At 43.9% G+C, this 144,179-nt stretch overlaps 3 protein-coding genes across 7 annotated transcripts; 2 read left to right on the top strand and 1 right to left on the bottom strand.

Moving 5' to 3' along the window:
• Window positions 1–75,717: 75,717 nt before the first annotated feature.
• VPS72 (vacuolar protein sorting 72 homolog) lies at window positions 75,718–81,752 on the bottom strand. Its single transcript, XM_078600166.1, has 6 exons — window positions 81,532–81,752; window positions 79,864–80,019; window positions 79,533–79,668; window positions 78,376–78,558; window positions 77,534–77,678; window positions 75,718–76,511 (listed from the first exon to the last, which is right to left on the bottom strand). The coding sequence occupies exons 1-6, from the start codon at window positions 81,646–81,648 to the stop codon at window positions 76,100–76,102; spliced, it is 1,149 nt and encodes a 382-aa protein (XP_078456292.1). The 5' UTR covers window positions 81,649–81,752; the 3' UTR covers window positions 75,718–76,099.
• A 1,746-nt stretch (window positions 81,753–83,498) lies between these two features.
• On the top strand, window positions 83,499–91,383 carry CHTOP (chromatin target of PRMT1). Of its 4 annotated transcripts, none has more exons than XM_078600164.1 (6): window positions 83,524–83,616; window positions 84,679–84,757; window positions 86,769–86,919; window positions 87,183–87,561; window positions 88,409–88,522; window positions 89,866–91,383. In XM_078600164.1, the coding sequence occupies exons 2-6, from the start codon at window positions 84,693–84,695 to the stop codon at window positions 90,069–90,071; spliced, it is 915 nt and encodes a 304-aa protein (XP_078456290.1). In that variant the 5' UTR covers window positions 83,524–83,616; window positions 84,679–84,692; the 3' UTR covers window positions 90,072–91,383. The 4 variants fall into 4 exon arrangements, with proteins under 4 accessions (XP_078456288.1, XP_078456290.1, XP_078456289.1 ...); XM_078600161.1 differs by having other exon boundaries at window positions 83,527–83,616; window positions 87,186–87,561; XM_078600162.1 differs by lacking the exon at window positions 88,409–88,522 and having other exon boundaries at window positions 83,499–83,616.
• Window positions 91,384–94,573: 3,190 nt separating this feature from the next.
• On the top strand, window positions 94,574–118,592 carry LOC144722064 (mothers against decapentaplegic homolog 4-like). Of its 2 annotated transcripts, XM_078600159.1 has the most exons (13): window positions 94,574–94,753; window positions 97,358–97,833; window positions 100,370–100,544; window positions 102,718–102,747; window positions 103,042–103,302; window positions 105,676–105,792; window positions 107,644–107,763; window positions 109,662–109,715; window positions 110,140–110,178; window positions 110,526–110,709; window positions 110,860–111,028; window positions 111,399–111,537; window positions 112,205–118,592. In XM_078600159.1, the coding sequence occupies exons 2-13, from the start codon at window positions 97,597–97,599 to the stop codon at window positions 112,414–112,416; spliced, it is 1,737 nt and encodes a 578-aa protein (XP_078456285.1). In that variant the 5' UTR covers window positions 94,574–94,753; window positions 97,358–97,596; the 3' UTR covers window positions 112,417–118,592. The 2 variants fall into 2 exon arrangements, with proteins under 2 accessions (XP_078456285.1, XP_078456286.1); XM_078600160.1 differs by lacking the exon at window positions 110,140–110,178 and having other exon boundaries at window positions 94,575–94,753.
• Window positions 118,593–144,179: the final 25,587 nt, after the last annotated feature.

The following is a 144,179-nucleotide window of genomic DNA, read 5'->3' as shown; positions in this document are numbered from 1 at the left end:
GGTCCCCCCACGGGAGGTGGCGGGGAATGGCTGCAGCCACTCGGGAGTGAGGGGGCGGAGAGAGGAATTAGGAGCAACATGTCCACGTGTGCAGCTTTGTGGTTTCGCTGAGGCCTCTCCAAGAAGCAATTGGCCAATTTTTCAGCCCTGAATTACCCGCTATTAGTTTCTATTACATTAAAGTACGAGAGCGCGCCGAGCTTTGATTTAATTTGCTGCACAGTTAAATCTAATCATGCGTGCTAGCCGCACTCTTTGAAAGTAATGCACTTTATTAGCAGATGATGCCTCCTTTTTTTTCTCTCTCTCTCTCCGCGTCTCTGGTGACTCACCGTGGGCCCACTTAACAAGCGTGATGGCACGGTGCAGCAGGGATGAGTCCTGCGAGACAGAGTGCGCACGCACGCGCGCACGCGCACACGCGCGCGCATGCCCGGATTGCACGCACACACAAAACACATATTAACACAACAACAACAAATGCCATTCGCCACGGAGTGACGGTGACGTCGCCACGGCGCTTGTGCCAGGCTATGTGCACGTTAAGGCCACGTGAAGTGTCGAACGCCCGTTGGCAGGAGGTCACGGGGGAGATCCAGGTGCCACGGGTCGACTGACTGATATGACTGGCCGATGCACCACCTGTGCCCCCTACTGTGCCAACATTAACACACACACAAACACACGTGCACACTGCATGCACACACAACACACGTGTCCATGCACACACGTCCGTGTACACACACACTCTCACATGCGTGCCCACAAATGCATGCACAAGCACACACAGACAAAGCTCCCCCGTATAGCCGTAACAGACTGGTGGGGCAAGTGCGTTCGGAAATCACCTATGAATGGGGGAATGGCACGTGAGGCGGTGGGTGGCCAGCACCATGCCTGACCGCCTTTGTATCCCCAAAGCTGATGTTTTACACACCGCACCATGTACTAATTTAACGTCAAGTATACCCAAGGGATACCCATACAATTGTTACTGGTGTTGGCCGTGAGCGGGAGCCGAACTCGGGTCGCCAAGGACGTAGTGCAGTGCGCTCACCGCTGCACCACCGCTCCCCACAACCACACACCCATGCATGTACAATCACATTCGCATGCACACATGCGTACACAAGCATGCACACACACGCATGCAACCACATGAAGGCGCACACATAAGATGCATGCACACCGTACACACATACGAGGAAAGAACAAAGATGATGTTGCGACGAGTGTAGTTGGTGAGCATATATGAAGTCTGGCATGGCGGGTGGCGTACACAATTCCCGCCCATCTTTATATGACCATTGCGAATATTGACATACTGCAAGTCAGTGTTACTTTGAGTCTGAGCTGACCTAAGGGAGTTCCAAGTCTATTTCAGACACCGAATGCCACCGGTGTTGTTCACGTCTATCGATCAAACGTGGATCGCACCACTACACCACTACACACACACACGGAAATACATCGTCCCATTTTACCGTCACCCGTATAGCCCAAAGAGACAAGTGCTGTTATTAAGCACCTTCCAAGAGAAGCACACCACTGCCAGGGGTGGTTTGGCCAAGCCTGGCTTCCCTCCTGCACCATTTACTCCTTCGAGGCTGAGCCCACCTGGGTGAAAATATTATTTATCAACTACCGCAGAGATCTCCCTACAGCCGTGTCGATCGTTTAGGGGCAAGTGCTGTTAGCGAGCACCTATTAAGACCAGCAAGGCAAGCCAAGGACAACAAGAACAACAACAGCAGCAGCAGTCGCCGTTTGTCACAAAGTGATGGTGGACTAACAACAGCACACTTGTGATGTGGTATGGGAGGATAATGGAGCTGATGGAGTTGCTGATGACTGGTACCAGTGTTGCCAAGGTCGGCCTCTGTGGAGGAGGCTCCCGACGGATGTTACTGGGCATCCAAAGCTGCCATATCATCGCAAAACCGGAGAGGCATATCAACTACGGTTGGATTGAGTTACTTCTAATCCACACTGCATTTTGTCTAGATCTCACCGCAGGTTTGTTAAATTCCCTTCGCAAAAAAAAAAAACACTCGCGCAATTGGCTACGGAAGCAAAGGATAAAAAAAACTTTAGCCCATCTTATGTTTTTTTTTGTCCCAGTGGTTTATGACGCCTTTGGCAAGCAGGTCTCTCTCCACGGGGTTACACTTTGTTATTAGGAACGGCAGACAGATTTTGGCGATTGCTAAAGTTCCCATGACAATGAGAGTAATTTTCCAATTTCCATATCCTCAGGCAAGGGATCTTTTTGGAACGACACTATTGCTGCAGCCTCCGATGACACGTTGACTGTTTTGAAACGCATGCTCGGTGGTGATATTATGATTTAATGGATTTACACAATTAGAACTTGTCGCTGTTTCTCGTTCGGTCTCCTTGCTAAACTAATTCTGCAAAATGGATCACACTGACACATTTTCAGTACGTATTGTGCATTTTATTGTCTTTAAGTATTAACTTAGGGGAGTTGGGCATGCGTTACAAATTATTACGCGGTTAGCTGCTTTAAGACTTTTTAAAATGAATGTTCAGAAATATGCTCTGAAAAATGCTTTTGTCCAACATCCTTTATTCAGAATGTGCACGCTTACAATAAATGTAAGAAAGACCTGTGTTAGTACATAAGCAGAAACGTTTGATGTATTTATTAGACATTCGTTGTACACAGTTATAATATGCATAATCGTGACTGTGGATACCACCATAAGATGGCTTTATTTGTGTCAATTAAAATGCGAGAACGAGTAAAGGATGGCAATCTGTTTCTACTCAGTTTCAGTTTTCAGTTTAATTTATTTGGTATAGCCCTGTGAGCCATTCGGCTCTTGAATCGGGTGCAACCGCAACAAACAAAAACATGAACAAGAAACATCTTAAAGTGACTACGTGCAAACAGAAAAATCCAGGAAAACACAGCAAAGATTCAGTGGTGGCAACTGCACATTCCCACGACGAGGACCTGTACATACCGAGCAAGACCTCCAATGATGTACCACCATGTGGTGGTACCTGTTCTTTATCAACCATGGAAGGATTATGGGCAGAGCTGACTCCCAACGGGAACTCGAACTGAGGACCTTTTGATTTGATTGTGAGCCAATTCTCGTTTGCCACACCACCACCCAGCTGGATTACTTTGTACATCGGTCTCATTAAAAACATTCCCTTTCGGTATAGTACGTATAACATTGCACGCTGATCTGTTTACATTGTGGAGAAATATGCCTTCCAAAAATACTTGCAGGTAAAAATACATCCATGCAAGGCAGTGCAGTAAATCATGCAACTTACAAACTTTTCCTTAGGTGCAGAATTGCACGTTGTTGTGATGAATTACAGTGCATTCTTTCCGAGGAAATGATTAAGCAATGAATGTTTATGTTCGGAAATTGCTCGCAAGAAAATAAATGCTAAGAAAATAAACTTTTCTGAGCACAAAACACAACTGTTCACAGCTGAGCATTTAATTTATTATCTGCAAAACAGCACTGTTAAGAGTATTGGAGTGGGCTCGAACACACACGCTGCCGACGTTTTGCTGGCAGGAGAAGGAATATCTTTTCATTTCTCTTGGCGACACTAATCTATCTATCCGGTAGAAAATTAAACGAAATATTTCCCGAGTACACCACCGTTAGTCAACTGGCAGGTCGCCTGCGGTGGAGTGAAGACACTGCTACGTGTTCCAAGACGTCCAGCCGATGTGGGAAAGTAGCCGAATTGGAGGTCCCGTTTGTGAATAGCATCAGTGGTGTGCGAAGTTCATTGCAGCGCTGCATTTCGACTCCTAACCTTCACAAAGGCAAAGGCCCCCCGTATAGCCTCGACACACTGTTGGGGGGCAAGTGCTGTTAGCGAGCAGCACCTGTGAAGGCCGGCACGGCGCAACAAGCCGGGTGGGTGGCCAGCAACACGCCCGGCCGCCTTTGTCTCCCCATGAGTACCAGGTACTCATTCGAGGCTGAGTCGACCTAGGAGAGGCCCAAGAACCGGTTCAGATAATCGTCACTGGTGTTGGCCGTGAGCGGGAGTCGAACTCTGGACCAATGAGCACACACACAAACACACACAAACACACACACACAAACAAAAAACACACACAAACAAACACACACACACAAACACAAACAAACACACAACCAACACACACAAACACACACACAAACACATACAAACACACACAAACACACACAAACACACAAAAACACACACAAACACGCAAACAAACAAACACACACAACACACACAAACACACACACAAACACACACACACAAACACGCAAACAAACAAACACACACAAACACACATACAAACACACGAAAAACACAAAACACACACAAACACACAAATAAACACACACAAACACGCAAACACACAAAAAACACACAAACACACACACAAACACACACAAACACACACACAAACACACACACAAACACACACACAAACAAACACACACAAACAAACACGCACACACTAACAAACACACACACACAAACACACACAGACACACACACAAACAAACACACACAAACACACACACACACAAACACGCAAATCACATTCAATTTGGTTTTGCACTTAACTTGCTTAAACTCCACCTCTGAGTGTTTGACTGCCATACGAGGACCAACTTCCCTGAAACGTTGCGTGCGATTAAGTGCGCCTCGAAGCGTGTGGCGAATGAAGGCTCCATTAGAGGCGTTTCAGAAGTAGTCCTTGTGCTATAAAGTGTGGCCTTTCACTAACCCCCCACTCTTTATCTCAACCACCATCGTCGTGCGTACAATTTATACACATTCCTGCGGAGGGAGCTGGTAGGAACGTTGGGTTGCTCGGTCAATGGCCAGGGTCAACGGCGGCGTGGTGTATTCCGCAAATATGCCCGACTGTGAGGACGGGCACAAGCCGGCGTGAGTAGGTTAAACGTTGAGTTTTATAAGGGCACCACGGGGTGACCAGTCCCTCCCTACCCAGCCCCACCCCTCCCATCCCCACCCAGCCCCACCCTCCCTACCCAGCCCCTCCCCACCCTCCCCACCCAGTCCCTCCCCACCCTCCCCACCCAGCCCCTCCCTGCACGACGGACGGACACAATAATCCCTTGTGGGCTGGTGTAACCAGGAGGTTCCTACCAGTATTACTGTCAAAGGTCGTCGAATCAGGCGCTGTATACATCTGTAGACGATAAGATATTTAATGCCATGGGATGTCATGAATACGGGATATTGAACAAGTGCTGTCCGAGTTCCAAGACTTTGTGTCACAACACAAATGCCAAGGACACCGTTGGAATGGAGTTTGGAAAAACATTTAACGGGAAAAAAAACCATCAGCTGAGAATGTTATTAGCCCACTTTGCCTCATTGCTGAGTTAGGAAATGTGTCAGTTATTTTCATGCGCGTGGGAACGACTTTGATTATAAACTTAATTTTGAGCTTTCGTGACTGCAGGAATTACTCTTTGGTTATTTCGGTAAACTCACGTATAAAGATAAAATAATAAATTAAATACTAGCATACGACGTTTCGATTGCAACACAAGCAATCATCATCAGGTATGAATGAAATAGAAACACAAATCTAGTATACTTAGAAATGTAATGTAATACAACAGAGAGTCGGATAACATAACAGTCAACACCCTACCTGGTTGATTACGTTCTTCCTGAGAATGCTAAGTTTGAGAGAGAGATAAAACACAGAACCAGAGACATATAGACAGACATATAAGCAGACAGATATCACAGAGATACATAGAGAGAGAACAAACATAGGCACACAGAGAAACCACGCCTCTGTGCCGAGGCCTTAAATAGAGAGAGGGGGCCAAATGATGAGAATAATTGATTGAAGGGCACAACACGAGGCTTTTGCGTCTGCCCACAAGTTTGCGCGACAGCCATTCCCTTCCGCCTAGCTGTGTTCACATGAGCGTGATCATCACCTTCTTGGTTCTTTCGGTAAAGTCACGTAGAAATAAAAAAATAAAAAAGCAAGGAGACAGAGTCTTCTTGCCGTGACTCTGTCTCCTTGAGAGACCTGCTCTCCACCTGAAGACGGCTGCTTGCGTTGTGGCCGAAACATCGTGAGAATTATTTTATTATGTTTTATTATTTTATTATTTTATTTCTACGTGACTTTACCGAAAGAACCAAGAAGATGAATCCCTCCAGTCACGAAAGCTTTAAATCGAAACGTGATCATCACGTTCAGCAGAATTGAAAAGAGGGTTGGGCATTGGTTGTTATTCTGTTAAACACGTAGGAAGCTTTCGCGACCAATATCATCCACAATAGAGGTTTTTTTGGGGGGGTTAGACCGCGTAAATATATAAATGTGTCGTTAAAACCCGCCACCACCCGACACAGCCAACTAGCAAGGGTTGTCACGTAAGCAGAACGTGGCCAATTCGTCACTAGTACAGCACTAACCAGTGTGTTGGCGGGTTTTAACGCCACATTTATATATTTACACGATCTAACCCAAAAAACCTCTATTATGGTTGTTATTCTGTATAATATAAATTAAAAAAACACTTATTTCATTTATTTTCATTGTATCGATTAAAATCTAACTTAAGGTCAAATGTTCAAAATATACTCCCTTTCTCAATTTCAAAATAAATATATACCGTATACCGTGTTATGAGGCGTGCGTGTTTCATCTGTTAAAGCAAAAGATGGTGATGAGTCTTGTAATCCAGTACCTGGGTGTGCGTGATGTGGTGTGGGGAGCGGTGGTGTAGCGGTTAGCGCACTGCGCTACGAACCCGGTGGCCCGAGATCGATTTCCGCTCACGGCCGACACCAGCGACTATTATCTGAACCGGTCCTGGGCCTCCCCTAGGCCGACTCAGCCTCAAATGAGTACCTGGTGCGATGTGTAAATATCGCCACTAGGGAGACACAACAGTCTGTTAAGGATATACGGGGTCTCCTTGTGTGATGTGTATAGCTGTATTGACACCAGGCGCAGGTTCGGGGGACATCTTATTCCCCAAAGAGTTTTATAATCCGGACAATATGATAGTACACACGTGAAAAAAAACTAAATCCAATTCTTTCTAAAGCACAGTCATTGTTTATAATCAGTTAAAAAAAATTCAACCGTTCTCAGACAGATGCTGCATAGACTTTAATAGTGCGTCGTGCTTTAAACAACAACAACAACAACATTATATTTTTTATTGTGTCCCAATGAAAGTCTCACTGAGCCTCAAGACTCATTGTCAGAAGTGTCTTGCATTGGGATGTTTGGCCAATACCATTAATAAGCGTGGAGCCATGTTGGAGGAATTTTGGAATACTGGAGATGTGTCGAACCCCATTCGAAAGGGGATTACACTAAAAAGCTACGTTCTCTAAATACAAGCTCAAGGTATTCCTCACACAGTCAAATGCAACCCGCAGAGACTCCCACGGCAAAAGTTACAAAGGCACAGTGTGCAAAGTTATCTGCCGTGTGTCTTTCTGGGGGATTTGTGTGCTGTGTGTTTTTGATTAGATAGGAATGGAGGCCTGACAGACTGAAAGCCCTTCATAATTAAGAACGCATTGACATGCGATGTAAAACAAAAGGACACGTGAGTTAATGAATGAGTAAATAAACGAACAGATGGGCAAATAAATTAATAAACGGCGGTACAATAACACACCGGCTTAATCGAATCCAACCAGGCCTATAAAACAGGTTTCTCTGTGTTGGTGTGATGTCCTGTTCTTAACTTACAACAACAGTAAAAACAGGGCAAACCCAGCGACCAATAAAAAGAAGACATTTGCAAGAAACTGTAAATTCAAAACAGAATTCTCCCTGTCGGCATCAATGAGGCTGCATTGTTATGACAAAAGGAACACCACGTGACTCAAATAACAGCAATTATTTATTGTGTCCAGGTGAAATTAACAAATCCAAATGCGCCGAGGGCAATCTCAGTGCAGGTGTTCGTGTACACCGCTTTCATATTTTACTCTTCGGCTGTATAACCTCATTCTGTTAAGAGGTCATTACTTCAAATGAGTGTTTCTGGACAAAGTTTTTACGTTGAGCTTCCCATTTTTATGGGGCTATTTATGTATTTTTCACAAACGGTCAAACGCTTGTATTTGTTTACGCGGGCATTGTATGAAGTCTGTCTGTGACTGTGGCAGCAGAGGAAGAAGAAGCGTGTTTCAGAGGTCGCAACCGGGTACCCGATACCCGTACCCTACCCGATACCCGGCTACCCGTACCCGGCCGGGTACGGGTACGGGTAGCCGTTTGCGACCCTGGTGCGGCCGGGTACGGGTACGGGTAGGCCGTGAGTCACTGATGAGTAACCGTTTGTCACTCATTTCGGGTAGGGTACGGGTACGGGTAGGGAACGGGTACCCGTACTCGGCCGGGTACGGGTACGGGTAGCCGTTTGCGACCCTGGTGCGGCCGGGTACGGGTAGGCCGTGAGTCACTGGTGAGTAACCGTTTGTCACTCATTTCGGGTAGAGTACGGGTACGGGTAGGGTACGGGTACGGGTATGGAATCAAAACCCGTTTGCGACCTCTGGCGTGTTTACATTACGCAAAGGTGGTGGTGGGAGAACAACAGCAGCAGCAGGACTCACACAATAGCGGAAGCAAAAATAGGGAGAACAATTCACTAAACAACTCCGACATGAAATCAATCTACGGTGAAATAAACACCGTTAGTTTAACGGGCGTCATTAAACACCCCGTCTTGTTGTTGGTTTGGGATTTTCTCTCTCTCTCTCTCTAAACATTCCACGTGGAGCGGGTTTTCACGATGACAGCGGAGAAAACGTGTAACAGACATTTGTACGAATTATGAGAAAAAAATCGACCCCATTATTGAGCGATGACAGTGAGACTAACTCCAGCGTAACGGGATTACTTCTCGAGCACAAATGTGATAAAGGGAGCGTCGTATGAAGACATTTGGTAGATTATCAATAATAACAATCAAGACCGCTTGTGCGTAAAGCTAACGCCGATTAGCCTGTGGATATTGCTGCCTTCTGCCTTGGGAGTGTGGAATTGTCTCCATTGGCTCAGGACTGCCACAAGCGCGTCCCACAATGGGCCACTTGGGCAGGGTGATGCGTGGGATGTGACGGGGAAGGAGACAACCGAACTCTACCCCCCCCCCCCAGTCCTACGTGTGTGTGTGTGGCGTTTTTATTTCCGTTTCGTTACGTTCCAGCGGAGGGAGACGATTTAGTTATTTATTTAACACGAGAACCATCGAAGCCGTCACGTGGAATAATTCAACACCGTCAAAAGTAAAATCTGCGAGAATTAAACGAGACACATTCTCGAGAAGCCATTGAGGGATGAGCCCTCAGTGCGAATAATGATATTACATTTGGAGGGAAAAGTATGGGTTTTGTGCGACCATGTACCTATCATCATCATCAGCTATGGTCAATCCACAGCTGGATGAACGCCTCCCCAAGCCGCCGCCACCACCACCATCATCGAGCACAGCGGTTGGCAACCAAACCAACAAGAACAACTTCTAGATTTTAAGCTTTCGTGACTGCAAGAATTCATACTCTTAGGTTTTTTCGTTAAAGTCACGTAGGTAAAATATTATTTTTGTATTATTATTTCAATATTTTTTATTTTATTATTTTTTATTTATTTTTTACCTACGTGACATTACCGAAAAAACCTAAAAGTAACAACAACAACATTTCAAGAGCCAGTAATGCGCATGCGAATGCGAGAAGGTGGGTCCCCCTTTATAAATAACCGTCACGAAGCAGTCCTTCAAAAAGCCGCATGTTTGCCGAGCCCTGACCTAGCACGAGCCCGTGCTGCGATCATTGACCAAGGCAACCCACACGCGAGCTGATTTCCTAGATCCGTTTCCCTCGGCGGATGTCCTGAACGGACGCATTCCTTGCATTCCACGTAGCTAAATTTTAGCTAACATATTTGAAATCCCCGCACTCACGTCACTTTTGTGCTGTACCGATATTGCTCAGCGTTAGCACGCGTCACGGCGAATGCGTCTTGTCATCACGTGACGCTCTCCGCATTTCGTTGTGATGTGTCGTAATACCGACGTGCAAATACAGGCTGCTTCAAAAAAATGTTAACACTTCTGAGACATTTGCAAACAACGCCACCGCCACCGCCACCACGAGAAATGTGCCTGAGGGCTCTGGAGACGACCTGGAGAAGATTCCAGGCCGTGCGTTAACAACGACGGCGAGCAAGTGGAGACGCTTTGACTTTTTGAAGCTATTAACATACATTTGTTACCATGTTACAGTGTAATACCCGTTCTCTTGTCCCATTAAAGAACGATCGTCCCATATCAGTGTTTACATTTTTTAAAGCGCCATATATATGTTTGTTTGTTCTAAGGAAGAAGAAAAAAACCCCAGAAAGACTAATGCAAGAAGAAGAAGATGAAGAGCCGCTGCTCTTTAAAGAGGAAGCCTTGATTCTGCAGAGCCGCCAAAACAGGAAAAGGGCTTGGACCGAGACTCTGGGCCAGACAGATCACGCGGGGCTGTGGTTAGAATGGGCACAAAGGAAGAAGGGTTGGTGCTGGTGGTGGTGTTTGATGTGTGGTGATGATTGAATTGGGGGGGGGGGGGGGTGGCAGGGGGGGTAGACGATGGGAGCACGTGACGAGGCGTAAACAGTGGCCGGAGGAAAACTCCACGGAGCAACTTCGTTGAAACCTCTGGGCCGCGTGTTGCCTCCCTACCGCTTGCCCCCCTTTCAGAATGCCATGCGCGGCCAACGCACGCATGGATTGATGCCGTGGCCTGATGTTCAACTCAGCCGGGGTTGGGTTGGTAGCGCAGCGTGGCTCACCTCTGCCGTGTTTCCTGAAAGGCTTCAGGAGCAAGTGCTGTTGGTGAGCGCCGAGTGAAAGTCGACAGAGTGCGCGAGGTGGGGGGTGGGGGAGGGGTGTAAACAGCCCCACCTTTGTTTGTCTTTCCAGTTCTATTGTTTCCACACCGCGACAGGTACTCATTTTAAGGTTGAGACGACCAGTTGAGATGTCACTCGTCGCTTATTGTTAGCCGTGGCTGTGGGCGGGAATTGAACTCGGGTCACTGGATTTGTAGTATGGTGCACTGACCACTACACTACCGCTCCCCACGCTCCACCACAAAGACAAAGATCCCGCGGATAGCCTTCAACAGACTGTTGGGGCAAGTGCTGTTAGCGAGAACCTATGAAGGCCGGCACGGAACACGAGGGGGTGGGGGGGGGATCATCACCACGCCGGGCTGCCTTTGCTCTCTCTAGTACACACTGAACCAGGTACTCATTTGAGGCTGAGTCGACCTAGGGGAGGCTCAGGACCGGTTCAGAAAATCGTCACCGGGTGTCGGTCGTGGTCGGGAATCGAACTCGGGTCGCTGGGTTGATAGAGCGTGCCCGCGCCAACCACCGCACTACCGCTCCCCCATCACACATGCAGGCAAGAGTCACATAAATAATCTGCAGTGGACATCGTGGTTGTCTCCCTGCAGAGGAAAGCTAAAAACAAAAGGGGGCTCTTTGTGCGATGATTTGTGGACCGTCCGGGTAACAACAAACGGAGAGCAGAGGAAGCAGAGGTTCAATGCTGTATATTTGGGCCAAATCGCCTTGCAGCTGGTTATTGAATATCATTTGAAACCACCAAGCACCGAACCAGACATTGTGCAGTCTAAACAGAGATTAACGTCCACACATCTTTATAGTGGCTCCAAGTTGGCTTTTGTAGAGTTTTATTTTAAAAACAATTCTAATTTTGAAGAAGAACAATGCCATATATCTGCAATGAAAAATATATATGGGTGGAAGTTGTTTTAAGTTCATTCTTGGCTCTTTGGAGGGAGCAGGACAGACGTAAGTGGCAGGATATTAACTTAAATGATGATTTATTGAGTCACGGAACTCGCAGACATTGGTGGCCCACTCGCGCGGAACACACGACGGGATATTTAAGACCCCAAGGGTTAACAGGGCTGCATCATGGCTCACATCCCTCCCACTCTGGCTGGTTTAGCAAACACGTCAAACTAAAGCTGAGCCGTGCAACTATTTAAGCGATTGATCACTTTGCCAATGACCATTTGATTACTCGTCTAATCGGATAACGTCTGTTTCCACATGTGCCACTGGACGGGAGGTGATGGGCGGGGCTTGGTGACATCATCGACATCTGTGGCAGCACCACATAGGGCATGGCTTCTAGGGGGTTTTCCTGCACACGGGAGGAAGAACGTGGGGAGGTGCCATCATTTTTTACGTGGCCTAAGTAGTCCACCAACAAACAAAAAAGGTTGCTTACAACTTTCTGTTGATTTAATTCATCGACAAAGCATCCCAGCTCTACTTTAAACTGCAATAGGCTCGATGGCGGATTCTGGAGGAGAAACCCCTCACAGTTCCTGAGGGCACAACCCTTGAGTGGGCTGATTATGAAGCTCCACATGTTCACGAACGTGCACAGATGCATGCGCAAAACACCGTTTCAAATGAACGGCTCGTGCAGTGTGCTCACCAATCCTTGGAGCCGCAGGGGGAAGCAGACATTGTTTACGTCCGTCAATATGTTCGTTTCTCGTCGTTGTTATTTTCTCCAGTTCAATGCCGTCGTTTGTGCCGTTTGGCGCCGTTTGCATCTCGAACACAGCAGTGCCGCCCTCTGCCCACTGAAGCGGATATCAGAAATTGGGTGGAAGGGTTTCCCCCCCCTCCCCCCCCCCCAAAAAAATATTTTATGAACAAAACGAAATGAGGTACACAAACAAATGATATGAACGGGGGTTGACACCAGCACCAACCACATTACGGATTACAGTGGAATGAAAACCTGTCTGAACCGCACATTTCAATAAACTGTTTCAATACATCCTCCAACCCTGTGGTGTCTTCCTAATGTGGGGTGGGGGGGGTTAAACAACACCAACTTCCCCGTTGTTTATCATAGATACGGTAGGTTACAAATACGTACATTGTGAGTGTTCTAATATAAATGCACTTTGAAGTGTGATACCAGGTTTTTAATTTAAGTGGAGCCATGCATTTAGATTTGGAGGAATTCTGTGATCTAACGAAAGGGTTCTTATGCCTGTCACAGAGGTTTTACGATATTCAATGTAAAGGCAGATTTAAAACAAAAGTGGTGTAATTGCCATCAAATGCTCAATTCATTGCTCCCTCCTAGAATTACATACATACCACCTTGAACATGTGTTAACGATTCCTGAGATTTAATCCCTTGAGCCTTTTTTTAACTTTTCTTTTTTCTATATAAACTGTACTATTTCCATGCCTGCTGAAGCCAAGAGTTCACTTGAATAATTGAAAAAACCATCATGATTTATGGGCTTGCGGTTTGTTACCACAGCTCCTTTTCATGAAATGCCCGTGTGGATTCATGAGTCTCATCACAAAGTCATATCGCCTTGGAGCTTGAGTTCAATTGAATTGTTGTGAATTTGGAATTTTCACTGTCATGGTGCTGCTTCGTGCTCACTGAAACAGCTGAGATGGGCACTCGGCTGGCACATAAGACGTAGGCTGATAAACGCAAGGTGCTTGGTGGAGGAATATTTTAAACCTCTTTGACATCGACGAAATCCAAGCACTTTGTTCAACAGACAGATTAAATTACTGTTGTCCAAACAGATTACTGCAAGCATCAACTTGCATACCAACACCATCATCCACTAGTTGGGTGTATAGTAAGGTCATATTACGTGCACAAAAACACGCATTCTGACACAATGGCTTCACGTGAATAGTCCCTGTATACAATGCAAAAGAGTCGAATTGACTCTGCACATTGCGGTGTGAGTTTGTTCCCCCTGTACGTACACTTGAGAGTCAACATCTCTCCCACGTGCTCAAATCAGCAGTGGGCAGTGCGAATCTACACCGGCCGGTGGGTGGCCATGAGCCACCAGCGGAAATTCGACATTCACACGGCAGGACCAATTTCACCACAGCAATGTTGATGTTCCACCAAGTGGTGTTTATTTGATTGACTAATGGTGGGGAGCGGTGGCGCAGCAGTTACCACACTGCACGCTTGCTAGTCATGGCTGGTATCATTGGCGAGTGATGTCTGAACTGGTTCTAGCTCCCTTTACCGTATGTATGTACGTACGTTGTGTGCATATCCAACCATGCTCATCGAAGGTGCGGGGAAAGACAACAATCTAAAAGCATGAAAAGCAAGTTTAGTTGTTTTCATTTATTTTATTGTATTTTTACCTCCGTGACTTTACCGAAAAAAACAAAAAGTAGGAATCCTTGCAGTCACGAAAGCTTCAAATCTAGAAAAAGCAAGTTTACCAACCCGCACACAACCCCGATGACTGACACGGCTTTGAGGGGCTGCTATCCAACAGCAGACTGATAAAGAGCTCTAAACGCTTATTATTATTTTTACGATGATCGGCTACGTTGACCTTTGACCTGGATTATAACTTGCAACCTTCCAATTGCGCGTTGAGCACTCAGCCACGCTGCCATACACTGCGATATACTGTTACATAAGCGTTATACATATATTGAGTACAATGTTCTTGGCTTGCGAATTATTAAGCTGTTTTTTTGTCTTTCTGATAAATGGCTCCATGGCGTTTAGGACTATGTGGCCGAGGAGTCCAGATTCATATTAAATTTACAGCTTTATTATTTGCTTTCAAAAATCTGGCATGATCTTGCTCGAGCATATCTCTGTGATCTCTTGAGAAGGCACTTTGTCAGAGTGAGATATTGTGCTGGGACACAGAGGTTTTTTAAATCATTCCCCATAACAAAAAATCTGATTCTAAAAGTTGTTTCACAAAGATTTTACAGAAATATTTGCGACGTGAATAATTTTCATATCTTTAAAATCGTATAATTCAATTTTTAATTTGTAAATATAATTGAGCTAACACGTGGTCAGCACCGTCGTCATTCTTCATGGTCAATCCGCTGCTGAAAAAGACATCCAAAATCTGCTGTCACCTCTCATGATCGCGCAGTGTAACAATAATCCTAGCACCCGCACATTAACGGATTCATTGCTCCATCTCCTCGGCTGATGTGCTCCTGGATGCATTCCATTCCACGGCTGCCACTGTTATTATTGTTTGGGTTACATGTCCTGCCCAAACCAACTAACTTTTTTCAATAGTTCGGATGGATGTCACTAACCGGTGTATGTTCTCGAATCCACGTGCTCCTATTTCTGTCACTCAACTTGATTCGAAGCGTGCATCTCGCCACGATTCTTTGCGCACTTCTCAGCTTTTTTGTTCCACGTGTCTCCTTCAATGGCCATCTATGCCTTTCGTCTTTTTTGTTTTGTTTGACTTTTCACTTTCTCAATTTTCCTTTGTTGAGTCATCTTAATTCGTTGTCAAATCGGTAACCAAGCTGAACCGTTGCATTGTTCCGTGTGGAGCTTTGATCAAACGTGCATTTATAAAGGCATCATCGTTTAATCTACATATTTCACAGAATACTAATCCATCTCCAGCTCTGTTGCCAAATATGACATTCCCAAAGATAGAGCAAAGTCCTACCAGTGCATGGGCCTCCTCGTAACCTCCCATTCCTTCTCTGCAAATGCAAAAACGTGTCAATCTGTGAAACCCTCACCAAGCTCTCTGTTAAATAATCTCTAGATACTGGCACCAAATGGCCGATGGATCCACGAGTCAGAGAGCACGCAAAACCCAACAAAGGATACGTGGTGGCATTAGCAGGAGTCGGATGAGCATGGCGTGCGGGAGCACGCACGCACAATCCTATCCCGAGCCAGCGTGGCAGATTGCGTGAGTAAATGTGTGAGAATTGCAATTGTCGTTATTGTGTGTACCAATGTGTTTCCAATAACCCGAGGTTTGTGGCTTTCCGCTTTAAAACGTTACACATCTGCCGATGCTTGGGCAGCCAAATGGTTTTGTTGGCTTAAAATCTGAGCTTTTTTTAATGCGAGGTTTTTTCCCCCCCTCTCTCCCTATAGCCGCACTTTGTAATTCACAAGTATGGATATTGCCGAGACCGAGTGCAAACATCTGTAGGCAGTATAGTGTATGCAGATCACAGTTTAGTAGCCGGATATTTTAGTTTTTTTTGTCAACGCTGGCGAATGGAATAATGTGAAATTTAATATGACGGCACTTTAGTTTGTCAACGGAAGACTTGCATCGGTAACGACCATCATTTACAGACTTTGAAACCCTTTCAATGTATACCGCACTTCGTAATAACTCACAACGTGGAAAGATTACAGTTGTGCAGCTAATTCATAAATTAATTTGTTCGTTGTGCAACATTCCTTAAGGACCCTGTATTTGTTATCTGCAATCTTGATTTTGTTTATATTTGTGTTGCTGCTGTGCTCACGCAGCACCACGGATCTCCCGTGTAAAACAGCCGGGCAACTGGCTGAACGGATCCATCATCATTATCCGTGTAACAGTTTCAAATAAACTCGTAGGTCGTGAGAATGAAGAAGGGCGTTTAATGTTTGTTTTATAAATCATGCATCGCGTGCTTTCAGATGTACCTGTGTGGTCGTCTGGAATGCTCTTCCTTCCGATATTAGGAAGCTACTGGAGCTATGCAGTGTATGCACTCTTAAATCTCGATTGAAAACTAATTTCTTTAAGCACTGCTTGTTGTTTTTAGTTTGTTCTCCCTGTCCCACCTCTCATTAGTGCGATTGGCTACGTACGGTGCGAAAGAAGTCCAACATCGATACACACATGCAGTCGTTGTCGGCGTTTTGCAGCAACTCCCACGAATAGAGGAGAGGCCCTAAACATAGAGAGGATATTATTCTTTGGTTCTTTCGGTTAAGTCACGTCTAAAGATAAAATAATAAATTAAATAATAGCATATTACGACGTTTCGATTGCAACACAAGCAATCATCATCAGACATAAAAGAAATAGCAACAAAAATCTAACTAGAAAACTATAGACAGACATACAAGCAGACAGACATCACAAGGACACACAGAGAGAGAACACATCGGCACAAAGAGAGGATAGAGAGGATATTGATATTCAGTGCAGCCCAGGCTACTCAAACGCTTCACTGCAGAGGTTTGCAATCTGCATCTACTTGCACGTCGCTGCTCTTGTGTCACGAAAATAAGTAAAATATACATTTATGTGATTCATATTTACCAAAATTTCCAAATTCAAATCGTGTTTTTCTCTCTCGGTTACCCTCATGTGTCATCTAATGGTTATGCAACGTGTGTGCACACAGCCTGCATTGTTCTATTGATGTGGCTGACAGACACGTTTAAACATCATTTAGTTAAAAAAAACGACTGCCTTTTATTATAGCGTGGCATTTATGTATTATTAATATGTGGTTGTTTATTTAAACAGTGTTTTTATTATTCATACACGCTTTTTGCATGCAAACGTTATTCATACAAAAGGTTCTTACCAAAATTTTACTTCACTTTTACACACCGTAATCACATTATTGCTTATTTTCCACCCCAGCAACAATTACAATAAGTTCCAAATGTGCTTTTGGAATAGTGCAAAGATATTACATTTTCATTCGCAAATATCGCAGCTAACAGTGCGTCACTGAGGCAGAGAATGGCCGTGGGAGATGATGGCAAGGAACCGGTGCTCATGTCAAGCTCAACGTTCAGCTTCACAATTCACAGGGGATACAAGAAGCTAAATGTGTTGAAAAATCTATTTCAAGATAATGTTTTTTTTGCACAGACGTTGGTTATTTGGCTCATGCCAACAACTGACGGCATTTGGAAAAACGCTGTTTTGTCAAGGGTAGCTGCCTGGACTTGAACCCAGGCTGTCAGCCGTGCCAGCTCAGTGGTCTGACCCCTTTGGCTGCTGTCACTTCTACGGATTGTGTTGATAAAAAAAGAACTAATTTTGCAAGATGGAACTGTGGTTAGAGTGAGTGATTTTACATGCATACGATTGAGAGTTCAGTTCAGCACCCAGTCAGTGGTCGATTTAGCCCATCACTCCTCCTCTATTGATTACAAAACATTGAAACAAATGGAAACCCGGCTACAGTCCTGCCATGGACTTGATGGCTTCTGCCATTGGAATGTGGAATTCTCACCACTCACTCGTTGACACTCATAGAGATGAGTGCTCGCAGTTGCTCATCTGAACAAGGAGCCTTTTTTATTTTGGCTTAAAATTAGGGTATTACGTCAAAGGTACAGCTCTGCAATTACCTGGTCGTGTTACTGCTGGTGGAAGGGCCTCCATTAGAAAGAGCTCTAGAAAACACTACAGGGGATATTTGTCTTACTCGTTGATGCTGGCCAGACGTCTTTTAAGAAGTGGAGATTACCCACACTGTACTCCACCGCACGTGTCCTGCTGATTTGACTGACTGTGCGTGTGTCCAATTATGCCGTTGGGTGGACGGGATGTGTGTGGGGTGGGATAAAAACAAAGTTGAGCATTGTGTCAACTGCTTTGCTGGGAAATGTAGCCAGTGATCTCTGGATGGTAAGTCCAGTGTGCTGACCATCACACCATTGCAGATAATAATAATAAAAAGAAACCTCCATAAGTATAGGTATGTCGCGACCAATATTATCCATAACAGAGGTTTTTTTTTGGGTTAGATCGCGTAAATATAAATGTGTCGTTAAACCCGCCACCACCTCTATTACGATCTCCATAGGTATACTTGCATTAATATCCTTTAGATCTTCTAGAGTGAGAAAGGGGTGGGTGGGTGGGGGGCAGATAGAGCGATATATAAATGGATGCGGAGATTATCAACAAAGTGAGCTGATGTAAATTATAAGAGAACGGGTGCAGTAATACTGTAATTTGTTGCAGGCATGAGAATAATCGCTAAATTAAAGGTTTCCAGCAGCCTGAGACATAATGCCCACTGCCACTGCTGTACATCAAAAAGTCCGAGAGCCGAGGCGCAGTTTGACTTGGGTGACATGTTTCCCTCGCAGCAGCCCGGAGTGGGTTTGAGTGGCGCTCCCTCACGTTGGACCGCGTCGGGGCAGGCAGCCCCCACTGCGATTTAAGTCACGGCATTTTTGATCGCCGGCCTCGAATCTGTTATCCGCCCCCCCCACCACCACCCCCGTGCCCAAAAGCTATTCTCAATTGATGTCATTAAAAAGTCATCTCGATGGTAATGCATTCAAAATGAAATCCTTTTTTGGGTGGGGGCGGGGGGAAGGATGGGGGCTAGAGCTGGGTGGGTGTGTGTGTGGTGGGGGCTTTAAACGGAGGCACAGCGTTTGATGTGTGCTTTATAAGGCACCGCGATTATCTTAGCCGCTCCCATAAAGGGGACACCTGTGAAGGGTTCAAGGGTCAAGTGGCTGAGGAAGAGGACCCAGGGGACTTGCCGCCTGGACCCACCCACACTGAGTGTTGGCCGCCCGGTTTGTGCTCGCGTCTCCGACTAAGCCATGACGCTGTACCCCCCCCCGTCCCCCCTACACATGCCACAGATATCAGTGGCTTCTCGTTGTCCAGTTCCGTTCGCTGTAAGGGGAACTTGCTATGTGCCTGTCTCGGGCGCAGCGCTTCGCTAATTTACTACTAACAGCTGCACTTTTGATGACACTGATTTGCAATGAATAGTTCATAGTCTATTCTCTTTCTCGATGGCACGGGCTTTGTCTGGCCTGTTATGGAATCTATGTATCTAGCATCTGTATACACTTAGGGCACAGCTGTCTAGGCTAGATCGAATGCTCTCCTAACTGCACATTTGACAGTGTAAATGACTTTTCCTTTTTCATTTCATTAGGATGATAAATGCTTTCGGGCAGTTGAATAGCCTTTGGCCAGCGCACTTGCCAATGAGCCAGTTTGAATGTGATCGACAGTTCGATTATTCAGCCATCTGTTCATGCGGCAGGACATTGCAAAGCATGCCGTCTTCAATAAGAGTGGATATTACAGACCCTGTTACATTATTCTCAAGAGCGAGCCATTATTTAGCAGTGTTTTTAGCCCAAGATGTAAAACGTAAAAATGAATTGCATTTAAATTGCAAAACAACTAATTAGATTGTAATGGTATTTTCTAATACAGTTACCCAGATGATAGTTGTATCACAGATGTTCCACAAATATCGACTGACTCCACATTTGTTGGAAATAAACTGAAAGGAAATGCAAGATAAATGGGGCAGTGAGGAAATGCCGCAACTCTCAATGGATTTTAGTAGGAAGAAGCACCACGTCTTACTCATCCCCACAACAGATCGACAGTGCAATTCACTTTGGATATACAGTATCATACAAATGCCACTTGCAGCTCAAAATGCTGAAAACAATTAGTTGTGTGTCCATCGCTCGGATGGAAATGGGGGATGTTTCTATTGTCAAAGGAGGGCAGATAACACTGGTCAACACACTTTTTCTGGCATAAGGTATTCCAACGGTTTTAAGGTAATTTTGGGGTGCTGATTCCAAATCTGGCATCAGTTTTTGTCTATCACATCAGGGTTTTGAGATATCAAATATTTCATTTTCAATAAAAACTGCAGAAGAAAAATATTAAAAATAAATGTGGATATCTACATAAAATTCTATTATAAACGCACTATCCTAAAAATACACCACCACATTTGAACACTAAAGCAGTCACTCACTCGCAACAACTTGCAATCATAAGTGACAGAGTTAATTTCGAGTAAAATCAATGAAAATGGGGTATGCCGATAGCATAAAAATGAGATGTGATAGAGCAAATCTGAGATCAGATTTGGAATCAGCACCCTGAAATAAGTCTAAAACAGCTGCAAAAGTCCAGGCCAGAAAAAAATGTTTTTTTTTTCTTGACCAGTGTCATTGAACTCGCATTGTAGATAAAAGACGGGCACATACGGAGCAGAAGAGGGAGGCCTTGAGCCTAGACTCGAGCCGGGGCAGGGAATCAGCAGCACGGGTGGCTGGGGCGGTGGGGGCGGAGAGCAAATTCTATACAACGTGGACAACAGCAGAGAAGGAGCAATCTTCCATTGAGTGGCGGTAGTTTGAGGGTTTTACCACGAGGCCCCGGCTGCTTGCGGGGAGAGAATGCCAAGGAGGATATTGAACCTCCTTCAGAGAGTCCAAAGTGCCCCCGGCCTTGTACCAGAGCAGTGATACCAGGACATCAATAAGAGCATTTGATCAAGTACGTGGGGTTTCTATTGACTTGTGTGTATCATTTTCCATACCCACCCCCCCACTAACCCCAACAAAGTTACATAGATCCATCAAATCAAAAAAGGTTCTTTAAAAAAAAAAGAAAGTCTCATTCAAACTATCCCAAGCGACGCTTTCAAGTTCTGATGTATTTACCTCTTACGCATATTGTAAATCATACCGCAAGAAAACATGCAAACGTTTTGCTTCGGATAGTGGAGGGGGGAGGGAAAAAAAGACCCGTTTGCATAACAAAGTTGTGAACACTCTTCAACACGCAGATCCGGTTTCATCCCAGTGCATGAAACCTCACTCAGTGCCACTATTGCTTAGGCGAGGACCAGGACCGATTTAGATAATTGGGTTTTGGCCGTGAGTGGGAATCGAACTCGGGTTCCTGGGTTCGTAGCACAGCGCGCTGACCGCTGCACTACCGCTCCCCACATGTATGCAAACACACACACATACATACACACTCTGCAGTATACACGCTGCTGTATTACATTGTATAGTTCCATAATTACTGCTTGAAACCACAGTGCTGGATTTGATTCCTCTTGTCAGATTGAGCGGGGCAATACAAGCGCTCAGGCAACAATTTGCATCTGTTGCCTCCTGCAAAAGGAGCGATCACTCCCAGTCCTGTAATCAATAATTACGTGTTTGAGGAAGGGGGCCGCCTTATTTATTTTGGCCAAAAGAGAATTACAGGTTTTCACTGAATGTCGTGGTTACGCAAAAAGAATTGCACGTTACACGGCACCTAAATTGTACGTGTGGTAAACATCTCTACCATTGACGAGCAGCTAAAGCGTAAAACCGAGCAGCGGGCACACTGCTTCGCACTCTTACTGACAACGTTAACCCCCCGGGGTCAAGGGTCACGTGGCAGGGTCACGGGGTCGGGCCAATCACTGCTATGCCGCGCGTTGTTCTTGTGACACGAGTTAATTGCATTGTACTTTCTGATTAATGTAGTTACGGTTGGGTTCATGAATAGGGAAAATGTTAACAATGTTATATATATGTTAGATACACATTTTTTTAATAGTAACGCAAGTCTCCGCCTTCAGGTGGGACCGTCACAGCCAAATTACTTGATACAGTAAATTTAGCTGTGACGGTCCCACCTGAAGACGGAGACTTGTGTGCCTCCGAAACGTCGTGATTTAATTGATTTATTTTCATTTATTATTATTTAATTTTAAAATTTTTTTACCTACGTGACTTTACCGAAAAATAAATAAATTATTTCTGTGAGATTTTTTTCTTCAAATTTTCTTGCTGTGGATTTCACACCTGATGATGATTGCTTGTGTTGCGGTCGAAACGTCGTGAGAATTTTGTATTGTTTTATATTTATATTATTTTATTATTTCCCTTCTACGTGACTTTACCGAAAGAACCAAGAAAATAAACATTACCTGAAAATATAACGGTTTGTTTAAGAAGACGCCATTGGCACTGCATGTTGAAAGTATATTTTTCGTTAAAACTACCATTATTATTATTAAAGTGCCACAGCATCTTAAAGAATCCAGCCACGTGCCACACTCCCACCGATGGCATTGACCCAATGTCCCAATCGATGCAGGACTCCCTTGAGAGCGAGTGAGGCTCCCGGGTAAATAAACGACGTGATTATGAGGGGAATTGCGTTTACGAGTGACAAAAAATAAACTTACTTCGAGGCTAAATCAAACAGTGCCCCTTACTGTTAATGTTTGGAATGATTCGTAACCGATTACATCCAGCAGAATGACCCACTTGTGTTGTTACAATGCCACTGTACACTGATGTACGTTGTTGACATTTTTCCTTTTACGGCAGTTGATTATGTGTTCGAAGTATCATCAAACAAATGCTATTTTCTAAAATATATTTATTGAGTAAGATAGGGATACAATTGATTTTTGGGTCACAGATAAATCTGTTCCAAAACTCTATTTTTAATCATATTATTAGTTGTGAACGCCGATGTGCTCAATGCTACTGACTTTTTTTTTAAACGTCAGTCAAATTCTGTTGGAAGCAGTGCACTCGCATTGACTTAAATTGTTGCACTGAATATTTAAAAATCGCATTAAAAGTAGAGACATTACATTGAAACGATCCGATACACGGCTTATCCATGTCGAGTTGGAATAGACACGAGGACTTGATTTGAAGCTTTCGTGACTGCAGGAATCCATCATTTTTCTACCCACGTGACTTTACCCAAAGAACCAGACAGTATAGACATGAGCACTCTTTGATCGGTCGACACACGAACCACATCTCCGATGGGTTGTACCGCAATGTCGTTCGGCACAATGTCCGGCGTTTCGTTCGTATGTACGTACGTTGAACTTCTTTCGCACCGTACGTAGCCAGCCGTGCTGATCGCAGTGTGCGGGGGAAGGACTACAAACTAACACACACAAGGCGCTCTTCTTCCCACCTCCCCCCCTTCAACCCAGCAGCTTAAATATACGCTCCAAGCTTGGTGGTGTTTCATTCTTCACCTGAGGACGGCTGCTTGCGTTGTGGCCGAAACGTCGTGAGAATTATTTTATTTTCTTGGTTCTTTCGGTAAAGTCACGTAGAAGGGAAGTAATAAAATAATAAAAATAAAACATATTTATTATGTTTTATTTTTATTATTTTTTATTATTTTATTACTTCCCTTCTACGTGACTTTACCGAAAGAACCAAGAAGATGAATCCCTGCAGTCACGAAAGCTTTAAATCGAAAATTATTTTATTATGTTTTATTTTTTATTTTTATTATTTTATTACTTCTTTTCTATGTGACTTTACCGAAAGAACCAAGAAGACACACAAAGCAGTTCTAAATAAATGTGTATTCAATTTCGATTTCATTTTTAAAAGTAAATAACTCCAGTGGCTGCCTAATATCAGAAGTAAGAGCGTGAAAGCGCGTGCCCGTCTTTGTACGCTGGCCAGCCAAAAGGTGCTGCTGTGAGGATGAGCGGAGTTCGCGTGATGGTGGTTTATGCTCCTTGGCGAGATCAGCGACGCACTGTGGTTCGGTTGTGGCGAGCACTTTGCGTTTAATGAGTGCGACCTCATAATGCATTCGAGGACCGGATGGACACGGTTGGATTTTGCGGCACCCGTCGCGTCACGTGCCAGAGGACGCTGCGTTCCACGTGCTCGGAGCGTCTTCGCGAAGCCAATGGGGGACCTTTGTCTGCGTCGTTCAGCCCCCTTTGAGAAGCGGTTGCGTTCGCGTAAGGGGCCGTCCATAAATTACGTCACGCGATTTTGGACGATTTTTAACCCCCCCCCTTCTCGTCACACGGCGTCACAAAAAGTCAGACCCCCCCCCCTCAAATATGACGTCACAAAGCTCTGCCCCCCCTAAAAAAATTAAAACATGCTTCAAATCGCTTTTAAACTATTGTCATTGTAGTGCGTATTTAATGTGGCGCTGCACTCTGATGTTGTAGGAGATAACATTTATTAAAAAGTCTATTTAATTAAGTAGAACGTGTTGTCTATATTTATTTAAAATTGCGCATTTTGATGTGACGTCACATTTCTCACCCCCCCCCCCCTTCGTCACAAATGTCTGACGCCCCCCCCCCCCCCTAGGTCATTTATGGACGGCCCCAAACTTCTGCTTCGAGTTCAACAAGGGTTTGATTCACCCGACAGAGTCTGTAATTATTATTATTTATTATTGATGTTTAGTGGGTAGTAAACGGACCTTTAAATAGTTGATGTAAATATTTAATTAGCTTTAGAGAGGCCTGGGTCGAAGCATCCAGCTGAGCTCTGTTGTCTGGACTTTAATTAAATGTTGTTTTTGTTTACTCAGATAATATTCTCTAATGGAAGGTTTTCGTAAGGCTCTACAACTACATCATCATCGTCATCAGCAGCAGTAGCCATGGTCAATCCACTGCTGGATGGAGACCTATCCAAGCTGCCATCACCTCCCACGTAACAATCCACTTAGCACCTGCACTTGAACTGAAGTCATCGCTCCATTTGCAACATAACCTATGATGACAATCATCATCATCATCATCATCCAGCCCCTTGTATCAATTTATCGCTGGATGGTCTCCCATGACAGATTGGTAATTGGGATTGTTTGACCATATTTAACTTTCATCAAAATCGAAAGTGAACTAATGTTAATAGACGAAGGTGCAAATTGTTACTATTATATTGTACTCGAAATGTCAGTCTCTCTAGCGTATGGCAAGGCTGTGCAAATCACACGTCCAACTTGAAGTCTGTGAGCCACGCGATTGCTTCTGGAGTTCGGCGACTAAATACTGCTCAGTCCGCCAGAGAGCAGGTGTAGGATGCAGTTGTTAGCAATGCGGTGGTTCCAATGTCCGGTTCGAGTGGCCGCAGTCACACTGGGTGGGTTGTCTTTAATTCTCTAAATATGGACGATGTGTGCGGAGCGACCAGTTCTGAAGCGATTGGTGGAACACCAATTCTCAGCGGTGGCTTTATTGCAGTTTGTACTCACGTTAGACGCCTTGTTTTGCGACACTGCGTTGATGGCAGTGGTGCACGAGCACCAGCAACAGCTATAAACTATTTAGTTTGTATTTTACCAGGTAAGGCCCACTGAGCTATATTGTTATTTTTCAGAAGCGACCTGGCCACAACTGATAGCTCGACGAAGTGGCTTATCATCATGTGCAAATGTATAGCAGCCAAATACTCTGAACGCGTGTTTGATCCTAAAATGTGGAGAGAAAGACAGTAAGACCCGGATAAAAATCTACGCGACCGCCGGGTGAACATGCCAACTCCAAATATACAGCAGGCGTCAGGGTCGGGAACGAACCCACGATCTCCTGTACACCAGGCGAGGGAGTTGACATCTCGCCACCGTGATGATAAAGAGTTGGGGCCACTGCTTGAGCAGTAGCCTGTTACGGGCGTGTTCCCATTAGGGCAGTGTCACTGTTGAATGCGTTGTCTATCATTGACATTAGCATCGCAACATTTTGGTGCCTCTCGACCAGGTAATTGAATCGTACGCATAAAGCTGCTTGTGCCTACATGTGTGTAAATAATAACAACAACAAAAGTGGCTGAGTTATTCCATACAGCAGGAACAAAGCCATCGCAGGTGCAGACGTGTGCTGGAAATGATCATCATGCAGACCCAAGATGTATAAAACTGATCTTCAGAATTTCACAAAAGTGCCGGGGAGCTATTACGGTACAGAAAGGAATCTATAGAGGGATAGTTTTTTTTTTCAAATGTCGCAAGCTGCACTTGAAGCTGATTTTGAACATAAGTAGGTTGCTGTGTGAATGCCTCTAACTCCCCCGTGCCCCGCTCACCCTCCATTTCCACAAAAGAGTCACTTAGACAATTTTCCACGTGCCTTCATTTGAAGCATCGTGAAGACAACATTTGTCGCTGTTATTAGCATTTTGACGGGCAGACGTTAATGAGAACACACAGATATGAAGGTTTGGCCGTGAACAAACAAAAGGGATCAGTTACTTTGCAAACGCACAATTAATAGGATCAAGCAACGCGGCAATGAAAGTGATTTGAGAAAGGATGTGGCCATGGCAGGATGGGCTAACGGTAAGTGCAGTCGGCCCACTTGTGGTGTTTGATGTAGAAGAAGTGGTGAGCTTTTTGGCCAACTCGATGACTTTGGTTTTGTTGACAGGTGTGAGTTGCGCAGAGCCAGCAGCACTTCATGATGTAGTTGGTTGGGATAAAACTATCACGCGCATCGGTCTGACGCGTTTCACGTTTGTTGTGAACGTTCAGGAAGGTTCCAAGTGTGACTCCCACATCGATCATTTGTTGTTCAATCTGTTTTGAGCAAAACGTATTGAGGTAATGAGGTTTGTGTTTTTACCAATAATCCCTCTGGTTAAAAATAAAATGATATCACACAAATTTCTCCTGCTGTCAAATATATGACTATATTATTCAGTGACTGCAGGATAAGTCTAAGATGTCGTTTGCAAATGGGCAAACTGTGTGACATGATAGCCAAGCTATAGAAGGGCACGGCAAATCTACATCTCTGGGGAAAAAATAAACATTCGAGAATAGATTTTATTTAAAGGTATCTCTAGACATGTACTTACAAGTAAATTTTGTTGTTAAATTTGTTATATATTTGCAGAGCACATTATTTCCGTCCCTGAAGGATATTTACATATTGAGAAGTAATGCAGAACATTGAAGTTTATATTACATCGTGAACAAAATAATCATTTGATCATACCATGTATTAATTCCCAACACGAAGGCTCTTACGTTGTATAATCTACTTAGCAAATGGTATTTGGATTAAAATTAGTATCTGAAATAATGCCAATACACGATGCGTTTGCGGATAGCAAAGTGCACGAGACAAAATTAAACGATTGCCCGCCCCATTTTCTTGGAGTTCCACATCATCAAAGCACATATTTTTTTGTTTGAACCTAACACACCCACGGTGACAACGTGTGTGTGTGTGTGCAGTTTTTTTTTGTTCCTTCCAGAATGACGGGAAATCCCGAGGAGCTGTGGTGGTTATCCACTCGCCGTGCCACGACGCTCACCGACTTTTTCCAAAATCAATTTCCGGGAGTGCCGCTACGTCGCGCGAGGCCGACTGCTGTTGGTTGTAATTTGCTCGTCCCCAATTTAATTCGGCCAAATCGCCCGCGATTACGGGCGGGGGGTGGGTCTGAAAATGAGGGCAGTCAAAGCTCGCTTGATGAGAACGCCGCGCATCACCAAAACAAAAAAAGCCGGGTTTTTTTCTTCTCTCTCCTTCCAAATGCTTGCCAGCACGGGCAGATGGAAACTATTGTAAACAGAGCTTTTCATGTTAATAAAAAAAAGACAAAACAATAATTTAGTTTGTTCCAAAGCAATGACTTCATGAAGTTACAAATATAAACGTTGACACAAAAAGTTCAGCTCGATTTGAATAGAACGTCGTGAATATCAACAAGCGCAGTTCAGCAGAAGACTTGAAGACGTGCACGATTCATGCACTTACTTGCAAGCTGTTTGAAGTGGTTCATGTTTATATAAGCACTACTGTGATATGGCGTGCATAGTGCATGCAAAATGTTATTCCTTTGCAGTTTAAATGTATCCTTCTGCCTGCTTGGCAAAACTTGTCTGGCGAGGAAATTATGCAAAATTGAAAGCTGAAAAACGCAGAGATGCAGAACATGAATAAGAAGGTCTGCTCATCATTGTCCAATATATAAATTGTATTAATTAAAATGTTTGACTTTTTCTCACCCTATTATATTCCAATCGTAACCACAGGTGTCAGGTAATAAGAGGAGTACATTCTCAGTTGGAACCGTCTTCTTGGCGAGCAGTGAAATATCACCGCTTCGAAGGGACCACATCACACAACAACGTCTGCAGTTCTTTCGATCGTTTCCCGTAGCCGCACAAGAGTACACGCGCACGCACCACTTATACACTCCGGTTTGCCACCCGTTGCTGTGGGTTTGCGGTTCGAGGCACGCGGCCGCCCTGGTTAATACTGCGGGTGTACGCACTGAACATGGAAAATCGTCTTCCGTTACAGTAGAAGCCCTCCTCTTAACGACGGTGATTGGTTCCACAAAACTGGTCGTTAAGCGAGTATAGGAAATACACGTTAAAGGCCTAATACGTTCCGATAGCATCGAAAGTTACCCCTTTTCACCCAAAAAAGAACAACATATGACTTTGACGTAAGTAAAAAAACAGACATCCAAACCGTATCAACCCACCTTGCCATAATTATATAATTGTAGTAACGCTCACGACTCGTTCACACCGGAGTTGGAGGCACACTTGTTTATTTAACACCAACGTTGTGACATACACATTTGAGGGGGTATCGGCCCCCTCACCCGTCTATCTGAGGACACACCTCTCTAGCTAACCCTAGCCTGCCTCTGAGTCCTCCACTAATGGGCTAGGGGAGGCTATCTTGGCCCGACACTGGTCAGTCGGGCCCGGTACCCAGAGTCCAGACCAGCACTGGCTCTGGCCCTGGTACCACGCCACTGGCTCGAGCCTGCGCGGTCCTGATAAGGACGGCGTACCAGGGGGAGTCCAGGGCTCTCTCTAAGACGTCTTCCGTCTTCTCTCCTTTAGCTAAACATCACTCCCGAGCCCTTCGATACATTCCCCTTTTATACCCAACCCCTCCCTGAGGGGTGGGGCCCCGGGGGATCATAACGACCGAATCGACCCCCCAGGGTGTCTGGCGCGGACGTCGCAGAGGGCACCTGCTCGTGCACTCATGTAGCCCCGCCTACTGTGTTTGTTTACCATAGGCTGCCATGCATAACGGGCTCTCTCTCTAACACCCCTACATCACTCCCCCCCGCATAGCATGCAGCCGTCCCGGCTGCCAACATACAAAAATTTGACAATAAAGGTGCCTTCACCCCCTGACCGCGCGTGTGCCTCACTATTTTTGAACAATAACAGGAACCAGAACAAGAACGCAACAGCAAGATGAGAAAACAACCCGTCGCACCCCCCCCGAATAAATACGAATTCCGTAAAAAAACAGCCTATATACAATCAGCAGGGAACCCACCACGCACACACAACACACGGTGAAGCCAACATATGTACATCCGAGGAGTGGGGAACACACCACCCACACAACATCCAATGAACACAACAGCTATGTACACATTTTCCGGCCTCACAACAGTTTGCGCATTTTAGCGCGCGTCCTTGCAGCGGGCCCCTCACACGGGGTAACCGCGCGTGGCGGACCATCAGGTGGCAATTGTCCGTCTTGGGGTGAGCATTCATCCGACTCCGCGTGACCCTCGGTATCCGCAGGAGGGGTGATCGGGCGTGAGCCCGTCACTCCTGATGCACCTGAAGGTGGCACAGCCGGCAAGGCATTAGGTGAGAGCGACGGAGACGGACCCAGCGAGTCGGCCGACCCCCCACATGTTTGGCCACGCGCGTGTGAAGTGTGATTGTGTACCGCAGAGAAGGGTTTTAACCTAGAGGGGTGCACGAACCATCGCCGCTTCCCCCACTTGATGCGCACGCACTGCGGTCGTAACACCTCCACCACTTCCACAGGGCCCCGCCACGGCCGCACCAGTTTAGAGGAGGTTGCCAGTGGCACCTGGGGGCAGTGCAGCCATGCCTTGTCCCCCGGCTTCCACTGCAGCATGTGCGCTCGACTCAATCTGAGGCGCTCATTCGCCTTCTGACGGAGGTCAGAGTTTTGCATTGCAGCATCCCGTGCCTCGGTCAATTTGTCCAGATTAAATTTAACGTGGTCAGCCAGATTAGTTTTTCCCTGCGGCACGGGGATCTGCAACTGGGCACGAACAGGCGGGTCTGGTTCTCGGCCGTACATGAGGTAAAAGGGAGAAAACCCCGTAGCTGCATGGGGTGCCATCCGGTACGCCGCCAAGACCCCCTGAATTTGTAGGTCCCAATCCGTTTGCGAGTCCGAAACTTGTTGTGATAACATGGACGTGATGGTGCGATGCAACCGTTCGACCATCCCGTCAGTTTGTGGGTGATATGGGGAGGTCCGAATTTTCTTTGTGCCCAGGAGATCACAGACTTGTCTGAGTAGTTTACCGGAAAAATTTCTGCCCTGGTCGGTCAGCAGCCTCTCCGGAGCACCTTTGTCCAGGACATAACCCTGAACAAAGGCCTCCACGATGGCTGCTGCCGACTGGTTGGCCAGAGGCCAGGCCATAGGCCAGCGTGTAAAATACTCGACACCAGTCAACAAATATCTATTCCCCCTGGGGGTGGCGGGGAATGGTCCCAAAATGTCCAGAGCGACCAGCTCGTTTATCCTGGACACTTTGATCGATTGCAAGGGCGGGTTAGACTCCCGTGCCGGCGGTTTGCGTTGTGCACATCGAGGGCATGATCCCAACAAATCCCCAACATCCCTCGTCATGCCAGGCCAATGAAAATCAAGTTGCAGCAAGGCGAGAGTCTTTTGGGTCCCCAGGTGTAGGAGGCGCTCATGAGCGGCCCATACCACCCTGCCCCGCAACCCAGTAGGGACCACCAGCCGATGTCGACGCGACTTCCCGTCCCAATGCATCAGCAGGCCTTGGCACATTTCCCATGCGTCGGAACCACCTCTTTTTCCCCCCGCCGCACCGCCAACGCGACGTCGCCACCCGAGGAGGGAGACATCCTCCATCTGGAGGCGCCCCCATTCAATGACGGGCAACCCCAACAGGGAATCTTTGCCCTGTTGTTCGATCGAATTAGTAACTACTGTATCGTCGTCGTTGGCGGCCGCCAAGACAGGAACCGATGTGTCCCCTGGAGGTCTGCAACGTCCAGACCCCAGGAGGCATGCACACTCGGAGGTGGTTGGCAAGCGCGACAGAGCGTCCGCGTTGGTGTGGCGAACGCCCTTACGGTATGTGGTTTGGAAATCGTAATCCTGGAGGACCTCCAACCATCGGGACAATTGTCCCGATGGCTGTTGAACCCTCAGGGCGTACTGCAGTGCCGTATGATCTGTGCGGACGGTGAAATGCCGACCGTACAGATATGGGCGATACTGTTGGATGAAATGGACAATTGCCAACAGTTCCCTACGGGTGACACAATATCGTTGCTCCGCTGGAGACAACACCCGACTGCCGTACGCAACCACACGTTCCACGCCGTCAACCACCTGGGAGAGCACGCCCCCAATACCCGTGTTGCTCGCATCGGTGTCGAGCAAGAATGGTTTTGAAAAATTAGGGTAAATCAGGGGAGGAGCGTTTACCAAAGCGTCCCGAAGGGAGCAAAAAGCAGCTTCCTCCTCCTGACCCCAGCAGAACCGAACCCCTTTTGATGTTAAAGCGTGTAGGGGTTTTGCTATAGTCGCAAAATTAGCGACGAAGCGTCTATAATACGACGCAAACCCAATAAAACTCCTAACCTCTCCCACTGAGGTGGGAGTCGGCCAGGAGCTTACACACTGCGTTTTGGCGGGATCGGTAGAAATACCTGAGCGTCCCACGATGTGCCCCAAATAACGCACCGACTCGCGTAACAAATGGCATTTTTGGGGCTTAAATTTCAAATTAGCAGCCCGCATCTTTAGGAAAACCGCCCGCAACCTCTGGAGATGTTCATCAAAAGTTTTGCCAAAGACAATAACGTCATCCAAATAAATCAGGCACGACTCCCATTGCAATCCAGCCAAAACCAATTCCATCAACCGCTGGAAAGTTGCCGGCGCTGAGTGTAAGCCCATCGGCAACCGGTTGAATTGAAACAGGCCGTGCGGAGTACGGAAAGCAGTTTTAGGCTTTGAATCATCGTCCAGAGGAAGCTGCCAGAATCCCGAAAGTAAGTCCAATGTGGAGAAGAATCGCGCTCCCGCCAAGGCGTCAAGAGATTCGTCCATCCGTGGGAGCGGGTATGCGTCGGCAACCGTAATTTTATTAAGGCGCCGAAAGTCAACGCAAAACCGCAACGAACCGTCCTGCTTCTTAACCAGGACGATCGGCGCTCCCCAAGGGCTGTTGGAGGGAGAAATGATGTCGGCGGCTAGCATGTCATCAACAGCCGATTTGACATGGTCCTTTTCGGCGGGACTCAACCGAAAAGGATTCTGGCGTATTGGCGCGCTGTCACCCGTATCAATATGGTGACGCAGCAGATTAGTGCAGCCCAAATCGTATTTATCCCGACTGAAAACGTCGGAAAATTCCCTTAGTAGTGTCTTAAGACGTTGACGCTCTAAATTTGACAGGTCCGTCGATCCCGCACAAAGCGCCTCGAGCCACCCTTCATCGCTGTCCGAATGTGGTCGCGGTGCAGGGACAGCGCCGACATGACTCGCGACGGGTTCCTCACAGGGCACCGGCGTTGCGTGAGCAAGCACGGTCCCCTGTGGGACCACCACCGTCTGCGAGCCCACATTGAGGACCGCGATGAAGGGTTCTCCTTCCCCTCTCACTATGGTCTGGGCCGGGAGTAAATCAGGTCCACTGACCCCGGCCCTAGACGGTCCCAACAGAACCCCTTGAGCCCCAATGCCCTTAGCGAAGGGCCGCCGAAGTTTCAAAGGAATCAACATTTGCGCCCCCGGAGGAACGCGCACCGTTCTATCTACGAACGCCGGCACCGTCGCGAACGCCGTCCGGCTCGTAGCGGGGGATGGCAGAAACGCCATGCGTCGGCCCGATGGGAGCTCAATGCATCCCTGGTCGATTAATATCCTAATCGGCATTTTGGCCAGGAAGTCCGTCCCCAGCAGGCACGGAACCGCCAGCGAGGAGGAAACAAAAATCGGCCCAGACAATTTAATATCCCCGACACAAATTTGGGCACGAATTTGTCCGATGATGCCAAGTGAACCCCCGTTAGCAGCAAAGAATGGCACGTTAACAGGCATCAAAGGACGGCTTTGGGCCGGGAGAATGTTATAAATCAACTCCGAAATAATGGTCGCCGATGCTCCTGTATCGACCAGGATGCGCACCTCGACCCCATCGATGTGACCCACAACGGCCGACGACCCTGACGACGCGGCTACAACCCGATGGGCCAACACGGACCACTGGCTGGGTTCAATCTGAGTACCCAGAGCGGTGCGTGTTGGTGCCATGGTACGCGATATTGGCCCCCCCTTCGCTGCGGTGTTTGAGTGTGTGACGGGCGTGTGCGTGGGCCAAGCATGAGGGGTGCCGCGACTCGCCGGATTATGATGGTGGAGCTTGTGACGAGGGCCGGCGTCCCGTTGAGGTGTCGTCCTGCGCTGCCCAGGAGAGCGGCACCCCGAGGCGACGTGGCCCCGGATGCCGCAGTTGTAACAGCGTGGAAGCGCTGGTGACGACGATGGATGTTGTAGACGGCTTGAACCGGCCCGGTCCTCCCGTACTCCCGCTCCATGCTGCCGTTGATGGTCGATGGCGCAAACCTCTTCCGCCGGGAGGGTGGCTGCAGCGACGGCACGCCCGCTCGCCGCCTTGCTGGCCTTCCGTCGTTGAGAGGACAGGTTTGCGTGGAGAAGACGGGCCGCTTGGAGGGAGCACATCTCTGCATCGTCCTGTGCGACAATGACGATGTCTAAGTCGTCCGCCAGCAAAAGTATCTTCTCTGTCACCATGGCGTCGACACCCTCGTCATCCATTCGTGGAAAGGCCTCCTTCGCCAGTGCCAGGAGGCTTGTGCGGTACGCCAGGGGCGACTCCTTCGTCCCCCGCTGGCGATCGTAAAAGAGTTGGCGACAGTCCGATGGTGGACCATATACCGCCGACAGCACCTGCATCGCCTTCCGCAGCGTGGAGCGCCTCTCCTTCGAAGCCGATGTTAGAGTGGCGAGGGCGTCGCTGTCGAGAAGTGCTGGCAGCGCGCGGAGAGCCTCGGCGTCTGTCCACTGTGCCATCTCCTGGTGAGCGAGGAAGCGCCGCTGGAAGCCGCCCCAGTCGCCATCCTCGCCCACAAATTCCTTGAGTGGAGGTAGCCGCTGATGTAAGGCAGCGGCTGCAGAGGAAGAACGCACTCCCTCGTCCGCCTCACTCAACTCAGCGTCGGCACGAACCAGCGATGGCATCGCCGGTCGCACCCGTGGTGACGTTCCGCCCGTTGGTGGTGACGCGGCAGGTACTGTACTCCCGCCGTTGGACGCGATGCTTAGAGCGGCCACGCCCTCAACAGCAGCTGCGGCGATGGCGGGAGTTTCAAAATGTTGCTCCGTGGAAATGGCGGGAAGGCGCTGTGATCGTCGGCTGCCGTTGCCCCGTGGCGGTCCCGCAGCCCCCAGCTGCGTGATGGTGTCGAGCATGGCGGCTGCGGCGTACAGCAGCTCGGTCAGCTTCGCGTGCGCCTCCCTCAGCCCCTCCATCGACGGCTCCCCTTCCTCCAGCTGCTGTGGCGTGGATGCGCCCAGCCCCGGCTGGTCGATGGCATCTTCAGCCGTCTCGGGCCCTCCGACTGCAGTGGTGTCTTCTGCCTCTGGTACCCCGACTTGAGTCGTCCGGCGTGTATCCATGTTCGTACTTTGTTTCACTTCTGACGCCAGATGTAGTAACGCTCACGACTCGTTCACACCGGAGTTGGAGGCACACTTGTTTATTTAACACCAACGTTGTGACATACACATTTGAGGGGGTATCGGCCCCCTCACCCGTCTATCTGAGGACACACCTCTCTAGCTAACCCTAGCCTGCCTCTGAGTCCTCCACTAATGGGCTAGGGGAGGCTATCTTGGCCCGACACTGATCAGTCGGGCCCGGTACCCAGAGTCCAGACCAGCACTGGCTCTGGCCCTGGTACCACGCCACTGGCTCGAGCCTGCGCGGTCCTGATAAGGACGGCGTACCAGGGGGAGTCCAGGGCTCTCTCTAAGACGTCTTCCGTCTTCTCTCCTTTAGCTAAACATCACTCCCGAGCCCTTCGATACATTCCCCTTTTATACCCAACCCCTCCCTGAGGGGTGGGGCCCCGGGGGATCATAACGACCGAATCGACCCCCCAGGGTGTCTGGCGCGGACGTCGCAGAGGGCACCTGCTCGTGCACTCATGTAGCCCCGCCTACTGTGTTTGTTTACCATAGGCTGCCATGCATAACGGGCTCTCTCTCTAACACCCCTACATCATCATGTACATGTATGTATATCATAAATGCACAAGTATAATACATATACTACACATATCGTACAGTCAATACGCAAGTATAGGGCATGGCCTTGTCGGATCGCGCTGACAGATCACCCAACCCACACTCAGAACAGTCGGAGTTCAAATTCCAGTTCGGCAACAGCTGCGCCCATAATGCCACCTGTCGTGGATAAAGTGAGTACCACTTTCACTCACTAGAGCATGAGGACACTTTTCTTTTGTAATGATGATTGGAGATCTTTGTCAATCCACTGCTGGATGAAGGCCTTTCCACGCCGTGTCAGTTATGGGGGTTGCTTGACCATATTTTATCACGCTGGTGCGGGTTCGTGAAGGCGGGTAGCATAGACACTGAAGCATATAAAACACATTCCTGCGGAGGGAGTTGGTAGGAACGTTGGGTTGCTCGGTCAATGGCCAGAGTCAACGGCGGCGTGGTGTATTCCGCAAATATGGCCGACTGTGAGGGCGGGCACAAGCCGGCGTGAGTAGGTTAAACGTTGAGTTTTATGAGGGCACCACGGGGTGACCAGCCCCACCCCTCCCACCCCCCACCCAGCCCCTCCCCACCCTCCCCACCCAGCCCCTCCCCACCCTCCCCACCCAGCCCCTCCCCACCCTCCCCTCCCCACCCAGCCCCACCCTCCCCACCCAGCCCCTCCCCACCCTCCTCTTCCCACCTAGCCCCTCCCTCCCCACCCAGCCCCTCCCCACCCTCCCCTCTCCATCCTGCCCCACTCCTACCATTTTTGGATGCACGACGGACGGACAGACGGGCACAATAATCCCCTGTGGGCTGGTGGAACCAGGAGGTTCCTACCAGTAACAGCGTGACCTGAGGACGCTCCCTCTCTCTACTGATGCACACAGATAGACGCAGGTTTCCCTCGCTTCATGTGGTAGATGCGTCCCTAAAAAAGGGCACGCAAAGCGAATCCACACGAGGAGTCTCCTGCCTGCCGAGTAGCAGAATCAGAAGCACACACACGGTACACCTACAGCACACACACACGGTACACCCACAGCACACACACACGGTACACCCACAGCACACACACACGGTACACCCACAGCACACACACACGGTACACCCACAGTACACACACACGGTACACCCACAGCACACACAAACAATGCTGTCCAACGTCCGACCACATAGCCACACATGAGTGAATTTAAACCGCATATAGCGAAGTTTGGGTAGAAATAGGTTCGCTGTTTGTATGCGAAATCGCGCAAACCGAACCCGTACACGAACATTCGACTTACACATTTTCAGAGATACGAACAAACCTGTCCCTATGTCCAGTTGTCTGTTTGGATCTAGAGTCGTAAGTTCAACCGCCGTGCAACAGATGGCTGTGGTGGCATCTACATCTGCAGAACGTGAAGAACCAGTGGCATCTACATCTCCATGAGATTATATAACTTTTAAAGCAATTCTCCGTGTTTAGTGTACATGCCGTACAACATGTTTTGAATAGGCAGCAGTAAATTTGGACTTACGAACAGACCTCTGAGCCCTAACTCGTTCGTAAGTAGAGGAGTCCCAGTATTGCTCACGTGACATTGAGACTTGAGTTATCAGCTTAACGCTTCAACTCGAGTGTCTTCTAAAGGCAATGTCGACCAGAAAACTTAATTATCACAACTTTGGCCTTCACATTAACCTAGTAATAAATGCACGCGTGTGCCTAAAAAACTTTAAATACAATGTCAAGGATGTAAATTATTATAATAATCATGATTGATCTCTGATGACAGCAGGCAAGTTAAAGATAATTGAGCTACTCTTTGGTTCTTTCGGCAAAGTCACGTAGATACAAAACATAACTAATATCCACGTGACTTTACCGAAAGAAAGAACCAAAGAGTATGAATTCCTGCGGTCACGAAAGCTTCAAATCAGGATTATAATTGAGCTTGACAAAGCAACAACAGCGGCAAATGTCAAGGTTGATGAAGATGTCAATAAATTATGTTGACGATGACTGTGCATCAAGGCCGTAGCCATGGAGTCAACATTGGGGGGGACCAAATCTTCCAGGGGGTCTGGGGGTCCCCCCCCAGAAAAAAAAAATCTGAATTTGAAAACGAATTTCCTGCCTAAAATATAAAAAAATTCACTAACACATTGGATGGACTTTTAATAAATGTTTTACAACAATGTCTAATAGTGTATTGTATTTCATTGCTATGTTTTTTTCTTTTTTTTACATTTTCTTGTTTCATTGTATGTAATGGCAGAGATTAGGGATTCATAAAGTACTACCGTAACCACAATCATATGAACAGAAATCTATGCATTGTTATATGAAGACAAGTCCAGATATTGTAGCCAAGGTTTAGCAAATTGTTGTTTTTATTTACATAGCATCGAAATTATTATTTTTAAAAATATTTTTAATAGCAATATATTGGGAGGGACATTTTGAGCATGTTTGAATATTGGGGGGGGGGGGATGTGCCCCCCCCCCACAATATATATTATAATGACGGCCTTGCTGCGTATGGCGATTTTCGCACGCACCCTCACCAACAACCCTCACCCACGATAGGTTGATTTTAATTCCGGGTCAAATATCGTGCGGATTATAGTACACGGCGGCCGAAGCGCTGTTGTTAATGACAGCACCTTGGCTGCAGTTCAGTTTGCCGCAAAAGAAAAAAGAAAAAAGCTTAAACTATTTATTCGTGACTATCATTTTTTATTAAAGCATTTACTGGCACCCTACGCCGCCGACCAATTCATTGTGCTTCGGAGCAAATTTTATGTGCCAAGAGGATTATTAGGAGACACGTCATTTTCCCCTAGTTTACCCCTCCGGGGCTTATGCTTTGTATTAGTTCAGCAGAACGATCAGCAATTACAGTGAATTGCTTCGTGCCTGCATTAAGTACCTCTGACAACACACTTCATTATCTTTTCATAATAAACCACCCCACTTGTACCCAGTAATTAATTTGAGATAAAATCGTAACGGCAGCGCTGGCCAAAAGCTCCTTTTGTTATTTATTTAATTGCAAATGACGTTGATTGCACTTTGGCATTTTAAATGCATATTTTTTTAGTGCAGTGGGTTTGTGTGCTGTAAATAGGCACTCACGCAGGGAAGAGCTTGCAAATTACCATGTTTGTCTAAGAATGATTAAATGCAAACTACTTTACTCATAATGGGGTCTATGCGATGGGCATGCGGTAAGGAGATAATTGTGAGAAAAAATAAAAATAATGAAATTCACATCGCAGAAGACCTTACAGCATTTTCCTCATGAATATTCACCACGTAATTAATGATGCAAAATAGCGATAAATCACGTGACTTTCTACGTACGTATACTCGAGACGGCAAAACAGGCAGAAGAACAAAAAAAACACAACTCAACGTTTCAACCTTCTCAACGTCACGTGAACAATGTGAGACATCTCCTTTACCAGTGGCAAAATATAGTAATAGGTTTTTACCCTTTTAACTGGTACAAAATCTGACACCTTTATACAAGGCATCATGTTTGCAATAACCTCAACACAAGAAATCAAAATGCAAACAAAAATAAACAACTCTGATGATGATAATGATATGCACTGTCCTTGAAGTTGATTGGTCCACACCCGAGACAGCTTTTCTTTAGAGCCTAGTCTCCATTGGTGTTGGACCAGATGACGCCAAAAGGCGTACAACTCAAAGACAGTGCACTATCAGAGTATTGAGAGCTCGGGTGAAGCATTTACACTCATAGTATTGAGGTTATTGCAAACATGATGCCTTGTATAAAGGTGTCAGATTTTGTACCAGTTAAAAGGGCACGTGAACACATCGCCGTAGTCGCAATGTCGCGAATGTCAAAGCGGGTTCGTGCGACAATCAGCACGTGAGCGATCCGCTTGTTCCCATCGCTCTTCCCATAACCGAACGAGATATACAAACTCTTGTGGAGCCGCCCCATTCATGAGTACTTCAAGCCTGCGCAGAGCCCCTGCGTGACGCGTGCGAAGGTGACTGTTTCGAGGGAATGTAGCGCACGTTGACGGTGCCGCGCACGTGTATTTAAATCCTTTATATTAAGTTCACTTGCTTGCTTGCGCGCTTACGACCGTGCAAATCTTTCGGTCGTTTTTTAACCCACTTCCCGTGATCCAATCGAGCTGACATTTTGCACACAGACTCGTCGTGCGTGACAATTTATTTTCGTGAAATTTTTTTTTCCAAAATGTTCCTCTTTTTAGAAAAAAAAAATCATATTTAATTTAAAGTACCAATGTGATAAAAATGAAACTCTTAAGAAAAACAGAAATGAATAATAAAATAAAACCGATGCCACGCATATAAAGGATTTATAGTGAAAAACTTTGTTTTTACAGGTGAATTTTTTTCTGCGTGAAGAGCACAGTGGTCAGCACACCGGGGTTGCGATACTTCTGACTTGTTGGTCGATTTCCCGGCGTGGCAGTTGAAGTAATGGGAACGTTTTTATTATTATTATAAATCACCCCACTCACCCACCCATCTCACGCCCCGCTTATGTCCGGCCAGCAGTATTAGAATCAGAATATGTATTGATACTGGAGGAATCCGATGAGCGATGAAGCTCTTTTTTTCACAGATGTCCAGTGCTCCACCATGCTCACACCGCTTTCAAGACGTCTGGCCAGCGTGAAAGAGTAGGCCAAGTACTCCCTAGAGGAGCTCTAGAGCTCCGTAAAGTGGAAGCATTTCCACTAGCAGTGGCGTGGGGAAGATATTGCACAGCTGCGCCTTTACATTTTTACCACTACTCAAAATAGTTCCACGATATTTAGATGAAATAATGAAATTGCCTAAATACATTAATCCTCTAAAAAAAACTGAAATTAGGTTAATAAAAAATATGATTGGCCTAAGTACTACCCGAACGAGCGAGTGAATTGAATGAAGCTTCAATATGCCGTGCAAATTGTTCCGAATTAAATTAATATTCTTCATTAATTTAGGCATCATCGGGCTAGATTTCTATGCATCCGAATATGAATCATCTATATTAAACTGCCCGGAAATGATCATGTAAGGAGATACGTGGGGTTTTTTCACAGAAGTCTAAAATACCAAAAGATGAAATTGGCACTATGGGAAAAAAACGAAAACATTAAGCAATGATTGTCATTCATTATTTAAAAAAAAAGTAATTTAATCCCACTTTGCCTCTGTGCAACTCTATAAAACTACTGTGCCCATAATCATTCCCTCAATTGCGTCGCCACCAAGTCCTATCATGTTTTTGCATTGGTGTTGTTGTTGTAACGTTCTTACCTGCCCCACTGGACATCTGTAAAAAGAGCTTTCTAGCTCATCGGATTCCTCCAGCAAAAATTCTGATTCTGATTATCTCTCTCTCTTTCTCTTTCTTCAGCGAGATGTTCTCCAACATGCTGGACCTCCCCATTCCCCATTGCCAGCCTCACCGAGTTGGTGGAAATTTGAGGCAGCAGTGCAACGTTTTTAATGGACCTCTTTGCGCTCCACTTTGTGTTGCCAATGTATGTATGTATGCATGTACGTCGAACTTCTTTTGCACCATACGTAGCCAACCGCGCTAATCGGAGGCGCGGAGCGAGGACAACAAACGGAACACACGGAGCCGTTTTAAAGATTCGAGTTTTCAATCTTCATGTAAGAGTGCATAGCTCAAGTGGCTCTCGAATATCGCAAGGAGGGAGCGTTCCAAACGGCAGCTGAAGCGCATCCGAAAGCGCGCGATGGCGGTGACCGTTTTTGTTCGATGGCCCAGCCAAAAGCCCTAGTCCAGAGACGTTCACTACATTTCTCGAGTGCGTGCGACGAGCACAGCAACATTTTGGTGGAGAGGTGGCTTCTGAACCACGCAACAAATACCGTCGTGTCTTGTTGCATTCCTGCTTCAAAAAGATATGTAAAAAATCTTGTAAATGAAAAAAAAGTCTGCATTGTTTTCCAGGGATGGCTAAAACATTATTTACAGAAAGGATGCTCCGATGTGGACGGTGCACTCAAATAAATCGGTGAACGGCATTTTGTAGTTTATGCACAAAAAATTGTCATCATCACCGTGTGAACACTCAGGGGTGCTTCAAAGGAGAATACGCTGTAAATAAAGAAATAAAATGTTATAACCAAAAATAATAGCAACGTATTCCCTCTTCAACGATGCACGACTCGCTGAATCCAATCTTGGCACAGCCAGCTGCAGAGATGTATAATTTGGATAATTGGCACCGCAGAAAACATGTACTTTTTCATATGGATTCACCGACGTATGAAGCAGCAGCCTGGCTGTGTAAACACTGCCACCGTGCATTAATGGCTCTTCCGAAGAAGAAACGATCCCATCGAAACGACCACGAGCACTGCAGGTTTCGCGTTTTTGCAAACGGAGGTATCGGCGGTACACCGGTGCCAGCAGAACGCACCGGGTCCTCATAAAACAGCGCCACAATCAAAGTTCGAACAGACATTCCTCTCCCGACTGTGTCCGACCTCTCGAGAGCTGATTTTGACGGGATAATTAATGATTATTGCGAAATTTGTTATTTTTTTGTAACACCGGTGTAGTACCGCCAATAAGTAAATTTTTAATGCTCGTTCGGTGCACGTGGCGGTGACGTCCGTAACGCATTTCCTCTTCCTCCACCTCTTCCTCGTCTTCTTTTCTCTTTCTTGTCGTGCTCCATCCAACAAGAGCGGAGCGTGCCGCCCTTATCGGGCGAGCACGACGACTTGGGATCGCGCGCCGCACACCGCGGATAACGGGCCGAGAAAATGAAAGGGAACAATGCCGCGATTCTGTCTTTTTGTTGTTGTTGTTGTATCTAATTACGACAGCCAGGCACTCGAAAGAGGACCAGCGGACAATGGAGTGACGAATCACGCAAGGATATTATATCTTATATATATTCGATGAAGGGCCCACTCTCTCCACCCCCCTTGGGGGAATTGTTACACACAATATTGTCTTTGGTCTCTGCATCAGTAAAAGCGAGTTGCGATAAAACAACAACAACATTGGCGACGAACATCAAAACAACTTTAATAAAAGGATTCAAAAGGGGGATACACAATTCTAATTCAGATTGACTATTGTCACAGGGATTAAAGCTTTGATGGCTGGGTGTGTTTGTTGAAAATTGTGGGACCACAGAGAAATGTCATTGGATCGTTCACCTTCAATAATCAAAGCCTCTCGGTGCCCAACAGAATATTGAGCAGTGCTCATTTCTATTGGCAGCCCCCCATTAAGGTGAGTGGATATTCCACATTCCTAGGGCAGGGGCCCAACCAATGAATGAGTTTTTTTATACGTGAGGGTGGATACACTCGCGGGCGCCTGGGTTTTTGATGGAAACAGATGGTGATTAGTCCACTTGCTGTACTGCCTACTCGTGGAAAACCAGGGTGTGGCAACTCGACCATAGGGAGGGATTTCGATTTAAAGCTTTCGTGACTGCAGGGATTCATCTTCTTGGTTCTTTCGGTAAAGTCACGTAGAATGGAAATAATAAAATAATAAAAAAAACATAATAAAATAAGACAGACCTGTTCTTCACCTGAGGACGGCTGCTTGCGTTGTGGCCGCAACGTCGTGAGAATTATTTTATTATGTTTTATTTTTATTATTTTATTATTTCCATTCTACGTGACTTTACCGAAAAAACCAAGAAGACATAGGGAGGGAGTTTCACGACATTTGTGTCATCCACCAACCCTCGTTGCTGCCCCCGCAGTGCTGGATTATACAGGCAGCCACGTGTCTAGCCACCGCAACCGCCCGGCTACAATTTCCCATGTTGAAGTTGAAAAGTCGCACTTGTTACACTGAAGGCTGTTGTGTCCTGCGTATGCATATTTCCAGGTGCCTTATGTGCATCCAGTTAATACAAACCAGGGACAGAATTATGACATTGACACTTTGAATACACAGTAATAATACAAGCTCGTGTCCAGCTGTTTTGTCAAGCCACTGTTAGGTGAGGACCTCCCCATGCCGTGTGGAGTGTTTGACCATACTTCACCAGGCTGGTCAGTATGGGTTGGGAAAGATGGTGGGGGGGGGGGAGCAGACTAAACTAAAAGTATTTTGCTGCGCGGCTCCCTGCTGCTCGCAACGCCCACTGCACCCTGGTGTGTTGACATGGTGGTCACATACACCAAACACGAGCACAATCTGGGCGATACGGTGCGAGGCTTTGAAAGCAGTCGTAGTTATAATATTAATAATGCTAAATTATTATTGGGGTAGAGCAGTGGTTACCACATTGAACTATGAATCCAGCAACTTGAGATTGATTCCTGGCCTTGTCTAAGACGATGTGTGGGTATCTTGTCTCTCTTCACCATCCTGCACTGACCAGTGTGGCGAAGTTTGGTTGCAAAAAAAAAAACACCATGGCCAATGTAGTATTAGGAGGGCTTCATCCAACAGTGGATTGACAAAGGAATGAGTTTTATTCATGTTCTTCATCTAACCAGATACAGCAACTTTTATGGGAACATGTGCACATGCAATAGACGAGTTAACGAATTCAGTTGCTCAGTTTGCTGCTTCATATCACGGTCAACATAGACATACAGTCCAACCCGTAGGTATGTGGATGATCTCCACTGATTGTATTCGTGATTTGGGTACAAAAAAGTCACTCAGCACCATTGTGGCACTAATGATGAACGTGCAGGCAAACACACTGCCGGAGAACAGTGGACTTGTTTTCTTCTCTGCGGATTGAATTGTTTTAGCGCTACTTGTGTTAAATTATAACCAGTGTGGGGGCCGTTACCGCACTGATAACGCCGATTAAACCCAATTATTCTCGAACAATGACAATCATTAATACAAATTACATTTGTTTTATTTTCTAAATGCCATTTTTTCTTTGTTCAATATTTCACGTTAACCACAACAATTGCTTTATTGTAAAAAAATAAACAGCTGCGTGGACCCAATTTAAATGTGTGTTGTGGGACATTAATGTCCCGTGGTGTATTTGGCCAATAGCTCAAATTGGTCATTATCTCTCTGGTCCTGCCATTGATAATCCTTTAAATTTATTCTCAACTGTTTAGACGGGGGCGAATAATGCAGTTTGTTTTCCCGTACTTAGTGGCCAAATTAGGGTGGGCAAGGAAGGAGAAGGGTAAATTACATTCAGAATCACCATATGCGGGCCCTTACGGCTTGCTCGCCGTTCGTAGCAATTTGACGTCAATTTGAACGCACGCCGTAGGCTAAAGATATTTGACCTCGGCCCAAAAAAAAAAGAGAGGCTCCATGGAGGTCGCTAAGAAAACTAAAATTAGAAGCATAGCCTCTCAGCATTGGCCGCGTCACGCTTTTAGCTTGCAACGTCAATCATTTTTATTGATGAAAAAAGACATGTGGGCGCCATATGTTGACTCTGACTCTGTAATTCCGTTGCGAATATAATAGCATGACCTGGCACTTGCTTGCGATAATTAATTGCGCAGACCTGCCACGTGTATTTTTATTTAACGTGCATAGCCTTCATTTGACGCCTATGTAAATGATTATGGGGGGGGGGGGGAAAGGGGGTTGAATGACTTTGATTTGTTTTCAAGCATACATTGATACTTTTAATTAGCCGTTTGGTAAATGTCTGAAAATCAAACGCAATAGTGCTGATGACTGAAATATAAGAAAACAACCATAATTTATGTTTTTTTTTGGGCTAGATCGCGTAAATATATAAATGTGTCGTTAAAACCCTCCACCACCCGACACAGTCAACTAGTAAGGGTTGTCACGTAAACAGAACTTGTCAATTCGTCACTAGTACAGCACACCGGTGTGTTGGAGAGCCAAGGCACAACGTTAAGAGAACAAAGAAGAAATACTGATGAGTAAAAAAACTCTGTTGTTTACATCATAATAAAGACTCGCAATAGACAATGCACATCTTTGCTACTTAGTCTCTGTACTACAAATTAAACTTGTTTCGTGTGTTTTCTCTGGGCTCAGGGATTGTGTTTGTGCCAGCTCGGATGAATTCCCTTTGGGTGAACACATTAAACAAATAAGTTACGGTGAAGGCTGAATGAACTTTACAAAATGTACACTCAGTAATGTCATGGTTTAAATAGAGTCTGGTGTGAGGGCAGATGTTGGGAAGTGTCAGTCTGGGTAGATTAAGGGTCTAATGCAGTGGTTCTTAACCTGGGTTCGATCGAACCCCAGGGGTTCGGTGAGTCAGTCTCAGGGGTTCGGCGGAGATTAAGACACACACCCGACTCGTATGATTGTGCACCAGTAAAACATATACCTATGTTTTGAATTTGAAAAAATAATATTTTATTTTTCCAATTAAGAAGGGTTCGGTGAATGCGCATTTGAAGCTGGTGGGGTTCGGTACCTCCAAAAAGGTTAAGAACCACTGGTCTAATGCCTATGTCCCAGCACTTGAGCTGACACACCACGCACACACACTGATCGAATGAGTGCAGCAAAGTTGATCGGACTTTGTCAGTTAACAAACAGCAACAAAAAATCTTCCAGAAGAAAAAGCACCGTACACATGGGCGCGCGGGGTGAGGGCGACGCCTCTGTGTCGAGGCCTTACGTGACTTTACCTAAAGAAACAAAGAGTAATTCCTGCAGTCACGAAAGCGTCAAATCAAGTTTGAAATGTTCGTGAGTTTGGAAAGTACACTTTAGCGGGGCATAACGGAATTAGACCAAAATGTCCATTGCAGTGATTTCAGATTTAAAATATATATATATTTGACGTTACCCTCAAAGTGCCCTTCCCTGACAAGACGCGTTACTGCGCTCGCTGTGTTAGTTCTGAGTGGAAGTTTCCTCATCTTGTGGCATGATGCCAGCAGCGAATTTGGGATATAATTGGTAATACAAAAACTGTATGGAAAGTTAAAAGAAAACCGCAAGCCGAGATTAGAGTGATTGAAGAGAGAGATAGTGGAAGATAAAGATTAAATTTACTTTGAAGTTTTAAGGATCTTTATTCTAACACAAGGGCAACACCTATGGGCAAATATTTGCCCCAGACTCAAGCTTGCTTGGGAATTACGCTTTCCTTTATATCACCTTCAGTGTCAGCTGCCCTCGAGTCCGCATGCGAATGAATGCTCACAAATTAAAAAAGAGAATTGGAAAATGTTTGGAATAGGTGGGGTAGTTTAAAAAAAAACAATGATCAGAAGGCAATGGTTTTTAAAAGTGGGAAAGTATTGTAATCGAAAATATGCAGACACAATATAACTTTTGACAGCAGAGAAAATATTGCGCTAAAGTTCAAACTCAAGAAATACGGTGGACAGTAATGAAAAACAACCTCAGTAAACCAAACCAACACACAATATGAAGCGGCGTAGTGTATTTAACAGAGGTCAAAGTGATCATGATTGCGCTGCTATAGCCAACAGCTATTGCCGTACCGCCTTGAGCGCCGTGCTGAATGCTACACTGAGCTCACAGCCACACAGGATATCTTAGGGCAGCCGACCGACCCTAAGGCTGATGATACTTGCTGCCCCCACCAGTGAATCCCAGCAAATGCATGATTACAGAATAAATAGAGCAATGTACATCTTAGAGTTATTTTTTTAATGTCTCATTCAAATAATTCACGATTCTGCGTTATTTTCTCGAGCCGCGCATTACCCGCAGTGTGCTCATGCATTGACACGGGTGGCCGTGCGTCCCATGATGCTAAAGTCACCTCTGCACCCCTTGTATTCGTCGACACAGTCTGTCAGTAAATGAATGAACGTCGGCAGACAACGCAGAGAGTCTCTGGTGGACAATGCATCGCGGAGTAAATTACTCCGCGGGGAGAATGTTCAAGGCTACTTCTGTCCACGCAGCCGCTAATGCTACGGTGAGATCAGTGTCTGGCCAGAGGAGGAAGTAGTCTTCCATCACCGCGTTGCTAATAGATCTTCCGATCTGAGCGGTGGTCGCCACGTAAGCGACAGAACAGATCTCATCAATTGGACCGTCCATTTAGGATTAACAGGTGCAAATTAACCCGGCGATATTATCCCAACGCCTGCACGCCAAACATCCTACTGCTGTTGCTAAACAAGCGCGCATTTACATCGCTCTATTTGTACGTTTGTATATTTTAAATAAAATATATAACAATAATGATACGTTTCGATTTAAAGCTTTCGTGACTGCAGGGATTCATCTTCTTGGTTCTTTCGGTAAAGTCACGTAGAAGGGAAGTAATAAAATCATAAAATAATAAAACACAATAAAATAATTCTCACGACGTTTCGGCTACAACGCAAGCAGCCGTCTTCAGGTGAAGACGTGTCTCATTCTTCACCTGAAGACGGCTGCTTGCGTTGTAGCCGAAACGTCGTGAGAATTATTTTATTGTGTTTTATTTTTTGTATTATTTTATTACTTCCCTTCTACGTGACTTTACCGAATAATAATACGATTACAGCAAATATTTTTTCATCACGGTCTTTTTTTGTAATACAGTATGGAAAGTGTACGAAAAAAAAATGGCGTTCCCTTTAAAGATTTCCAAAGCCCTGCTGGAAAACATCTGCTGGCTTCGTGCTTTATATTCGTGCCAAACAATTTTATGGCCACTGTGCCATGAAACCCTGACACACAAAGATTCATCACGCTGAATGATTAAGGAGTGGGGGGGGGGGTGCAAGGCAGTGTTACTAATTATAATATTAACCATGACGGGAATTTATCGCCAGAGCTATCGGAAAGTTCAGGTGGAATCAGCAGACTCGAAGAAAAAAAATATATAAAAACGTGTCCAAAAGGCAATGACTCGGCACAAAATATATATGTATCTCGGCCACTAATTGCTGCCCGATCACGCGAACCGGCTGAGCCATTATAAATCTCTGCCAGGCCGAGCAGATGCGGGGAGTCGTAAGTTTTTGGATTTTACGATGCACTTTAGCAGCATAAATCACGTCCGGTAATGGCAACGGCTGCTCTTCATTTGTGATGCAAATTCACTGGGAAGAGATTGCATTTCCGACTTTTCCTTTTGGCTACCGATCAAGATGCACAGGTACAAGCGGCGTGGCGGTACGCGCGCGCAGATCGCGAGAAAGGGATGTGAGCCGGAGATCGTTTCGAGGAGGAAAGCGATTGAAAATGATAAAGCATCTTCTCCGCTATTCCCATCTGCTTAGAATACTTCCACGGGACGCGAATTCTGGCTCGCGTGTTCAATTTTAACTCCAACGGGCACTTATTGTGGAGCGTTCCAACATTGATAAATAATGTATTGTTGTCGTCGACATATTTACCGGGGCGAATTTGGTAAAAATGAATCATTCAGAATGCATCAGGCAGTGAAATGTAATGAAGAATCTTGGCTAATTGAGGGATGACTGGTACTGGGGTAGGTGAAAGGATCACGATGGTATGTCTATATTTAAACGCATCCTTAATTTATTTCTATCAGGTACACAATTTCATAAATTCCATACGAGTCCATCCACACCGCACGAGGCCTTCTCGGAACGTGAAGACGGTTTAGAATGAGGGCGGCGCACCTTGTGAAGAGAGAATTGTCCATCATAAATTGTCCATGACAATGGGCCACTGCTGGATTAACCCCTCCCCGCGCCGCGGTCATCCTGTAGGGCCCTACAATGACGCATTCCACCGATCATCGTCCTTTGCCATTGCTCCATAGGTCACAGCAGATAACACGCACTTATTGAAAAGGTTCTTTTTGAAGTACAGTGTTACGTTGCTTTTCACAATCATTATCAACTTACATTGTCCAAAAGCGCCCCATTCTGCCCTCCTTCACCAACTCTTTGTGTCATCATTTTGATCTCAATCCACCATCAGTGGCTCCCCACAGTAAACTGATTAGGCGGTGTTTTCCAGTAGCGTCCTGCCAACAATTATGTTCTGTTATGTTGAGAGAACTTGTTGCATTTGACCTATGTTCGCTCGCATTCAACTTGAGCGTGACCCTTTGCAGCCCTCCCTTTAGTAAATTCTTCATCTAGGCCCTGTGGTTCATTCACATCGGATGTTATGACTGTCGTGAGCAAATATTGAAAAGGTTAATATTCTCTCCACCATGATTTTTGTGTTTATGTCTTCAATATAATTTTCAGAAAACAGGCAACAACGTATCTATCAATTAGTTTTTATTTGTTAATTGTTGCATGCAATCTCTGTGTCTATGTTATATATTTATTATATTAACGATCTTTTTTTTTTATTAAAGGCCTTGGTTCGTGAGAACTTGAATGACTGCATCAATTCCAGCTGAGAGAACTGCTACGTGGCAGTTTCCATTGACGGTGAATGATCAAGGACACAGTCATCCCTCGATTTACGAAAACGTTCGAAGTTTTACGCCCACGCAAACGACAAATTCTGGACACTTTTCGATTTATGGGCCGTCTATAAATGACGTTACGCACCTGGGGGGGGGTCAGATATTTATGACGATGTGTGACGAGGGGGGGGGGTTGAGAAATGTGACGTCACATCAAAATGTGCAACTTTAAATAAATATAGACAACACGTTCTACTTAATTAAACAGACTTTTTAATACATGTTTTTTATACAACATCAGAGTGCAGCGCCACATTAAATACGCACTACAATGGCAATAGTTTAAAGCGATTTGAAGCATGTTTTATTCGGGGGGGGGGGGCACAGTTTTGTGACGTCATATTTGAGAGGGGGGGGGGTCAGACTTTTTGCGACGCGTGACGTCATTTATAGACGGCCCCTTGCGGAGTCGAAATTCCACGTCGAAGAGAATTTCACGACGGCACGCGCCATGAGATCATCAACCGAGGAGCCACCCGGCTGCCTACGTCATCATCCATCAGCGACAGCGTCACGTGTCCCTGCAGTGCAGCAGAAACGCCTCCCAACGTCATCCCAACACGCAGATTTTGTTGACGATTGCCCTAAAAAGGTGAATTATTTAGCTTTAAAATTGTTATTATTCAATAGTTTTAATGCTCGTGTCATTTATATATATTTGTAATCTTGTTAAAAGTGATATGGGATGTTGGCTATGAACAACAAGGCAACTCCTATGACTAATTGGGCATAGGACGCAAGCATAGGATTGATCACCCTGTCGCTGGCCGCCTTTGGGGAGGGTGTATCGTGTGAAAGGCCGAAACACCATCGGAACCAAAGGTACACTACTGACGATGCGCTCCCCAAATTGCACCAGGCTCACTGTTCATGAACTCTTGGAAGTGCTTGCACAAAGGATAGTAACATCTCATCCTGTTTTCTTGGAATCTGAATATATAGGTGGGATTTTTTTAAGGTTAGGAGTAGAGTTGGAATGATTGTCAGAAACACACCCCTCATTTTAAAATCCTTTATACTAAGTTCACTTGCTTGCTTGCGCGCTTACGACCGTGCAAATCTTTCGGTCGTTTTTTAACCCACTTCCCGTGATCCAATCGAGCTGACATTTTGCACACAGACTCGTTGTGCGTGACAATTTATTTTCGTGAAAATATTTTTCAAACATTTTACACTTTTTAGGAAAAAAATATATATATTTAATTACCAATTGCTTAATGGTGGCAGGCAATCATCTGACCCATAGGTGGCAGCCATCTCAAGCTAGAGGACGAGAGGACTCTAGCCGCCACGCATATAAAGGATTTATAGTGAAAAACTTTGTTTTTACGGGTTAATTTTTTAGTACTGAACCTTACGTGGTAAAATGATTTTTTTATCGTTAATAGAGATGGCGATGGCTTAGGAATGCCCTTAACCAGCAGTGGAGTATTAATCACGGCTCTTGATGATAATGGTGAGATTTAATTATTTGTCAATTCCATAACAAAATTTATTTTTGTAAGCTCCATGACCTTTTGTGCTTGCAACAAAATATTTGTTAAAGCTGGATGACTGATGCCACTTTCATCAAAATATATATTTGAAAGCTTGCTTGACATATTGCACTTTTAAGCTCATTACTGTCCGTGTATTATTTTATCATGTAAAACTTTAAATCCGGATTTACCATTAGCCCGTGTGTTTGAAAATAAACCACGGCAATCCTCGACTGACACTACGATGGTCAATCCTATACAAGGACGCAAGTGACAAGTTTTTGTTGCGTTAGAAACGTTATTCCAGCATCGTCATCACACTTGATTAGAATTTCGACTCTTCACATGTCCGGCTTCAGGGCATGGTCAGGTATTCCTATGCAATCACAAGAGATGGCCAACGCTTAGGAGAGGCCGTCATCCAGAAGTAGATTGAGCATGGATGATGATGATGATCCCAGTGAATTAGTAATGCCATATGATACGTCACGGTGGGACCATACTTATAGGCAAGCTTTGTGAGAACGTTGTATTTATGTAGTTGTTTTATAAGAGCTATATCTAAATGTATTCAGACATGATTCCTTTTATATCATCGTACCTTCTAGATGATAAAAAAATATATAAAAGGTGGTTGGAAGGAAATCGTCGTTACAATTGTTTATACTTTCACTATCCCAAATTTGGTCATTTTAATGGGTGCAGAATGCCTCTCAGAGTCTCATTCTCCAGTCACTAATCGCTTTATAAGGAGCGGTGTGTGGTGGTGAGATGTTAACTACCTCGCCTGGTATACAGGAGGTCGTGGCTTCGATCCCGACCCTGACTCCTGTATATTTGGAGGTTGCATGTCTCTCTCCGTGATCACGTGGATTTTTCTCCGGGTCCTCCGGTTTTTCCCTCCGCAATTAGAATCAACGAGCGTTTAGGGCATTTGGCTGCTACTGTAAATTAGCGCAAGATAAGCCACTTCGTTGGGCTATAATTTGTGGCCTAGTCATTTAAAAAAAAAGAGCTATATAGCTCAGTGGGCCTTACCTGGTAAAATAAAAAGTTGTTAGTTTATATCTTTGCTTGTACAGTGAACCTGATTGTATTAATACTGTGATGTGTGTTCATGCTGAATATATTGCTTTTACAAACAAGATTCACTTTATTTCTATTGTCCTGGATCGTACCTGAGTACCATTCTCAGTCAGAGTTGAAAATTATTCCTAAATGTGTTTGTGAAAAAAGGCCTAATTCACGAATACAAAAAAATATATATATTTAATTGAATGTAAATTCAACTAAGAAAAACATTCGACTCAAATGCATTCAGTTACTTTGCGTAAGATTTGCATGACATGACACTCATAATGACAAGTGTCAAATTATCTGATTGTAGGCTGTCATAGACAGCACATGCATTTGGCTTCACAAAAATTTATGTGTACAAGCTGGTAACCAGCCCAGCCTATGAACGGGGTAAAGATTTTTTTTGTCTTTCTTCTAAATCGACAAATCGACAATTAGACAACGTAGCAGAAGCGACCCGAAACCTAATTTTGGTTCTGCGCTTAACAGATCCCGGTCCGTTTCTCTGCGTTAAGCGCAGTGCCACAATTTGTCCGCCAGGCGGCGCCACGGCTCGCTGTGATTTTGAACGATACACGTTTTCAGTAGAGAAATACACATTGAGCTTTTTGTTTTCTCTCATCTAGGTCCTAAAGCCAAACGTAGTTCATCATCGATATCGTAAGCCCTTGTTTCCTTCTGGTCAAAATGAGTCATTGACTCAAACCTTTACTCCAGTAAGAGCATTGACTGACGTCAGGGCCGTATTATCCAATGAACACCGTGCCTAGGGCCTACGGAAACAAATTTGACCGTTTTTCTTTGTACGATAAAACATTTAACCAAACATATCTCCATGAATAAATATACATATGTAGCAAGGATAGGCACAGTGTATATGCACAGAGGCAGAGTCATGTCAATGTCAATCGTTTATTATTTCATAAGGTGAGAGAAATTAAACGCCCGACAGGAACTTTTAGAGATTTTGTTGTTGTTGCAAAATTAGCAATCAACATCTTCCAATGGTGTTTTTCGCACAATCTCATTCTCAATAGAGAACAGTGCAAGGGAAGACAAGCGTTGTTGTCCTACGGTTGATCGAAGACAGTTTTTTTTAAGCCTACAAAACAAAAATGCCCAGGGCCTACAAGAACCTTAATCCAGTCCAGACTGATGGACGAACTTGACCTTGACCCTGACAGGCAAATGGAAGTTCTGCGAGGGCCAAAACACTTTCGTCGCCGGTCCATAAAACCATGGAAGTGTTCGACATAAGCCTCAACATGTGACGTGGTGGATGAGTACCAGAAGTCCGACAAAATCATGCTTGAAAAAAACATACACTTTGATCGAAAATGTCGCAAAAATCGTTATCGAAATGCTTGTGGGCCTCTTGTATGGACGATGTAGCACAGGTACTGCGGGCTGTATAGTGCATTACGAAATTGTTTGCTGGCACGGCTTTGCACTTTCGACACATTTCCGTTTTGTTGGCGCACAAGCATGAACAAATATGATTGTGTACGGTTAATATGCTCTCGAAGCCCATTTACAAAGTGCTGGAAAATAATTGGTTTACCATTTCAAATTCATAAACGTTGGGATGGCAATCGCGAATCTATAATTACAGCTTAACATTTATTAAAAATACGTTCACGTGTTCGGGTAATGTTTTCAAATGATTGTACACTTTCACACAACTATGGAAACATGTAGGGCGAGTGTGAGTGTGTGTATGCATGCAAGGGGGAACGACAACAAACTAAACACAAAAAGCACTTCTAAAGGAATGCGTTCTCAATCTATATTTTAAAGTGCCACCGCTCCGGTGGTTTCCTCATATCGGACGGAAGAGCGTTCCAGACGGCCGCAGAAGCGCGTCTCGAAGCGCGCGGATGTGGTGACCATCTTTGTTCGATGGTTTGCCAAAATATGATGAGGTACCTGCACATGATAATTGGTTTTTTACCCTTTTATCTGGCAACAAAACTGACACCTTTTTTTACAAGGAGTCATGTTTGCATTGACTACAATACCTGCGTTTGGAATGCAAACAAAAAACACAACTCTGATAATGTATGCACTGTCCTTGAAATTTATTGGTCCACATCCGAGACAGCTTTTCTTAGAGCCTAGTCTCACATGGTGTTGGACCAGATGACGCCAAAAGGCGCATTCCGACCGCAGGTATTGTGGTCAATGCAAACATAACGCCTTGTAAAAAATGTGTCAATTTTGTTGCTAGATAAAAGGGTAAAAAAACAATTATCATATTTTGCTACTTGCAAAGGAGGTTCCAATGGTGTACCTGCACATGTTGACAGTTGTTTAAATGGAGTATTGCGTCATTGAGTACTGCGTGGAGGTATGAGATGGATCAACTAATCTGCTTGTGGAAGGTTTCATCCAGGGGTTGATTGACCATGGTTGATGATGATGATGAATTAGCTACTGTAATTAAGTTGTGCAGGCCTTTGAGGCGAGAACTACACCGCGCAGATCTTATTAAGGAGTTCAGTAAATTGAGCCATTATTGTGTAATATAATCTGTCGATCAAAATATGTACTTTAGAAGAGACAGCCTAGGTTATTATTGTGATAATCGAATTAATTACACTTTATGTTTATAATATGTAGTACCTTTGAATCAAAATCACAATACAGGTATTTAGATTAAAGATAACAAGCTCACACTTATGTTTCCAACATTTTATATTATAAATCACCGCAGATGCGCCGGTTCATTTACATGCTGTCAACATCGAAAAAGTAAAGTCCTTGGCTGGCTTTGTTGTTGTTGTTGGAGTAACAAGTAAGCGTTCATTGCATCTGACACCACCTATCACCGTTTCTTTGTTGTCTCTGTGCGCATTGTTGATGTTTAAAGTAATCCCAGAAGATGCAGCCTTCCGTTGTGCGTGTTTTTTTTTTGTTTTCCAGCTGACAGACGCAACGCAGCATGTGACTTTTAATCTGCCAATCCCAGAATTAATTAAAATTCAACTGTTTTATGCTTTTTTAATCCTTGCCTATTTGCTACATAACTTTCAAAAAACCTTCAAAATTTGCATTTATATGTAAAATAAAATTTCCCTCAGGTATATTAATTTCTACCTGATAATGTGTGCATTAATACATTCCATCATCAAAGTACTGTCCCAAAGGCACGATAAAACAATGTGATATACAGGCAATAAAATGTAATAACGCTTCATCAGCCAATCATATTTAATTGCAGTATAATTGAATAGTACACATTTTACAGCACAGAAACAATCTTATAGTGCACAATTTATTCTTTCAATAAAACTAATTTGTGACGGTGACAACTTGCGTGATATGGCTAACCACTGTAAACAGGGCTTACTTATTCCACAATGTCAGACATCGTGACATATTTAGCAAGATTATGGTCTTGGGTCAGGAATGAATTCTATATATATACAAACACACACACAGCATTTATTAGTAGACTGCAAAGGAATTTGTGGGAGATGATAAACTCGTGGTGAAAGATATGGAATCCCATAGGATTGTCTGCCGGATATTGAGTGCTGGCAAAGGACCCAGAGTTGTGCTGAACTTGAATTTCTCTCCTCCAGGGGACCCCTTGACCTCTCGTGGTAACCATTCTCACAGCCACAAGAAGCTTGTGCATAGCTGGCCAGCACATGCTGTTTTTGGTAGGGATGCAAATGCTGTGTAGCTTGTGGCTGCCAAAAAAAATTAAAGTCCAGCGTGCAACGAGCTGGAATAGGGAGCGAATGACGACGAGACAGAATGTACAGACACACAACGTGTCATACGCATTCTTATTTTCAGAGAAGACAACAATGGGCTGGTGTGTGGGACACGCTGGATACGCTCAGGGCTCGGGTCACCCCCAGTTCTGGATGTGTCAGGAGGGGTCCTCGTTCTGAGAGGTCGCTGACTTGTAAGTCAAAAACCAGAACATTAAAAGCACTGGTTTTTGTCAGTTGTCAAACAATACACCACTCAAGACAATGTATTTACGTGTAGTTTTTTCTCTCTCTCTGTTTTTGTAAAAAATTAATTCCCATGGTATGTCCTGTGAAGGCAAAACCATCTCAAAACGAGTCGCCAAGTTCAAAAGAGTGGCGAATAGAAAAATAAAGTTATAACAATCCGCACTCATCAACTCTCTATATCCTGAACACTTTTACCATCATTAAAACAAGTGACAGAGAGAGAGAGAGAGGGGGGGTGGCACACGAACGGCTAGGAGCCAGAGTGGGAGGCGGAGATCAACAAAGACATAAAAAAAATGCGGGGGGTGGGGGGGAGGGAAGAGAGGCGAGAGGCGGACGGGGAGGGAAAAGCGCAGCGAGGATGGAAGGTAAGCGTCGCTAATATGCCGACCCCCCTCGGTGCCGCAGGCTGCGAAAAAACAATTCGGCCAAACGACCCCGTCAAGATGCCCAGCGGCAGGGCCAACCACCGCGGGCACAACAACAAAAATTGTTGCAGCGCGCGCGCGCGCACGGGACGAAGATCGGTCAGCGAAGCTCTGGGTTTTAACGAAGCACATTACAAGTCTTTAAAAAACACACACGCGCCCATTAGCTGCTGTCTGCGAAGCTCGTTCACAACATTGACACGACAGCAAGCGCATCGTCGTCGTGTTAAGGCGCCAACGATTTTGCGACGAATAGCAGGGCCATAAGGCGCGCGCAGCAGCGATGACGGGGTTTCTCGACCTCTGCACGTACGCAGTGTTGCAGGATTAAAATGACGCTGCGTCTGTTGATGGGTTATGATTTAAAATAAAATACGCGTTGAGTGAAAGAATAACGGCATTCTTCAGAGGCAGGGAAATGGCTTGTTTATTGTTGTGCTTGTTCTTTGCGTGTACACATTCCCTACTCGGCTAATAAATATGGAATGACAACATCAGTTAAAAGAAAACAATCTATAAGACTGCATAAGGACATTTTGGTTAAAATTCGTTTATTGGTTTGTTGCATCATATGAAATAACTAGTATTTTGTACTGCAACATTGCGAAATTCGTCCGTGTTTTTTTATTATTATTTTAAAAGTAGCCAAACAGCCGATACTTGATTCATCTTTATTTAATCACAATAGCATTTTTTACACGCAGTAGGGCTTTCACGACCAATATTATCCATAGATATTTTTTGGGGTTTGAGCGCGTAAATATAAATATGTCGTTAACCCACAACCACCTGACACAGCTAATTAATGAGGTTTGTAACGTCAAACAAAACGTGGCAATTAGTTACTACTTCAGCACACCATTGCGTTGAAGAGTAAACCCACAGCATGAACAATTTGAGCACGACGTTTGGCTGGTTAATACAACATCCAGCTTCAGGGGATTTACCAGAATTGTGCTCCATGAAATGCATTTGTCATTGCAAAGGGATTACTGGCAAGGTGGCAGTGTTACTTTGGTTTTACGTAAAATGTTTAAGAATGCAAACTAAATAATCTCACCTTAGCCACCAAGATAAATAAAAAGTAAGGTTAGAATTGACAAAATACGCAAAAACTATTACAAATAACATCATTCATAAATAGAACAAATTAATAATACGCTTGAGCAATGATTACAAGCGAGAATTAAATATTTAATGTTCTCAAATATTTTGAAAAGTCACTCAAATTATACAAGTTCATTGCCTAGAAAGCAGCTATGGAATGCGAGGGATACGTTTGGAACCTATAAGACATGCCAAGCGGCCTCTCCTGCATCACTCCTGGGAGTGGGTTGCTAACTTCCCTGTATAAGAAGAGGATCATTATTTTCGCTTCAATATATAAATTAAATAAATTAACACGTGGAGGTGTCTTTTGGATTTGCCTTCATGAGCCTCGGGTCCGCTGCAGACACACAAATCATTCTAAAGAAACTATTAACACTCACAGAGACGGGTGTGCGCAGTCTACCTGCATTTGAGTTGACACGAGTGCTGACAAGCAGCTAAACACACATTAGAACATCACACGGCACGATTTCATTAGCAAGGGGATGAACCGCAACACATTATTATGGCTCGGCACTCTCCTTCAAACATCACAAGGAAAGCCTCCTGTGTGTGAGTTGTGTACAATTCCAATCAAAGTGCCACTCCGCGCCTCTCATTACCGCGGCGAAGCGGGTCTACTCGTGGGTATTTGGCACCGATTCGGGTCTTTTTTTTCTTCTTCATCATTTCAGCCGCCCCCGTCCACTTCTTAACGGCGGAGAGGAGTCTCCTCCGGGCACCGACGCATGGAGCTCGTAATTAAAACGGAGCTGCGCTGAGATGCCTCTCGGTGTTTACCAGGCGAGGGAGTCCGCCTTTCCATCTGCACTCCACCCTAGCTCGCTGGCGCGCGCGCCGTAGTGTGGGGATTGGTGGATCACAAAACGGAACGAGATGAATCGCTTTACGTGCGGCCTCGTGAGCGGACTTGCTTTGGGCAAGTGGCCGTTGTCATCGTAGATCGAACTGTTCTATAAGATCGGTCCGCTTGGTCTCAGTGCAGATCAAGGACGCGGATACGTTGTCTACTCAGCGAACCAGATCGGTACGGGTAAGTTCTGGATTTAGAAAGAGGGGCGCGGGGGGTGGTGGCATCTCCAGTCACGATCTTAAGTCGGAAGAATTCGTCGCACATTACTATGACAAGCAGGAGTGATTTTTCGATTTAAAGCTTTCGTGACTGCAGGGATTCATCTTCTTGGTTCTTTCGGTAAAGTCACGTAGAATGGAAATAATACAATAATAAAAATAAACATAATAAAATAATTCTCACGACGTTTCGGCCACAACGCAAGCAGCCGTCCTCAGGCGGAGAACAGGTCTGCTTGCGTTGTGGCCGAAACGTCGTGAGAATTATTTTATTATGTTTTATTTTTATTATTTTATTATTTCCATTCTACGTGACTTTACCGAAAGAACCAAGAAGAAGCAGGAACGAATCGATTCGACACCCGTTGATGGCTTTCAACGCACAAGTGATGCAAGTGGAAGGAAAGCGATCGAGAGGAAGGCAGAAGAAGAGCTGGTGGGAGGGGGGGGGGGCGATGTGGTGTCATCGGACCACGGTGGCTCAAGGAGTGGAAAGAGAGATGGCGCAGGACAGGCCAGCATGGGGAAGGTTGGTCAGGGCAGCGAGTGGGACGAACGCGTGGAACAAGAAGAAGAAGGTGTCTGATTTCGCTCATCAGGAGGGGATGGAGGGTTGTAGTGTGTCCGCTGCAACCAACACCTATTTGGCCAATGCTTTGAGCACGCACGTTCACTAATGCGCACGTGCATTGTTACCGCGCGCGGTTCTATTGACGCAGGCATGTACAGTTCACGTGCACATCTACCCTGCCAGTTGATGGCATTCACATGCAAAGCAGGGGGGGGGGGGGGGGGTTTACCTCCATCTATTGTTGTTAAAAGCATGTCTTTACGCATGTATTTGCCTCAACAAATCAGGCACAACTCAAAACTCGCATTCAAACCGGTGTACCGTGGCAAACATAACCATTTAGCAACAAAAAACAATAATCGTAAATTGACCCAAATGTAATGCAATCTAACTTCACTTCCCAGAAATGTGCCGATTCAGAAACCATTCCATTTTCATTCGCTCCACACTTCATCCGTTCCGCAACCTGCCCCCCACCCCCCCCCCCACCACCATTCCCCTCCTTACATCCAAAGCAATGTGTTTGAATTAGTCATGCAAAATTTGGGCTACGTTGTATGCGACCCCCTTCATCAAAGTGGCAGTCATTTGTCTCTGTGCTGCACCTGCGCTTTGTGTAAGCACCATGGCTGCTTACCACGTGGGACTTGCTTGATTCAAGTCAGCGTCCTTCTCGGTTAAGCAACGATCCCTACGACTGAACACAGCTCACTCGCCCCCCCCCCCCCCCTTTAATTAATGTGATCCCATTGCCTCTCTGCTCAGCCTCCCATCTTTCCCTCCGCGGCGCTCTCTGCTGTAATTACCTGGACACTATGCGAATGGAACTCCCCCCTTCTCAACGCAGCTTTGGCTGGACTATGGTGACATTCACTCGGCCAAGTGCACGTGCAATTCACGCGCGCGTTCGTACACGCGTGCAAGTGCACGCTTACTTACACGCACACACAGAGCGCAGCACTTCGCGTATTCATTCGTTTTCACAGCCTTGTCAATACACCGCTGGACAAAGGTACACACAGTGTCTGTCGGTCATGGAGGATGCTTGGTTATACTTCACCACGCTGGTCAGTGCAGGTTTTGGTGTAGGAGGGTATCCAGGATCCGGCAGATATCACTCGCCACTGATGTTCAGCTGTGCTCGGGTTCTCTAGCGCTGTGCCCGGGTTCTGTGGCGCAGTGCGCTAACCGCTGCGCCACCGCTCCGCCGATACGGTACTTAATACGTATGCATAAATAGATGCCACTGGCTGGCAATGCGGACCCAATGCTCAACGCACACGCGCGCGCACAAAATTCGTGCGCAAGTGCGCGCATTGTGAGCCCCTTGTGGTGGCGCATGGGTTAGCCTCCGTGCCAGCATGACGCTTAATTACCGGAATGCAAATGTGATCGTCTGCGTGCATGCGTCTCTTCGGAGATGGTCTTGGCAACGGCAAGACAGACGTTTACCATTTTCCCAGTTTGCTCCGACATGCAGTGTTTTGTATGGAGAATCAACATTAGTTATGGGATTAGAGCTATAGCTTGTTTACCATAGCGTTCACACAGCATCGTGTCACTGTAGTCGAATACTTAATATAAATTTAAGGCTACGCATGCACGTTATTGTTTGTCGATTCTTTTTGTTAAAAAGTACATCCGTAGCATATCGTACACGTGTGTGCAAATGTGCGGCATTCGTCCGGTACCCTGCATTTGTGTTGCAAATATAAAAAAACAACCGCAAACAATTGACTAAATAATGCGACCTACTGAGAGCACTGTCTGTGGAAGTGAATACGGCAGTGGATCGATGGTCTAGGACTCTGTGTCCGTGAATTGGGCTACAGATCCGACGAACCATAGCTAATTGAACTAGTTGTGTGCTCGCTATGTATGCTGTTGAACTTCTTTCGCACGGTACGTAGCCAACCGTGCCAATCGGAGGTGTTGGGGAAAAATAAGAAACTAAACTAAAACATATTTAACCAAGTAAGACCCACTGAGCTATGTAGCTCTTTTTCAGAAGCGACCTGGCCACAAATAATTATAGCCCAACGACGTGGCTTATCACGTGCACATGTTTTAGTAGACACATCTTTTTTAAAACGCATGATTCTAAATGTGGAATGAAAAACCGGAGGACCCGGAGAACAATCCACAACAACCACGGTGAGAACATGCAAACTCCAAATATACAGGAGGCGTCTGTCAGGGTCGAGACCGAACCTACGACCTCCTGCATGCCAGGCGAGGTAGCTAACATCTCGCCACCGTGGCGCCCCAAACCGAACACCGACTACCCCTTCATCAACATGCACTAAGCAACTTGTGTTTAAAACGAATAACCCCATGACCAACATGGAGAGGGGATGAGGGCCTTAACCCAGGATGGAATAATGTCGGAATGTGAGTGATGCATTATTAATCGGTATAATATACCAGTTACAAGAAAATAACCCCGGGTTTTCTTATGGTAACATTTATTATGAATCTCATCGCAGTAATTTTACCGCGAAACCCAATACTGCAAAAGGATGAAACCCAATTAATATCCCGTGCAATATTTACTGCAATATTTACTGGCAATAAATATTGCACAATGTTTAGTTCAACTTCAAATGAAATTATCGGAAGTCTCGTGTATTCCTACTCATCCGGTGTAAAGTCAGCGCACACACACAAACATAAGCAAACGTAGCTCGTGTGTAAAGTAACCCAGCTTTTGAAAATCATCGTCAGAAAAAAATATTTTAGAGGCCATTTCCTCAAATGTGGCGACCACGTGCAGGCCGGTTGCCACATACACCTGATCCGGTTTCACTCGCTGTCTGGCAAATGCAAATAAAAAAAAATTCTCCCCACTTTCTTTGAAGTTCATCCGAAGTCTACAGGGGATTGTCAATATACCTACAATATGGGCGGAATGAAAGATCGCAAATTAAGTGTAATGGCGTGCCTCCCAATTAGCATATTTCCGTACTTGTTTGGCAGGCCTGTCACACAACAAGGATAAACGTTCGGCATATGTTTATTTGACATTTCATCCAAAATTCCCTAAGGAGATCCTTAAAACCGAGAACGGACCCACAGGATTAGTGGCCAAATATTTGCTTACTCTCTGACTGGGCTTGTATATTCACTGCATAATAATCATCATCATAAATTTGGATTCTTAAATACAATCTGCGATTGTGTACATAGCGCTAGCAGTGGTGTGTTTCCTCACACGTATCACTATGCTTCAACGATTTGCACACACAAGTGGGAATTTGGTATCTGAATATGTCATGGGCCTCCGCTAGGTTAACTCAGCCTAGAAAGGGCACCCGGTGCAGTGCATCAACAATCCACATCGGAGATACAAAAGTGCCTGGGCATGCATAGTCCTGATCCCACCACCGTTTCACACGCATGCTACGCTAACCTTGATAGGTGCTTCCAAGAAACCCTTGTCCTGACATAGTATTGTGATGCATCAATAAAAAAGATCAATTGAAAGTTGAAGAGGCAGTCTACTCACACGAACACGTGGCGCTGCTCGTCTCTGTTGATGGCCCTGAAAGAGTGGTCGAAATTCCACGTTTTTATGGTGGGTGCCAGTCTATTCATAGAAGACCAAACGATGTGGCCAAACAACGCCCATAACCGACGCAAGTTGGAGAGGCCTTCATCCAGCGGTGTACTGACAAAGGGCAGAAGTTATTTTCAAATATCATTGCTTTTGTTTTGACTTTTCCTCCAGAAAATGATGGTCCGAGTCCACCCTCAATCAGGATTTTGAACCTGTGCGTCGAGTGCCCTTACCGGAGGACGATGCTCAATGCCAACGACATCCTTTTCGCCGCTGCCTCTCAATGCGACTGTTCACAATTCACCAGAAATCAAGCGCCGGTTGCCCAACATTCGTTGCGTTCTTCGACGCGTCGTCGGCACGCTGCCTGACATATCGCTTCACGCGCTCAGAGCTCCTTCAGAAATGGTGCGAAATATGCTGTTGCATGGCATAACATGAATATAGTTAAATTTCGATTTAAAGCTTTCGTGACTGCAGGGATTCATCTTCTTGGTTCTTTCGGTAAAGTGACTTTACCGAAAGAACCACGAAGATGAATATAGTTACACACGAAGGTTATTGGTTTCTTCCCATCCTTTGTATTACATTTCACTCACAGTTGGGTCATTACAAACTATTACGTAGCATACATCTCCGACAGGCTGGAGCTCTAGCGCAGTGCTCAGTGCACCGTGCCATTGTACCCTGGCGAACCGAGTTAGATTTCCGGCCAGGGCTAACATTAGTGATATTGGAACCACTTATTTGTGTTGATGGCCCTGAACGAATGGTGGTAAATCTGGCATTACGATGGTGGCTGCCAGTCTCGTCATAGAAGGGCAGCGGTATGGTCACCATAACTGACTTAACTGAGCAGTTGATTTATAAATGGTTTAACTAGCTTTGAAAATGTTATTACATTCAGTATGATACGAGAAAATGTTGGTTGGAATGTCTATCCCTTGCACACGTACACACACCCACTCCCATATAATACATGTATGGGGTGTACGCATACTGCATGCTACTGCACACACATACACACACATAAGTATGTGCATATTAATATATGTATATGCACGTATTAAAATGCCAATGTCTTGTGCATGCATGTGATATTAGCATTAGCAGAAAGCCAGAAAACGGAATATAGAAAAGACATAGAGGCAGAGGCATCGGTGATGAAGTGTGCCCGAGAGACAGATTGATTGCACAGAATACCAAACGAAATGAAGACTGACAGATGGCCACACGAAATTGCACAGCCTTAGCGCCGGCTTTATTAATATCACTGATGCAGACGAGTAATCACTAATTTGCGTTTTATTGCCGCTCCGTACGCGGCTACACATATCCAACAACAAGCGCGTGGTGTCTCTAAAGTAATTATGTGCATTCCATTAAAACAATTAACCCCTCACAAAACAATTGGCAAAACATGTTGTTGCACTGGGGCACAGAGAAACCCCCAAACCAATATCATGAGTATATGTTGCCGGCGACCACATATGCTTAATGTTTGCACGAAAACTCTTAAAGAGCCACAAACAGATGAACAGCGGCTGTTTGCAATGCCACCGTTCAATGTAAATGTTATTTAGGAAAATGGTTGGAAAGTTTATCCGTATGCATTTGTTACACTAAATTTGCATTAAATTTTCATCCAAACTGCACAGAATTCCCTGCGTACACACGCGCACGACATGACAGATGCCATATAACACTGCACCAATTGATTGCTGCCACAATGGGGCCAATTATATTAATTGTTGCATATTGTTACAATTGAAGTGCCGTGTGAAAATGTATTTGTGAAGTTGGAAAATGTTTTAAACAAATTCTGATGCCAGAGTTGCCACCAAAGACCCAAAGGCAAACCCTTGGTAACTACCTTCTCACAAGTCCCATGGAAAATTAGTTTTTTTTTACTGACAGAACTGTCTATCCTTTTGTTATTTTATGCACCACCAGCTATTCGGCAACACTATATTTATATCACCCATATAAACTTGGAGTGCTTAGCTCACAGACCTTCTGAGGTTATTTCTTACAAGATGGTGACCGCAGTGGCCTTTAAAAAAATCCCCGCATATCTAATATTTTTTTTTCATTGATGTCATTTTTTCCAGCAAAATCCCATTTATTAAAAAGTAAATCCACCATAACCTAAGCCAGAACACATTTGTTGTGCAATTTTAAACATTACGCTGCTAAAATGTGTTTAGTTATTTCTCTCTCTCTCTGCAGGCACTCAGTACTTTGGAATGTATTAAAATGTCATTTCCAAACAAGTTCTGTGGACGAAAAAATATGATGTGTTGAAGACCTTGTGGTTCTAGCCACACAAGCAATGCTACAGGCGGTCTGTGTGATAAGGACCCATCCTCCACACTCTCAAATTGCATGTAACCAGGCCCAGCATTAGTAATTACAGAGATTACATACATATTTTTTTCTCCTCGGAACTTGCCGTGAGATTAATGTTCTGAGGGTTACCTTGCCTTTTGCATACAGTGGCTGTCTTCCTGAAATAACTATTCCATTTCAGACTTCAAACCCATTTGCCTCAGAGCAGGTCGATGCATTTTCGATAATCGTTTGGGAAAATAATTTAAAGTGAAAATAAAATGTCAGAAATGTTTTCGTAACACACCTTACGAGAGTTAATTTGCAGTTCCCACCGAGATGAAGAAGCGTGCTTTAAAAAAGAATTACCAATTACCATTGCAGCAAAACCCGACTGTAAACCTATCGTGTGCCTGCTCATTTAACAGAGTTTTCCTCGTGCGTGAGACATTTTGCTTCATTGGTTCAAAAGAAACGAGCGAGCAGAGTGGGAATTACGTTGAACACTCAAATACGCTGCTGCGACAACAATTCGCGCGCGCATATATCGGAATGCAATTCCAGAACAAATTGGAATAATATCGAGATAACGCCATACTGCCGCTCCCGTGACGCACCGCGGGCGCGTTTTCGCTCGCATGCAGCTGCAGGCTGTACTGGGAATATCTGCGGAGTGAGTCGGGAGAGAGGGTGGCTTTGGCTCTGTGCGGGCGGGAATCACGGAGACCACCCAGTCTCAGGGAGGAACGCTTCTGTGCGGAAACATCGCGGCCGCGCTCCTTGAGCCGCGTGCCTCCAACGGGGAGGAAGGTGGAAATCTCGGCAAGGGGGTTGAGACGAGGGAGGAGTGGGGGGGGGAGAGAACAAACATCCTGTTTAATGACCCGTACGGTATTAAAAAACGTAAATTATAGTCCCGGCACGACTTGTCTACGGGGAAACTAAACAACAGATCTATTCAATGCAATTTAGAATGCAGTACTATGATATGGTATGCTGAAACGTTTACATGTGTATCTCGAGCGCTCTATATGTAGTCAAGGCAAATAGGAGATGTTTAGCGATTAAAGAAGTTAACTTTTGATCTTGCACGAGGAAACTTAGCAGCCGGTTTAACGTTTATGCATGGTTCAACAGTCGGTATGGCCTGACTGTTGAAATGTATTTTGATCAGCACTGCCTTGTCTTTAATATTCATAAGTTAGTGGCAGAGTACGAACTATTGTGTATGTGGTGGCATTAACGTATATATATCACCGTCAAAGCAGGGCTTTTAAATTATGTTTTGTTCATCTACCAATTATTTATCATCTGTATTATTGGTGTCATGGGACAAATACATTTCCATTTGTATCTCCCACAGCCTGCAGTGCATCACCTTGTGTCAAGAGCTTGTCCCTGGAAGATTAAATCACTGATCTACTTCTCAAGTGACTTCAATTGCCTCTTTAGTCACACGAGAGGGGCAACCGTTTATAGGTCAACAATACCAAAGTGTTTATCATTATCATCCATTATCATCGATGAGCAATCCACTGCTAGATGATGGCCTCCCCAGACTGCCACCACCTCCAATGATTTTGAGATCCAGAAATCCACCCCGCACCTGCCCCTGAACTGATTGAATCGCTTAATTTGATTTCATTCGTCATTTTAATTTGTTTACACGAGCTGGAACAACGAGCTGGAACAAAAAAATACAAATGAAGTGGAAAACTGCGATTTAGTCACGTGTGACACTTTCCGTGCAGTCACTGATGGCCGGGTTGAGTCCATCGGCTCATTACATTTGTGAATCCGGTTTCATTACAGCTGGCTGTCCAGATTTGAAACACGTGCAGGGTGGAGACGGCAGGTTGCTGAGCGAGACATTGGAGTTGGTACACAGACACACCGACTGCAGGGAAGGTGTCAAATGGACAACAGCTGAAGCGATCTGGCGGACGGAAGGAACGAACTGGGTGGTGAGGCGTCGTGTCATATGCATCGCTTGTTTTGACCTCTTGACCCTAACGCAGACATTGACACACAATCGTCTTTGTACAAATAAAGCGAAACCCATCCGCAATGTGTAGTGGAGGGTGTGAATTGATCCTCAATCCATGGGGGAATTCCGCATTTATGTGAACGACTCCACACTTTGCTGAACGGTTACACGTGCATTCATGTCTTAGACATCATATACTCTGGCGTACGGTGCGAACGAAGTTCAGCATACATACATTCCTTTGTCATCCACTGTTTGATGAAGGTCACGCGAAGGGTTTCAGCCATACTTCACGCTGATGAGTGAAGGGTGATGAAGGGGGATGGGGGCGGGGGGTGTCCAGAAATGCTTCAGAGACACAGGCAGAAGAAGCGATACTTTGCCAATTGGTCAGTAATATTGCACTGTGGACTGCTATAATTAATGTTCTCGTATTTAGGGGGAGGGGGCCACTCTTTGAGGTTATGTATAAGCTTCACTGCCGACATTTGTTACCTACACACAGTTTGTTTTTCTTGTGCAGATCTTGACTCACTGCACCAGAGACAACTTACTAGATGGCAGTTGTCATTTGCGATTTACATTTTCAGAAATGCAGCGCAGGTCCCTGTGATCGTTGTAAATTGCATTCCGACTTATATCACCCGCTGTGTCATATGGATCAGAAACATGGGACAATGACGACACATTTACAAAAAAACTGCAAAGTTTGAAAAGTAGCATGGAAAGATGCATGCTGGGAATTAGATATAGAGGAAGAAAGAGGAACACGGAGATCAGAGAACACAGTTCACTAAACAACATAATGACTGCTAATAAAAGTAAGTGCTCTCAGTTAGGCCACAACATTAGAAGGGACGATGCATGTATGTACATTGAACTTCTTTCGCACCGTACGTAGTCAACCGTGCTAAACGAACGTGCGGGGACGATGATTGCTGCCGGACGACACTGGCATCAGAATAGCAGCCAGGGGATTGGATCATGCGTGAGAGGATGACCGTCATGTTGGTGGAGCAATGAGATTGGTTCACGTATGGAATCAAGATGGATTGGGGGCATTGCGGGCACGTAGGGAGTGGCGACGATGGAGGAGGAGGCCTTCATTCAGCAGTGGATAGAACATGGCCGATGTTGATGATGAGTTGTATCCTGCAGCACATATTGAAAAGCCCTCGTACACTCACTCATATAATGTGCAGTACTGTTACATAGCAGTTCAAGTGTCTCTATTTAAATACGTGTTGTGCAGGTTTTTTTTAAAACCATTGGCAATCCTAAGTGTCCCGTGCAAATTCCACATTCCTGTATCTAGAGACACACCACTGTTCATAGTCCACAAATTGAAGACATTTTTTGTTGACCAAAGAGGGATGATTGGTAGTATGATGGCCCATGAAATAGTAATTGTTCCCACTGTTTTGAGAAATAGCTTGTGCTCAAATAATGAGAACATTCGGTACGAGCGCCATTCGTATAGGGAAAGGCTACGAAGAAAAGCGCTGTGTGTCACAGACGATTATAGTCTGCAGTAATTTCAAAGAAGTGAGCAGTGTTGCAATGTGGCATAACCCAATTAGGTATTTTGCAAGAATGTTTTAAAAAGTAGACAACTATGGACTGGAACGATAGCATACATGGCCTACTCTTTAAAACAAAGAAAGAACATGGGACCTTTAACATCCACGATGAAGCAGGCGGCGCAGTGTTTTTTATAAACACACCCGCAGTATTAACCTGGCGGTCGCCGGGTTTGAACTGCCGACCTCTGCAGCAAGCAGCAAACGGACGAATGCGCTTCCACCTCGCTTCCCCTTGGCCCATGCTACGTGGTAGAAATTAATTGCTGTTGTTGTGGTGTGATTTAATCTGTCCGTAGGACAACCACTGCCGACTTCCCTCCAAGTTGTGATCAGTCTGCGGACTGGGACGTGAACTCCCGACATTCTGAGCGCTCACTTTGCCAATTGAGCACTGATTGCCAGATACATAATTTAATTGATTCTCGTGTACATGAACCTAACTTGACTTTCAATGAAGGATTATACGTGACACAATCTTCACTGCGAAGAAGATAGACTCGTTGTTTCGTGCAAGAGTCACATTTTATACGGCGTCCAGCCAGCGTTTCTCCTCGACAAAAGCCAAAGCATTGGCCAACGATCATCTAATGCTGCAATTCCTGAATGAACGTTAGAACATTCCTTATTCATGTGACGGGCCTCGGAGAGGACCTTCGTTCATCGATGGATTGACAAAGGCGCTGTGTAACACGATTATGAATTCTCCCCGTGTGCAACTGTTGCTCACATTGTGGAAGCGAATGCAGAGCCCGTGGACTGGTCGTGAACTGGTCGTGGTCTCCCTCTGCTGGATGAGCCCGGGTTTCGGAGCAGGTGCCCATACAGTTTTTTTTAAAAAATGTTGGGGTCTCCCAAACAAAAAGCAGCTGTACCTGTCACTGGGGCCAGATTTACGACATCCTACTCAAAAAAGGCTGTTATAAAAGCCAAGCGAAATCCCTGTTGAGGGGAAAAGGCATTCATCATCTTCGGCTCCCACTGGCATTGCGAAAAGGCCCCAACAGCAGAGTGTTTCCACTGCAAGACAACAGGCCCCCGTTCCAGCCAACTCCCACTCTTCCCGTCCAGATCGTATTTCAGTTGGTGGAGTCATTAAGGAGATCTTTGGAACAGCTGCGCAATATTTAGACTCTTGAAGGAAAAATTCTCCAAAACCATAAATTACTAGTTAATGAGCTCTAAGTTGCGACCTTAATTATTGAAAGGTCAATAAAATATTAAGGGAGGGTTCACGCCAAACGGATTTCATTGGCGATAATTATCCAACGTATTTAGGCGCTCGCATTTGGCAATAACACCGAAAAATATATGGACCGGCATTTTTTTATTTGTGAAAATAAAGTATATGTACATGTGGTAACAGAACTTGACAAACCTGTTTTGTAATACAAAAAGACGAGAGATTCCCCCGTGTAGCCTTAACAGACTGTTGGGGCAAGTGCTGTTAGCCAGCACCTATGAAGGCCGGCACAGCGGCACACAAACGGGGATGGTCAGCATCAAGCCCGACCGCCTTTGTCTCCCCAGTGGCGATGTGTAAACACTGCCACCAGGTACTCATTTGAGGCCGAGTCCACCCATGGGAGGCCCATGACCGGTTCAGATCATCGCCACCGGTGTTGGCCGTGAGCGGGAATCGAACTCTGGTCGCGTTTACTTGTTCAGCTTTACACAAACGCTCATAGTTGCGTGCTTCATGAACTATATATATAATATACTGGACAGGATATCCATGTCTCATGCATGCATATCGTAAAAACAGACTCCCAATGGGCTGACTCACAAGACGATGGTATTTATACGTACAGTATGTGGTTTACTGGTGTAAATATACGAATTACATTGCCTGCTGCCTAGACCTTGCAACTTTATATGAAGCCTGCCTAATATGACGATTTCACGTTGCACAGGTTTCAAATAGAATCATTTGCATTGAGTTGTGTGTGTGTGCGCAATTACAGAACGACGCAGCATCCGAACGAGAGAACGGGGCATTACAAAAAAAAACACCTTCACAAAGTTTGCCTTATTTAACGAAAACCGACAATATCCCTCCTCCTCCCCCCCCCCTTTTTGTTTAAGAATAAAAAAAAGCTTCCTCGGGCGAATCCCCCTGTGGTTGAATTTTAAAACGTGGAGCAGTCAAACTTGTCTACGTACCGGTACATGTGAAGACAGCTGTAACATGAAGGGGGGGGGGAACCACAACATCGAGTGACTACTGCGCAGCTGTCAGGGGTAACGGGGGCCTGGGGTTGGCACCATTGGAAGCGCGGTGGAGGGAACAAAGACAAAGGTCCCCCGTGTAGCCTATAACAGACTGTTGGGGCAAGTGCTGTTAGCGAGTAGCAATCTATGAAGGACGGCACAGCGCCACAGCAACCGCGCCCGACCGCCTTTGCCTCCCCAAGTCGGCGATGTTTACACACCGCACCAGGTACTCATTTTGAGGCCGAGTCGACCGAGGGGAGGCCCAGATATTCGTCACTGGTGTTGGTCGAGAGCGGTAATCGAAGTCGGCTCGCTGGATTTGTGCCGCAGCGCGCTAACCGCTGCACCACCGCTCCTCCACGAGGGAACGCACGCACGTAATGCTCACGGAATGCACCCACCACCCACCCCACCAACCCACCACTACGCCCAACCACCACGAACCACCATCCACCAACCCTTTGAATTTTGTTGTAATTAATGATGCTTTAAAAAAAAAATTCCCCAGCGGTTGCTCCGAATTCCTGAAGGGACGAAGGCGATTTTAGATTTTTTTTTCGGAGCAGTATTTCGCCGGCCCCCTGTGCGTCTCCCGACAGAGCGCCTGATTGCAAGACTTTTTTTTTCCAGAGCCACGAGGGGAAGGGAATGCATTTTCGCGGTGCGGTGTCTCGCTGTATGACAAGGCACAGGCAGGGGAGAGAAACAGGTGCAGCCGTGGCATGCGGAGAGACGGGGGTGGTGGTGGTGCTGCTGGGTGGGTGGGTGTGTGGGGGGGGGGAGACGCATTACACTTGTTTAATTTGAATGCTGAAGAGGCAGCGGTTTTCCCCCGGGGGTGCCTTGTCAAGCCATTTAATGCACGGTCCCAGCACTCCAGCTATCTGGCGAGTGTTTTTCCAACACAGAAGCAAATTCCTCTGCAGCCACTGGGAATGTGAAACGCACGAGAATGGCCGAGGAGGCACTGCTTTAGCGATTTGCACCCAAAGACGCGACCAGATACGCGAGCTCATTCCAGGCCACCCGAAGCGAGCGAGCAAGCGGACGCCTATTACCGTGTACGTTACGGTGTTGAAGATGAAGAAAGCCCTCTCGCAAAAGGGTTTATGTTTGCTCAACGATTGAATCGGTGCACTTAAACGAATTCGCCAGGTTTTGTAGGTACCTTACATAATTTATTGTACTAATGTTCATTGTGTTCTGTTGCATGCATAACGGATGAGGCATCCTTCATAATAAATAACCAGAGGAGCATCCCACCGGATGATGAGGCCATAAATATGTATCAGTAACGTGGCTTAGCCAGATGGAAATAATTTACAGTGCATGTCAAAAACCTTGACATCTTTGGCCACTTCCGATCATATTTCATCAATATGACTTCATGATTAAACTAGTGGTCAGTCTTCTCAAGGATAAGACCATTTCCTACAAACATCATACTTTGCAATGCACACACATGTACATGTTATATTTTTTCCCACAATGAGCCAGCATCACACACTTGACATACGCTTTCTCACGTTCGAAGCCCATGAAAATTGTTGAGCTAAGAAGCAGCTTGCTGTTATTAGATACGTCTGAGCCTCCCGTACTGAAGAATGTGGCAATACTTTATTTATTTACAATGCACCCCTCCCTCAAATGAAGCTATGTGAAGTCATTATCAGCAGCCTGGATCCGTCCATTTCTGAAAGGCCTCCCCACATCTCTCAATGCAAATCCAGAGTACAGGCATTCCTCTACTTACGAACGAGTTAGGTTCCAGAGGTATGTTCATAAGTCGATTTGTTCGTAAGTCCAACTTGACTACTGTCGATTCCAAACATGTATCCCATGTACACTAAACACGGGGAATTGCTCTAAACGTTGTATGTTCTCCTGTAGACGTAAATGCAACTGTTTATTGATGTTCTGCAGATGTAGATGCCACTGGTTCTTCATGTTCTGTAGATGCAGATGCCACTGGTTCTTCGTGTTCTGCAGATGGAGATGCCACCAGGGACCTCCTGTGTGGGGATGCCAGGACTCAGGGACCTCCCCTGGTGATGACAGCACACATGGACCTCCTGTGTAGGCTGACATTATCCACACCTTGGTATCCGTCAGGTACTCCTCTCACCGCTACCCCTATACACTTCTGCCCGATTCTTTCTTTTGACCCAAACATACTCCTTGGGACATCTCCGATGAAAGTCGGCACGTGATACAAATGCCAAAAACTGGACTCGCGCAGACGGCCCCGCTGTGCTGTACACTGGATGTTGGGGGTGTTTTGTGAGAATTACTTTGTTGAGTGTTTGGCATGCGAGAGGAAACCGTAGTATCCTGAGAAAACCGACACGTAATCTTGGATACCACTCAAAAAACCATCGCGGTAAGGTTCATGAAACCATTTGTTTTGCACTACCATCTCCTCACCATCCCCCGTGTCCACAGAGTTTTGGATTTACACAAATCTGCTTGTTCCACAAGATCGTGGCTTAAAATGTTTGGATTTCAGGCATTTGGCAAACACACCACTATCCACTGCTGAATCAGTTCAGTTCAGTGATATTTGGTGATGCGGGTGAATGCTATTCAGCCATAGGCCATAGGCTGAATAACATTCCTCGAGCTGTCACCGTCTCTCATGATCCTGCGATGCAATAATCTATATAATAATATGGCACCTCCATATGGCAAATTGCATATTGAGCTGATTTGATTGCTTCATGTCCACTCAACATGATAGCTTAACTTTTGCTGTTTACATTACCCAACGTTGTGGGCACCAGAGGACAGTGCAGACAAAGCCATCGTTGTCCTGTATGTCTATGTTCCTGCACCTATACTGCTCACTGTCACCATCCCACAGCATGAAGTATGGTCAAATAATCTCTTTGCTTGCATGGCACTGAGATGCCCTCTTCCAAGGACTGTACATGCACATACATATAGTGTAACATGCCTAAAGTGCAATATACATATAGTGCAACATGCTTATAATGCAATATACATACAGTGTTACGTACTTATGGTGCAACATACTTAATCGGCAGTGACCATAAAAAAGCTGAAAACAGTGCCTGCCTTCATGGAAAACTTGAAAATGGGCACGAGACAGGCACAACCCAAACAAAAGGCCACAGGCTACCGCCATGCACCAAGTCGAATCAATGTTGTTTGCTTTAACACGTGGCACAAATCTGCCACCCATCGCGCCACTGGAGAAGCTAAGTGTGCTTACACACCCTGACCATTCACCCACTCGCCATCACCATGTCACCCCACCTCTAAGCAATCCACTCTCTTCAGCTCACTGTAAACACGCAGACTTCGACTCATAGCCCTCCAAGTAAAAAAAACGTAACTTGTAACAAAAAAAAGTTTTTATTGTTACTCGGTGCAACTTTAGCACATCATAAAAACATCTAAGTCGGTGGCTTACCATTCAAATCGAGCATCCGGTGGCGTTCATCTTCAGTTTACAGCCATGAGCCTGAGATATAAATTTCACATTCCTGTGGTGGTTGTGAGTCAATCTACAGGACACTCACTATCGATGTGCCAGTAGTGATGCTTATTTTTTTTACTTAACTTAGAGGGATTGACTCACACGTGAAAGTTAAATTTGTAACTTTTAGATTGCGAGCCACACACCGACCACATCACTATCATACAATATTTTCACTAGAAAAATATTGTACATGGCTTAATCATGGAAAATTCTTGATTGTTCTGTCGCTGTTGATCCAGAGAAATATCATGCAATGGGATGTTTTATTTTGGACGGATGCTTAGGATCGAGTCTTAGTGGGAAAATTGGGGCCGTCAATTTGTTGCAACGCTTCGTGTCGAGTGACTGCCCTCTAGTGGAATCATTTAGCTTGTCAAATGTATGCTTCAAAGTGCCATGTACTAAATACGTCCCTAAGCAAATTACATTTTAAATCTTCTTGGTTCTTTCGGTAAAGTCACGTAGAATGGAATAAAAAAAAGATTTTATAATCTTTATTTATTTCTTTTATTATTTCCATTCTACGTGACTTTACCGAAAGAACCAAGAAGATGAATCCCTGCAGTCACGAAAGCTTTAAATCTACATTTTAAATGTTTTAACATCCAAATTGTTTTCAGATTAATGCACAACATCACCAGGAGTTACCGCATATGCAGGGGCGGTTGTGTATGTATGTATGCTAAATATGTATGGGTAAATATATAAACATGCTCTTTACAAAACTAAAAAAATACAAAAAATGCAAAGCAACATGTGGCCAAAATGTTTATTTACAACCGAAGTTTTCACTGAAATACGTCATAAAAATTTTCATTATTTACCCAGAGCTGAAACAATGCTTTCAAATGTTTGCACGAATACACAAACTGCAATGCGGATGATTGGCTTGTCAAATTTGGCAATGGCAAATATATCGAAACACGTACACATTTCCATTGGCAGACACGATTTACATTTTGTATTTAGCAATGGGCTTTAAGTCCAACCGATGGCAAGTTGATTGCAACCAGCCAAATAGTACACATTATCGTTGCTTCCTCAAATCCACTATCTATTTGTCACCCACAATATGCAGGGAGATGGGGCGAGAGTAGTGTAGCAGCAACTGATGAGACTTCTTATTGAAAGTGCAGTCTACACAGACGGCTTGCTGCCGGGCTTGCTCTTGGCACGTATGCCACTGTCCGTCGACTGGGCTGACGTTGCAGGAGTGGAGGTGGCAGTGCTTGCAGCAGTCGTGCCTGCTCCAGACTGTGACGATGAGGCTGGCATCCCGTGTGTTGCCACATACGTACGGTACGCCTCGCGAATTATCTTAAACGCGCGTGGGTTTGCGTAGGGAATGTCTGTGATGGGATCTCGGTAGAGTGCTGGTTTGTGAGTGACAGGACATATCTCCCGTACCGGCACACGCAGGGGCACCTTGGGCTTCGCAAAGATTTGATTGAAAGTCTCTTCATCTGTGAACGTGATAAAGTTTCGGGAGCATTTTCCGGAGCTTGTAACCTGTGCAGATTCCGCTGTTGGCTGCGACTCCTGGTCCAACCTAGTTGAAACAGTGCACCAAAAAGTTTAGTGTTTTAAAGTATACATGTATTTTTTTTTATATGGAAACATGCATTTCTTGTGTAAACTGTACATTGAATGTTACACTCCATGTTGCATATAGAGCATGCCTATGTCAAAACCATAATTTGGCTAATGTGCAACTTAGATGTTACATCCTGAAAAAAAGTACAACATATTTTATGGAAAATAAATATTTTTAAGGTGCATTTCATCCGTAGATTCCAATGCGCCTTGCATGGAAAGCAGCAAATAAACAGCATCAGGGTAAACGGCCAGAACCAGGGGCTAAAGGCCAGTTTAAAGAGGTGAATTTTCAAGACAGACTTAAATAGCTACAACGACTCTGAGTGTCTTATTACCAAAGGGAGCTGCACAGTGAAGGCAAAAGCCCCCCCCACCATCACCCCAGGAACAGTGCTTTGACCTCGGAGTACTTAGAAGGCGAATTTTCAGCTTATTCACAGAAATACAATATTGTACTGACATTTATTGTCATATATATATGAGTATTGACGAGTTAAAAATCCTTAAGATCTTAATAATGATGTATGGAACATGTTCTGATAGATTGCAATAATAGTATACTTAAAAGACAGAAAAACAGTTTTGAATATAATATTTTTTACCTATTTATCCAATAACTAAATGTACATTTATTGAAACGTCTTACAAAATGGTATTTTATGACAGCAGCAGAGGGCAGTGCTGAAAAATACATTGCTGTCAAATAACCACAACTACCCGTAAGAGACAAGCCCTCATCCAAGAAGTGTATTGACAACGGGGCTACACCACGTTCTTGATCAAACAAAGCATCCGATTTGTGAAATGTGCGCATTATAAATCGTGTTTATTATTATGTACGTGAGATAAAAAAAATGTAAGAAGCTGTCGACCAAGATTTTAGGTTTTCCTTAAAAGAACACCGTCGAAACGCAATATTGCCGTGCCTGCTGCTCATGTTATGTTCGGTCGCGTGCGGTGATGCTGGGTGCATACCCTTCCACATCTACATTCTCCTCCTTGATGGGAAGCTCAGTGATGAGTGGCATTGTAAGCGAGTGGTAACGGATCACTGGCCCCGTGTAGTGGTGCTTCTTCAAAACCTGTTTCTTCTTATCTGCTTCCAGTCGCTCATAGTTTTCTGCATGAGAATAAATATTAATGGAAAAATAAAACTGGGAAATATGACAAGCATTAGGATTTACATTTAAATTACAAAACTTACCATGTATGTGTTGCGGCAACGTATTCATCAGTTATTCACAGATGCCCTTGGAAAACGAAGCAACTGCTATTTTCTGGTCGTGTTGTTTGTAAAAAGCAGAAACGGATATTATATTCCTATATTAATGATGTTGAAAAAAACATTGTAAATGGTTAATTTGGCAAGAAATAATGTTATTTCCTCCCAATGCAATTAAATATGTACCATCAGTAAAGTTGATACGTAACATGGTATCTCTATTACCTTATCCAAGCTTAACCACACAACTATATTTTGACAGCAAATGCCAGTAAACAACATTCTATCAGTCAAATTTATACACGCAGAAAGTAAATCACTAGTTGGCTGTGTCACGTGGTGGCGGGTTTTGACGACACATTTATATATTTACGTGATCTAACCCAAAAAAACCTCGATAATGGATTAAAATTGCAGCTGTTCAATGAATCGACCTGCACGAGTTAAAATGAGACGAGCACAGTTTGTAGCCTCCTCAAACTGGAGCCTCAAGCAACCACTGCTGGGACACACAGCTTCACTCAAACACGTGGAGGTGGAAGCAGGTGGAAGCAGGTGGAAGCAGGTAGAGCGCAAATAGCCACCGTGTCCGTACCCAGGGAGCGAAGGTTCAGCTCCTCGGTGATCTTGGCCTCCGCCAGCAGCTGTTTCTGGCTCACTCGGCCACTCTCTTCATATTGCCTCTTCCGTTGGCGCTTGGGCAGCTCCTCTCGTTCCTTCACTCGCAAGTACGTCTGTCTTGTGCACTCAGCTGTCGAGTGCCTCATCGCCTTCCGCGCTGTGTGAGTGCAAAGACACGAAAAGCTGAGGTGTGCTCATTGTGATTAGCTCCTATGACACAGACCCATACTTGAGTAAGCAGTTATTTAATTGTGTCTGGAGGTAAAGGATGCTGGCATGCAGATCAGATTGCAGTGTCCTGATTGGAACCTACCACTCTTTTGAACTTTGTGGAACTTTTATAGCCTTCTTGAGGTTCATGGACCCCTGGTTGACAAGTCTTGCATTGGCAGTTTAGAACGTAACAATAAAATAGCATAATATCCTACGGAGAGCAAAGACAACTGCAACTTTGAATCAAAATAGCAAATTGCAGTTGCTATATATGACGAACCTGCGCTCACTATGAAGGTGATTAAAGAGAAAAAGGTTTGTGTAAAGATGACACTTATTCAGGACACTAAACACTGAAATCAAATAGCAGCTCTTGTAACCCAAAACGTAATATATGGTGATCAAAAATAAACTGCTCATTTGGATAACTGACCAATGTCAGCATGGTATACCAATAAACACCTCAAATACTCTTTCAGATTTTGATCAAATGCACTGAAATATTCAAGTCGCCCCGAAATAAAATCAAGTAGTCAAATTAACCTTATGGCAGGACCTCGGGGTCCCATAAGCCCCCGGCTCTCGCATAAAATGTGTTGCGACGTCATTTTATGTCTGTTGAAGGCGAACGATACGGCAATCTATTCCTCTCAACGAGCTCTACAAAGTTTAAAAGTTTTGTTTCTTCTGCGCATTCGTCCTCGCTATGCTTCGACGACATGACAACAGAATGATCCGCGCCAGGTGGGTCGCAGCGTTTATGTGTGCGGTGGGACGGAGTCGTCCAATTTTTTTTAATTAATTATGATTTTGACTTCCGTTTATTCGGGACCCCGGGGTCCCGCCATAAGATTCAAATCCTAACAGCGTATAATGACGAATGATGAGTGCACACATATCCCATCCGATGACACCAACCTGTGCTTCCACTGAAATCGCTATGCAATTCTGATAAGTCTTTTTTGTCTTCAGGAGAAGCTGGCATCCATTCCACATCATCGCTCGACTTCCTTGTTCTTGATTTACTGGTTGGCTTGCTTACTTTGACGGGCTCCTGCACAGAATAAATTCAGACAATATTGCACATTAGATTTGTGAAAAATAGTACTTGAATCATATTTTGTGCAGTATTAAAATAATACATTTTTGTCCATAAAGGATTTAGTAGCACCAATCTATTATTAAACTATACAATTCAGATGTATACAGCAGAATGGTTTGATTGAAGAAGAGGACTATTTTACCCCACCTTGTATGCCTTTGTAACAACACGTCGCTTCTTCTTTGGGGCATCATCCTCTTCATGGTCACTAGCTGGTTCATCACCCTCATCAATATCAAAATCTGAATCCACCTCATCTTCACTGGCCGACACGTCCGACTTGAACTCATCGTCACCGGATTCCTGCAAGGCAAAGCATACGCGTTCTCGATTGTATTGTACTGTTAGGAGAATTTCATATGCCCTCAGTCACCTGTTCTTGTCCAGGCTTAAGACTTAGCTCCTCCGATTATGAATTTGCATATTTACATCGTGGTCATGTCACTTTATAAGAGTCCCAAATTCCTAAATTACATAATCTTAAAGTAATCTTGATTCTGTCCACCCATAAATAAATACTGTATTCAACAGAGGGTGAAGCTTTGATGGTTTGGGATCGTAAGCCCAATTATATTTTTCAGACATTTATGAAGCATCATTGCAGTAGTTTAAGAGACGATGTTATCAAAGCTCTCCAAAAATCGGGCCTTAATAAGTGGTTCGGTAATGGATTATTCACATTTTTATGCAGTCGTCGATGATCGGTTGAGGCTATCCACTTGTTAAACTTTATGAACATTGTTCAGCCATGGGCGACGGAAACCCGGATTCAAACCCAGCTTAGCGGTGCCGGCTCAGTGTAATTTTGAGCCACTGACCTTGTTCAAGTGCAAGGTTTATGATGCGCCCTGAACATCGCAATGTTTTGTTGTTGTTGTAGCGATCACTCAACGTGAACTCAACTCAAATAACGAGAGCTCTTAACTTGATGTTACATTATGAGACCTCCTTGACCAATAGCAAAATATAGTAATAGGTTTTTACCCTTTTATCTGGTACAAAAACTGACACCTTTATACAAGGGATCATTCTCATAGTGTAAATGCTTACCCCGAGCTCTCAATACTCTGATAGTGCGCTGTTTTTGAGTTGTACACCTTTTGGCGTCATCTGGTCCAACACCAATGGGGACTAGGCTCTAAGAAAAGCTGTCTCGGGTGTGGACCAATCAACTTCAAGGACAGTGTATATCATTATCAGAGTTGTTTCTTTTTGTTTGCATTTTGACTGCTTGTGTTGTGGTTATTGCAAACATGATCCCTTGTATAAAGGTGTCAGTTTTTGTACCAGATAAAAGGGTAAAAACGTATTACTATATTAATGTTACTTTTCTGGCTCTTTGCACACGAGAACAGACGGGGGATAAAGGAACGGCTGCACCTGGAACACACGTTTATAACAATGTCCTCTTACTCTTTGGTTCTTTCGGTAAAGTCACGTAGGTAGAACAAATAATAGATCACGACGTTTCGATCGCAACACAAGCAAACGTTATCAGGTGTGAAACAAACACACGAGGATTTCTACCTACGTGACTTTACCGAAAGAACCAAAGAGTATGGATTCCTGCAGTCACGAAAGCTTCAAATCAAGAATGCCCTCTTACACAACCACTCAGTGCGCCTCTACTGCCACGCGCAACAACAATAATGTGATGTTAATGCACAATAAAACTCTGCTGCAAAAATGTGTCCACAAGAGGCCGCAAAGCCCGCGACGTCGCTCGGTCGGTACGCAGGCTCCGCGGTGCGGCAAGCGGCAGCGATATCTAGGCCAGACCGAGGCCGCAAGTCAGCACAGCGGACGCGTCCGTACGTCATTGAATCCGCCGTAGGTTGTTTTGTAGAAATCGTCGTCCTCCTCCGCGTCCAGTAGTTTGGACATCTTGTTGCCGGCATTTTTCCGCGGCTCTCTCGTCAACGACAAAGCCATCTCGGACGGGAAAGGTTTGTTACAGAAGCTATCGTTTGAGTTGCACTTTCACTCAAAACAATCAGCGCGCCGAAGATACGCGCTGCTACGGCAAGCCCGCGGTGGCGGAGGCGCACGGGAGATTTTTGAAACGCGAAATTAGGGCGCTATATTTTATCGCGATATCGCGTTCCACGATAAGATACGATATTGACGCGCACGATATTACACAAACCTGTCAACCCCTTACCAGTGCCCTACCTTATTACAGACCAATTCAGGCCGTATTGGTCACCCCGTGCCCCTTATACATCTCAATGTTCATCCTACAAAATCCCATCACAAGGGAGAAACACAAACAAATAGACAAAAAATGTATCTTATTGTTTGAGTCTTTTGGTAAAGTTAGGTGCTGTAGATGGTTAAAAGAAAATAACAAAAAACTACGACGTTTCGATAATCATCCTCCTGATGACGGGCACTTGTGTTGCGCCCGAAACGTCGTGATTGATTTTTTAATTTTTTTTTTATACCTACGTGACTTTACCGAAAGAACCAAAGAGTATGGAGACTCTTTGACCATTTGAAGCTATTAACATGCATTTGATATCACGTCTTTTCCCATTAAAAACGATAGTTCTATAATAAGCGTTAAAACACGTTCCTTCGGAGTGGGCAGGTAGGAATTTGGTTGGACAGCGCATTCGTGCACGACAGACAAATATGCACGACAGACAGACAAATAATCCCTGGTGGGCAGTGTGGAACCTGTTGTTCCTACCTGTAACATTTTTAAAGCCCCTTTACAGAAGGTCGTGGGTTCAATCTCAAACGTGCCACGTCTGTAACGTGTGGAGTTTGCACGGCTCTCTCCTCGTGGACGCGTGGATATTTTAGTTTTCTCATTTATAAAACAGGTATTTAGAGTAATAATATGGTTCAATCTAGATTTGAAGTTTTCGTGACTGCAGGGATCCAACCTCTTTGGTTCTGTCGGTAAAGTCACGTAAGTAGAAAATAAAATAAATTAAATCACGACGTTTCGGGCGCAACACAAGCAATCATCATCAGGTGTGACAACCACATTCTCTTGCTGTGGTTGTCACACTTGATGATGATTGCTTGTGTTGCAATCGAAACGTCGTGATTTAATTTATTTTATATCTACGTGACTTTAACAAAAGAACCAAAGAGTAATAATATGTTTTTTCCTCTTTTTTCCTATTTAGAGTAATTGGCTGTCGTAAATTTCCACGCGATAAGTCATTTCGTTCAGCTATCATTTGTGATAGCCTGGTCGCTTGTGAAAAAGAAGCTACACAGATCAGTGGGCCTTATCTGGTAAAAAATAAACAAATTTGTTTAAATAGTTTTCGTTTTGAATATTGAAATCGATCCAGGATCTGGACATCGCTTCGATCATTCAAACCCCCACACGTGAAACAAACAACAAAAAACCGATTTTTTTTTTACTTAAAACTTTCGTGACTGCAGGAATTAATATTCTTCGTTCTTTCGGTAAATTCATGTAGATACAAAATAAAAATATAATTTAATTAAAAATAAAGACAAAAAAACCCACGTTTCGATCGAAACACAAGCGGTCTTCATCAGGTGGAGAGAATCTGAAGACCGCTTGTGTTGCGATCGAAACCTCGTGGGTTTTTTTGCCTTTATTTTATTTTAATTAAATTATATTTTTATTTTCTATCTCCGTGACTTTACCGAAAAAACCAAGGATAACAAAAAACCAAGCCACAACTCACATACCCTTTACATTTCACACATCGGATAGGCGCAGACGCGGCAGCGCGCGCATGCGCAGAGCGCGCATGGGCAGAGTGAGAAAGGCCCGGCCGCCTATCCGCGCTGGGAAATAAAAAACCGCCGCCGCCGCCATTTTCCTTGTGGGGATTCATCGTGAGTGGAGAGACGCAGGCGAGAGGCCGCTCGTGATCGCTCTCCTCAACAGCAGAGCCAACGAAGCTGGTGAGTCTCTCCGATTTGTCTCTCCTCGTCCCCCCCCCACGTTTAGTTCTTGCAGCATCGGCACGGAGAGGTGTGTGTGTTGCAAGGTCCTTGACTTTTGTGTTTCGCCCCATCAGCTGGTTTGTCAGGGCCGCTCTTTGAGGCCCAGCGGCTGAATTCGCGGCCCTTGTCGAATAGGATTGTTTCAAATTTTAATCTTTATTTTGTTCACACAGCGGCGCTATCTAAGTTGGTAAACTAGAAGTTGTTGGGTGAGCTTTGTCGCACGAGAAGAGGGTGACAATGCGGGGGTTTTTTCGCCAGAGCTGAGCCCTACAAGCGGGGAAGTGAACGAGTCCCTGGCCCCACGTGGGGCTCGATTAAAATAACACAAACCAAACTAAGAAGCAGCATCTTTACGTCAACGCATCGTTATGGGTGACAAGTAATTCGGTGGTGGGTGTCTTGCCCGTAGGAATAGCACGGCAAGGGTTGTGTTTGAGAGCCTTCGCGATGGGGTTACTGATGCGCTTTTGGTAATTACTGTACGTGTACAGTAGCATTATATGTCCGGCTCTCCATTTGTTGTATTAAAAGGAATCTATTGTCACGAGCACGTTGGGTTGTAGTCGTTGTTTAGTAAAATTGAATGAATGCATTCATATTGCCATGACCGATACGGAATGCGGAGGCCTTCATTCAGCAGGGGATTGACTGAATGGTGCCCCCCAATTCTAGAGGGACCTTCTTCGAGGGTAGTTTCGTAGGGTGATAAAGGGCTGTAAATTAATAAACGCGTGTGACATGTGCAAGCAAACGTAAGCCATTGACATTGTGCCAAGACATGCACGTATTCTTATTACCAGAATATTGTATATCTCGCCCAAAGGCTGTTAATGTCATTCATGCAACACTGTTTCCTCGGTGTCTGAAAACCACGTTCATCATCTGTGATATTGTTTTTTGTGATTGTCGGATTGAAACCTGATTGGTGGTAAAATATGTTTCTCGGGGACTTGTGCTTTCTGTTGTTTTTCTTTGGCTTAATGTAACTTTGATTTTAATTTTTTTTTCCTTTTTTAGAAAAATTGTTGAAGATGGCAACTCAACAGGGGGCAAAGGTTGTTCTGAAGAGCACCACCAAGGTTTCCTTACACGAGCGGTGAGATTAAAAAGTCCCAAAAAACTAAAGATGTCCAGAGCAACCCACACAAAATTATCCAGAAGGATTGTGTTACCGTCCAGTCCACATATCTGTGCATGAAGGGTTGCAAACACCGCAACCGATGCGTGCACTGGTGCTTGCCAAGGTAATGCAAAAATGACGGAGGACATCTCTGCAGATTGTCCCAATGTGTGCACAGTCCCCAGCACATGGCAGATGCAAAAAAAACTGCGGAGGTCCGTACGATTGCTCTCGCACTGTCCATGGTCATGCTGCCCACAGGTTGGGTGTAGGCATGTCAGTAAGAGGCATGTGGAGAGCACAACATTCTGTCCAAAGGATCTCTGGGTTCAGAGACCTTGTAAGTGGCTTGCATTTCTTTTACATCTCCCACCTCTCGGTGGTATTCTCCCCACATACATGTCTATTGGTACACGTTTTCATAATTCCACAAGCTGAACAAAACTTGAATCAAGATGAAGAGGTTATGACACTCCATGTCATTGATGCCACCACACTTCATCAATTCCTTATGTCAACTCCTGCAAGTTTCAGTTGACATCCTGACCTTCAAAGTCCACTTTTATAGCATTCTGCCATACAGCTTTAGGTCTTACCCTTGGTCGTCACCCTCGATCTCAATACAATTGCCTATTTTAGTACATTGCCCTCCTCCACTATTCCCTACCAATCAAAACATCCTCTTCCCTCTTTACACCTATGATACTTACTTGGCATGTTCTATTCCAATTTCTAAGTTGTGCACCATATCTTGCTATGAAATTCCTAACATTCTTTTCAGTTGCTTGGTTGAGCTGCCAATTCCCTTGCTTAGATATTATTTCTGCCTTGAATTAGTTTATTAAGTAAATATATTTACTTGTACAAAGTGCTTTATTCCATCAAGAATTTGCCCTTCTAAAGCAAGATTTATATTATTACTATCCACTGTGTTATGGACATTACTACTTTGAGGCAATGGTTTTCTCTGCTCAGAATTTTCAATTGTTCTTCCACCTGCTGATAATGTCCTAGTGTGAAATATTATTACCATAATACGATTTGCACTGCCCCAGCCAAACTTATAAAAGCTAACACAGCTACATAATATGCTTACTCGACGTCCTTCAGATGTAAATAAATAGTGCATTGTGATTCCTGGGTTTCCAACTGTCACGAATAAAATCACCTCGTCATACAGTCCTAAATCCCACCATACACATTCTTAAGCACACTAAATCACACCACTTCAAACTCCACTGAAGCTGTATCTCAGATATACCACATTTCCTAGTTTTGGTAGGATTTGGATTTTCTCCAGTTCTATGCCAACTTTTTCCGACTTTGCAACTCTTTTTTTGGATAGGAAATGCAGATTTTATTTATTTATTTCATTTTAAATATTGTCTTTTTCTAAATTTGTCGTAACAAGTTATGGTTTTAGCAGTAACCTTAAATATGTAAGTGCGTTGCACAAACCTATTTTCCATTTAAATATATTATATTCAAGTACCCTTGTCTATATGTCTAAAGCATCCACATAACACCTCCAGGAGTGGAATGATTAGCATGGTGTACCTGCCATCTTTTTTAATACCTTTGCGATACTGTATTTTAATTTTCCACCATAATTTGATCACTTTGACTTGTCACATTAAAAGTCCCTTCGTATAACAATATGAAACAAGGATTCAGAAACATCGTTATCCATGACTTTCAGTTTTGCATATGAAAACCTCATTACATTTCTTTACTGCTGTTACTTTTGATGACATTTCTGTCAATGCTGGGGACGGTAAAATGCATCTGCCTCCTGCCTCTAGCAGTGTTTGTGCTGGGGCTATGGTCTTGTGCAGAGACGGTAACCATAGTGCGGAATCGTAGCATTTCGCACCATCGTGGGACACCGATGTTGAAGTTGCAGGGGATTGTGGGATTGTCTGCTGTTCATGTGCAACACTCGTGACAGACCTTCCCCTCGCTTCTGTCCAACCTTCCAACCTTGAAGCTTTACTAACATGATGAGGAATAAGCAACCTGCACAAGTGAACGTTCAGGCTACCCTGCAACAACAGCATGCTGCTAGTGCCAAGAACAGGCGACTGGCACAGCAAATGGAGAATCGTCCTTCAGTTCAGGCAGCTCTTAAAATAAAGCAGGTGAGTTTTAGTTTGGTGAACATCCATAATTGTTACGTGTCAAAGTTAACAAATTAATGGCTTTCAATATTTAAAAAATATTAAACAAGAGTGCATATTTGAGAAGAATGTTATAGTGTTGGTAGCCACCTACCCAGTTATTACACTTTTGGTTGACATTGTAATGCCGACTTTAATTGATTTTAAACAAACCAATGTGTTGTGAAATGTGTCCATTTCATATTTTGGCATGGTTCTAATTCTGTTAAATAATCTTTTATTAGCAGAGGAGTCTGAATCTGAAGCAGCGGCTGGGCCCCAGTAACATCCAGGCTCGGCTGGGTGGCCCTGTGAACCATGGAGGCATGGGCATGGGAGTCGGTATGCCTTCGGGTGGCATGGGTGGCATGGGTGGCATGGGCAGCATGGGCGGCATGGGCAGCATGGGCAGCATGGGTGGGATGGGTGGCATGGGTGGGATGGGAATGGGCATGGGTGGACGGGTGGCCATGGGTGTGCGAGGCCGTGGTGGTCTGGGCATCCGAGGTGGCATCCGGGGAAATCTCCGTCTAAACCGTGGAGGACCCCGTGGTGGGATCCTGATGCGCGGAGCTGGACGTGGATTGCTCCGTGGAGGAATGCGCGGTGCAATTACAACAAGAGGTTTGCTTTTTTTTTTTGCAATGCCTATGATTACATGTTTAGCTTTGTAAGTCTTGCCAATCTTACATTCTAAACACTTATATGGACACATTTTTCCGTCGGTTGAGTAATGTCATCACCTACATATGGAAGTTGTCAGAGTTGTAAATTCATTATAAGACAGGATGCTGGATAAAGGACTTTCCTAGCCATTGCCATCGCTTATGGTCCTCAAATGCAAACATCCATTTAGTACCTGCACACAACTTTATTTCATTTATCCATCTCCTCTGGTGGACAAACTCAAGCATGTTCCCTCGATTGGCCTCCACTCCATTGTTTTGACCACCATCACTTGTGACATTCCCCATTATCACCTTTAAAGAGTGCAATATGCGAAAGCTGCCTTTCTTATAATCCATCTGTTCTTATTTCTGCCTGTCTATTCCAAACATGCACCACTTTGTGATTTATAACTTTTGAGCACGTTCCATTTTATTCGTTGGTGTCCATGTCAATGTTTGCAAATGGTTGTGCAAGTTCTGGCTGTTAATCTTCTTTGTTGCCTCCAGGCTTGTTACTATGAACACAATGCTGCTTTCCGGTGGTTTATTTATTTATTTTAAACTTGGAACTGGGAAAGTTACTCATTTTAAATCCAGTTATCTGTTGGGGGTTGATGAAATAGCTGCTGCTTTGTAATACATTAACATTTGTCATATTGGGGTCAGTGTCTCCACTTGGGAGTAGTATACAGGTGTATTGTGTTGTGCTTATATCTCCAGAAAGAGCTTTTGTTTGGTTTGAATCTGCAGAAGGAAATTGTTCAAACAAAGATTGGGCTATGTGTGATTGTTTTGTGGTTAAGGTGCTGGGCGTGGTGTGGCGCTGAAGTTGGGGCTGAGGAGAGGAGGGATGAGGGGCCGGGGTGTCGGTGGCCGGGGAGGAGATGTTGGTGGCTTGGGGGGAATGGGTGGCAGAGGCAAGCATTTGTAAAACAATTGCTACCAATATTTCACATTCCTATTTAAATTTCCGTTGTTTAAAAGCAGGAGGTCTCCATATGAAAGTGGAGCTCAATTTTGAATCCCAAATGTCGATATATTAAAAATATGGGCCGTGGAACTGAAAAATGTACATCCTATTTCACGGTGCTATGAAAGCATTGACAGTAATTTTGAATGATGTAGGAATTGGCTCTGCAACAGGTATGCTCGTGGTTTTAGTCTCCCAAGAGTAAACGTTAAATAATGTAACTATAGTTGATTCTTACTTTTTTTAATCGATGCTTCACTTAAAAATGTACATACATATATTACTGGCTACATGAAAAAAATTCGATGTTTCTTGTCATTCAGGAAATCACAGGAGTAATTTTTTTTTAAACATCCATCAATAGCTTTAAACACAAAGATGTCCAATCAATACAGCTTTTTAGTCGACTTAAAACTCAGGCAAAATATCAAAGCAGTCTTACATTTATTCATTTTGATTAATTGTCGTTATTTAGAGTTGAGTTTATTCAGAAATCAATTATTTTAGAATATTGAGGTGAACGAAGCAGCCTCTCGCGGTTTCAAGTGTCACAATGCAAGCAACATGCCTATCAAAATAATCTGTTAGACATGCAATTTGTGTATTAGGGTCTTGGAGAATCAATATTTTCTGATTTAATAAATGCATTTTATATCATTAGAATGTAATTATTTATTCCCCGATAGTATGGAAGAAGTGCCATGTGTATATACATATACATGGCATTTTAATAAAACACTGAGGCTCCGTTGGATGGGTAGCTTGCCAGTAGGCATTGTTGCCTCTGGGTTGTTTTGCCAATTACTTTCTTTGTTCTTATGACAGCTTGAGGGAACCTTAAATGGACACGTTACTAAACAATATTAATTAAACATTGTCCAACCCTCCCTATCATTCTTTCCCTCTGCCCTATTATCCAGTTTCTCCTCTGCTGTTTCTCCTCTACCCCTTTTCTCACAATGGATATCTGAACCAGTCTTAGGCCCTCCTTTTACCAGCCTACACTGATTTGCGTGGTAGGGTATGGCCAAATAATCTGCATGACTGATGTGACATGGGAAAGCCATCCAGCAATGGATTGACAAAGGCTGTCCCATTTTATTATGCATATATTAAGTGAACCTTTATTAATTGTACGAGAGCTCTAGCTCAAATGTAAATTTCAACATTAACACTCATACATGCGAGGAAATACGTGTAGTAAATTTTACGCTTTATAGAATTACTATGCATATACAAATAGGACCGTTGTAAGAGTTTGCTTGTTTATTTCCATTCTAATTTTTGCAGGTCGTGGTGGAATAATAGGGCGAGGTCGTGGAAGGGGGTTTCTCGCGAGAGGGAGAGGGATCCGCGGGCGTGGAAGAGGTGCCCCGCAGGTCAACGTGACGAGGGAGCAGCTTGACAATCAACTTGATGCCTACATGTCAAAAACGAAGGGTTACATGGATGCAGAGTTGGATGCCTACATGGCTGAGGCTGATGCTGATGAATAAGCAGGTGTAACCTTTTAGACGTGCATACTTTTGTCTAAGTTGTATTCTACAATGGCACACTAGTGTTGAAGATGTGATGTTAGTACATAAAATCAGTTGTAGAGTAATGACAGTTGTGCTTTCCAATTTTTTTTGCAGTTTTTATTCATGTGGCTGAAAACAACTCATAACTTACTTTTTACGGGCGAGACATTGACATTTTGGCAATGTACATTGACTTACCATTTTTTTGCATGACTTTCATCTAGGGGTGCACCAAATGGCTAATTAGGCATGTGTCTGGATCCAAATTTTAAGTGGAATAAGTGTTGTTTTTTACATTGATTGAACCATCCAGCTGCATCCTCCAGCCCACACCTATAAAACATTCCACACCCATGTGCCTCACCACTCTTCACGACATCATACTCTCCGATCGACTACGTACGGTGCGAAAGTTCAATATACATACCCTGTTAATGTTGTTTTTCTCCCCCTTTGTATTTATCGCTCCCTCACCGACTAACTTCCCTGGCCATGCTTGTGGTGAGAACTCTGCTGGCCTATTGCTAACTCCTGGCCCAGCCTTCAGCAGTGTGGGCCTTGCTGGTCATGTGAATACAACTATCCGTAGACATTCATATTTACAGTTTTTATATTAAGTTTTACTGGATCTCATTAGATCTGCATTCTCATGAGATATCTGGGGCACTCCTACTCTGATCTTTTTTTTATCCCATAAACATAACATGCATAAATGTGACGGTATACTGAAAGAGTTGTATTTTCTTCAAATGTTAAAATTGATCATTTTAATTTGTCGATATTTGTTATCTAAATCTATCTCGATATATACAGTTAAAAGTCCGTTAAAGTTTGCGCTGAACTGCAAACCATATTCTGAAAAAAAGTTTCTTGTCACAAGTGTTTAAAAGCTTGTAAATAGCATTTCATTGTTATAGGTAAACACTGACACAAGTTTGTGTTTTTACATTTGGGGGTGCCACATGTAATGAACTTCATATACAGGATGATTTGCTTCAATACTGTAACCTTTTTTCCAGTGAAACTGCTTCCGTAAATAATCAGTATATTGACATTTAAATGTGGATTTTTATAGAGGCCACTTTTTTTACATTTCCAAGGTTTATCAACTACAGATGTGTGGGATGCGAGGTTAAAATGCGTGATATAAAAAGGTCAATACTTGGATTCAAGATTAAGCTAGTAACTCCAACAAATCTGTAAAGCTACATATTTTACAATGTCTTCAAATCGAAGAAGTTGTTCTGAATATGCTTTTACATGATGATATAAAAGTGTCATTCACCAAGCTATGGTTTTGTGCTTTCTTAAAAATATCTGCCGAAAAAAAAAAATACAACGTATGTATATGTACACAGTGTGTGCAAAGATTATCTTAAGACTTTTCATTTTCGATTATATAATTATGTTTCTGTCTTGTGTTTTTCCTAAGCTTCAAAGTTCTGCACGTGATTTGTGGAAATGCCCTTTGCTTGTCAGGACATGTTGGGCTGTGCTAAATTCTCAGTAGGTGGCAGCATACCATCGTATACTGGCATGTTACAAATGACTGCATCTTGTAAATAGCATTTGTAAAAATTACATTTCCAAATTTAGAAGTGTTTTTTTTTAGTTGCTGTTGTAGCAATGTAATTGATACATTACAATAAATTTGGTTTATAGCTTGGTCAAACACACCTAGATACTGCAAACTACACGTGGTTAGTTTTACACAATAAAATGTGCTATTGAACAGAGTAAAGGAATTCGCTAAAAAGCAGTACTGTGTAACATACCACCTGCACGAGACGAAGTTAATTAGGCTCATTGGGAGACTCGTTCACGAATGCAGCCTATTAATACGGAAATTAGCCTGAGGAAAAACGCAGATCAGTCGAGTGATTGCCCCTGGACATTGGAGCCCTGAGAAAGTGGGAAGTTTAGGGGGGAAACGTTGACATGTCCAGCTTTGAATTTACATCGAGGTTCTATCGAGTCGAAGCCCTGTAAGTGTAAGAACATGGACACTTGTTTAAAATTGGAGACCGTCAAACTGTCTGTGATTAACATTCATCTGGAATCGTAAAGGGAATCCCCATTACACCCATGTTAACACAATCACAGTTTAAATAACGAGAATTTGAAATAAGCCACTGGATTTAAAAAAATGCTTTACATTTTATCTACATTGGTAAACGTTTCACTTTAAAACGCTTCACAAACACGGGGTAAAAAACACTTTCAAATGTTTAAAATTTACATCCATTGAAAGTGACCGAATGCAGTATACATCTTTGCCTTTTCTGAAGAAGGCCCGGTACCTGAAACGTTGGGCTAGTACATGCTTCATATGTGGTTTTAATGAGTTCACTGCATGCAACGTGTGTGCAGACAATGCGAACAACAGTTACAGATATAACATTTGCAGATTTAACGTTCTGGAGGCAACAATCTGGAGGTTACATCTCTGGTTAAGAGCTAAAAAAACACTTGGCTTGAGCAGGCACATATGCATGTAAACCTCGTGCGATATGAAGGTAAAAATGTATGTGATTATCCGGAGGTACAACTTTTGATCAATGCTCGAGGTAAAACCTATGATGTAGGCAAATTTGCTGTACTGTAACAATGCTAACTGCCGTTGAGATACTGGAGATGTAAACCAATCCAGAGTTTGCTTGTTTAATCCACGGTTGCTGGGAAGCCCAGTGGCTCATGGATGTGTAGTGAGCGACTTCTGAGACACGTCAAATAGAAGGCTTCTTATTTATTAAGAGCACACTGGGCGATATATTGTGTAACGCAGCTACACAGACGATCCCAACACGTAGCCCCATCTCTGGCTTGGCTTCGCTTCGCAAGCTGTTTGACCAGCGCAGCGACGGAGAGAGTCTTCCAGAAGATCAGCCACGTGGTCGGAGACGAAGAGATGACGAGCAGCGACGCAGCCAGGAACCTCTGGTTCGGTCCCCCTTATATCTGCCCAGGCGCAGTCAAGCTCCACCTCTAGCCATGCCCCCGTTCCAGAACCTTCGAGCTGGTTCCCGGAGCTTCTCGACTGACTCCACCTTTACCCCAGATACGCCCCCCTAATAATAAGGCATTACGTAATGCAGCCACGACCGTAATTACCACTCCCGGCCGGCAGGTGTCACCATGTCATTACAGATGTATAGAGGTGCGGAATGGAACGCGTTCTAATAGGATATCTTCCAAGGAGATTGCCCGATGAAATCAGCTCGTGTGCTGGTGTTGGGTGGATTTTTACATGTTGCAATGATAAGCGTGCACAATATTTCACGGGCATGAATCAGAATATATTTATACTGTAGAAATGCGATGAGCTTTTAAGCTCTTTTTCATAGATGTTCAGCCGGGCGGGTAAGAACGTTACAACAATACCAAAATATAGGAGTGGGAAATACAAGAAAGGTAACACATTCAAGCCTTGATCGTTTCTGCGTGGATTAAATATCGGCCGTTCTAGAAGATTCGGAGGGGGGGGGGTGTAAAAAGTACGCGTGCGTACAGGTAGAGGGGTCACGTTTTGACAGATTTTTGCGAACCTACTAAATGAATGACCCCTTAAGGGGAGCTTCGATCCAGAGGTGGGACAAAGTCATTGTTATGCAAGTCCAAGTCGAGTCGCAAGTCATCAAATTCATGACTCGAGTCTGACTCGAGTCCAAGTCACATGACTCGAGTCCACACCTCTGCTTCGATCAGCAGTGACTTGACTGTGATTGTTTCATGCGAATGATCATCACGACCTACCTGTCAAACCCACACGGTTTTAGCCGTATTTTTGTACGGAGAAATTTGGTTTTCAGGTCCAAACGGCGTATAAGCCGTTTCAATGCGGGCAAAAAAAATGTTTTGTCTATTTATTTGTGTTTCTCTCTTGTGATGGAATTTTGTTGGATGAACGTTGAGATTTATAAGGGGCACGGGGTGACCAAACACATTCCTGCGGAGGGAGCTGGTAGGAACGTTGGGTGGTTGCTCGGTCAATGGCCAGGGTCAACGGCGGCGTGGTGTATTCCGCAAATATGCCCGACTGTGAGGGCGGGCACAAGCCGGCGTGAGTAGGTTAAACGTTGAGTTTTATAAGGGCACCACGAGGTGACCAGCCCCTCCCCACCCAGCCCCATCCCCCACCCAGCCCCTCCCCTCCCCACCCAGCCCCTCCCCACCCTTCCCACCCAGCCCCACCCTCCCCACCCAGCCCCTCCGAACCCTCACCCCCCCCAACCCAGCCCCTCTCCACCCTCCCCTCCCAACCCCTCCCCACCCTCCCCTCTGCACCCACCCCCACCCTCCCATTTTTGGATTAACGACGGACGGGCACAATAATCCCCTGTGGGCTGGTGGAACCAGGTGGTTCCTACCAGTAAAAGTTTTTTTTAAATATTGCTTATTTCGTCTCAAATTGTATCGGGAGAGGTGGGGAGGGGGGAAAACCTCTGATCTGGCATCGAAGCCTAAAAGCCCTCTGAGCTGGCATCAGCCCCGTGCGCTCGGAAGTCTTCGCTGTGTTGTCGAGGGCTCCACGCTGGATGCCGTTTCGTCTCGTCTCCTCCTCCTCTTCCACGGCAGTAACCTGTCTCTCTGCCCGTCTCTGTCTCCGTTCGGTGTACCGCTCAGCAGCGTTGTTGATAAATGGCCAACGAGGAGCGCAGGTTGGTGAGAGCGTTTCGTTTTTGTTGTTGTGTGAGAGGTGGTTAGTGGTGGTGGAGCGGGGCTTTTGTTTACGTTCGTCGTAACACACGGCGAGACCACGGGGGAGCCCATCGCAGTCACTGACACCGGCAACCAAAGGCACCATTGTGTGTGACAACACGTACCTGTAACAACTGCGGTGTTAGTAGTAATGCCCGCCGTTGATGTGACGAGAGAGAGTGTGTGAGAGAGAGAGAGCGCGAGTGGCTGGGTGGGTGGGAAGGCCTTGGTGGCATGGCCAGAGGGCTTCTGGGTTGTTGGCCAGGGGAGCGGCCCCTGGAAAATGCCATGCGAGCACTTGCGCGTCCATCATTTTGATGTTGTTGTTGTTGTAGTTTTCTTCTGTGATAACAAACAAAAACACCCCCCTACTTTATTATTATTGCGCGGCGTTTGTCTTCGCGAACGTTTCCGTGAAATGGGCCGTGTCGCGTAGTTGCTGTGGCTCAGTATGGCGCCTCCTCATGATGCAGTTTTGCAAGTAACGTTGTTTTTGGATATTTACTTTTGGAGTGAGTGGGTTTATGCGAGTGATTTTCGACTTTTGCACGGGTGTGTTTTATGAATCGCCGTCTAATAACGCACGTGAGATTGTCAATGTGATATTGCTGAGGTTTTAATTTTGAAATTTGGTTCAAATTTCCCAATTTTTTCAGGGCCCCAATCAGTGTTAAAAGTGCAATCTACAATTTGAATGGTTAGGTTTGGTATTCAGTCAAGAGATTAAGGAGATTTGGAGCGAATTCAGAGTGAAATGGCCCATAGCCCGATATGCCAGCCTGGTTTTTTTTCTTTCTGCCAAGGCAATAATTGCTGACAAATGTTGATGAAGTGTTCACTTACCAATAACATCTGGCTATCCAGCAGAATTTGATGAACGATGCCGGTGTGCTGATGAGACCCAGCATATCGAAACCTGTCCAGTGTTTGCTTGTTGAAATCAATGCTGCAGAATAATATTGGTCTTGAAAACTAATTCGCTGATGTATTAAAGCATACTTTGTATATACAGGGTGTCGGAAAATGTTTTCTCAGAGTTTAAACAGAATTAGATTGATTATTGTAAATGATGGACGACATGTAGAAGTGTTTTAATACCGTAACATTTTAAGTGAACTACAACTTATAAGTCTAATGCATATATTAATATCAAATTTACGTCAGTATCTCGAATAACAAAAAAAAGAGATTGAACTAAATTTTTTTATTTCGATTTAAAGCTTTCGTGACTGCAGGGATTCATATTCTTGGTTCTTTCGGTACAGTCACGTAGAAGGGAAATAATACAATAATGAAAATAAAACAATAATAAAATAAAATTCTCTCTGGTATATTCCGCTAGTGTGCCACAGTGCCGGCCTTTATCGGTGCTCGCCAACAGCACTTGCCCCCAAAAGTCTTAAAGGCTATACGGGGGATATTTGTATTTATCTTTGTCTTAATGTATAGGTGCCCTTTGTGCAGATAGAATGGAGCTCTGGTTTTATTTGGTTTTTGTTAACGAGTGTAGCAAGTTTGCCTCGGCCGCTTTGGTGAAAATTCTTGGTTGAAATTGTAGTGGTTTATTTATGGAGTTTGATTGGATACTATGGAGAATGTCACTTTTGTTTAAGTGGTCTAGGAAGTGTTTACTTACGTGTGCTTACAGTTTAGAATTATATAAAATCATAGCTTAATCATGCAACTGTGAAAAAGGTGATAGTTTGCGAAGTATGCACTTAAAAACCTAACTATATTGGATGAGTGACTTCTTTTAATCGGCTTATTTCCGCTTTTTATCGGCATTAGAGTCGGACTTCACGGGATGTGTTTCTTTGTTAAGTGATGATGGGGATTTGATACGTTTATGTTTTATGCACGAGACTTAAAGCAGTTTAGGAATTTTGATTTCGCTGGTTTAACGATTTTGTAGTTTTCATGAAATTACTTTTAAGTAGCCTTGGATGAATGGAATGACGTAATACTTCCTGGGCATAATAGAGTATTGCTCTCCTTAAATGTCAGTCATGTAATCTTCAGTATCAAGCTAATGTATTCTATGAAATCGTTGTTGAATGTGTGAAAGCAGCCTGCCATATATCAAGTGAAATCGCATCTTGTGCTGAAATTGTCTCTGTGTCAGGGTGTTGGTGCGTGCTGTCAGGGCAATTCCTTAACTTTTAAACGCACTCATCGTTATGAGAACAATAATTTAGACAGCGCTTTTTCGTCAGTAACATGGACTTTAAAGAGATGATTCTTAGTTTTTGCTTTAAAATATATCTATAATTACATTCAAACATTTTCAGTATGCGTATTCTAATATAAGGTAGGTATTTTTTTTCTATTGTACTGTTTACCTGGCACGCAGTGATTTTGTGTTTTATACAGCATGTAAAATATACATTGTCTCAGCGCATCAGAACACGCCGGTATAATCACTAGCCCAAAAAAATGAATAAATGAATGACACATCACGATATGTTCATGGGAAGCCAATCTCGTGGCGCTTGTCCTTGGCGTGACGCACGTGTACGCACGCACACGTATTGAAGAAGCATGCTCGCTCCGTTTCTCCATTGCAGCCAGAGATTCTTCCCACCGCTGGCTGTACCACATTGAGTGACGCCAATTCGGTTGCCACCACCCTCTTGGTGTTTGCGGGCGTTGACAAAAGAAGGTAAGCTTGGAGAGAGGGCTCGCTTGACCACCCCCCCCCAGCCACCACGACCACCTTCCCCGCAAGCATTGCGACTGAGCGAGGAGAGCAAACGGCACGGGTCGGAGTTCCTTCCCGCGTGGGAACGCAGCGGCGAGGAAGACAATGTCCCTGGTAACGCCGTCGAGCAACGATGCTTGCCTGAGCATCGTGCACAGCCTCCTGTGCCATCGTCAGGGTGGCGAGAGCGAGACCTTCGCTAAGCGCGCCATCGAAAGCCTCGTGCGCAAGCTCAAGGAGAAGAAGGACGAGTTGGATTCGCTCATCACCGCCGTCACCACGAACGGAGCGCATCCCAGCAAGTGCGTCACCATCCAGAGGACCCTGGATGGGAGGCTACAGGTATTATCCGGCGTGCTTGTGCACGTCCGTCCGCACGCGTATGCCCCAAACTGCGCTCGCTGCGTTTGAATTATTTAAACCGCGTGCCTGCTATGCCAGATGAGTACATAATAAGGTATGTGTTTTTGCAATTGTTTTACAATTTTTTGGAGAATAAGATTATTCGAGTGCTTCCTTTTTTGGGTCATTGATGGTATCTAATAAAATGCATTCACCTTCATATTTGTTTGGTGTTGTCAAGAGGACTTTACATGTTTACCCGTTTCCACAATTAAACATTTGCTTGGATATAATTCCACTTTGAGTTGTAACCTTATGATAATGCTTTTGAAAAAATATATATTTCAGTTTCATTTTACTGAAGTGCATTTTTTTTAGTTTACTTAAACTATTTAAAGTGCTGAATTTAAACATGTTCAATGTTGCTACTTACATGATTTTGCAAAGTACCTTGTAGAATGCCGTTGCTGCCAATATCAGTCAAGGAGTAGTATATTTTTGGGATTTTAAATAAATGTACTGTACTTGTGTGCATGCAGCGAAAAGGCAGAGAGCATTTAAAACCTGATTTCTTAGAATATATTTTAGAACAGAAATCATTTATCAAGCTTACTGCTGAGCTCTGACTTTTATGTTCATTTATAATTTATAATGAAGTGGCTGTACAACATAGGAAATCAATAGGCTCTCTTCCAAGCCCAAAAATCATACTGCATTTTACAAACAGCAAGCAATGACACGTGAAAGCGCTTTTTACATATCAACAATGTGAATTTTAATCGCGCATATTAATTTTTTTTAAAGATGTTATAAGTTAAAGGAAACCAATACTTTTAAAAAGTACATTGCATTCTATTACAGCAACTTTTACTCTTACATTTTCATTGGCTACTTGCAGATACTAGCAAAACATCTTTCAGTTAAGTGGTTTAATTGTAAAGTGTCAGAATAGGTTTTCATTTCAGGGATATACATAATGTGTTATTCAGATTCTTTTTTCAGGTTATGAAAAATAAGACAAAGCAAAACATAGCTTTTACAGAGTACACCACGTCAGGTGTGACCGATGGATTTTATGTATACCATATGGGAAAACTATCAATCTCTCAAGTAATTGCTTTGGGCACCCAATGTAAGGTGGAATGAAAAATATGGACTGGCTCATTTTTCTTTGCGTGTGGGCTGAAATTGAATCGTGAATGTGAAATGTAAAACATGTTGATGGGGGAGTTGAGCAATAAGAATTTGGCACTAGTTCTTTTTCACATTACCAGAGAAGTGTTTTTTTTGTAATCTAATAATTTTCAGGTAAAGTTACTGGAAAAAAGCTTGTGAAGCAAATTAAAATTATAAATTTCTTCAGATGTAAATAAAATAAATCTGGAATGCCACTTTGAATGTCATGATATTCACATTTCCTTCTATGTATGCTTTGCAAATATTTGAGAAAGCACATTTAAAAATTAGATGATTATATTTATTATTTTATCGAGACCTTATTTTTGCAGTACTTAACACCTTTTTTTGCGATGTTATGGATAGGTTCAGTGCTGAAATAGTAACTTAAGGATATGAGTGGATTTTATTGTTGTGGCGTGTGAGCACTTACTAACAATTTGGTAAAATGAAATGCTAACTACACTCATGTAGAAAGGTTTACTGTCGTGCGAGTAGTTTTGCTATCATGCATTTGTTTTTGTCAATGACCTTTTGACTAAAGTTATTCATAGGCATCATGTTATGGGGACGTATTGAGAAATGTAACAATAGTCACTCAAGGGACATGTAGAGTAACTGTCAATATAACACTGCAATACTACACAATTACATTACCTAACAGTACGCCACATTTTATTTGCATAGAATGTATTTTATATACATTAATTGAATTGACTATTTCATTTTCTGAAATTGCAGCTAGGCTCTTAACCAAGACTGTCATATTTGAATAAAAGATGCATACTCTTTGATCGTTTTGTCATCTAAGAATGTTAACTAATTTGTGGCTTTTTCTGGACTGCTCACTGCTGACAACAGCCCCACAGCAGCTTCAAAGTACTGTCCAGGTTCATGATTGCATAGCTTCTGAGATCTGATGAGATTATACACATTCTGGATGATGTGATAACCGGCTTCTTTTGAGTATTGAACATTGAATAAAGAAACCCGATGGTGATGCAACTTTTCTCAATTAGTCGTGCACTTGCATTGAACAAGGAACACTAATGCATTGGTAGGCACGTATACGCGTTGTGATGTAAGCCAGGCGCCCTGAGGTCTCATCTCATGAAATGGCTTCGGTGTGACGGACGTTATAATGAGGGCGCTCTAATGACAGTGTGCTTAAAAGTCACCAAAGCTGTGAAATCGTGTTGGAACAGCTTGTGACAACACTAACCTAGGTATGTGTTGTCCACAGTTATAACAAGCTGTATTTTTTGGGAGTTTTGTTTTCCCTTAATTTCTAAAATATATAAGGTGGAAGGGATGTGTATCTTGAAATCATCCTTATGTAACTCCACACGTTTTGTTGCAGGTTGCAGGCCGAAAAGGCTTCCCCCATGTGGTCTATGCACGCATCTGGCGGTGGCCCGATCTACACAAGAATGAGCTGAAACATGTCAAGTTCTGTCAGTACGCCTTTGACCTAAAGGCTGACAGTGTATGTGTTAACCCTTACCACTATGAGAGGGTCGTTTCTCCTTGCATTGGTATGGAAATATCTCCTTGTTTCAAGCACTTCTTCACTGATACACTATTTAATTGTTTTAAATCCCATTCATGTTGACTAATGTTAACTTGTAAAATTGTTCACAGTTGCACCATGTGATTGAATGTAAATAAAAAATGTGTATTGATTAAGAAAGAAGCAATGGTCTCCATATAGTGACTTGTTTACAGCAAGTTATAGTGATTGAAAGTGAAACTGACAAATGTTCTCTAGCCTAATTTATCTTAATTTCTGTTTGTACCATATACAATGTATTCGAATGGTAACAGGCATAACTGTGGTGAACAATTTATGGGAAGGGAAAAGCAAGCCCATCATGGTCAAAGTAATAAGATAGTATTTTTAAGCCAGAAAACCATTAGTTCTCACGGTAAAGTCAGTACCGAAAGACCCAAAGAGAATGAATTCCTGTGGTCACTAAAGCTTTAAGTCAAGATTCAGAAGATAAATGTTATACTATAGCTTTATCAAAGTGTCTAATCTCCATTTGTTATAACTGCTGTTCATGAAGTATTAGTTGGTGTTGGTTACATGAATGATCTAGAGGAAAGGAATTGTGTAAGCTTTCTAGTCTTACACAAGATTTCCCACTCGCTTGTGATGAAGCACCAGGCTGTACATGATAATACTTAGAAAAAATGTCCCAGAAGTTGCGTGGCTGGATTATTTGTTGAGGAAGTCTATTCAAATGTCAAATTATGATGCATGATGGGACTATGCTCCACAATTGATTTATACTTTGAGCATCCATGGACTCCTACCATTGTTATTTTAGCTGACTTGATCAAAACATCCAATCAGGGAGTCTTTCGTGCCATATTTATATAGGCTGTAAATGTAACAGTACAATTGTAAATTTTTCAAAATTTTACTAAAGCATTTGTTGAATGTGCAAATTGGGTCATTATTTTTATGCTAATATTGTTTTAATTATGTTTTTGCAATGTTGGTACAAAAATACATGTATTGCATTGGTTCATTTAGGTATCGTGGAGTTTTAAAAATGTATAGTGTAGTTAAATATGAAGTAATCCTCACAAATTTGTTTAAAAAGGTCCTGCTAGACTTATTATTTTTTCTTAATTATTTTTCAATTGAGCACGCATTCCACAATAAAATACACATTTCACTGCAGTGTGAGGTGTTTCAGATGATTGCTCTATATTTTGTCATTCTATCTAATTTATGGATAATTCATATTCAACGTTATTTGATTTTCATGAAAAGCCACATTTTTTTTATCTTGAATTGGGCCTTCGCAGGGTGAAACAAGACATCGACCAAAGCATAAGCCACTGGACTGCGAAATATCACACTTCAATGGTGTGGCACAGTTTGGCAGCATGCCCAGATGGACAGATTGGAAGGAAGGGTTTTAGATCTTTGTTTTGAATTTGTTGCCACCTTTCCCAGTAACCTGGGCCACTTGGAAACATACTTGGTTTTATATTAGCATTGTTAAGCAGTGTTGTAAATTATGTTTCAGCAAAGCCAGCTGTATTTAGATATGGGATGGGCTTGCTCGGTGCACTGTGTGTTATGCGGATGAGCTAACGTTTTTAGCGTGGCAAGATATGTACAATTTAATTTTACTCCCTCAATCCACAGCACAGCTCCATAATGAATATCTTCACCTTCCTTAACCTTGAGAATACTTAGCCCACACAAGTGGATCTTGGTGCCAACTATACTGAAAAGTTTGTACTTTCTAATTGATTCGGTGCAAAGCAGGCCAGTTTTTGTTCATATTTAACTAGTTTTCATGTTAATTGAAGGAAGTAAATGTTATCAAACTGTTAAAATGTAAATATGTATTACAAATATATATTCCAATTGTGTTTTTGGTGTTGGAGTATAATACGATTAGGACATAAACTTGTAAAATTAAACTGTCTATGCTTACATGAATGAGCAAAGGGGCACAAATGCTGATCTCAAGTGCAGCCTCAGAGCCAGAGAAAGTTGTTCAGACCTGTAAGGAACATGCCGACAGCTGCTAACAAAAGCTAAGTTTATAAAAAAACAAACCACGTTTACTGATGTCACTCTTGGTGTTTGTTTAGTTGAATATTTAATTGTCAATGGCATTCATTGTGAATATTTCCGACGTCCATCACAAGCAATTAATTATTTGGTACGATTTTTTTTTACAGATTTAGCTGGATTGACTTTACAAAGCACAGGTATGTACATCTGTTAATTTTGCAGCATGATATATTAACGTGGTCGATAGCAAAATAAAATAAAATTAGCATTTGTTTTCCTGATAAATGCTTCATTCATTTAAGACTATAGTTACAATACAATTAGGAATTAAACGTGGCTAATTACATTTTTTATATTCAATATTTAAATATTACGTTAAAACATCGTTCTGCTGTGATCAGATATTTTTACAGCATGTAACTTAGCGGCCACTTGCTCGTAGAACTTGAGTGATATTTGGCGTCGCTCTGTGTGTTGTATGTTCCTCGGAGGTCCTTCGAGTCTGCTGGTGAAAGATGAGCCCATCCTCGACTGCTTGTCGGCAGACAGCCCCTCGGGCCGGCTCACCTCCGAGGGGGGCCACGGCAGCTTGCAGCTCATTTCACACCAGGCTCAAGCTCCTCCATCTGTTGCCCGGACACAGCTGGATGTCTTCACCGGGTCTACCATTCTGCCCCCTGCCACAACGCAGTCAATCTCAAGCCAGGGCGACACCTCCATCCCAACTACCTCCGCTGGTTTCATCCCCGCTGGTTCGTAGTCGACACATGCACGTGGATGGGCGGTTCAGCTCGGTGAATGTAGCCTTTATATTAGCATGTGAAAATCTTTTAAAACCACATGTACAGCCCTTTTGTCAGTCCACTGCTGGATAAGGACCCCTCCCATGTTGTGAAGATAATTCTTAGATCATTCCAGTCTTTGCACTTTGTTGATGGTGGGTAGCAGAGACATTTATGCATAACGGTACTGCCCTCTTAGCGACTTCTGAAAGAGGCATCCGCGTACAACTACATTCAAGGCAGAGTGATAATTTCTAAAAAACAGATGGCATAGATAATGTATATACAGAGTCCATATAAATCAAACGTGCATATTTAATATTGATTTGCTTTTGCATCAAAACAGGCTTTCCTGGGAATTTGTTTAAATATGTAATTAAAACACATTTGAACCTACCTTTAGTGCGTTATATTTCGTTTCTGGTGCCAACTAATGTATTAGTTTTTTTGCTTTCATTTCACCTTCGTGATGTGAATGTGTGTGTGTGGAAAGTCGCTTGAGTTTAAGCAGTGAGTTGGATCTTTATACATAGTTGTTTTTTCATGCACATTGATTCATTTCAACTGTTAAAATTCCTTGAAATTGGAAATTGCTTTGAATAAGTGATTGTAAAGCTTGTCATTTTGACAGAGGCTAGGACACAACTCAAGGCATGTCTAATCTTTTCTGAAATCAATTGTGCTTTATTATTTGTGCGATAAAAACAAAAGTAGATTTTTTCATTTGCAAATTATCATTTGTCGAAATAATTGCCAGCTTTCAAATAAGTAATAATATAATACATTTCATTTTTGTGGTAAATGTAAACGTGTTGTTAAGCACACCACCACCCGACACAGCCAATTAGTAAGATTTATCACGTAAACCAAACGTGTAAATTTTAGTTACTATTGGTCGTGAAAGCTTCCGTGTTAAACATAGTTAAATAACCTGGTTTTATGACGAATGATTTCCTACTCGCTATCAGTTCCATGGACAACTCTGCTACCTTATTTCAGCGGCTGCATTTACAACGTCTAAAAAAATATCACGTGTAGACTGTACTTTATACTGGCGCAATGTGTCATGCCTAAATTGGTACATGTGTATAATTTGTTTTATTTGCTAAAAAATACAATACAATAGGAGTGCACACTTTTATCCAGTAAATACTTTGTGAGTGAATCGACTTCCATTTACATCTGGCAAAACTACAAAGGGATTTGCTGATAATTTAAATGGATTAATGCTGATGAATAGAATAGTCAGAGATGTCTCTGGGGTCTAATGCATCGTGTCAGAGTACTGAGCTAGCAACTTCGTCATCCTGGACCTTGGCACAGACAAGTGTGAGATTTAAGTTGTCCTTTTGCTCTGGATGGGTTGAAGGGTTTGCATGTTCAGCAAATTTCATGTCCTCAGCCTGTGCTTTTTTGCTGTTTGCCATTTTTGACCCTCTGCCAAAAATTACACTGTTGCTTATTTTCCTTAACTTGTTCACACTCATTTTATTTTAATACTAAATGCTGTGGGAGGATGACCCCATTCTGAATTCTCTTTTAAAATTTCTGCAAGATCTACAGCAATACTGCATAGATAGGTAGCCTAACTGTTTTGTGTTTTGTTCATGCAAAAGTCGCGAGCCTTTTTTTATAAAGAAGTGCCACACCATTTCACATAGTACGAAGGGAGCCTTATAGTACTCCCCATCCCCCACACTGTACCATGTCATGCTGATTTATTGCATTAAGGCATTGAGTGCCATACAGTGTGCTTACAGAGCCATATATGGGTGTCTGTCTAAGGGTTGGAGCTGTGTGCTCATGAAAAAAAAATGAAGAGTATAAGAGGAAGACGTGGGCTGCTCTTTGTCGCTGAATAGATGGTGACCGTACAAGAGTACAATAGAGCATTAGCTACGATGGGCCGGACAAGAAAATAATTCTAAGGCAGTCTGCTAATATACTCATGTGTTTTTTTATTCTCGTTTATTTGGAAATGGGAAAAAAAATCACATTCAACTTCTGCTTTTCTTGGCATGGCCAAAAAGAAAATAAATAGCCATGATGAACAATACATACTCATTAAATTGAAAGCTTTGACAGTAATTGCACACTTAAAAACTAAAATATAAATTGATACCACAAGAAATGACACATACTCTTTTAGGTGATTTGTTTCGTGAGCTAAGCCTGCTTATTATCACGTGCATTTGTACTCCATTAGCACATCGTTAATCTGGTGGTGTTATTGTAGGCTTCCCCCCTGCTGCCACAAGTTATAATTATCCGCGATGATTTTTATCCCCGTAATAATGTGCGGCGGCTGCTGCTGCTGCTGCGGCGTGTGACATTCTCTTGCAGGGCAGAGCAGCTCTTTGCTGGCAGTGGGCCACGGCGATCGAATGGTCGCCGTGTCTGGTGGACAGCAACCGGTCACGCCGCAGAATGGCTTCTCGAGCCAGCCTCAGCCTTTTCACAGTAAGCCCTTTGGGGGGTTGGGGTGGGGGGAGTAACATGCTTTGAGAAGTGAGCGTGTGCACTGGTTCTCGAAAAGAAGAGGTATGCCGCTTGCGGATGAAGAGGGGGGGGGGGAGGCAAATGCGGTGTTATGTTTAAGAACACACTGCAATTGCAATCGTCGGTTCAATCTCCCGGCATGGTAGTTGTGCAATGATAAGCAAGTTTCTTGATTTTCCTTTGCTCTGGTCGCCCAGCAGTGTAAGGAGTTGACCACAAGTTATAGTCGATCGGCAGGTCGTTTGTGGTTGGTATAAAATGTGGGTACTCCCACCAGTTCAGATATTTCTGGCCAGTGTGGAATAGTAGACCAAAATACCGTTCCGGTTGGCTACGTACGGCGCGAAAGAAGTTCAACATACATACATGGAAGGGCTCTTTAGAGCTCCCTTTCGTGGAGGGCCTTCCACCAACAGAGGCTTGAGCAAGTAATTGCACGGCTACACCTTTACCTTTTACATATTAAAGATGGGATGGGAGAATCCAGTCTGTATTTCGTACATAAGGCTGTTTTTTATTAATATTTTACATAATAGCTTCATGGTTTATATTTTAACATGCCTTGAAAGGTAATATCAATATTACTCGTAACATTTTTTTGATAAATTAACCTTATGGCGGTACCTTGGGGTACCATAGTACCCCGGCTCTCGCATAATATCCGTGATGCAATCATTTTTAGTCTGTTGATGGTCTGCGGTGCGGCAATCGACTCATCTCGACGAGCTGTACACGATGCACTATGGGGCATACGAGCGTTCAGGGTTTCAGCGCAATCGTCCTCGCTGAGTTTCAACATTACGGAGTGGCACTGATTTCGGATTGGTACCCCAGTCGTGGAGTTAAGTACACCCCTGGAAAAAAGTGTCCCAGAAATAAAATGTTTCATTGCCTCGGCCATTTTGTACTATTTGGTACCCCGGGGTACCACCATAAGGATCAAATAGTGAGCTTAAGTGGAAATTATTTCTTAGGTTTTACAATTTCTCAACATGTTAAGGAACATAGGTTTTTGTGTATGGTTTATTGGAAATGCATTGTAAAGCACAGGAAATGTGATTATTTTCGAAATTATCATTCATGAGAACATTCACCTAGATTTAAAGTGGTTAGACCAGCATGATGCAGTATTTAATTCCACTTGTATGTTTGACACCGTCATTGAAGTGATGAACCAGGCTCGCATTCATACATTTTTCCTGTAAATTTTGGGTGATTGTTTTGCTGCTTTTTTTTTAATCCAGCGTTTCCTTGTGAATAATCCATTTCATTCTGTTTCCAGGATGACCAAATGCATTATACACATTGGTAACTGTGGAAAGATTTATCAAAGCTTGAGCTATGAGCCAGTAGGGTGACAGAAACTGTTATTTGAATTAAAGAGCACGCACGTTAATTTCACGAATGCTACGATTAAGTGCCATTGCGCAATGAGTCGCCTATTATATTTTACTGCAGCGTTTGTGATGAGTGTGTTGGGATTTTTGCTGTTTGTGACCGTGCACCACTGCCAACGCTAAGATCTTCCACGAAGCTCATGGTCCACCCTAAACTCTGTACACACAAACCATGGCAGATGTGGATATCTGATGCACAAATGGAAAATTAAAACACACTCCAGTGTGCGACTGTGGTCATCCAGAACAGACCGTACAACATATAACGATGCAATGCCCAATCCACAAATACGATGGAGACATCGCAGTGATACACTCCCACTGCTCCGGATGTGGTTGTCTGGCTTGAGCAACCTGAATGTGAAATGTAAGTTGTTGCTCTGCATCTGCATCAGCCATATTGCTGTCCATGTAGATGGAGCTGCACCCACATGGACGGGCAGCAGTACGGCCACCTACACGGCGAACATGGTCCACCACCAGAATGGTCCTCCCGTTCCTCACCACCCGCCCTTGCATCATCCCAATCATTACTGTGAGTACAAACAACGTCGTCTGATTTTATTGTTTAGAAGTAAATAGACTTTTTATTATTTCAAGAATTGGCCATTGGTCGTTCAATCCCCCTTAAGTTTGAAAATTATTCTATGGTTAAATTACACGCGATTTTTGTTGCAGAAATTATTTCTCAGTGCTTTTTACAATTTTTTGTAAAACTGTTCCAAAAATGTAGTATTGTCTAGCAGTAGTACACGTTTTTCATTCTTTTTGAAAGTTTTTTTTCTTAAAGGTAGCTGATTGCAAATTGTTTTATTTTGTGTGCAGGCATTATTGCGTTCATTTTAAATATTGACATTGTTGCTGCCAGGGATGTTTTTATTCAAATGGAATGTTTGTTTTTACAGTATCTGTACAAGAAAGTGTACATGTTGGTGAAAGTTTTTTGTTGCTTACATTTTTTCCCGAACAGTTTCTTGCGTTGATCTTGTAACGGCAAAATATTGTCACAAAGAACAAATGCATTTGAGCATCTTTGTGCTCAGTGAATACGGAATTATATGTTCGTGCCGTGCAAGCCATATTATTTACTCTGCTCGAGCAAGGTCGTCTTGTGTTTACAGGAAAATAATAATGTGCTCTCCAAATGCGAGCGATTGCTTCCCGTGTATCATGTTGCATGAGCTTGGATTAGAGGAGCTCTAGAGATTTCCCTATTTTCTTTTGTCGATATTGCCCAGCTGTGTTTTTTGCTTAAACAGCCTTCTTTTTTTCCATTTAGCCATCTTTGTGTTTTGTTTTGTCCCCACTTGAAATATTTAGTGAGATATTTTTAAACAATATATATGTTTCTTAAATCCCCCTGCCTACGTCTACCCAGCGGTACAGATGGGTGCACCCACAGATAGTCGATCGTTAGGCTAAGTGTGGTGGTGTAAAAGTAGGGATTACTACCTCTTCAAAATTGTTTGACCAGTGTGGAAGAATGGGGCAAATTACGACAAGGGGCTCACTTGCTCTCTCTATTGTGGAGGACTGTCTTCTAGAAGTGGTGTGAGCAAGCAATGGCAGGGCTGCACATTGTTTTTTATGTATATATTATATTTAAATGTTGTATGTACTTTGTATACTGTGTTCATAATTACGTGGATGATATGAAATCTGGAATTATAGGTCATAATGCAAATCAAGTATTACAAATTCTATAAAATTGTTGTGCGTCTCAATACTTTATATATATTTATGATTTCATATATTTATATATTAAATGTAGCCGATCTTTTTTTTTAGTCCATAGTGTGACGAATTTTATTTGTACATTTTCTTTGAATGAAGAATGTAGTGTATGCAATACTTTCTAACAACTATGTGCAACATCTGATAAACAAAAATAAATGATTCTTCAGCAGTTGCAGGTTACTCTGTACCCTTCCATAACATTGTCATAAAATTATTATTATTTAATGAATTGAGGTTAATATCATCAATCGATATAATGAAAAACCAAAGTAGTAAAACTTTTCCCCTTGATCTATATTTTGTTTGTTTCTTCAACATACCATTCATTATAATTTCATTGTAAATCATTTAAGATGTATTGCATTTGCAATAACCGTTGTTGTTCTTGAGAATTATGTATTCATAACAATAATTGTCTCCAAATGTGGTTGTTTAAAACATGTTTATTTTTTATTCTTGACCTCCTTAAAGAATTATTCAAATGAAATGGCAAATATTTGGCAGTGTTCCATCCTTCCACAAGGCATGGGTTGGCAGATTGTAATAATGTTCTCAGGGCCAAATTTTGAATGCTAAATAAACAAACCACATGAATCCATAACAGTTGTCTCAAGGCACAGCATGTAAATTTCTTGGAACTGATACAATAGTCGTCGTTGCTTGGCTCATGCAAAGGAGTTTTCCTTTTTTCTGCAGGGCCTCCACACCACAATGAGCTCTCTTTCCAGCCTCCCCTTTCCACCCATCCAGGTATTACACACGGTATCAATCATTTACTGTTTCTTAACCTCACTTGGTATGTAAAAATCCGTGGAAAGTGGATATCCGTTGATCACTAAGATTGACTTGTGTATGATGAAAAAAAATAACCTGAAATTACTGAGATAACCAAATGTACCTAGTTTTTGGGTCAAAATTATGATTGATATTGGTAATGATACTTTAATAGAGAGCTGTACCTTTCAGTTAATAATGTCGTACAAAATGCGTGCCGTCACTTAAAAATGGGATTGCTCACTTTGTTTCATGTTGTGACCTCATCATTGAATGATTCCTAAGAGAAATATGAGCGGAGTCCGAATTATTTTTAAGGTTCCATTTGTCAACAATATCCTCCAATATGATCAATGAGCTTTCTAATGTATTCTGACATTTTGAAATGCATTTTTAACAGATGCACATCGGTCAAACTTACGTTTCCAGCGTAAAATCGGTGAGGAATAGCCTTTCATTGAGATATTGAGGTGATAAAACAATAATGTAAAAAAATTATAACAATAAAAAAATAACCACTTGCACAAATCAAATTCGCATTTTTTTATTTAACCAAAGCATTGTCACAGAGATAACATCACGGGTAGCACGGGTTTGCTTGTAAGGAGGTGAATGTCAAAGGTGAAAGGGGCATACATGCTGTTTACCTCACTGAAACTTTACGAACGTCACTGAGTCTGTATTCAAAGAACTCACCCCATACAGCCTTACAACGCTCATAGAAAAATGTATTTGACTCGTATATAATGAACAAATGTGATGGATAAGTGAAACTCCCCTTTGTAGGTCCAGAGTTCTGGTGCTCCATTGCATACTTTGAGATGGACGTCCAGGTGGGCGAGACGTTCAAAGTGCCCTCCAGCTGCCCCATTGTAACGGTGGATGGCTACGTGGACCCTTCGGGCGGGGACCGCTTTTGTCTCGGCCAGCTCTCCAATGTTCATCGGACTGATGCCAGCGAAAAGGCGAGGCGAGTACCTTTCGAAAACATTAAGTGTTCCCTGCATTTGTAGAGAAGAAATATATTCCAGTAGTGCCTGATCTATATACATGTGTAAGTCTCTTTCTTTGCCCATTGACGTGACAAAGACAAGCTTTACTAATCGCCGTGTGTGTGCAGGCTTCACATCGGTAAGGGCGTCCAGCTGGAGTGCCGGGGAGAGGGGGACGTGTGGGTCCGCTGCCTCAGCGACCACGCTGTTTTCGTGCAAAGTTACTACTTGGATCGGGAAGCAGGCCGGGCACCCGGAGATGCTGTGCACAAGATCTATCCCGGCGCATATATAAAGGTCACTTCACGTAAAATCTTACAGCATTTTGAAATAGAATCATCATCAGAGCCCCACTGGGCGAAGATCCCGGGGCCGGCCCAGGACACGCTGGCGAAACTATGTTGCTCGGCTGGCCTGGGAACGCTAGGGGAAAGGGGAGGTCTGGACCGCCCTACTCAACATGCTGCCACTGCGACCCTCGCCAGGACAAGCGGCCTGAGAAAAGAACGAACCAATCGTCATAGCTGCATCAAATGATTGCCATTCTTCGACTTGTACCCTGTAAAGGTTTATATTTTTGCTGTTGTAATTATGCAAAAAAAGAGATTTAAAAAAAAAAAAAATATTTTTTGGTGTGTGATCTTTTGTTGCCCCTTGGTGATGGCAGGTGTTTGACCTCAGACAGTGCCATCGGCAGATGCAGCAGCAAGCTGCTACCGCACAGGCAGCTGCTGCCGCACAGGCAGCTGCCGTGGCTGGAAACATCCCCGGTCCTGGCTCTGTCGGAGGCATTGCTCCAGCCATCAGTAAGTCTCCCCCCCGTGGCGCAAGTTCATGTTGACGTGTATTGTTGTTATACACCCTTCAGTGTACTCCACGTAAAAGAAAAGGACCGAGAGATTGTGGAATTTCAAAGACGTTCATACTCCTTATCAGCAAGCACCCATGTAAGGTGGCATATCTGTTTCCAGATGGGTTCATAATCGTGGTTTTATCTTGCAGCAAGGTAGCTAAGAAATGTGTACTTTTCAGTGTGTGAATGGATTTGGAATACAATCTTCCTTTTGGAGGCCTTATTAATTTTTCATTACCACTGATAAAAAAACATATATAGCCACAAATAACAAACCGATGTACATTAAAAAGAAGCGTTTTTAATTGGTGCATACTTCCTGTATGACATGGTAATTCTCAATAACATGCAAGGTAACTAAATATTGTGCAAATAAGCAATGAGAGATTCACGCTTGGAATTACATTGAGAGACAGCAAGACATGGATCACCTCTGAACATTTAAAATGTTCACAGCGCTAGAGTACCGTCATATAAATTCAAATAGCTTGCCTAATATTGAAATGGTTTAACCGAGAATGCAATCTCGGATAAGCCCATTTCACTCGTGCAATCTCCATGATAAAAACATAACAAAACCCTGTAAATACTTACGACTGCCCCCATCGCACGGCCGTCAGGTTTGTCGGCAGCAGCGGGCATCGGCGTGGACGACCTACGGCGGCTCTGCATTCTGCGTATGAGCTTCGTGAAGGGTTGGGGCCCCGATTACCCACGGCACAGCATCAAGGAGACGCCCTGTTGGATCGAGATTCACTTGCACCGGGCCCTACAGCTGCTGGATGAGGTTCTGCACACCATGCCCATGGCCGATCCTCGGCCGCTCGACTGAGGACCGTTTCTCCCCAGCTACGCGTCCAAGGGATTGCACTGCATTGATTTGCGTGTGTGTGTGTGTTTGTGTTGAAGCAGCATTATTTTGTCTTCGTTGGAAGAGGGAAACTTTGATCGTTACCAACGTGTCGATGGCCTTGCCTTGCAGATGCCCTCTTTTGTGTGTTCACTTGAAGATGATTTCAAGTTGGTATTCTAGTCATGAGTGAAATGCAATGTGTCTAGATCTCTGGGGACTTTTAGCATGTCCTAACTTGCAGTCCTAATCGACGAAAACTCAAATTGGCAAATTCAAGTCAACATGTTGCTTGACTGGAGTATCCCAAGCCTCGTTATCTGGCTTTCAGATTTTCAAGTGCGATAACACGATGAAGTTGCAACAAATGAGAATGGGGCTTTGTGTAATTGCATTGTTCGTGGGGCATGCATCATGCACGTTTCATAGCTTAAAATGTGTCTTAAATCCATTTAAAAGTCATAAAAATGTATAACTACATACAACTTAAATGGATTTATGAAATGTTACATACGATTAGAATAATGCAATGAGATGCAAAACATTGCAATGATTAATGCAAACATTTGCACCATCCATGTCAAGAAAATCAATACATATATTATTTTTTTATTTTTATGTTTAAGCTAGTGTAGTCTTGGGCATTTAATCATAGCTTAGTCTTGACCTATGAATTTTTCATTATGTTGGCAGTATCTGTGTACAGCGTAATGTATTGTAGCATCTGTAGTGACGTGTACATAAAGGTAAGGTATGTTTACAAATAAAGCCATCTTTAGAGCCTTTAAATTGTTTATTGTGACCATGTGGTTGCAGGTGATGTTCTGCCTACTGTTAAAACTCTATATTCTTGTCTTGTAGAATTATACAAAGTAATGTTTGGATATTGCATATACATTTTAATTGTTTTATTTTGCTGTCTTAATTATTTAGATTTGCTCAGATTGTTTTGCTGTTTTATTATTCCTCGTGTACTCTTTGGTTCTTTCGTTGAAGTCACGGAGGTATAAAATAAAATAAATCACGACGTTTCGATCGCAACACAAGCATCCGTCAATAGGTGGAACAGATACAGCAGGAGGACCGCTGACATAGGAGAAAGAGCTGCTGCAACAAGAGTTTATATAGGACATGATAATCTCTCACATTGACATGCTAATCTCTCACATTTCATTTATGTACAAATTCCTTCTCTAGCTCCGCCCACTTACCCTTGGGTTGAGCCCACCACAATCCGATATAAACTCTTGTTGCAGCAGCTCTTTCTCCTATGTCAGCAGTTCTGCTGCTGTATCTGTTCCACCTAATGATGGTCGCTTGTGTTGCGATCGAAACGTCGTGATTGATTTTATTTTCTACCTATGTGACTTTACCGAAAGAACCAAAGAGTATGGATTCCTGCAGTCACGAAAGCTTCAAATCAAGATATTTCTCGTGTATTTAGCATAAAAATTGCATACACTTGTAAACATCAAGAATTGTTGAAGGCAACCCTTATCCATACAGTGCATGATTTCTTGCATGGGTGGCAGACCTGTGTCGTAAACACTTTAATGTAAGAAGTTCACATACAGGAGGTGTGATAGCTGCTCAATGAGAATGACGTAAAATTGTCCGTTATAAAAATGATTGGTTGTAGTACACAGGCCATCCTTGTTGATATTTCATACATTATTTAATACACAACAGTGTAATTTTTTATCACTTTTACTTTTTGAAAACACTTTAAGAACTTGTTAATTTAAGAAACAACACCATATTTCTGCACATACTATAACTTTTACAATATTCGTTGTCGTTGTGGGGCATTCCAGGAGATTAGTATTGTCATACAAAAATAATATCACAGACCTGACCTTGGGCTTATTTTGAAGCCCCGTTATATGCTACTCATAATGCTGGACACTAAAGTTAGGACGTATCATTTTGGAAAGTGAACTAGATGGTTTGTATTTCCATACTTTCATGGTCGAGTTTAATGCGTGTCCTCTTGTATGTACAGCATTTGCATGCATTTACACACATACAGACTTGGGAAGACTTTAACTTAAAAGTTTGAGATGGGTATGGATCGTAGTCTTTGACTTTACCTGGTTCACATCTCCAACTTTACCAGACTCATGGCCACAGTAGTAAATTTAATCAGAACATTTGCTGTGCCAAGGCTGCGTTAAAATGGTCTAAATTTGCCTGTTATAAATGACACCAATGTTTTAATATGAATAAGAACAGATGTTAACCTTCCCAATTGTTCATGTGAAAGTTTATTAGGTGGTAACGGGTTTTTGGGGGTTTGGGCGTATCACGAAAGTGCCTTTTTCCAGAATTTTTTTTTCCAGAAGGGATTATATTTGGAAGGTGCAGGGGAATCTGCTTATAAGATGCTGCTATCCAATCCTACACACTATCCAGTTGAGGCCGAACCATATTTATTACTCACACTTCTTACATCACAGCACTCATTGTAAATTCATACGTGGGGGGGGGGGGGCCTTGGATGTAGAGAGACCTTTGCTATTTTCTGGGGTTCTCTTTGTACTGGAAATTACACTTAGATGTCCAATTGCTACAAGCCAGCCTTGCAGATTGATTGCCAATTGAGTTAGCAGTATCCTGCTATTTTTTAATGTTGCTTTTTTCATTTCATTCTTTAGCTATCAATGTGAATATGTATACTCTGCCTTGAAGTGGTTGTCCTCAAGCCATTTAAAGTTGTTTTTTAATAGAAATGAAACATGATGCATATGTAGCCAAGGGTAAAGGTTTAGTTGGAAATCACTGAAAATGTTTATGCTACTTTGAATTCAATTATTATAGCTGTAATTGCAATTGTCCTTGTGTTAAAATAAATGTAATTTTGGTATTTTTGATATATAAAAAGGTTATTTGATTATAGGTGTAGGATTCCATTAATTCAGAATAAAAATGCATCATTTGAGTTTCTAAATTTTTTACATATCTGCAAGTCATAATTGAAGTGTCCAGTCAACCTTTCTAAGTAGAGACTTCAACACGTGGTTAAGTAAACAGTAATTATATTATTCGCCATTTGAAAGAGTATTTGTTAAGATATGGAATGTTAAGCATTTTTCACATTGCTAGAGTGGGACATTGATGTACCCCTGGACTTGTATTGTTGATATTTAAACAGAGTTTAGGGTTTAGTTTTATTATTAATACTTTATCAATGTTTGACTAAAAAGATCAGTGTTGTATTTTAGCACACTTAAGTATTACTTCATAATGTATCTTTCAAAGCATTTGAGATGCTATGCAATTTGAATGAAAACAAATTGACAGGTTCTTATTATCTTAGAATAAGCCAAACAACTTAGTTATTAACCTGTTTATGTCTGTGCTTAATCCTATGCCATATGATATTTCACAATGGTTAGTGCATTTGTGCAGTGTTTCAATGGTTTGCTATGCCCTGTACATTGTGATAAATGTTCTTACAATGAAAGTATTTTTTGAAAAAATCTACATTTTCACATTTGCATGTACATTTGACCCATTTCCAGTACCATGGTATGCTTTTTTTAGTTTCAGTCACTGTATCTTAACTATACTTAATTCATTTCCAAACTGCCCCAATCTTCATCATGCAAGCTTTGAGCAGTGATGATAATTGCTTTTTCGGGTCCTGGGTAGTAGAAGTCCCACTGCAGTTTCTCTTCAGCACAACCGCTGTTGATTTCCAACCAGTTTGTACTGACTAGAGGGACACTGGGCTTAAGTTAACCCCAAGCTGGCATTTCAACTTGTGGGTTTGTGACCATCTCCTCTACCAATTGAGATATATTGCGGCAAGTAAAACAATTATGGTCGTACATGTACAGCCCTTTTGTCAACCCCACGACTGGACGAGGTTCTTCAGACGCTGTGCAAATCATCGTGGTTATTTGACCATAGTTCACCTTGGTCTGTGCGGGCTGGTGAAAGGGGGCAGCATAGATAGTAAAGCATATCACAGTACAGCAATGGTTTTACCGCACTGCCGTCTGCTGACAGTTTTGTTCTAAGTCAGTGTTGTGCATGATCCACCCATCCATCCACGCACTGTCCAGGCTCCATACAGCTTTTCTTCTGAGATCGTATATGATCCGGCCTAAAATTTAGGTGATTCGGCCATAGGCTGTGAATCATTTGGGTTAATTTATGATAACGATTATGGTTATTTGATTCGTTCATTTATACCATTATGGCTTAGTTTAAGCTTTCAACCATATTAAACAGATTTATAATCTCTTGAATGTAGATTTGCATGATTGAGACGAACATGGATATTTCTTTCATTGAGTAACCATTCTGATGCTGCAAAGCTGCAACATTGCAATGGGCTGGTTTACTGTCTCCGAACGGCTAAACAACCTTTTTCAAACCCACGTTGAAAGAATATTTATGCAAGTCATGTAGATATTTCGGTCTCCATTTTGCAACTCAACTTTGCAAATTATGAGTAAATATGATGCTTGGAGTATGCAATGGCATGTAACGTTTTTTTTAAATGTAGGAGTGAGGTTGAATTTGTAAGTTAAATAAAAATGTCTGTGAGGTTGCCTTTTCATTTTGTACATTTTTGAATGTCGGCAATGTCTGAAATATGCATTTACTGCCTATCAATGTTTGCCACAATATTGCATTGCACCTTCAGGCTTTTTTTGGGACTTTAAAGTGACCTTGTAAGTCGAACTTTTGCTTTTCACTCTACAAAACATTAATGTCAAGTTTTATTTTTAAAAATGTGTTCTAGTTATTCTGCTAACACTCCATTTGTCAAGTAAAAACAATTACAGTGTATCAGGATTCACATAACCTGAGTTTTCACCACAGGCGAATCAATCTGCAATCATTACCGGGCTAATTAGGCATTTAGAATTGAAACTATTTCCGTATTTTATCTAATTTTGAGGTACCAGTGTGTAGTGGCTGCAACTACAATTTATCACCAACCATAAGACCATTTTCAATGATGTTTCATGTATCGGTTGTAAAATAACTGAAATTGTTTTCTGGGATTTTGGTTTGTCACGCATATATACCTTTCAAGCAATGCACACAAGGTGGTACACGATTAGGCGTCTTATAAAGGTTGACATCTCTCGATTTAGAATTGTAGTCTTGCGACTTTTTCCTCTAACTTTGCATCCCAATTAAATTGTTTGGGAAGACTGGAAGTGGGAAATCCTCCAAAAATGTTGGCCATAATTAGTCAGCACTGCTATTAAATGTATTATCTGTCTACTAAGTACGTTTTAGAATATTTTCAAGAGCAAATACACCACCCAAGGTGTTTGAATACAGTATCTCATATGCCCATTTAAACTGCTTGTTTGTGTATAAGCTTGTGCCACCTGGCATGTAAAATGTATTGTATACATGAACACATCTTTGAATCATATATATGCACAAACATTACTAATGGATGGGTACATAATGTTGATTGCAATTCTGAAATGTCAACAGCCTCTTATTTTGGGATCATGGATTTTGGCATTTGTGCATTTTGGCTAACTAATGCATCATCCATTCCATCCTATTTCACTAAAACATCTCATTCAACAATTACCAAACCTCAGAGTTGCCTTCGCTTTCATTCACGAGTTACCTTCGGTTTTTAAAACGAATTCAAGTGTGCAATCTAAACTTCAAAGCCCTGAGATAGATTATAAACTTGGCCATGGATGATTGCATTTTGGCATTCGTAATCACGATATTAACCTTTTAACTTTTTACAGATTGTGTACTGCATGGAGAAGTATTATGTGTACTGTAACATGTTTTTGTTCTGTACAGTTGTGTAAATGTATGCTGAATTTTTAGTGCTCTGGATTTTAAACTGTAGGTAAATTTAGCAAATAATTTAACAGATAACTCTGCACTGTTTTGCTTTTGTATATATGTTTCTAGTTTTATCTGAAAAAAGTTTTGCAAATAAAACGTAATTGTTGTAAGCTTCACATTCTAGATTTACAGTCGTTAAGTATTGGACATTTTGTTAAAAAGTGCTATAGTGACTTGTTTATTGACCTGGAATGCGTATTCAGTGAGCAGTTTTGTTTTGTTGCCTATCAAGTTATGGAATTTGAAGTGTATTCTCTTTAACCTAGTCTTTATATTGTATCTGCTTTTAAATTCTCAATAAAAGTAAAGAAAAATGTGGATGTTTGAGTGATATTCAATGTTAAATATCAACATGCTGAATAAATAACATTTGTGATGTGCATTGTCAGCATATACCGTATGAACGCTCCAAAGTCTGTTTTTTTATATTAAGAGCCAAATACTGAGCCACATTTAATTCAGACGCAGAGTGGATCTCGTCCGTCCCTCTAAAGGAGTGCAGTGATGACGGCAGCTGTTTACGATGCGGTCCGATCGTTGGGGAGATTTGTGGCCGCACTCGAATGCCGCCGAATCTTCGACGGCGCCGTTTGCGGCATCCCGTGGCCCTATCGGCCACACGGCCCGCTCCTGATTCGGTTGATGGCCGATCATTGGCGGCGTGGAAGTTTGAAACCGGTAGGGTCGCTGTACGAGACGCTGATTTTTTTCGAAGTCGGTCGCAGTCCAACCTCGCTGCCATCTCTCGCCTTCATTTGGGGCTCGGGTGTGAGGCTGCTGTGATCCAGAAAAGGGTGTTGTGATTTTAGGCGAACAGGTGGCACTTGGTTTATGTCCCGATGTATCGATCGGAAGGTGCGTGGGGAGGGGGGGTTAACGAGAATGTTTTGGTATTTCTGGACGGCCGCTCTTTCACGACGGCATTTGCGGCGGGGCGATGCGGGGTGAGCACCATCTCTGAGATGCGGAGGAATTTCAACGTGTCATACTTGAAAGAGTAAACTCTGCCCTTTGCGGTATGAAAAAGGGCAAAGCTGGACCAGCTGCTAAAACGTTGGATATCATCAAAAGTGGGACCAATTGTTATTAAGTGATCAATAAAGTGGTGACCTTTGAGTCATTGGCCCCGAAATCACTTATCGGTACCTACTCGGTGTGACAAAGGCAAAAAAATATTTCCTGAAATATGTTTTTCTCTAGATCACAATTATGTATGATAGTAAGGTCAAAGTGGTAGCTTTTGATGAGAAATAGGAACTAAAGATACGTTCTACAGAAAGCATAGCTTTTGAAAGGTATCGTTTTGCAACAAGAATTATCATGCGACTATGAAACACATGTAATATGATTATACACGGGAGGTGTCTTTGTGGTGGATACCGCAATGGTGCATGGATGACTGTGGTAGCGTTCGTCATCATCCCATGTGGTACCGGGCCAATTCCTTGGCCCACGTGCTTGTTAGTGCTGCAGTTTAACCACCAGATGGTGCTCCAGGCATTCCCATCGCTCCGCTTTCCACATATCTCCAGAAGCTATCGTGCGCCTCAAAAATACACGAGGTGAAATATTCTGTTTTCGTGACAACTGGCATATTTTGTGTCTTCATAGTATCCGCCTTTAAAGAAGTGAAAGACGGCAGCTGTTAACAATGTGGTCGATCGTTGGGGAATACGTATACGTGTCTCAGTGCAAATATTGTATTGTAGACCGAATAATAATGAAGTGGGTGAACAGTATTTAAGTTACGATGTTCATCAGGTGCAAGCTTTTGAAGTTGGTGGTTTAAGGATTCAGGCTTTCATCCCACTACAACCGTAGTTCTTGTACCGTATGTACTGAAAACACCGGACTACAATCCTGACCATCCACGTTAAGTTACCGGACTCGTGGGCTTGGGTATCACTCGTCATCACTGGTTGGTATCTGAACCTTACCTGGGCCTCACTTAAGCCCCCCCACCCCAAGCCTAAATTAATGGTCAAGGTGTGGTCCGTCAATAACAGCACCAGGGAGAGAAAATCAGTCAGGCATTTGGTACTGGCCACTTTCCAGAATAAACAAGCATTATAAATCATCATCATCACCACCACCACCTTACGTGCCTTCCCAGGTGCTTGCTAAAAGCACTTAGCAAGAGTGTTTATGAGGCTATTAATGGGGTTTTTGTACGTACATTAGCACACTATATATGGTGTCATTAAACCTTTAGTCAAGATACCTATAATTTAAACACAACACATTTGTCAATAACAATTCCCTTCAAGGGACAAAGGTGACATTTCTGGGAATGGCCCTTCTTTCAAAGTTAAATTGTGCTTGTGCACCAACCGACAAATTGTGGCAATGCAAGTACAGTATCACAAGAAAATGTACGTCTTGAATTTTCGTTAGGCATTGTGGCAACAAAAAACTATTCCAGGATTTTATGAGACATGGCCACACAAGTAAAGCCCGCATACATATCAACTGGTGCAAAATCATTGGCAGCATCGTTTAGTATGGATGCTTACATTTAAAATATAAGAAGATTGTGTGTTCATACCTGTGGCTGAATAAAACTGCTAAAAGAGACAGAGAGACGAAGAGAAAACAATATTTAAAGGTCAGACTTATTCGACAGGCTGACATTTACTGCAGTGATCTGGGTCGTCGCGGGGCCGTGCATTTGATGCCTGTCCGATGCGACGTGAAAGGACATGTCGAAAGCCAGGGATCGATGGTGCTGGATGGCCTGTGGCTGCACCAGTGACTCTGCAAGCAAGCAAATATTGCACACTCGGGCTCCACGCAGTGCGGGACTTGCTGCCCAATGGGTTCGCATTCAAGAAAACAGGATTTAATTGAGCTCTACGCGAGACAAATGTTGCACGCAACGATGAGTAAATGCTGCTCGAATGTGTATGGCACCAGCATCGGAATGCTAAACTTTGTAATGAAGTGATGCAATGTGTTGCACGTACCACTGCATGCCACTTAGGCAGGCTAAATGTTGAGCATGCTATATTTGTTGTTATCAGCGTGTCAAAGTAAATATGAAGTTGTAAATAGCTCCATTTATCATTCTTAAATCGCTGCTCCACGTGTTTTAGTTCAGTATCGGGTGCTCCGACACGAACTATATCAAATTACTGATGGGTAATTGCTGTAGCAGCATATAATAGATAATCATGATGCTTCATCGGGAAACTGTCACGTTGTGATTCCATGGGTTAAGGTTAGAATAACCCTGCTGTCGTTCGGAAATTAAAATGGTTGCTCCCAATCTCGAGCCCTTGGACTGTTAACTTCTCGGTGTCACCAATGGAAATGTTTTAAGTAGCTTGGGTGTTTCACCTCAAGGGTCAGATGCATTTTCCTATGAAAAATTACGGAACGATAAGGCAGTGTTGAGAATTGGTACCCAATATCTTCGTGTGTGCACTGGGCGGGAGGCCCCGGGGCCGGCCCGGGACTGTGTCTCTGGGCTGGCCTGGGAACGCCCGGGAATTCCCCAGAAAGAGCTAGAGTCGGTGTATAGTAGTGTAGTGTATAGTGTGGTGTATAGTGTATAGTAGTGTATAGCACAGTAGTGTATAGCAGTGTAGTGTATGTTAGTAATAGTAGTGTGCCAGCCCCTTAATTGGTGGAAGCCCACCACCAGAACCATCGCTGCCCACTCCTACCATCACCTACATTAACATTAGCTGCCCCGCCCATGCTGATGACACTTGGGCTACGCCAATTTTAAACCTTTATAAACAGTTTGCCTTTAGAGGCTAACCCCCCTTTTCCTGATGACGACTGCTTGTGTTGCGATCGAAACATCGTGGTTTTAATTTTTATAATTATTTATATTCACTTTATTATTATTTTTCTATCTACGTGACTTTACCGAAAGAACCAAAGAATATAGTGTGTAGTAGTGTATAATAGTATATATTGTAGTAGTGCTGGAGTCTGCCGCCAGGGAAAGGGAGGTGTGGATAGCCACTACTCCACACGTTGTCACCCGCGACCCTCAACCAGGGCAAGCGGACTGAGAAACGGACGCACAAACAAATGTATAAATTACTTAATTACCCAGGAAAGTCAGACTGAGTTCAACGACTCTTATTCAGTAGGGTCCTGCATTGGTACGGTTGGTCAACATGAATTTCACTGTAAGTTTTAGCTATGGGAGGACACAGGAAAATGCTGAGGAAAGGAATGAAGAACAGGGGGAGAACATATAAACTCCACGAAGGCACCCGAATCGGGAGTTAAACCCAGGACTTTGTTGCTGTGAGACACAAGCGTTTCAACTTTCGCCACTCCGCTTCAACAATGAATAACTTTAAATGGTTGTGTAAAATACCAACAATGAAACGAGCAAGAAATGACGACGCTTCAAACACGAAATAAAATACTAACGTGAAGAATGTAAGCTTTAAAATAACTATAACATAGGTTGTTTCACCACGTGTCGTAGTCGTAAAAGTGATCATTAAATCTCTCACTATGACCTGGAATAAAATCAGACCATAGCTCTTGATTTTCATGAATTAAAACGATCCGCCCCACGTACTTGAATGGTGTCCCTCCCCTGCAGACAGCCAGACAGCGAGCAAAACTTATTTTGAATATACGGTAGCTGGTAGTTCCCAAGCATTTGCGCAGGATACACGGTCGGGTGGAGGGTGGGGAGGAGGGTGGGTGGGGGGGAGGGAGGGTGAGGAGGAGGGAGGTGGGGGGGGGAGGGTGGGGAGGAGGGTGGGGAGGAGGGTGGGGAGGAGGAGGGAGGGTGGAGAGGAGGGAGGTGGGGGGGGAGGGTGGGGAGGAGGGTGGGGAGGAGGAGCGAGGGTGGGGAGGAGGGAGGTGGGTGGGAGGGTGGGGAGGAGGGTGGGGAGGAGGGTGGGGGGGAGGGTGGGGAGGAGGGAGGTGGGGGGGAGGGTGGGGAGGAGGGTGGGGAGGAGGAGGGAGGGTGCGGAGGGTGGGGAGGAGGGAGGGTGGGGAGGAGGGTGGGGAGGAGGGTGGGGAGAAGGGTGGGGAGGAGGGTGGGGGGCCTCAATGCTATTAGATGCGTTGAGCCCAGTTCGTGCCCAACTAGGAATCCAGCGAGTAAACTTTTTTTTTTACAGTATGATATTGGTATTTAAGAAAACCACTGTACAGGAATTTGATTGTAAATTATATGAGAAAAAGATATAATGATTAATGGACTAACAGGTGGATGTAGAGAAGCGTAGTGTTGACGCAGGCCCTTTGCTTGGGATCTGACCGACGAGTTAACATTGTGATTATAAATAACTGAACATGTCTGCCTCACTTCTGACTCATTTCCCGACTTCATGTCTCATCTTCCAGGTTCCCATGTGTTCATCCTAAGCAATGCATTTCTATGCTTGCTTATTAATATCATTTGGATTTTGTTACAGCATTTAGGTGCTAGAGAGAATCAAATTCAACCCAATAATGTGTTCACCCCGAAGTGAACTTTAAAGAGAAGTATGCTTTACCCATTATTAAAACCCTTATGATATATTTCTGTTGTTGCTTTGATCGTCCCAAAAAAGATGTTCTTATTAATGTCATATGTGCATGAAAAAAAATCGAGGTCTCCCTTGAAAAAGAGGCAATGTTTCAAACGTCTCGATGGGTCTATTTGATCTCCGAGTTAAACAAAGCACACTGACTGACTGGGAAGGACCAGCGCTACCGAATAGTTTACAATTGAAGGCTCGCATTTGTGTGCACAACTGCGACTACCAAGTATCAGCGTTTTTTGTTGTGCTGAAGCAAACGATGCTTATCGCTATGGGACCTTTTTTGCCAGTGTCAAAGTATGAAAAAACAAGAATAGGTTTTACTCTGGCTGGCAATATAACGGGTGTTAAGATGTTCAAACACCAAATAGAAACATTTTTCAAGGAGTCAACTCTGCATTAACAAAGGAATGAAGTCTGTTAATGCAGGTTTGATTCCTATTTGGTGTGTGAACATCTTAACACCACTGTTTTATTGCCAGAAAGGGTAAAGCCTATTTCTATTTTTTACATAACGCGTATCTCAATTGTCAGCCCTGAGTCAGTCGTAGAAATTACACGTTCGTATGTAAGATGCTAATCTCTTTGCATTTTGACAAATCATTGTTGGCTTCCCGTAACGCTTGTTGTCCTTCCCCCGCACCTCCTATGAGCACGGTTGGTTAGGTACGGTGCGAATAAAGTTCACCACACATACCTACATCATTCAATTGAAGCCTGGCGACATTGAGAGCCTTCATGTGCCTCCACAACCTTTGCGAATTGAGGACTTGACGTAAAATAGATGGACACCACGCGGTCAACTGGCAGGACGAAGGTTGTACGATGTCTGGAACATGGAAGGGCGTGGCAGAGTAGGCCAATGCACCCTCTGGGGGGGGGGCATTGGTGGCGTGAGCAAGTTGCCCTTTTACGTTTACGTACGCGAGCAAGTATAAAGATAAAATAAAATGTCAATATTTTCTGGCCTGCACATAGCAGGTAAAGTGGCTTGTTAAACCCCATTTCCAACTCTTTCTTCCCCCTGAATATGGCCAAATAGACCTCTGAGATTAAATGTATTTTTCTCAATGATACCAACATGTGCATACACGGCTCTTCTTTATGCCCCCCTATCTCTAGCGTTTCACAAATCGGCCAAACATTTTAATGCAACACACACTACAATAGGCGGCAGCTGCATGGCTATTTTTCTTGCTTTCCATGTATGGGTCACGGCCAGTGCAGAACTGTCTAAATGCGCAAAGCTGCTCTTGAAAAAAAACAGGTGCTCATGCATCAACAACCATCATTCCAGAATTCGTGGAATTTGTAAGAAAAAAACCACCCCAGAGCTCAGCTGGCTGGAATGGGCTTGGGATAACATGTTCAATGTATTTGGGTCAGATGTATGTGAAGCCGGGAGATAAGACAATGTAGTATTTTACGAATATGTTTTGAGTGTGTGTACTACGTAGCACGTTGTAATGTATCCGGGAGGAGGGGGGTTAAATATCCATCCAGGGACTCCTCTACTTACGAACATTCGACTTGCGAACTTTCAGAGATACGAACAAACCTGTCCGCATGTCCAGTTGCCTGTTCGGACCGAGAGTCGTAAGTTCAACTGGCATCTACATCTGCAAAACATGAAGAACCAGAAGCATTTACATCAAAATTTCGATTTAAAGCTTTTGTGACTGCAGGGATTCATTCAGACTCTGTCTTCTCGACAGACCTGTTCTTCACCTGAGGACGGCTGTTTGCGTTGTGGCCGAAACGTCGTGAGAATTATTTTATTAGGTTTTATTTTTATTATTTTATTATTTCCATTCTACGTGACTTTACCGAAAGAACCAAGAAGACATTTACATCTACTTGAGATTATACAACTTTTAAAGCCATTCACCGTGTTTAGTGAAGACGCCGTTCAACATGTTTGCAATGGACAGGAGTAAATCTGGACTTACGAACAAATCGACTTACGAACAGACCTCTGAAACCTAACTCGTTCGTAACTCGATGGGTCCCTGTATTGATATCTGGACCATGCAGTGACCAGCGTGGTGAGGTATGATCAAACAACCCATGTGACTAAAACAGCAGAACGTGGAGGTCATCATCCAGCAGTGGATTAAAACAACACTCCTCTTACACTCTGGTGGCAGTGATGGCTCCGTAACTTACAGAGGAGAGTGTGAAAAGGTTCACGAAGTGTCTTGAGATTGGTCAGAGACATGTAGATGGGCTTTTGAAAGAAAATGTAGTGATTTTCTGTGATAGTGTACGTTTTCGGAATGAAAGCTCATGTTTCGTTCCATACTCAACAAAAACTAATATTTTATTTTATTTTACCAGGCCCTCTGAGCTATATAGTTCTTTTTTTAGAAGCGATCTGGCCACAAATGATAGCCCAATAAAGTGGCTTATCATGTGGAAATTGATATCAGCCAAACACTCTAAATGCATGTTTCGAAATGTGCAGAGAAAAACCGGAGGACCCGGAGAAAAATCCACATGAGAGAGACATGCAAAGTCTAAATATACAGCAGCCGTCAGGGACAGGGTTGGACTCACGACCCCTGCATACCAGGCGAGGTAGTTAAAATCTCTCCACCGTGTACTCTATCTAAGACGGCCCCGTCACATTTTTATGAAGAACAATGATTTTTTAACTGATCGATTGAAATATGAAATACAGTTGAGTACAGTGGCTAAATTCGCCCATCTGGCTCAGCCGTAGAGCGATCGGCCCCCAATTGGAAGGTTGCGAGTTCAAATCTCGAGCATTGACTCGGCCCATCATCCCTCCGGAGTCGATAAAATGAGTACCACTTTGTAGAGAATATCAACAGCGGTTGTTCCCATGGAGAAACTCTTCCCCGCAATAGGAATGTGGAATTTACAGCAGCGGCTCAGGGCTATAACAAGAGATGAGAACACCTTCGATGCTCATTTGAGCAGGAAATCTGATTACACTTTTTTGATATTGGCTTGAAGAAAGAGAGCCGTGGAGAAAATGTGTTCAGGCCCTCACGACTGGGCTCACGGCAGCGGTGGCACAAGACATAAGCAAACAAAGTAAACGCTTAGTCAAGTCAATTTATTTTTGGGTAACGTGTTGGCACCTTCCTGCCACCCAAAGCACCACAAACGCAGCTTTATGAACAATAATGTGGGCGCATCAGATATCTCGAATTCAAAACCAAGTAAACCAAATGAGCGCTAATTGGCGTAAACACATTCCTGCGGAGGGAGCTGGTAGGAACGTTGGGTTGCTCGGTCAATGGCCAGGGTCAACAGCGGCGTGGTGTATTCCGCAAATATGGCCGACTGTGAGGGCGGGCATAAGCCGGCGTGAGTAGGTTAAACGTTGAGTTTTATAAGGGCACCACGGGGTGACCAGCCCCTCCCCACCCAGCCCCACCCCTCCCAACCCCCACCCAGCCCCACCCTCCCCACCCAGCCCCTCCCCACCCAGCCCCTCCCCTCTCCACCCAGCCCCACCCCTCCCATTTTTGGATGCACGACGGACGGACACAATAATCCCCTGTAGGCTGGCGTAACCAGGAGGTTCCTACCAGTAAAATACGAAATGAATCGCTCCCATCTCTGTCTTGTCCGCATTTCTCATCTCACCCCATCTCGATGTTTGTCTATTTATCTCATCTCAGTACGACCACGGTGCCTAGTGAATAGCTCTTGTGTCAACTCGCTAGAATTTTATAAATTTCAACAAGAGGTGGGGGGGGGGGTAGATGCAACATAATTTCTGCTTAGGGCCCTCCAACGGGCCTGTACCAGGGATGGCAGGGACAGATGATGGGTGCAATGACTTGCAGAGGTGTTTCACACACCACAGATACTTGTCGCCGGATTCTCCGCGGAGCATATGCGTGTCGTAAAATAAGCATGTTGTGGCGAGCGTTGGGTCTCATTACCCTGGGATAGCTCTCGAGGAGACCAGCAATCGTTGCCTTGTGAGCATCTGAAGTGGCACGGCTGCTTGGCTGCCCATTCATGCAGTGACACGACCACCCCTAAGGTGGAAAGGCTCACAACCAGGCACGCTCCATTAACATGCTTAACGGGGCCTAATGTCATTCCGGTTCAGCACTACGGCTGCTCACGCAGGCGCAGCGTGCCGTCAGTGGAATAACGCTTTGCTTGGGTTTTTTTTACTTAAAGTATAATGTAACGATCTCATTACCTTCAATTAATGTCACGTTAAAAACGCAGCGAACATTGCGTTGCTTGGGATTGCATCGTGCCTGAATGTGTCGCACACGCCTAGCGGGGTGGAAATGGAGAATTCGTGATTTATTTCCCCTCCAGCAACAGTTTTGATTTCTCCTCTTCATTTCCATATTTCACGCCATCGTACGAGTTTTTGCTTACTGATTACCGTACGTTCAATTCTTTTTTGACAATAACAGATAAACTAAGTGAGCAATTGTAACGCAATGCCCTGCATTTAAACGTGTGCATTTCGGCACTTTCGCCCGGTATTAAACAGATAGCAACAACATCCCGGTGACCCCACTAGCACTGCCTCTATCTCTCACGCGTCGCTAATGACAATGAGCCAAGAGCAACGAAATCCCACCCCACACACACACTCACACGCCGTGCTGTGGAGATGCATTGGGAGGTAGGGGGTGGGGGGGGAGGCCTGGCGCGCGTCCACGCATCAACAGATGGAGACTTGTGTTGCCTCCGAAACGTCGTGATTTATTATTTAATTTATATTATTACTTCTATTAATTGTATTTTTCACCTACGTGACTTTACCGAAAAAGCCTAAGAGTATGAATCCTTGCAGTCACGAAAGCTTCAAATCTAGAACAGATTATTTTATTTATCTTATTATTTCTATTATTTTATTATTTACTTATATTTTTTTCCCTGCGTGACTTTACCGAAAAAAACCCCTAAGAGTATAACAGTTGGAGACTCAGGCACGGTCTTCACCTTATTGGCTCGTCGGCACGCTCCACTCGTGCCCTGTTGTGTACGTGTGTTGGCCGTGCTGTGTACGTGTGTAGGCCATGCTGTGTACGTGTGTGGGCCATGCTGTGTACGTGTGTAGGCCATGCTGTGTACGTGTGTAGGCCGTGCTGTGTACGTGTGTAGGCCGTGCTGTGTACGTGTGTAGGCCATGCTGTGTACGTGTGTAGGCCGTGCTGTGTACGTGTGTAGACCATGTTGTGTACGTGCGTAGGCCATGCTGTGTACGTGCGTAGGCCATGCTGTGTACGTGTGTAGGCCATGCTGTGTACGTGTGTAGACCATGTTGTGTACGTGTGTAGGCCATGCTGTGTACGTGTGTGGGCCATGCTGTGTACGTGTGTAGGCCATGCTGTGTACGTGTGTAGGCCGTGCTGTGTACGTGTGTAGGCCGTGCTGTGTACGTGTGTAGGCCATGCTGTGTACGTGTGTAGGCCGTGCTGTGTACGTGTGTAGACCATGTTGTGTACGTGCGTAGGCCATGCTGTGTACGTGTGTAGGCCATGCTGTGTACGTGTGTAGGCCATGCTGTGTACGTGTGTAGACCATGTTGTGTACGTGCGTAGGCCATGCTGTGTACGTGCGTAGGCCATGCTGTGTACGTGTGTAGGCCATGCTGTGTACGTGTGTAGACCATGTTGTGTACGTGTGTAGGCCATGCTGTGTACGTGTGTGGGCCATGCTGTGTACGTGTGTAGGCCATGCTGTGTACGTGTGTAGACCATGTTGTGTACGTGCGTAGGCCATGCTGTGTACGTGTGTAGGCCATGCTGTGTACGTGTGTAGGCCATGCTGTGTACGTGTGTAGACCATGTTGTGTACGTGCGTAGGCCATGCTGTGTACGTGTGTGGGCCATGCTGTGTACGTGTGTAGGCCATGCTGTGTACGTGTGTAGGCCATGCTGTGTACGTGTGTAGGCCATGCTGTGTACGTGTGTAGGCCACGTTGTGTACGTGTGTAGGCCCTGTTGTGTACGTGTGTAGGCCATGCTGTGTACGTGTGTAGGCCCTGCTGTGTACGTGTGTAGGCCATGCTGTGTACGTGTGTGGGCCATGCTGTGTACGTGTGTAGGCCATATTGTGTACGTGTGTGGGCCATGCTGTGTACGTGTGTAGGCCATGCTGTGTACGTGTGTAGGCCATGCTGTGTACGTGTGTAGGCCATGCTGTGTACGTGTGTAGGCCATATTGTGTACGTGTGTGGGCCATGCTGTGTACGTGTGTAGGCCATGCTGTGTACGTGTGTAGGCCATGCTGTGTACGTGTGTGGGCCATGCTGTGTACGTGTGTAGGTCATGCTGTGTACGTGTGTAGGCCATGTTGTGTACGTGTGTAGGTCATGCTGTGTACGTGTGTAGGCCATGTTGTGTACGTGTGTAGGCCATGCTGTGTACGTGTGTAGGCCATGCTGTGTACGTGTGTAGGCCATGCTGTGTACGTGTGTAGGCCATGTTGTGTACGTGTGTAGGCCATGTTGTGTACGTGTGTAGGTCATGCTGTGTACGTGTGTAGGCCATGTTGTGTACGTGTGTAGGCCATGCTGTGTACGTGTGTAGGCCATGCTGTGTACGTGTGTAGGCCATGCTGTGTACGTGTGTAGGCCATGCTGTGTACGTGTGTAGGCCCTGTTGTGTACGTGTGTAGGCCCTGTTGTGTACGTGTGTAGGCCATGGCTGGGCGGTGGTGGTGGCCGCCGCTTGCCCAGTGGTGTTTTTTTAACTTTACTACGGCTATTGTGTGTCCGGAACATAATTACCTTTTTTATTTTTTACAAGCCTATAAAATGATATGAAGATAATGTTTTACTAGCTTCGGCGTAAAACTCCGGGGAAATAGACGCTGGTTGTGCGCTATAAATGTATAGTGCTTATCCTGATCAGTATTACATTATGGGATTGGGTTTGAGGGCCCTGTGTGTATTATTTTGGTTAATTTCTCATTAGCTCTGGCATATTTACCACTCCAGCGGTCATTGTGGTAATTGCCAGTTTGAGATACTCCACCCACAGAATACGATGCTTCAAAATGTCCACCGTCACCAATGACATGCACAGGTCCCGTGTGGCATGCCCCCTCTCGTATACAGCCGCAACTTGGCCACCCGCGCGCATGAAGATTTTAACAAGAGGGCCTCTACCAAATCAATCTTAGATTTGAAGCTTTCGTAACTGCAGGAATCCATACTCTTTGGTTCTTTCGGTAAAGTCACGTAGGTGGAAAAATAATAGATCACGACGTTTCGATCGCAACACAAGCAATCGTCATCAGGTGGGAAAACCACAGCACGCCACAGCAGGAAAGAACACCATTGCTGTGGTTGTCCCACCTGATGACGATTGCTTGTGTTGCGATCGAAACGTCTTGATCTATTATTTTTCCACCTACGTGACTTTACCAAATCGTGCCGTATTTTCAGAAGGTGTTATCAGATCTGCTTTGCACACACAATTTTTTTTAAACGTGTACACGTGTCACACCCACTATTACACCCAATGCTCATCTTTTTGTCTTCTCATTCGGCCAAACGCCTGATGGGCATTCTAACGTTGTTATTGTTACGCTTGTTTACCCAGGATAGCCTCGCTTTTTTCTCAAGGCTTCTCTTCAGGAAGGGGCCTGCCATGTCCGCGCAGTCGTTGGGGCGACGATTGCTGTGCACATTCAACTCGTGTCAATTGGAATGTCCAAACAGAGTTGCGTGAAGCGAACACATTAATCCAGTGGGTAACCTTGCCCCTTTTTTACAGGAAGCCTTCGGACACGCTCCCCCCCCCCATAGAAAATCTGTGCTCGTTCCTTTGAGATGTTCTAATGTGAAAGCAAACAGCACAAGCATGAAGGACAAGTGGCTTGTTCTGCACAAAACAAAATTAACATCAACGGGATGTGTGCGATGCCTCGTTGGGGATATATCCAGCCATCAAGAGAATGCACACACGTCTCTATGCTCTCGTAAAACCTCTGCAAACATCCATTCGCTGCGACAGAAGTGCCCGAAAGGCACTCATATTAGCACTGTTTACCGGTTTTATTGAAAAGAGTCTAAAAGCTTTCACCTTGGCTCATTCCAATCACTCCCGTGTCCACAGTGGTGGGACAACACTCGCCGATCCCCGTAATTTTCGCACAAATCACATATAATTAGAAAATAAATAAATTTTGTTTCAGCATGCAGCGTTCTAAGTCAAAACCTCAGTGTGTGCCGAGCATTTTTTTTATTCACAAAATCCGTGGACTGTCGCTGGCAAACACATCTACAGTGCTTCGTAATCCAAAACAAGAAAAGGTGCCCCAACCTAATATTTTTGTTAAATGAATAACTACCACAATGTTGGGAAGTGGTGGCGCACTGGTCAGCATACCATGCTTCGAACCCAGCAACATGAGTTCAGCTCCAGACCATTCAAGTCCACGATTTGTGCATTCAAATTGGTCACGTGTCATTTTCCTATTATCGTGCCGCATACGATTCATCATGATACTCTTAATGAAAGAATAGCTTCCCGAAAATTACATTGTGAGGTTAGTCAGATGTATTCGATCAGTTTTGTTTCAGCCTTTACACTGACCTCGGCCTAAAGGATCTGGCTTCGACTGGCCCTGACTGACCCTGACTGGTCTTCACCTAAAATACTCCTGGCTTTTGATTTTGGCTTCCACCTCAGCCTCATGGATACCGGTCTTGAATCAAAGATTGGCAGTTGCCCCATTGAATCATGAAGATAGGGGAACACGTGTGCACGAAATTATTTCTGCCCTTCGATTGCACGGCACTTGCATAGTTTGTCTACGCCATGCATTGTTCTTAGCAGCCATATTTATATCCACTGTTGGATGAATGTTTTCCAAAGCCCTAGCCATCGCTCATGGCCTCGCGATGCAACAATCCATCTAGATCCTGCACATAAAGCCATTGCCCCGTCTCCATGGTTGGTGTTCTCTCAGGAGGCTCACTCTCTTTCGTTCGCTGCAACTCCATCGTCAGTCTCAACCATCAGCCACCATCCCTTTTCAAGTGATATTTCCTGCCCAAGCTATACTGAGCCTGACATGGCATTTAGGGATAACCGTAGGGGGCCTGGGTAGGCGAGAGAAAATTCCACTGACATCTAAGGCTAATGCTTAAGTAACGCCTTTTAACGGCGATTTTCGTTGATACAGCTTTGCTGGGATCGGGGGTCGATTCGAGCTGGCCCATATTGACAGAATTGCTATTGTAACTTGCCCGGCTAATACAAGCGTAATAATAATAATACATAATGTATGGCCGATGCCTCGAGTCGTGTTCGAACAAGACGGGATAGCCCTAGGATCCTGGAAGGCCTAGTTGAAGTCAACTTAAGCACAGTCCGTGCACAGATAAACTAAATCTAGGCTATAGACTTGGCTATACACTCAGCTGCCCTGTGTACCCTGGCTTCAGATAGGTTAGAAATCTACTTGCTTTACTGCATCCTACACACAGTGATATAATAATTAATGATGCATTAAATGATAAGATTTATAAAGCGCCCTTAAACAATCGTTCTCAGGGCGCTATTATAGCTAAATCTCTGCACATCTAGGGCCCCCAAATTCTGCCTAAAGTGCTACCGTGCGCCGCTCAGATGTCGTATTTTACAGCAAAATATAAAAGTCATGAGTGTAAAATCTTAACAACCCATCAGTATGGGCTGGTGAAGGGAGATCCAGGACAGGTGTAGGTTAATATTGGTTTCAAAGAATATTTGTAACCCCAGGGGAATGAATATTTGTTTCCACCAGGGGTGCAGGATTAGGGTCAGGGATATCCTGAAAGGAAACTGAGCGTTTGTTTCGCAAATAAGTTTGGAAAGTGGCCTTCAAGTTAAGCGTTTAGTCGAAATTGTATGGAAATAGACTCAGAAATAAGGAAATGTCACTTTCGTACCAAAAAATACTTTCGGCCCTTTGTAAATCCACGACTGGATTCAGGACCCCCCATGCCATGTCAATGATGGGGTTTGTGTTGCCATACTTCACCACGCTGGTCAGTGCGGGTGCCAAGGACCCTATCATTTATCACTCGCCAATGATGTTATGCACGATCTGGAATTGAACTCGGATTGATTGGCTCGCTAACCCGCTGTGCCCATATTACTCCCCACAAAAAAGATAATGGGTACAAAAACAGTTGAGAAGGGTAACCAATATTCCTGATCGTTGGTTTCTATGGAGAAGGAATAATTATTTCCTGGAGGAACAAATATGCGTGACAATATATATTCTCTGACACTGGTTCAGATATGAGTCGTCACTGGCGTTAACCATGGCCAGAAATCAAACCTAGGTCTCAGGGTCCATTGCACAGTGAGTTAACCACTGTGCCACCGCTCCAATATTTAATATTCAACTTGCCTAAAATGTTTACATTTGACTGCTGCACTGTTAAATACTGCTCCGTCGAAAGGAGGCGCTATTGAAGCATACACCAGGCTTGGTTACCCTCTCTTTCGACTGTGAAAATGAGCGGTATCATGATGCACAGATGTAATCCAAAAACAATCGTTCGATTAAATTTCGATTTAAAACGTCCGTGACTGCAGGGATTCATCTTCTTGGTTCTTTCGGTAAAGTCACGTAGAAGGGAAGTAATAAAATAATAAAAATAAAACAATAAAATAATTCTCACGACGTTTCGGCCACACCTGAGGACGACTGCTTGCGTTGTGGCCGAAACGTCGTGAGAATTATTTTATTATGTTTTATTTGGCCGCAGAAGTTAAATAGGAAAAACGAAATATCAGCACGGTTCAGAATTTACCCAATATTTGCCCTAAAATTAAGATTGTTTCGAATGTTTTAGCGGACACGAAATGCGTGGTGTGCGGTTTTTTGGGGGGCGCTTAGGTCTACTTCATGTTCACGTACGAATCATCATTTAGGAATATAAGTGGGTTTGGGCAGGACACACCGCTTAGCCACGGTGGATAGGAGATGTTAACTACCTCGCCTGGTGTACAGGAGGTCGTGGGTTCGAACCCGACCCTGACGCCTGCTGCTGTATATTTGAAGTTTGCGTGTCTCTCCCTGTGCTCCGTTTTTTCCATCCACATTTAGAATGAACGTGCGTTTGAAGTATTTGGCTACTATAACTTTCCACGTGATAAGCCACTTCGTTGAACTACCATTTGTGGCCAGGTCGCTTCTAAAAAAAAGAGCTATATAGCTCAGTGGGCTTTACCTGGTAAATAAAATAATAAAGTTTTATAGTTTTATAAAAAATAAAATAATATAATTTTAGTTCATAGGTCTATTTTTCACAACCTCAGTCTGCCAGGCAGGGGGCATTTAGCAGAGGTGTGGACTCGAGTCATGTGACTTGGACTCGAGTCAGACTCGAGTCATGAATTTGATGACTTGCGACTCGACTTGGACTTGCATAACAATGACTTTGTCCCACCTCTGAGATGTGGACTCGAGTCATGTGACTTGGACTCGAGTCAGACTCGAGTCATGAATTTGATGACTTGCGACTCGACTTGGACTTGCATAACAATGACTTTGTCCCACCTCTGGCATTTAGTTCCCTTTCTGCTCCCCGCCTGCCCCACTTGTGCAGTGGCTGTTGCAGGAGTCTAAGTGGGGTTTGAAAGGATGCATCTCTTGCGAGGGTTCATGGTGGAGACTGACAATCGAGTGTTGGAGGGTACCAACTGGAGAGACTTTTGACTTTTAAACAACTTTTATTGCCGCCAGCAGCAAAAGCACTGGAGGCGATTTCGATATGAAATACACAAAGTCACCAGCAAACAAATGAAAATTAACGCTACAAATCCACGCGCTGTGGCGCTAAAAGCACCGCGAACAACACGAAAGAAAAGTCACGTGGTGGTGGTGGTCATCGCGCACGCCACGGTGACGAGCGAGCGCTTCAGAAAGTGAACACGAGGAACGCGAAGGTGGAGCAATGAGATCGGCTGATGTGCAGGAGTGAGATGCATTAATTATTATTAATAATTACTGGACCGTTAGGGATGGTGTCGGTAGATAATTTAGTAAAATTTGAGTTCTCACGCTTGCTTTAGACGATGTGATACAATGTCGCAGAGAGCGCTGTGTTTCTGTTTTTCTTTCTCATGCGACTCTGCTGTTATATCATATCTCAGTTATTCACAGTGCCAACATGAAGTCGTGAAAGAATATCCCATTCATGCCACCACGCTTTGCCATCACTTTCACGATTTCGGCTGCCTGATTATATCTGCCTGATTCTGTCTGTATGATGGTGTTTGCCTTACACTCTTTGGGTCTTTCGGTGAAGTTACGTAGATCGAAAAAAAAATCACGACGTTTCGATCGCAACACAAGCAATCGTCTTCAGGTGAAAAAATACAGCGGGCGAACTGCTGAGGCGGGAGAAATACATTTGATTATTTTTCTATCTACGTCACTTTACCGAAAGACCCAAAGAGTATGAATTCCTGCAGTCACGAAAGCTTTAAGTCAAGGTGTCTGCCTCATTCGATCTGCCTGATTCGATCTGCCTGATTCTATCTGCCTGATTCCATCTGCCTCATTCTATCTGCCTGATTCCATCTGCCTGATTCTATCTGCCTGATTCTATCTGCCTGATTCTATCTGCCTGATTCTATCTGCCTGATTCCATCTGCCTGATTCTATCTGCCTGATTCCATCTGCCTGATTTTATCTGCCTGATTCCATCTGCCTGATTCTATCTGCCTGATTCCATCTGCCTGATTTTATCTGCCTGATTGCATCTGCCTGATTCTATCTGCCTGATTTTATCTGCCTGATTCTCTCTGCCTGATTCCATCTGCCTGATTCTATCTGCCTGATTCCATCTGCCTGATTCTATCTGCCTGAATTTATCTGCCTGATTTTATCTGCCTGATTCTCTCTGCCTGATTCCATCTGCCTGATTCTATCTGCCTGATTCCATCTGCCTGATTCTATGTGCCTGAATTTATCTGCCTGATTCCATCTGCCTGATTCTATCTGCTTGATTTTATCTGCCTGATTCTATTTGCCTGATTCTATCTGCCTGATTCTATCTGCCTGATTCGCAGAACCGTGGCACAGTCAACGCCTAAACACGAGGGTTCGCTCTCTCAGTGTATGCCGCCATCTGGCTTTATCTGGCTTTTCTGATTGATCGCTGACCTTTGGATACCCACTCCAATGCCCTTCTCAGTAGCCTGTCCTCTATCTTCCATACACGCCCCGCTGATTACCAATTACCTCGTGATTACCGTTAATTATTGTTTGTAAGACTCGCATTCTACACGCCGATTAACGAGGTTTTTACGTTCTGTTGAGTGTCATCTCTACAGGAGCAGGTGTACACAATGGGTGGGGAGGGAGGGGGAGATGTAGGCAGGTAGGCAACCCAGAGAGGCAATGAGTGGCACCCAGAGGTGGGCGATACGGTTGCCAACGAAAGCCAACACGGTTGGGATGCAGTGAGAGCCCATCGGCGAGCGTGGGGTGTTGATTCTTCAAGAGCTGAGAACATCGAGCGGAAGGAAGGGATCAATCAATGTGACTCTGACCCGAAAGTCGTGGCGTTTCAGCGACGCAACACTTTAACAATGCAGTCATCGCTCGGATCCACGGTGTCGTTTGAGAGAGAATGTTACAACGTGGGAGCTGCTCCCTTCGCCAACCAAAGCCCAACTCCAGGCCGCTCCGCAGGAAGCTCAAGAATAAAAAAAAATATCAGTTAGGTTTGTAAATAATGTGCATGCACAGTTTTGCGAGGAATTTCCGGAACCAATACTATTTGCCGAATTTATTAATGTACCAATTGGTGTTTGAATAATAATAATAGATTAAGCAAATTTGCTGTACAACACATGACAATGAATACAATCTCGATAAAGCCTGACAGCATTTGTTTGCCTTTAATTTTTTTTAAACATCTGCATTGCTGACGACAGTACATTTTGTATTAGGAGTTACATTCAGTTTTGAATTTGGTGACTGGAACTTGCATGATTTTCAAGTGATTGTATTTTTCAGATTATCATTTTTAGCAATAAAACCCAAAGCTGGCCTTGCTACCGTCAGTAGACGCTCATTGTGCACACGCACATCACATATGGACACGTAATGCACACACACTTGCAAGCAATGGACACCAACCAGCATTTACAGCCATGGGTGGATTCATTAAGAAGTGGCTGCAGCCATCATAATTCTCAGCGTTATCTCCGAGTTCCCTTATCTCATTCTTACAGAACTGCGGCGAAGAAAATAACCTTTTCTGCATTCTGGCTTGGGGTTACTTGCCAGAGTCGGAGGGAGAGCGTGCGTGTGCGTGTGCACGTGTGTGTGTGTGAGAGAGAGAGGACACATTCATTCTTCACTCCCAGCTGTTATCTGAGGACATCTCTCCACGTACTCGAGCTACGTGCTCACTGCGCGCTGTACGAACCACTTATCATCACTTGAGTGAGCCTCTCCCCGTTGCGGTATTTTCCGAATTCGGAATGCGAAATAATCCTCAAGATAACTCACGAGGGAGTCAACTTTGGGTTTAATTCCAGCAGCGGTGGTGTGTGCACAGATCCATGGGGTGTAGCCATGAAACTTCCAAGGCACAGTGGGTAGTAGTAGGAGCCTTTTGTGGCCTCCTTGACTCCAGGATTTTTGTAGCCTGCCTCGAGGTTGTCAAGGTGCCTTCAAATGGCCGCCCATGGACTATAATGTTCTCAAAGTGAGAATGGGTGAATGCAGTTATCGAGGGCTAATCGCAGCTCATTTTTTAGCGTCAAGCAACCAAGGAGTGACTGACTAATCCCACAAGGAGTGGCTAATCCCATATCTGCATTTACCATCAACATGCTTAATTCCGCTGTTGATATGTAAACTCCTTTGTCAAGGCGCTCTCCTCCCCCGACCCAGCTTAAATATACGCTGCCAAGCTTGGTTTCTTCACCAGCTCTGTTTCTTCACCTGAGGACGGCTGCTTGTGTTGTGGCCGAAACGTCGTGAGAATTTTTATTTTATTATGTTGTATTTTTATTATTTTATTATTTCCTATCTACGTGACTTTACCGAACGAACCAAGAAGAAGAACAACAAACAGTCCATGATAGTAGGGCAAAGAAAAGAAAGGTAAACAAATCCCCCAAAACATATACAAATACAACTAAAGCATCCCCATCCAACCAGGCAAAGCCCACTGAGATATTAACTTATTTTTCAGAAACGACCTGGCCACTAATGATAGCTCAACAAAGTGGCCCCTCATTTGGACATTTTTATAGCACCAAAATAATCTACACAATCTCAATGCACGTTTCTAATTATGGAGGGAAAACGCGGAGGAACCAGAGGAAAAAAATCCACGTATAGTGTACCGAGGTACAAATCGTCTACTATGCAGCAGATGCAGTATCGTTGGTGATGGCTGCAGGAATCGAAACGTGGGAAAATAGTGGTGGGGAAAAAAAAAACTTGCTCATTGGCGAGTTTTACAACTACTCCCAGCCTCCTGGGAAATCTCTCTCCTCGTGTTGTCATTGTAAGTGAACATGGGCACACCTGGCTGTCACTCTCAACTCAGGCCAGGTGCAGAGCATTGGCAATGACCTAATTCGCAGTGACAGTGGCTTACTGTCAGCATCACACATGCACCCAGTATTTTACCCCTTCGACTCTTCAGACTGAATCTGTTTAAACTCATAGGTGATTCAAAACATGGACAGAATGGACAATGTGAGACGCAGAATTGGATCGTTTTGTAACAACCGATTAAAACTACACACTATTCATTACCACTGTAGTTTTTAGAAGAGGATCACGTTGAGAATGTTGATACTTACTGTTAGGGCATTTAAAAGTCGTAAGAATGCATCGTGTGCACTCTTGATCATCGATAACTACGGCTTCTATTTGATTGAATTCACTGCTAATAATGTGAAAAAGGTGCTATAAATAATTAAACTGTGCTCATGGCTCTAATTGTGTGCTTGTAAAATGCTGAAGTAATGCTGTCCGTGGAATGGTTGGGCATATTTTAGATTTGTGTGATGGCAAATATTTTTTGTCACATAATGGTATGCTGTAATTATTAAAACTTGAAATCCGACGTGCATAACACACGTTAATTCTTTCAAGCTGTAATTATTTACGTGATTAAGCGCTGCTTTACATTATGTTTTTCATGCACAAGCAGCCTTTATTTAAAGGTGATAATTGCAATTTACTATGGCTTAAGGAATTATGTACGTCACTAAAGTAGGTCAATGTGTTTTTTTTAAATATAGAGCAATTTATAAATTAAGCTCGTGTAATTTTGAAAAATTATTGCTGTTATTAAATACCGATCAAAGTCTTGTCCCCTCCCCCACCGTTCTTGCCATTGACAAGCAGCATTCTGCTTGTAGAAGAACAATTAACGAAACATTTTATAAACATGGAATTGTTATAAATGTGCTTAAATAGACTACACCAAACACACACAGTGTAAAGTATTTAATATTCAACATCAGGCATTCAGTTACCCCAATGTTCATTGGCCTAATTCATTTTCATCTGTCTATAAAATAAAAGTCTGCAGCAACAACACAAATATTAATTCATTGGCAATACTTGTTGCACATATTTGACTATTTGCACAGCGAAAATTCAGAATGACGATTGAACAAAGATGTATCATGGACATTACAACTCCCACCTCTATTCACCCGGCAGTATACGCGTGTAAAGTGTGGCGAATCACACCGCTTCCAAGATGTCTGGCTAGTCTGGAAGAGTAGGCCAAATACCCTCTAGACGGGCTCCTCAAGAGCTCTCCCACGTGAAGGCCCTTCCACCGACAGTGGTGGGAGTAAGACATTGCAAGGCTGTGCCTTTATCCTTTTTCTTTTAGAAACGTATGATCGTGAAAACGGCAGAACCGTCAGAGATGTTGCCAGCTTGCAGATATCTTCATCCAGCCGTGAATAGATCATCGCTGCTGTCGATAGTACGTGCATATGCTGTTTTTTTTTATATTTCCGCCACCTGTTTCAAATGTGTGATGTTTTAGCTCTTTGGGCCAACAAGCCAAGAGCCTCCGGGAGGGATTAGTGCAATTGCATGCACAGGTTTGCTGCGACCTGCACGCAGCGTGCATCCCGTTTTATGCGGACCTCGACACGGCGTGGATTTACAGGGTTGAGGCGGCTTATTGGTCTGCCAAGTTGACTCTTGCCAGCCCCCCACCCCCCAAGGGCCGTGATATTTATCACACGAGCCGCAACTTTGTGCATGTCCGCGAGCTCCGAAAGGTCAAGCACACCAGTCGACAGAGCTGGGAATTAACGATAATAATGAGAGCATAAAATCGCCGTTGCGCTGATCCGCTCTTGGGGTCACGTTGCATGGAAACATGAGAATAATGTTTAGGCGATATGAAAGCTACGTTCAATAACATCTTGTAATGCTTATAATTGTGTACGCTGGCCTGCGGTGTGCAGAGATCAAAGATGGCCTCTGGAGGTGTAGTGAAATGTGAATATCACTGTGGCTTTTCCTTTATTAAAATCATATAAATTATATATATATATCTACGGTGTCTGGCATTTGGTGTAGTGAGGAGGCATTGATTCTTGGTCTTTGAGGATTCCCTGGCGATTTTGGCCAAACAACTCTGACAATGCATTGAAAAGCAAAGGGCACAGCAAAGGCACAAGCAATGGTATAAGACTTTAATAATTGTTAAAAGCTAAAGTATTATTACAAATCATAACAAAGGGCACAGTATAGCATTGTTGGTAAATCTCAACAGCTCCCGATGATCAGACCATCATCATGTCGGGATTAGCACCACTGGTTCAGGACCATGCAATGTCAACAAGCTCTGCACAATGGTCAACTAAAGTATGGGTCCCACTGACTTTGAATATAAAATAAAAAAAAGTTGGCTAAAGGCACAGCCCAGCAAATGCTTGCTTACTCCCCTGCTGGTGGAAGGCCCTCCGATACGGTATTTGGCCTACTCTTCAAAGTTGATATTTTTGGTTGAAAGAGAAAAGTCATTTGAACACAAATTAACGTCGAGAAAACTGCCAGGGTATGCCAATGAGAACACACACAGGCCAGAAATGCATTTAGTCACCTTCATATTATCTCCCCCTGACTTCTTGCAACGTATTTGAAGTCTGTTATTGTACCTGTGCTATCGAACTCGTTTATTTTTCTGCTTTGCAAAACTATATTTAAAAAACAGCTGTGTTTTAATTTGCTTTACTTTGACGCAACTTTGCGTCGCATTTATATCCATATCTATATGGGGATGAACACACACCGTGTACCACGCCAAGTTTCCAGCATGACGAGTCTTCAATAATTCATACCTCGCTTCACCTCTTTCAGCCTGTAAACATGCATTTTAATGATGCGCCTACATTAGCGTCCGCTTGCAGTAGGGCTGTAATCATAAAATATTCAGCATTCCAACAGCTTTTTAAAATGATGACTTATTGTTATGTTTTGAGCAACGCTTAAATCACAGAGACCGTTAAATCTTGTCTCGTGAAGACAGAGCAGGCAAAAATTTCATTCCTGCGTGCGCATTTATATTAACGCTTACACCGTGGACACAAATCATTGGTGTAACCCTCCAAGGTTGACACACGACTGTCCATGCCGCTTCTACTTATGCATTCGTGTGTGCACTGTTTTACGCGTGTGCTGCGCGCTTGTGTATTTACGTTGTGCACAGAGGCCACACATCAGTAATCCTCCCACCTCACTGTGCTTGGAATGTATTTATATTTTCTTTTTTTTTTCATGATTTCATTACAATTGTGCAACCAACACACAAAAAAAAAATCTGAAATGAAAATAAATTATATTCTTACCTTTCGCAGAACTGTGCATCATATCGCCCCATGTTGGAGAAACCCCACAGACGGTGATACTACAGAACTTCTCCTGAGATTGCTTCCAGTGACCTTTTGGGGCCGGGCTGCGGTGGAGTGGGGGGGGTGTACGTTCGCACACACCCTGCTACAGATGCATCTTCATCACATGGCAGTCCAACCGATATCATACATTAAATGCGATTGGCAATTGAGCTGAGATCATTAACTCCCTGCACGAGACTCGAACCCATGTTTTCAGCGGTGTCTGCTCAGCCCCCCCACTACCCGACCTCTCAACGACCCGGACACCTCACAGTACTTCATTAAGCCTCCGTTAGCTTCGTGGCCATGTCCACGACTGGCAAGCTGCATCTGAATCCATCCTCAGCCTGTGCTGGGATGACTCGCCTTTGAACTGCGAGACCAGTGCTATGCCGCAAAGCCACCGAACTGGGTTACCGCACAGCACTTTAGACGATGAATGGTAATTTTATGTGCTACAGGAAATAACACCGTGCCCAGGCCAAACCAAGTGGAAAGATCACCGATTGCAATGTCTGAACCATCAGGCATTGCGGCCCCTGTTTTAAATGACACGATTCAACAAACTGGAGGAGGTGAGCTTACTCGACTTGACCAGGGGCTTGATCTTCCTCGAGAAAAACAAAAGCCAATCCAGCACTTTGTTTCAATTCACTGCTACGTCAGGAGGGAACTGTTTAACCATACTTCACCACGCTGGTCAGTGCCGTTCGGTGGAGGGAGTGGGACCCAGAACTGGTTTAGATATCACTGACGTTGGCCATGGTCGGGATTCGAACTCAGGTCACCGAGTTCAAAGCGAAGCTGCACTGCTGCAGCCCAGGAATTGTGGTGAGTTAATTGAGCCGGCCGATACACCGTGGCCCATGAGCGTAGAGCACAGTATTCAAAGTCAGTCATTTGGTCTTTTTTCTCAAATAGCCAATGGTGGGAGGGGGGGGGGGGCAGGAGGACGTGGTCATCTTGTGGTAATCCGCTATATAACAAAAACACATTCGTCAATAACACTCTGGCCTTAAAAGGGAAAAAAAACAAAAAATGACGTTTCAGGCAATGGCCCTTCATACCACGTTCCCTGGTATACGTAATTGTACATCTCACACAGGGAAAGTTAAATGACAGGTCATACGCGTGTGTGTCTTATGATCTCAGTGTTTGTTCTTCAAGACTGATTTGCAAAGTAACATAACAACATCGCATCGTAGGCGATAATGAGCAGTGCTTGATTCAATCTGGAACAGTCCGGAACGCCAAATCCATCTCGCCTAATTTTGTCCTCACAATGCCGTGGTGGTGTGTAGAAAAATTTGGATACATTAATATTAACACAGGATTATTACGGATAGGTGTAACTTTTACTCTACTGGTAGTGCCGTACGCCGATAATGAATCCCTCCACCAAAATTAAGTGTTTGCAGCCTTTCGTGGTGAATGATTTCTGAGAAGAAAAAAAATCGAGTGAGAAATTAGGCCCACGTTTGTAAGAATACGAAGTGTATGTGAAGCTACGGAGTCTGTCCACTCACTCATTCAT

This window comes from Lampetra planeri, chromosome 13, assembly GCF_965212315.1.
Source record: "Lampetra planeri chromosome 13, kcLamPlan1.2.h2, whole genome shotgun sequence".
Taxonomy (NCBI): Eukaryota; Metazoa; Chordata; class Hyperoartia; order Petromyzontiformes; family Petromyzontidae; genus Lampetra; species Lampetra planeri.
This window is presented reverse-complemented; position numbering and strand designations above follow the sequence as displayed.

Bases quoted from the DNA above. Each gene is read 5' to 3' on its own strand.
- VPS72 (XM_078600166.1), bottom strand. From the start codon at position 81,648: ATGGCTTTGTCGTTGACGAGAGAGCCGCGGAAAAATGCCGGCAACAAG. The intron at 80,020-81,531 runs GTACGGACGCGT...TTTGCCTTGCAG, and splicing joins CCTACGGCGGATTCAATGAC to GAATCCGGTGACGATGAGTT. The intron at 77,679-78,375 runs GTACGGACACGG...ATTCTCATGCAG, and splicing joins GCTGAACCTTCGCTCCCTGG to AAAACTATGAGCGACTGGAA.
- CHTOP (XM_078600164.1), top strand. From the start codon at position 84,693: ATGGCAACTCAACAGGGGGCAAAGGTTGTTCTGAAGAGCACCACCAAG. The intron at 86,920-87,182 runs GTGAGTTTTAGT...ATCTTTTATTAG, and splicing joins CAGCTCTTAAAATAAAGCAG to CAGAGGAGTCTGAATCTGAA. The intron at 88,523-89,865 runs GCAAGCATTTGT...TAATTTTTGCAG, and splicing joins GGGGGGAATGGGTGGCAGAG to GTCGTGGTGGAATAATAGGG.
- LOC144722064 (XM_078600159.1), top strand. From the start codon at position 97,597: ATGTCCCTGGTAACGCCGTCGAGCAACGATGCTTGCCTGAGCATCGTG. The intron at 97,834-100,369 runs GTATTATCCGGC...GTTTTGTTGCAG, and splicing joins CCCTGGATGGGAGGCTACAG to GTTGCAGGCCGAAAAGGCTT. The intron at 100,545-102,717 runs GTATGGAAATAT...TTTTTTTTACAG, and splicing joins GGTCGTTTCTCCTTGCATTG to ATTTAGCTGGATTGACTTTA.